The following is a 144,179-nucleotide window of genomic DNA, read 5'->3' as shown; positions in this document are numbered from 1 at the left end:
ATCAAGGATGCTAGATAATGGATGGTGAATTCTGATCCTTGTTTGAAACACATTTTTTTTTCATTCTTGCCTTTGTCTCCCTGCAAAAATTCCAAGCAGGTGGGATGGGTAGACGGCCTCCTTCTGCGGCAGTAGAAGGAGACCCAGAATCAGACGGGCCACCATCATTCTTGAAGCATTTCCTTGAGCTGTCAGGTCCCGGGGGTAACTAAGCAGGCATACATGTCCATGCAGAAATGTAATATGATTGCCAGGCACTCATCCACTGTGCCCCACTCGAGGGCCCTGAGAGGCACAGGATGGGCCCTGGATACATGTCGATATCATTTGTTCCTGAAGAGACCTGAGACCTAGCCTGCCAGGAAACCTGAAGCTTCCTCTGTCTTGTCTGACCTTGGTACCAGTCTGAGAATGAGGTTTTCCCATGTCCTGGCTGGACCTCCTACAGTCTAAGAATGGTGTATTCCTTGGGTTGGAACAGAGGGTCCCCTCTAAGTACACAGAGAATGAGCAACAGCTAACTAGGGGTCCTATTGCTCTTCAAGGGACACACATGCTGGGAAATGGCACCTACTAGAACTCCATGGTCTCAAGGGACACAGTTACACATAGCAAGAGCCAGATAGTAGCCTTGGGATGGGTACAGCAGAAGACACCAGGGCTCTAACCCTTTGGAGACATTTAGTTTGGTGACAAGTGGCCCACTGAGTAGGCTTGCCCTGGACCTGCCAAGAGCTGGGAGTACTCATGCTCTCCCTTCTCCATGAATCTGTATCTGCCCAGGATTTCCCTGAAGGACTCTTCCACAGAGAATCACTCAGCTCAAAATGGCTTGGGCTGAGAAGCCCACCCTGAGTGGGAAGCTTGAGAGCTACTTGTGTTCTCCACAAACACGTCTCTCGTGCCTCTCTCATGAAAATGGCATTCTTGTTTAACATTGTGTTAGTCACGTCTCACTGTGAGCAACGTACCTAGCAGAAACAACTTCAAAGAAGAGAGGCTTATTTGAGCTCCCGGTTTAAAGGGACACAGTCCACACGATGAAGAAGGCATGGTGCCACCCATGAGGAAGAAGCAGGAAACAGCTTCACATGCCCTAGACCAGAAAGCAAAGGCTGGGTTGGAAGCAGGGCTGGTCTACAATCCATAAGCCTGTCCCCCAAGGACTCCCCTCCTCCAGCTAAGCTCCACCTCCTCAAAGGTTCCATAGACACCCCCCCAAAAACAGTGAGAGGCCATTAGCTGGGACCAAGTGTTCAAACTATGAACCTGTAGGGAACATTTCATATTCAAACCACAGTACTCATGAAAGATGTTTGCTCTCAGACAAATGTACAAATGTACACACACACACACACACACACGCAGCACAAAGGAACACACATGCGTGTGCTCATGCACACAAGCACAAACTTCCACACTAGCTAGCCAACTTCCCTTGGAAGCGCAATGTCTCTTGCTTTTGAGGACTGAACACACTGGCAGCCCAGCTCCCTCCAGTAGACCCATCAAATGCTCAGCTCAGCTTCACCTGCAGTGGGGGAAGATACCAGCCTCACACAAAGCCCCCCAGGAAGACAAATGACCCCAATTATGGCATCAAAGACGGTTTTGGGAAAGGGAGAAAAATTCACAACAGCTCTTTGTAGTTTGCACTCGGAGTTGCCTTGGGCCCAGACACCTGGGGCCCACGCAGCTTTGGCTTTGTGTTTCTAGGAGGACTGCTGAGCAGCGCGCACACAACTGCCACTGCGAACGGTGCTCCATCACACGCCAGGCTCTGCTCCATTTGTCTTCAGAGTGAGAATTTCTTTTAGAAACCTATCAGAAACTTGAGATTAGTTCCAGGAAACCTCCTAAACTGGTGGTACATATTGCAGTAGTTTCTGGAAGGATCCGATTGATATAGAGCAGGTGTAGATTGAGGGTAATTAAATTAGCCCCGTGTGAGGGCTGTTTGGAGGATGGCTGAGGGGTACACCTCTGCAGATGAAATGTCAATATTTTAATAACTTTCCTCGGAAATATATTGCTGTGTAATTCTCCTCAGGCTGCATTCTGAGGTTCTTCCGTCTCTCCAGATGACCAAGCTGCAGGAATTACCACTCTGGCTATAGATTCCTGCATTCTTCCCATATCCTAACTGTTTCACCCCACCATGGTGTGGGTTAGAAATACGATTAAGCTAGAGTTTGACATGTAACAGTATTTCAAATGTCATTCAGAGCTTGGGTTTCATATTTTTATCTCAGTGACTAGAGAATTAGAATGCTTTTGCTCGCACAGTCCTCTCTAAAACAGCTACAACAACAAAAGAGGGTTTGGTGTTGCATGCAAATGCCCTCCGGCCCCAGTGGGATGAACACATGTCGCTTTCTCTACAGGGAGCTTAGGCATGCTCAGAAGAGGCCAAAGTGCACAGGTCCTCCTTGGAGATGAGGTTGAGAGAAGCCGAGGAGAGAATCTGGGAGTGTTCTTCAGGGAGAACATTACCTAAGAATGTACACTCTCCATCCACCAGGGAGGGTGAGGCCCAAGAGACAGGAGATAATCCTTGTTAGAACCCTTGTGTCCATGGGCTACCACACAAAGGTCTGTATCAGACTTAAATGCCCTTGCTCCTAGCACAGGTGGTATCAAGTGAGCCCTTACTTTAAGGGTAAGGGGTGGCAACAGCATTCCTGTGTCCCAGGAACAGGAAGAACCTATAAGGCAATGAAGTGAAGTTGGAGAATTCCAGGAGAGAGGGGTCCTGGCTCTTTGGAAAGCTCTGAGAGCTTCAGGAGTCAGGGATTGTATCACAGCTTGGAGGACCAAGGTTCCAGTTCCTTGGCCAGCATGAGGACTAGGATAATAAGGAAGACTTACGACAACATAAGGTATGGGAGAACCCAACAAGGTCTCTTCCTGGGTGACAGCTACCTAGTATTCTAGGCTGCACTGTCACAAGACCCCTGGGCAGAGCAAAGCAATGACCTTTTGCTAGTTGGCCACGTCTTCCTCGCCAGGCTCTGCAGCTGTAGGGATGGAACCCACCCACCTCACCCAGAATCTCGCCCTGGCGGACAGCGCAAGCCCACTGACCTCGCAGGGTTGCTTCCTGTAGCTCCAAGACCAGTGAAGGTCTTGTTCAGTGGACGGCATGTGACAGTGGAGGTGCTGGGACAGTGGAGGTCCTATGACAGTGGAAGTCCTGCGACAGAGGAAGTCCCAGGGTAACTGCTGCTCTGCCCAGAGCAAAATTCAACAAAGAGAGCATATGTCCAACCTAAAAACTTTCTGGAGATGACACCTCAGTGATTTTCCTCAGGACAATCCTAGTTTAGAATTGCTGTTGGGGTGTCTTCATTCAGCCACTTGGATTGTTGCAAGGCAAAATAGAAAGGAACTCGCAGCAGGGTTTGCAGGAGGCTAAAAATAGCCAGAGCACCCACCAGCACAAGCTTCCAGGCAGCAGCTGCAGAGTGCCATGGATAACCTCACCTGCTTTTATTTATTGACTTCTCTCTAAGACCATCATGGACAGACAGACAGCAACATCTCCCCTGAGCGAACAGAGAGGACTGTCCTAAAACCCAGGAGGTAATGAAAGCAGACCAGCTCCTCTTCTCTGCCTCTAATCTGCAGATGGCCTGGGTGCATGACCTGGAGTCTTCCTACCTGAACCCCAGTACTCAGCCTGTCTTCTCTTGTGTCCCAAGAGGGTGACACATGGCCATGAGGGTCCTCAGGCAGGAAGTCTTTGGGCTCCAGGGTACTGCAACAAGCGAGCTTCCCTGACTGGGGATCCCTAAGCACCTGGTGTGCAGGCAGGAATGGGACCTCACTTGAGGATGTCTGGCTTCATAAGTAAGTGCTGGCCATCAAGGCGAGCCCATTGTTGTGTGTGACTGAGATTCACAACAGGGAGATGGGGGACCTACAAGAGAGGTGGAAGTCCCTGAGTCCCTGGACATAGACATCCAGCAGGCATCCTGAGTAGACACTGAGGCAGGTACCCTCAGCTCTCTCTGAATGACCCTGAGCTCGCCTTAGACATAGATCAGGGACAAGAAGTCACTGGTGAAATCCTGGTCATTTTCCTCCAATTGTGATTGACAGCTAAAAGCTGAGGACAGTGTGTTGGCTGTGGGGAGTCTAGTGTCCTAAATATACTCAGGCCATTGTCCCTTTTGTTCATTTTATCCTCCTCAGCCAAGAGGTGCACCTGCCTGTAGCCCAGGCTGCAAGTGTATGGAGTTGGGAATAAGAATCATGGGCAGGGGCTCCAGCATAGGAGCAGGTTGGAGCAAAAGCAGCAAAAACTCAGGGTACTAGGGCAAGGAAAGAGATCTAATGAATAAGCAAATGATGTGTTTGCCATCTGTCAACTGGTCGTTGGCTCCCTCTGCTCTGTTCAGCATCTTCATGATGACCACCTAGCCTGATAACAGACAATGGTGTTTTCGTGGTCCATAGAGCTATCAGGCCAACTGACTCAGACAGCCTCTCTCTAGCTGGCTTCCTCTTACTACCACACAGGGTTCCTTCAGCTCCTGCTGATCTCCTAAGGGACAGCCCATCCCAAAGTGTTCCTAGCAGCTTACTAAGGATCCTGTGGTAGGCTTCTTATCTGACCCACATGCTCTCTTGTCAGCATACACTCTCACTTGAATGTTGGGACAGCCACCATTCTCCAGGGATGCCCAGAAACGCAAGTTCACAGAGCCAGTGGCTAGGATCCATGGCTTTCCCCAAGAGGAGTGGTGTGAGTCTAAACTCTGTGGCCCACCCCCAAATTCTCAGCACTAAAAAGGAGGTGGCCCCAGGCAAACTCACCTAAGGGTAGAGCTTGTCTTTGCCTATTGTTAAGATTGGCATACCCTCACAGTACTCCCTTGGATCCGGGGCCCAACCACAGGTGTTATACATACACAACATGCCAGCATTCTGACACCAACAACATCGAAAGCTTTTGTTGTAATTCTGGGCCCAGGGAAGAGACTCTCAGGACATACCCACCTGCTGTGCATTGTATGAACATAACTCCCCATCAGTGTCTTTTTCCTGTGTCAGATTCCATTCACTTGAGCAAGAACCAATGTATTCCTATGTCAAAATCTCAGTGTCTACTGAATAGAATTTCCTAAGCAGTGACTGAGGCCAATCAGTTGCATTTCCCAGGGCACTCAATAGAGAACTTTAAAACCTCACACATAACTCTCTTTCCCCAGCCTGTCTCTAACAGCAAAGCCCCATGCTTCTCCTTGGAACACAACTACTCAATGGCCCCTGAGGTCAAATGCTGGAACAGACTGGCATCTGTAGACCCTGAAGGCTACCACATCCATTCAAGAGAAGAAGCAGTGATCAGCACCATCAAATCCCATCTGGATTTGTCCTCTTTACAAAGTAGTGATCCCAAACCTGACCCCTCATGAGAATTATTTCCAGAACAGTGAATTTTAAAGACCCTTGGCCTCTCCAGAGAAGAAGTGTGGTTTCTGAGGCCATCAAGTCAGGTGACTTCTGTGAGCCTGGGCAAGGAACTACTTTGTCTCCCTCCAATGCCTAAGTGACAACCTCAGAGGGAGACCCCATTATTCTCTGGAGAATCCTCCCAGAGCCCTTTTCTGTACTCAAGACAGTTGTTTGCCTACAAAGCTTATATGTTCTCACCTGAGACAGGGGACCTGAGGTTTTGTGAAGGATTCCCATCCTGAGACTTACAAGCAGATATAAGTTAGATGTGAACTAAGACACACAAGGCAGGTGTGAGCTGTTGCTATACTGCCTGGAGAATGGCACAGCATGGACCCCAACCACACACACACACACACACACACACACACACACACACACACATATATATCTTGGCATGGAAATCACATGGCACTGTTTGGTTTTGAAAGAGTTGTATTTCAGGTAGAAATCTAGCCTGGATTGGCCTCAGATTTTCAGAATCCAGGTCACTCCGGATTGTTGGGCTGAAAATTCGCAGTGTCCCTGGCTGCCATCCACTATATGCTAGGAGTATCTCCTAAATTTGACCACCAGAAGTGCCCCTACATTGTAGATGGTCTCTCAGAAAGAAACACCCAGCTGAGAACCCCCAAAAGAGGTGCAGGAAGGCAGGGTGTATTAGCTGGCTCTGTTTGGAGCCTGACTATTAATCTTCTTAAGATGTAGCACTCTGGGGATCTGTGAGGCTGGTCATGAACATCAGGAAGGAACAAGCTCCCAGTGAGCTTGAGATCTTGGAGAAGCCTCTGAAGGACACAAGTGAGGACATCTTGCAGTGCTGATTGTTTCTGGGGACTTTGTACTGGTTTCGAGGAACAAGACAGCCTTCCTTTCACTTGAATTTGCCAAGTCAATACTTGGTGGGCTTGATTTTTCCCACAGTAATGGGGACACAGGCAGTCTATCTATGGACTTGGAAGCAACTGTTGTTCATTTCCAGCAGAAAATGAGGAATTCATCAACATGGGTTTACGTGCATCCATTGGAGACCCACAGTGGAATGAGTAGATCCTGACCAAGGTTTTGTAGGACTCTTACCAACTAGGAAACTGAGCACCACCTCTCCCTGCTTTTCTAAGGAAATGGTGACATCGGCATCTCTCTTTCTTCCCGAACCTCTCAGCTCATCAGAGTCCCCTCTCGGTTCACCTGAGTCTCCTCTTCCATCCTGCAGAGCATCTCTGAGCCAGGCTCCCTGGCAGCTGTTCCAGTTCTCTGTGGAGCAAAAGGTCCTCACATGACTAAAATCTGCCCACCTGATGTAGCCTCCCCCAACCCAAAAGCCAAAGACCACCTAGCAAAAAACCCCAGTACCAAACATGATAAGCCCTCTTGTGGGTTGTTGGCCAGGGCTGACTGAGAAGCTTCCAGAGCATGCAGCCTATTGCTACTGCTCTTAGTTACCCACCAGAGATGAAAGCTAAGTCTTATTGCTGAAGACACCGTGCACTTCAGAAACAGCATTCAGATGCAGCTTCACTTATGCACTCCTTGGTCACTGCCATTACTAGAATTCCTTCAGTGAACCTAAATCTGAGTGACAAAGGCTGAGGTCCCCATGCAACATACAGCTCACCTCTGAGAGGTCACAGAAAAATACCACATTGGACCTAACCTGAACTTTGACATACGTAGTACTTGCAGCCTGGGCTCCATGGGCAAATCTGACCAGTCCTTCATTGTGGGTAGAGATCTACTCCAACTGCTGCTTTCTCTCCACTCCCAGCCCCCCTCAGCTGCTATGAGCTGGACACTTACTTTCTTCTCCAGTTTATTCTTCAACTCACACTCATGAGTCAGCCATTTGGTCTCTCAGCTACAACAGTAGCCCTACTGTCTGCTGGGTACAACTCTGGAACATCACCCACAGTGTCCCCCTAAGGACATGAACAATTTTTATTCTATGTATAACTGGGGGTACAGGTACCATCGTCCTCATGTAGAGGTCAGAGGACAAGTCTGTGGAGTTGCTCCCCTTCCACCTTCACATGGGCTCCAGGTATCAGTCTCAAATTGCAAGGCTTGTGTTGTAAGGGCCTTTCAAACAGAGCTATCTCACCAGCTCTAAACACTTTCTTATTCAAGAAATTCTCCAGGTGTGTTTAAAGGAGTGTGGCACAAAAGAAAGATGTCTGCTTGGCTGCCTACACATCCACAGGCCCTGATCACAGTGAGAGAATTGGAGGCTGCCGGCCATTACGGGGTGTCCTGATCTATAATAGTAGATTATAATTGATAGAAGATAAATATGAGTGTGTGTGTGTGTGTGTGTGTGTGTGTACGCACGCACGCATTTCTAAACACATTTATCTGCTTGTTCATTCACACGAAAACTTCCTTTATATAGTTACTAAACACTCTAGCTAATTTGGCTCCATAGGTTCATTATTTATCATGTGGCTAGCTGGCATTAGACCAAATCCTGCATCCTTAAAAATCAAGGTACAATTTCTGCCCAAAGCAAACCAGCAGCCTGGCAAGGAAATAGATATATTTATGGCTATAACCTCATATAATAAATGTTTATGAGAAATTGACACAGGAGACTCTGTGGCCTCCCTGTCAACCAGAAAGGCCCTGGAGCAGGATAAGAGGAGCTTGGGGCAGATCCCAGCTTCACACTGGCAATTAGAAGTCCGTTCTCAGCCACAAGTCACAGGTCTTAGCGTGGCAGTTATCAACACTATGCAATTTTAATTCACAGCAAAAATATTGCCACAAAATGGTACCTACTGCAGAAAGATTTAGAAAATAGAAACAAAAGATTTATTGACCAGACTGTTCAGTACTTCTGAGTCTTCCTGATGCGAATGTGGTGGGATAAGAAAGAACATCTTAGCTGGGAGGGCTGGGCCATACCCCGGAGTTACGGGCAGTTGATGCTCTGTCCACCTCCTCTGGACATGTCATCTTTTCCTTTCCCTTCTCCTCCCCTCAAAGAACAGTCTTGGGAAATGGACCCAGGCTCTAAAACTAGCCCCCACCTATACTGACATTGAAGACACCCAAACACTTGCCCAGTGAGCACTTACCCTGGTTCACTCAGCTAAAATGACAAGTCATCTGTCATGTGAGGAGCAGCCACATAAACAGCGAACAAGAAGGTGGCAATCCCATGTCATCCCACCACTCTGGAAGACCTGCTCAGCATTGTTTTGTGTCAACATTTAGTTTTAGCACATGTAGGCATGCATGTGTGTACCTGTGGAGGCCAGAGGATAGCCTCAGGAGTCACTTCTTAGGAGCCGTCCTCCTCAAAGCTCGCTGATTTGAGTAAGCTAGTCGGCCAGTGAGCCCCCAGGATCACAGTGTCTCTGCCTCTCTCATGCTAGGATTTCAAGATCTCACCACCTGGCCTGGCATTTTTTAACATGAGGGCTGGGGGGACCTGTTTTCATATCCTCATGCTTGAGTAGCAAGCACTTCACTGTCCAAGCCATCTCCCCAGCCTCTCACACTGGACTTTTGGACCATGCCGACATAACCAACTCTGTCTTCTGTTTGTATCCCTTTACAGTCAGCATGGTAGCATGAGGAACTCTGAAACCCCCACCCCTTAGTGACAAGGACCTAGTGTTAAGGACAGGTAGGATGGATGCATGGTCATTTACATGACTACCCTGTTATCATTCTGCACTTGAGACCGTTCCACTTTTTCATTTAGGAAGAATGTTGTGATTAATGCCATTTTTAAATTGCTCATAAGTCATGCACACAAAGAGCTCTTCCCCAGAGGCCCCTTGTCCTATGACTTACCTGTGTCTTGCTGACCACAGAGCCCTCTGAGACCCCAGCCATCAGAGTGGTAACCTCTAAATGAAAAGAGAACAGCTCCAGGGTGAGGTAGCTTCTCGTGCAGGCCTATCAGTATTCAGAACAGAATCATTTTCACAATTAAATAAAATTTAATTTTTGGCTCACATGGTAAAAGATTATCAGATTTCTCATTCCATGGAAAATCAGAAAGAACTTAATAACAAATACCACAATTATCTGGGAAGAACGAACAGTGATTAAATTATCAAGAGGCTGCTCCTCCCAAAACTATTTCTTTAATTAGCTAAAACTGGCAGTATATATTAATATTTCTGGAGATATTTGCATACATTCACAACAGGCTAACTCAGATATTAGCTGAAATATAATTTTTATAATATTATGTTAGAAATATTTTAAGATTAAATCATATTATCATTTTCTTCAATGGTTATTAGAGTAGATTCTCTTGATTTATTAGCATAAATTCTCTAATTTAAGAACTGAAAATGCCTCTTGTTTTCCATGATAATGTGTTTCTCAGTTCTGCTGACAAAACAGAAGGCTGTCTCCGAAGCTAAAAGCTGTTGCCATAGTGTGCACCACAGACACATCAGTAGGGCAAACAGAGCGCCCTGACCTGTGGAGAGGTACCACCATAGCATGCTGCAGCCATTCTTCCCCCTATGACCAAAGCACAGAGCTCAGACATGTGATTGGGGTGGGTTGATGGAGGGTAATCTTGGGTGAGCCCAGCAGAGGACGAGAGTAGGAGGTGTGTAGTTGGCAGAACTGAGTCATGATTATCAATTTGATGAATGCTTGAGTTCAGCTCTTTCTCCTTTGTATACAGTCCAGGATTCTAGCCCAGTGAATGGTGACACTCACAGTGGGCATGTCCCACCCCCATTCCTAATAGAGTTCTTGTTCCCCTCTGAAGCCCCATGAGCTGGGCATCCACAGTTGACATTTCCTTTAGCATTTACATCTTCCAAGCTTCAAACAGAATGACTCACTAAGTTCAGCTTACAATATTCAAGCTTTTTAGCCCACAGTTATTAATTCTTCCACATTCCTCCTCAAACCAATTCCAATGGTCTAAGAAGTACCTATCAGACTTATGGCAACAAAGGCCCTACTTCCTAGTACGAATGTTATGTAGCGGTTACTTTTTCCTGCTGCTATGATAAAATATTCTGACAAAATAATTTAAGAATGGATGAGTTTATTTTGGCTCACAACTTGCAAGAGCTTGAGGCAGCTGCTTGCATTGTAATAACTCAGGATGCAAAGCAGAGTCAATGCTTATTCTCAGTTCACTCTCTCCTTTTCATACAGACCAAGATCCTAGCCTGAGGAATGGTGCCACCCACAGTAGACAGGTCTTTCCATCTCAATTATCCCAATCAAGATAATCCCACTACCAGTGTGCATGCCCAGAGATCTTTCTCAGAAGTGATTCTAGATCTCATCACATTGACAACTGAGATCAACCATTTATCTTACTTGACCACAAAGCAAAGACCACATTTTTTAAGACAATAACTCACTCTGTAACCCACACTGTGTAGTTCTGGTTAGCCTCAAACTTGAAGAAGCTTCCAGTCTCAGCCTTTCTAAAGCTGAGGTTGTAAGTGTTAACCACTATGCCTGGCTAAAACAAACACTTCAGAGAGTTCCAGGAGCCCAGGAACTGACATGAACAAAATTGGGAATCCAAAACACCTTGTATAAGAACTATAGTTAGGTGATTTGCGGGTGACCAGAGAGATCTAGGCCAGTAGAGCTGAAGGCCAAGTCACCGAGACTCACTCTGCTGAGAGACTACAGGACAGATGAAGGTTACAGGCCAACATGGAGAAGCAGACCCAACCTGGTCTTTTGGATTGAAGAAGGCATTAAGGTAGGTGACCACAGGGAGAAGGTCAGTGTGTGTCTTGAGGACTACTTAACACCAGCCTGCTACCTAGCCTATCACTAGAAAGTTCTGAAAAGCTTGAGTGCATTTCCTGGACCAAACAAGGCAGGAATCTGAACAAATCATGCAAAATAGCCCCGCATAGTGGCACACACCTGCAGTTCCAGTTCTGGGGAAGAAGAAACAGGGTTTACTGGTGCTCGCCAACTAACCAGCCTAGTCAATCAGTGAGCAAGTTCTATGCCAATGAGTAGTTCAAAAACCAAGATGGCTGACTTTTGACTAATGACACTTGAGGTTGATTCCAGCCTACACACACACACACACACACACACACACAGACACACACACACTCACACACACACACACACGGACCCTCATTCTGGGGCAGAGCCATAGTAAGGAAATGCATTCTTTTAATCGATTCATTTCACAGGTTTCTCTAAATGGCTTCAGATGGCATCCCTTTGAGAGGAACAGAGATGTACAGTGAGTCTTCAAAGGCCATCCTAAAAAAAAATTAAAAAAAAACAAAACTCTCAGCCTTCCCTTCTCTCACTGTGACTCTCCAGAGGTAGAGATAGGGTCCAAGTCCCTTACTGAAACCTCTACATGTGTCTACTTATGCTAAGTCCCCAGCAGAAGGCCTAGGCTGGGACCTGAAAGCTAATACCTTTGTCCCTTTCCTTTCTTATAGGAACTGGGACTGCTCTTGGGTCAAAGAAAAGGTATAACAGCCATGTAGACCCTGGTCTCTTCAATATGCCCCTGGAACTCCGTCAAGCCAGAGTCTACTTTCTGAGACAGAATGTGTCCCAAAGCCATAGTTCCCCCCTCTTTACAGACTGCAAAAGTATTCCTGGGATTGGAAAGCAGTGTATTCAAATTACAGTGGTCTATCCAAATCAGGATGCCACAAAGGCAATGTAATATTCATGCTCAGCTTGTCATCTTAATTAATTTGTCTGTATTATTTCAGGGGTTCTAAAAAAAACACAGGGTAGTCATCAAGGAAAATGGAGTGTAAATAAGGCCTTTCAATTACTCTCCTGCAGACTAGTCGGGGAGCGTGGGGGCACCTCTCCACTTAGAGGACAGGTGACTGGAGGACACCAGAAAAGGCCACGGGGTATAAGTGTGCATGACAGAGAGCTTTAAAGTAATTTTACAAAGTCCAGAAAATTTACATAATCTTTTTCTGGGATTCTTTTTTATTAATGAAGTACAATGTCTATAGGACTTTAGGTCCAGAGAATAATAGAAAGTTTTCCTTGACACTTCCACCACACATTCATGATCCTGATCTGCGCAATCTGTTTGCTGAGACCGAGCCTGTGCTGATGCCTGGCTGCCACCCAGAGTCCACAGCTCCCAGCAGCATCTACTCTTGTGTCCTGCATGCCATGTGGTTGACAATGTATTGTGACATATAGTCACAATTACAGCCCCATACTGAATCTTTAAAAAGTCCCCAGTGTAGGGCTGGAAAGATGGCTCAGCACTTCGGAGAAGTTTCTGCTCTTCAACGGGACCAGAGTTCTGTTCTCCTCACCCACGTGGAGTGGCCCACACTGTCTTAACTTCAGCTCCAAAAAGATCCCATGCATCTGGCCTCCATGGGTACACATGCACAAACTCACAGACACACACCCATACTCACATAATTAAGATAAGTATTTTAAGTCCCCCAGGGCCCCCTCTTCATCCCTTACCCCTAACCCTTGGCAGAAGCTGATCACACTCCTACTTCATCCAGAATATCATAGTTAGAATCACACAGCTTGCTTGGAGCATTTCCTGACGAGCGTTTCACTTTCTGTCCTTTCTTGACCTTGACAGTCTATACCTTCTGCTATGGGACGATATTCCCTCACTGCCTTTCCACAGTTTATCTATCCATTTATCTGCCAACACTGAAGTGTCCTTCTATTGTTTCCAAAGTCTGGTTGCCTGAACATCCTGTGACTTGTCAACTCCTTTGGGCCAACACCAAGAGGTTCTATCCCAGGATCTTAAGGCAGTGTTAATTTTCTAAGAAACCACGGAGTTGTCTTCCACAAGGCCGTTCCACACTCCCTCTAGCAGTGAGTCAGGCTTCCTGCTGCCCCACTTCCTCATTAGCACTTGGTGTGGTCAGCTTGCAGTATTATCTTATGGCTTGAATATTTGGTCTTGTGATGATACAGATGTTGGGTGCCTTTGTGTTTGCTTTATTTGCAATCTAAAAACCATTCTTGGGAAGGGATGGTTCAAACATTTGGCCTGTTATTTTAATCCATTGACTTTCTTACTTATTGCTGAATTTTTTAAAGTTTCAGTGTATTTTCGATGAGTCATTCATCCGTTCTTTTAAATTTTATTTTAAATGTTTATTTTTATTTGTGGGTTTGTTAGGGGTGGGTATGTGCACATCTGTGTGTTACTAAGGATCAAACCCAAGCTTGGGTCATAGGAGCAGTACGCAAGTGCTTCACAACCAAGCTGCAGCTGTGGCCCTAAGGTGGGTTTTTTAATTTGTCTATGAGCATGGCTGACAGAGAAAGTTTCCACACATTTGGGTTTTATTTCTCCTTTCTTTGAAAGGACTTTGTAGTCCTGTTTCTTTGTGTGCTGTGTTTTGTTGTTGTTGCTACTGTGGTTGAAATTTAGATAGCTTAATTAATAATGTGATATCCCTAGAAATCATATGCCTGCCTCCCCCACAGTGGGCTGCCTATTTTGTCTGGTTGGTTTAGGGTGCTGTAGTCATGGGGAATCTCCATGCTAAGAACCAATCTAGGGTGTGAACTTAGGGTCTCTGGAGAATCTTCTGAACCTACACATTGGCATAAGTATGCACAGCAATAATCTAAAGTTCTTTGCATTTGAAGTTCCTTTTGGATCTTCTAGTCTTTAATGTCTGACTCCAAAAAGAGGGAAATGAAAGAGGGATCTTCAACTAGTCTTTAAAAGTCCATAGACATCTCTCCAGTTTGATGTGTGGTGTGGGTTGTAGCAATGCAGGAAGGTTCATTTCATCTTTCCTTTTTAAAGTGCAGACTAATTACACAGAATGTGTTTCTTTGTGTTGTTTTCAGTCATGTTTACAATGAACTTCGATTGTCTTCAGTCTCCCATCAGCCTCTTGTGCCCCCCCCCCACACTGGTTACTTCTGTCTTCCCCTCGATTTGCCCAACTTCTGCAATCAAGTCCTTCGTATTCACAGACGAGCCTTGAGTACATAGTGTCTCCAAGGCGCTTTGGATTGCTTTCCCATTTTCTTGGCACTGTTTTCTATAAAGTCCGGGTCTTCACTTGTTCGTTCTTTCATGAACTATGACCTCAATTGTGTGTCTAGAGAATTAGTTGCACACCCAAGGTCATCAAGGCTTTGGTTTGTCATCACCTGGGAGCTCCAAGCTGGATATTTTCACCTGTGATCCATTTGACTTCATTTTGGGAAATGGTACAAGGTCTGTCCCTGAATTCCTGTCTCTTATACATGAATACCCAGTCGTCCTAGCAACATTTACTTGGAAGGTTATCCTTCTCTCTTCAGTTGCTTTTGTTGCTTTGTCAACAATCAGTGTGGATCTACTTTGGGATTCTCTATTCTGTTTCACCAGCTTATTTGTGCGGTTCTAAAAAGACCACAGATGTCATCACCGTGGGTCTTGAGTAAGTTTGAAGTCAGGTAACATCAGCCTTTGACTTTCTTCTTCCTCCATGTTGCATTGGCTCTTACTACTTGGATTATTTTCCCTTCCATATAAACTGTAGAATCTGTTTGTCGATATCCCACACCAAAAATAAAAACCACAAACAAGCAAAACCTTTTAAGGATATTGATAGGAAGGACATTGTATCTATAAACAAAGGTGGAAAGAAGTGTTTTGACAATATTGAGTCTTCCTATCCATGAACATGGGATATGTCTTCCTGTGATGACCATGGGATATGCCCCCCTATGGTAAACACGGAGTGGAACTCCCCATTGTAAACAAGGGCTGTTTCTCCACAGTAAGCATTGAATATAGCTCTTTGTGAACATGTGGTATGTTTCCCCATGAAGAATCTGGGATATGACCCTCTGTGGAAAATGTGGGGTATGTCTCCTTGAAGTGAAATAGGATATGTCTGCCCATGGTGAACACAGGTTATGGGATATGATTCCCTGTGACAAACATGGGATATGTCTCCCCATGCTGATGCATCTCCCTGTGGTAGACATGGGCTATAGCTCCATGGATTTAGCTCTCCTTTGATATCACCCATGACATTTTTGTAGTTTTCTTCACATATTTTGTTAGGCTTATCCCTCTGGAGTTCATTTTTAGTGTAATGTAAACTGTAATATGTTTTGAGCTTGAAAGTTCAGTTGTGCCTCAGAGGCTGAATCAGCTATCTTCTATAACCAAACAAGGCCTCATGTGGAGGGATTGGGACACCAACCCAGCCACAAAACCTTCAACCTGCACTTTTTCCTGCCTACAGAGTACTGTAGGAATGGAACCTAGTAGAGTCATCGTCAAAGAGACCAGAGAGACTTCATCCAGCAACGAATGGCATCAGATGCAAACCAAGGATAAGAGCTCAAGGATTCCTGCAGAGGATGGAGAAGAAGGATTGGAGGAACCAGAGGTGTCAGGGATACCAAGACAGCCTACAAAATCAACTGACTGAGACTCATTGGGGCTCACCGAGATCAGGAAGACTGTAAGGGTCTGACTTAGGTCCTCTGTATGCTATGATTGAGTAGTTTGGTGTTCTTGTGGGAATCCTGATGGAAGCAGAGGCTGTCCCTGTCTCTTTTACCTATCTGTGGGACAAGTTTTCCTTCTACAGGATTACCTCATCCACCTTTGATATGATGCTATGTGCCTGGTCTTACTGTAGCTTGTTAGGTTGCCTTTGGCTAATGTCCCTGGGAGGCCTGCTCTTTTTCTGAGAGGAGGCAGAGGAGGTGAGGAGTGGATCTGGGGGAGAGGGGATGGGGGAGAGGCTGGGGGAATGGAGGGAGGGTAAACTCTAGTCCAGATGTAATATGTGAGGGGGGGGGGAAGAGAAAGAGGAAAGATATTCAGTTGTTTCTGCTAGTACCCAGCTGACTTCTTGGTATGTTAACTTCTCTCCTGGAATCTTGCTGTAACTTGGCTACAGGACGGTTTTGTTTTAGTCAATTCCTGAGCACTTCCTACAATGTCAATCACATCATCCATAAACAAAGACAGTTTTCTTTCTTCTTGCAATCTCCACACTTTCATTTCCTCTTCTTGTCTTGCTCACACTAGTTAAGAGGTCTAGTACACAACTGAAGAGCAGTAGGGAAAACCAAGCACATCCCAGCCTTGCTCCTGACCAGCATCCTCACCACGGCTCTTACCACAGTTCCTTTTCTAAAATTAGGATGTTTTCATTTGATCTTTTGAGCAGTGGTACAATTCCCAAAGTGCTTATATTTTAACTTCCATGTCACACAATGAACAAGTATGTCTGGTTTTGTTTAGAAAAAAATGAGAATATCTTGTTTAAACATATTTGAAGCTGGGGCTAGGAGAGAGCTCAGTCACTAAAATGCTTGCTTTTACCACCTGTAATCCAAGCTCTGAGAAGGTGCAGACAGGAGGAATCCTGGGGCTTGCTGGCTGGTCAGCCACACCTACTTAGAGTTTCAGGGCAGTGAGAGAGAACTGTCTTGCCTCTCCATTTGATAGTCCTAGAAGTATTCTCATGTTGCTCTAAAGACAAAGTGCCCTCCTAAGTGCTGTGGTCCCTGGTCATCTCTGGTGTTCTCAGACCTTTCTCGTTCCTTCCTGGATTCTGTGCCCTATGTCTGCTGGAAGAGCTCCGATGGTAAAAGCTTGCTTTGCAGATTCGAGGACCTATGCTTCATCTCTAGGACTCACATAAAACATCCCAATGTGGTGGCACACACCTGTAATCCCAACACCGGGGAGGTGGAGATAGGAGGATCCCGGGCTTGCTCCCCAGGGTGCATCCTGGGGTATACCTAGCACCTTCTGCTATTTAAGACCCTTTCGGAGACGCTAGGTCTGTCCATCCAGGGAATGATCTGAGGCTGCCCAACACCACATTGTCAGAACCCCTGCCAAGGCAATATGTTAATTTAAAATAAATGAAGTACACAGACTGTAAAAGATGGGATAATCATTGGCAAATTTTTATGGCTGCATTCAAAGAAAGATGAAAGAAAATGTATAATTAGAACTAATAAGAAGGTTCAGCAAGGATATGCTTACAAGCTCAACACAAAAATCAAAGCCTTGTTCCACACTGGTAATAGCTAATTAGAAAATTGTGATTTATGAAAGATTTGCAGTCACAATGACAGGAGAATAAAGGAACTAAACACTGTCTCAGATTAAATCTAACAGAAGAGGTCTAGGATGCTTGAAGAGAGCATGACATTACTCAAGGACACAAAAGGTGAGTAAGTGGAGAGCTGTGGAGAGTGGATGAGCAGGGAGACAGAGTTCCATAAAGATCCAGTTCTCTCCAAGTTAATCCATAAATGCAAAGCGATTCCAATCAAACCCCCAAGAGATTATTTTTATCAAACTTGTAAAACATATTCAAAGATTCATGAGTGTGTTACCCCATTAACATATATAATACTATGTTTTTATATGTCAGTTAAAAATAAATTTAATTTAAAAAATAAAATGTATGCAAAATATGAAATTCCAGGAAAGCCAAGGACTTCTGGAAAATTTATGAGAGTAGATAGTCTTTTAGGGACTCTGGCCACAGAAAACATGCAGTGTAGAACAGACCAGGCTGAACACCAGGTCAGAGAGCCAGAAGCATAGCCGTGGACATGCACAGGAGATGGTGATATTGCAGGAGAAGTAAGTCAGAGGGTGTTGGGAGCTATTAAGACAACACAATTGTCCTGATCTCTGAATTGGGCCTCTCCCCCTGAGAAGAAAAGGGGGTCAAAAGCAGGCCACCTATGCACAGCTCAGAGAACAACCACAGATTGTTCCAGCCCTAAGTCAGCACCGGATGTCCTGACCACAAGATGTACCCTGATACCACCAAGTTCCTGCTTCCCTGTGTAGTCGCCAAAAGAAAAATTTCTGCTGCCCCATTCCTCCTGCTGAGAAGTACTTCCCCTTTTGCTTGTGCATTTAAGCCTTGAGCCTTGCTAAATACAGTGACACCTTGATGCTACTCAGACTGTTTCTGTGTCATTCTCTCACACTTGGTGTCCGTCTCTCCCTCCCCCCATTTGGTTCTTAGGAGAAGGTCCCCTCGAGACCCTCAAATAACTGGACCTGCTAGACGGGTCAAGAGGGGACAGATGGGCCACTCGATATCAGATATACGACTCCAGCGTTTGGAGCCTTCCACAGTCTGGAACCCATGCCTTCATTCTCAACAAGAACAGAAATGAGCTCTACATGGATTAAATCAAATTGGAGGGGAAAAGAAAAAGAGGGATTTTTTTTAATGAATGATAGGGGAGGGGAGGAAAACAAATATCGAATGAAAAGAATCACAAATATGACCTTATCAAATAAATCTTTGTTATCACAGGAAATACAATAAAGCAATTTAAATTTAATCAAAGCACAGAGCAGAGAGATTTGTAGTTTTGTAGTTTGTTAATTATTTTATCTTGAAGGTATGATTCCCCTTCACATCAATAAAGGAAAACAAAGAGCCCAATGGGCGAAGAGCTCATAGACTTTGTGGCCTCAGGAGTGCCTAGGTTATACTGTTCTAAAGGGTGATGTCGAGACTGGGTGACAGTACAGGAGAATGAAATGGAGCTTCGCCTTTGAAGGGAAGGCTCTCCGTGACTTTGTGGGCTCACTCTAAGCCCACCATACAAAGGGCTTGCCTTTTACCCAGAAAGGAGGGAGATATTGAATAGGGTTCCAGGGAAGTGGTATCAAACTGCCATTGGCAGATTCCAGTTCTAGTAGCCAAAATACTCTTTCTAGCAGGCACTGCACTCCTGGGCTTTCCCTGAGATGGAGACCCCCCCACCTCTGAGCATTCCTCCCTATCCGTGGGCTGATTCTATTGGTTGATTTTAATCAGCTACGTTGAGAGCAAAAAGAATCATGTTGCAAAATATTCTTGCAAATTGGGAACAACTACCAGTTCCACCAAGTTAAAAAGTAAATGACTGTTCTTTTCCTGAGACATATGTTAGGCTCGTACCTCATTAATCTCCCTTCTGCTCTGGCTGTAACAACCTGGCTACTAATGCTTTGAAGGCAAGGCGTCATTACTCTTTTATAATCTCTTGAGAGCTCTTGGTTTTGAGAAGCTGAGCCTTGCACCGTGAAGACTGGGTGCAGCCTGGAGAAGATGGTCCAAGGGAATCAAGCAAGAAGCTACACCTAGGAGCCGCCATGGAACACTTTAGAAGGCTATGGGATGAGGTCAAAAGACACACTGACCTGCCAAATTGTACACTTTGAAGCGGCGAACAGACATGAGATGGGAGACCTGTACACACTGGGTGTCTCTTCAATATAGCATTTATTGCTTTTAGAAAGAGCCATGGATATAATAAACATTCACTGGCAAACACTCCAACGACTCAGAAAAGCCCAACGAAGCAAGCAAAGCCTTCACTAGCCCAGCCTCTCAGAGAGAATCTGCTAACATTTCATGGGAATTTTGACCCAGGAGTGACAGGCTCTGGCTGGAGGACCACCTGTTCATGTTGTCCAATTTCTTAACATGCCTGGGAACTCAGCACGTGTTTCTCATCACTCCTTGCTCTATGCTCCCGGACACAGAAATCGGGCCAGCTTCTACTGCCCATTCCCTGGACACCAGGAGTGTAACTTCCTGCTTCATCACTGTCCCTACATCTGTACCTGCCCTTGTGTGCCCTTCCACAGCCTGATGTGATGCTTGGGGGCAACACAGCTTGTTCTGTGGAGAGCTTCAGTGTGTCTTTAATGTGTACAGTTGCTAAGCTATTGATATCCCATAATATCACTTACCCCATGTCTTATTATTGAACAGTTAATTGCTTCTAATTCTTCACTATTATAATCTTCTAATTAACATTGTATTCATTTCTGGATGTTAGTCTGTCAGGTAGAAGATCTATCCTTCTGTAACCCCAGACACTGGCCACTTGTTCACTGCCCCAGCTGCCCCCCAGTATCCCTAAGCCCCCTTAACTCTATTTTACTTTGTCACTGTCAGAAGAGATGGCCTCTGCCTTCAACTCCACCTCCTTGACTGCCATGGTATGGAGTCAGGCTCTCTCACACAAAGATGGATGTCTGCACTTGCTTGACTCAGGGTTTGAGAAACTAGTCTATTGAGTCACTGACCACCATGGGCTCTCAGTTAGCTTCCTGCCCATTACCTCAGCCCATACCATCTGTGACAGTAAAGTAGCCACCATTACCTCCAAGAACACTTGAACCCATCCTTAAGCCCTGCAGCTGTCACTGTGACACTCCAGAGCCTAGTGAAATTCCAAGAGATAACTCCGTGAAACTGGGGTGTCATGATGACCCTTAACACCCAAGTCCACAGCATCCACACTGCTTCAAACAATTTTGTTACTATTGTGGGTAAAAGGCAACTTTCTGGAACACCGTGCTGCCTCGTCCAGTTAAAATGTAATACAGCAAGAACACGGGTACCTGTGAGCTCAGTTAGAGCTCTTACGGTATTTGCTGTGGGAAATGAATCCTGAGGGTGGAGTTGGGTCATCTTGAGGTAGACAGAAAGCCATAAAGGCTGTTGGTGAAGACTGAGCAGTTAGAGCGAATGAAAGTCAACACTTTCTCTATTCATATTCTGAGCCAGCCTCAATTGGAAAGGGGAATAATGAACAGACACTGATTAAATTGCCCATATGAATATTCATTGAATCACCTGGCCTTTCATGCTAATTTGTTCTTTCTCCCATGGCTGCCTCTGAAGAGCAAAGCTTCCTTCCCTCTCTGAAGACCCGAGTTCAGTGCTGATTAGAAAACAAAGAGAGAAACTGAGCTTGAAATTCTGTCAAGAAAAAAAAAAAAACAATAAAAATAAACTTGACAGAATCATGACTCCCATTCCTGGATCTAATCTGACCCTTTAAGATGTAGCCTCCTTTAATGTCTTCTTTAGTATCTTCAAAGCAATAGAAATTATTACATTGAGATGGACATGCATTTGATATGAGACCTGTAGGGATACATTGCAAAGGACTGTCATGTTAAATTGTCCTGTGAGATTCCCTTGAGCCAAACACCTAAAGGGAGCTATGTCTCAAATGTCAGACAGACCTCTGTCTAAAACCAAGACCAACGTTTGGATGCATCTGGGATTTGAAGAGACAAACACTGGCTATAGGCTGACCCTGCTCTAGAGGCTTCCCCATAGCCAGCAAGGAGTGGCACACTGTTTTTCCCAAGGCAGAGCAGGCAGCCCATCTCCCTGCCTCCATCCTTTAGTGCTTTTCTTTCTGTCCCAGAAGTTCTCCTGGGTCTCCCTGCCTGCCAAGGCCTATGCTCCAGGCTGGAAGAAGGAGGAGTCCATAGGAGGAGCTGAGCTATAGAAGAACAAAGATCTCGCACACTCTATCTCCCGGAGACCCTTGCTTCCCGAGTATGGTAGTCAGCCATTGTTGTAGCAGTGTACCTGGGGCAGAGGAGACATCTCCCTAGGGGTCACAGAATCTTTGGGGAAGGCACAAGATAAGAGGATGCCCTCCCACTTATTCTGTCAGCCCCACACCCAAGATGCCGCTAGGTAGGTCCTGTCTCTGCAAACTTAGTTCAGTACATGAGCATCCCTGTCTCTGCCCCATGAGACATGGAATGATACATAGTCTTGTTCTACCTGGAACTCAGCCATGCAAGAGAAAAAGTTTAGAGCCAAGGGATATTCAATTTCAGCAGGCAATGGTATCCATCATAGACCAAGGAAGAGATGTCCTTATTAAAATCTTTGGGGTTGGTTTAGAACACATAGTGTTCTTCCGTAGGACATGAGTTCAGTCCCCAGTACCCACATAGGATGACTTACAACTAACTACCTGTAACTCCAACTTCAGGGGATCTGACACCCTCTTCTGGCCTCTGCAGGCACTGTGCTGGTGTGTATACAAACACACTCAGACATACATATGAATACATAACCTTTAAAATGTATTTTTCTGAACACTTCTGAGGATCTCTTCTGAGGATGTTCATATATGGGATACTCCCTCATCAGGAGCAGAGGGTTTCAGGCTTGTATGGCTTTCCCCTGTTATCCATGTCAATCTGTAGCATGATGGCTTTGGAAAAGGTATTTGTAATTAAATTAGGCTATGTAAATGTGAGTATACTAAAATCTAAATGTGACATCTAAATGTTAACTGGCCAAGAAAGCACCTCTATTGAGAGTACCTGAGAACATCTGAGCTCAGGGAAGATGAAAGGGGGAGTGGCTGAGGTGGGATGTGGGGCACACTTCCTTGGGAGTAGTTGGGGGCAGGACATGCCTCACCCTGGGTGCGGGAAAGAGTTCACCATCTCCATCCTAACATAGCCTCATCTTGATATTTGATAGAGCTCAACATCCTGTTTCCAAATGAGACCACTAGCACAGGTGCTAGAGACACAATCAACCCCCAGTGGGAAATCCCACTAACTCCAACACTGAATACCAGGAGACCTAGGGAGCTTTTGAAACTGGCCTTTGAAAACTGGGCCAGGTATCAAAAGCATTAACATCTCAGCCCACGGCTATATTTGTACTTGACTCCAGCACACAGTTCTACTGTATTTCTACTGTATTTTTGTTTGTTTAGTTGGTTTGGTTGGGGTAGGGGGGTTCTTGTGTCTGTCTGTCTGTCTGTCTGTCTGTCTGTGTATGCATATATGAGTCCCTGTGTGTGTCTGTGTATGTTTCTGTGTGTGTCTATGCTTCTGTGTGTGTGTGTGTCTGTGTGTATCTGTGTTGACTTTAACTGTCTGCTCCTTGTCCCTAGCAGTGCTGCCTCTGGCCTTGCAACTATCTCCAGTGCTGTTAATTTTACAACGCTCTTTGTTCCTGCATTTAGGACTCAGCTTGTTCCTGAGAAGTAGCTACACTTAATCAACTTAGTTAACTCCTTGTCTACAGGATGCTCTAGGGCCTCTTCTCTTGAAGAGGTGGAGGCTATTGCAGCTGTGTTGTCTTCGTCTATTATATCTGGCTGCATTAGAAGCAGGTTTATGAAAGGACAATTGTGTGCAGCATACTTCCCAGGAGTGGTCTCATGGAAGCTACCTGTTGGCCCTCCAAGACTAGCCTTACTTCTCAGAGTCTGCCTGTCTCCTACCAGGCCTTCTTAATGATGTCATACCCTAACGACAAGCTTCCTTGTGTCACATTCCTGGTGTTCCCAACTACTGTCATCTGTTCTCACTACAATGTGTAGAAGCAACTTGCAGTTCTCACCATGGGTCCTTTGTCCCTACTGCCTACAGAGAGTAATTTCCAGCCCCATCTCTGCAGATCTGAGCTGGGTCCTGCCTTAGTTACTGCTGTAGTGCTGTGAAGAGACATCATGACCAAGGCAACTTAACAAAAGAACACATTTTTTTTAATTATTTTATTTTATTTTTAATTCATTTTTCATACTCCATACTCCATTCCCTGCCCTCTGATCCACCCTCCAACTGTTCCACATCCCACATCTCCTCCCCATCCCACCCCGTCTCCACATGGGTGCCCCCTCCCACCATACCTGACCTCTAAACTCCCTGGGGCCTCCAGTCTCTTGAGGGTTAGGTGTATCATCTCTGAATGAACACAGACCTGGAAGTCCTCTACTGTATGTGTGTTGAGGGACTCATATCAGCTGGTGTATGCTGCCTGTTTGGTGGTCCAGTGTTTGAGAGATCTCAGGGGTCCAGATTAATTGAGACTGCTGGTCCTCCTACAGGATTGCCCTTGTCTTCAGCTTCTTTCAGCCTTCCCTAATTCAACAACAGGGCTCAGCTGCTTCTGTCCATTGGTTGGGTGAAAATATCTGCATCTGATTCTTTCAGCTTCTTGTTGGGTCTTTCAGAGGACAGTCATGATAGATCCCTTTTTGTGAGCGTTCCATAGCCTTAGTAACAGTGTCAGGCCTTGGGACCTCCCCTTTGAGCTGGATCCCACTTTGGGCCTGTTCCTGGACCTTCTTCTCCTCAAACTCCTCTCCATTTCCATCCCTGTAATTCTCTCAGACAGGAACAATTATGTGTCAGAGATGTGACTGTGGGATGGCAACCCCATCCCTTACTTGATATCCTGTCTTCCTGCTGGAGGTGGGCTCTATAAGTTCCCTCTTCCTACTACCATGCATTTCATCTAAGATCCCTCCCTTTGAGTCTTGGGAGTCTCAGGACTGTAGCCCTGAGGGCCAGCAGAAAGAATATAAGTAGGTAACCTCAGGAAATAGGAGGTTTGGGGGAACCAACCCCCCAGAATGCACCAGAGACCTAAGAGGTGAGCAACTCCCAAGACTCAAAGGGAGGGACCTTAGATGAAAAGAATGCATTTAACTGGGGCTTGCTTACAGTTGTGAAGGGTGAATCCATGGCTATCATGGCAGAGAACATGGTAGGAGAGAGAGAGAGAGAAAGAGAGAGAGAGAGAGAGAGAGAGAGAGAGAGAGAGAGAGAGAGAGAGAACCTGGCATGGGCTTTTGAAACCCTTGAAGCCCTTCCCCAGTGACATGTATCCTCCAACAAGGCCACGCCTCCTGATCTTTCTCAAAACAGCACCTCCAACTAGGTGCCAAATATTCAAATGTATGAGACTCTGGAGGCCATTCGCATTCAAACCACCACAGGTCCCTCTGCAACCGAGAAAGGAGAGGAGACCCTTTGCCTTCTCCCTGCAATCCTTGACCTAGAAGAGCCTCTGGTTTACCAGCAGTTCATGGCATCAAATGACTTGAAAAACCACTTTCCCCAAATCATCCAAACCTCCAAAGGAGAAGAAGGTATCCTGAAAACTGGGCCATAACAACATGTATGGGACAGTGTGTGCCTCTCAATGTATGCCAGTTGCCACAGGACCAAGAGTTGCAGGCATGAACTCCCACTAGGTGAGTCACCTGGGGAGTGGGCTCAATTAAGGCAGCCTTATCCAAGTAGCTAATTCCACAAGGCTCAGAAAAACATGCAAAATTCTCCCAAAGGCCCTCTGAACATGGCAGCCACACTTGTCCCAGCTGATTTGTTCTGCTGAACAAAAGTGGAATGTGGAACTACTTGGGGATGATAGCATGGCCTGCAGTATCCCACTGACCCGTCTCTCGCCTTATCATTGAACCCCATAACCAAGTTTATCATTTGGCTCCAAAGACACAGAGGAGGCACTGCCAGATCCAGGGAACAGTTAGATGCCCGCTAAGGTCTCCGTAGCTGACCCAGGCTGCTCTGTCCACACAGAGGTTAGGCTGGAAGCACCAAGAGCTACCACCCCTGGTATGGGAGTGGCTAAATGGCAGGGCTTTGTGGAGGTCCCTTAAGGGAGTCCTTTCCTCCTGGTAAAGCATGGTGGTTTTTATAAAGTCACTTTTACTCTAACTCCTTTTAATCTGCTGTTAACATGATTTTTTTTTCAGATTAGGATCTGAGTTGTATCTCTGGCCCTGGGTGGAAAATGTGACTTTCTGAACTGCCAGGGAGATCATATGATTACTATCTATCAGGAGGCTAGATAAAAAACAAAGGCATGCTGTTGTTCTCTCATAAGAGTTAATACAAATGTCAATCACCTGGAGAGAAAAAGCCCTCTCTTACCCGCTCTTGCCAGAAAATGTTTATTTAACATTTTAAGTATTAAAGCTACCTTAAGGCATAGGTCAGTCCAGTCGTCTCTCTGGCCACTGGCCACTCTCATCCTGGAAAGTGTTTTCTGTCACTCTATGGTAACCTAGCTTGTCTTCCACACTGTACTTTGTAGATCTCTCAAAATTCTTTCATTGAGGATCATAAGAACCAGGAGCCAAGGGCAGGCCAGAGTGCAGTCCCAGCAGCAGGTAGAGTGCCACACATGGCCCAGTCCTTTGTGGGATGAATGAAGCCCAAGATACCCTCCCTCCATGGAGGAGCCTCCAAAGCCCAGACTCAGCAAATGCAGAATACCAGACAACTAGGCACTAAACACTCTTGTGTTTCACTTCCAGAAGGCTGGCAACAAGATAATGGAGTGCGCTCTTCGGAGATGCATGTGTGTGCAGCAGAGCACACATGAAACTAGAAATATTATCAGGAAATGTGGGGCTGAAAGGAAGAAGAAATGGAGACCAGAAAGGAGTAGGATGTCCCCCAGGGGCTTTCTGTCCTGTGTGCTCAGTCACAGAATGTGGCTTCGTGGGATTCAACTCATTATTGCTCTTTAAGCTGAATCTGCATGTTTTAAAAAATCTCATTTCTCTCTGTTTTATGTATTTTATAACTTATTTTAATTTCAGAAGGAATGAGCTGCAATGAGAGCCCCAGGCATCAACAGGAATCTAATTCTGAGGAGCTAAGGGGTGAGTGAAGGCAGGCGGGAAATAGGCAGGTCCCTAAGGGCACCAGAAGGCGTCAGGACTGTCACCCAATTTTGCTGAGGCAAATCTCTGTTCTTTACCCCTTCAGAAAAGAGCCAATAGACACAGTGGGGATGATTTGAGTGAAGACAGACAGCACTTTCTCGGTGGTCAGTCAGTAACGAGGACTCATGCTCCATACTCAGTGACCCCTTAGACAAGTGAACAAAGTAAGGTGATGTGCTATCTTTAACATGGGAATGCTGAGGTCAAATGTGCCCTGACCCACGCTGCATATGGCCATGGCTTTTGCCCAAAGAGACTCCATTTTTACTCCATTCTGAACATAAATACAGACTGTCCCACTGGAGTCTGGGTATTGATAGTTGATACCATGTTTCTAGAAAGCAGGCTCTGCAATGGCACTGGGGATCTAGAGGAATTAGGAGAGACAGCTGTGTAACATCCTTGAACAGAAACTAAGACCAATTTCCCTCCCTACTCCTGTGCTCTAGGACAGGCAAAGTCATCTGTCAGCTGAGTGTAGGGACCTAAGCACTCCCCTCAACTGACCAGGGCCTTCTTCTTGCCCTAGGCTGGGTCTTCCTATAGTTGCCTTGCATTACCCAGCACCCACAAAACACAGTGGGAGAATTAGTCTGTTGTAGTTTGAATGTGAGATGTCCCCCATAGGCTCCTGTACTGAATACTTGTCTCCAGCTGGTGGTGCTGTTTGGGAAGGTTGAAGAACCTTAAGAGGTACAGACTTGTATGAGGAAATGAGTCACTGGGTGTCTGTTTAAGGCTTTGTAGCCTGCTCTACATCCTTTCTTCAGATACAATAGGACTAGTGACCTCATATACCTACCCCCATGGTAGGGTCTTCCCTACCATGATCCACTCTAGCCACAAAAATTATAGACCAAAGAAACCCTTCCTCCCTCAAGTTGCCTCTGGTCAGGCATTTAGTCACAGCAACGAGAAAAGCAAACCACATGTGACACCAATGCCCCTGAGGACTAAGGAGCCAGGGAAACACCTCAAAAACTCTTGTGCATCCCAGGAATGAAAGGAACTGTCTCTGTATATAAACAGCAAACAGCCAAGTGGGGAGGGGTACTCAGGCGAATTCTCTAGGCTAATGGAGCAAAGACAGAGGGAGACTGTCAACAAGATGGATTGACAGTATGACTGGAGACACATCAAAGTCATTTGGTCACAGCTGAGCAATACCCTGCCACATCTGGCACATCAAGCTGTGCTCACAGATGAAAGATTTGGCTCCTGGTTTCATCCCATGTTCTAGAAACAGAGGCTCTGAACATCCTCATGGCTCCAAGAACTGTAGAAATCATCTCTCTCTCTCTCTCTCTCTCTCTCTCTCTCTCTCTCTCTCTCTCTCTCTCTCTCGTACACATTCTCTCTCCCTCCAATCTCCTCTCTTCTGTCCATCTCGCTCCCTCCCATCTTCTCCCTCTCTTCCTCCCTCCCTCTTTCCCTCTTAACTTCTCAGTAAAGGGCATCTTCACAGAGAGTGGTCCCCCTCAAATTAGCATCTCATAAATCAAACTCATGCCTGGGCACCTCTCCACCGCCGTGGGGTTGGGTGTATAAGACAGAGATGCGCACAGATCTGCTCAAAGGCGTAGGGAATGTAGGTGGTTGTTACTTGGGGGAAGATCAGCTAAGCAGCAAAACTGATTCCCAAGTCCTCAGGGATTTGTCCAGCCTGAGAAGAAGGAAGTCTTTACACGGGCATGTTCTCACTAGGTTACACTCAGGGACAAGGTCTACCAGTCTCAGAGGCAGAGGGGTTGTAGTGAGTATGAGCATGGGAGAGCATGTTTTGGCCTGAGAGCGTGTCTGAATGCAGAAAAGGACAGTGTCTTCTCTGTGTTCGTGTGCATGAGGGTGTGCCACAGGGTACACATCTGGTAACTGTGTGTGCCTCATCATCTGGGTGTGAATGTCTATGAGTGTGTTCATATGCACAGGTGTGTGCCTATACAACATGTAACCTCCTCCAGCCTACGCAGGCTAGTTCAGACCTTATGCCACTGAGGTGGGGCCACCTGTGGTGCAGCTCCTCTGACTCAGCTAGTTTCCTTTGATATGACACTACCTACCACCTGCCGTGAGGCCGAACTGGAGTTAACGGCAACCTGTGAATTTGGCGACTTACTGCTAAAAGGCTGTGCTGACAACTTGAAACTTGGCGTGGCAGGGGATGGGTTTCCCCCTTTATAAGCGCAGACTTTTATTAAACATTTGAGCTTTGATCAGGAATCTTGACTTAGCTCCATTCTTTCTCTCAACCGCCTAGTTTCCCCTCTCTTTTCAGCCCCAGCTTGCCTCCCAGGTGAAACCCGGTTCATGTTAGCTGCAGGCCTGCTTCCAACAACAACACAGTGTGACAATGGAGTCAGCTTAGTGGAAGGGAGAGGAAGAGAAGGCTGTAGACTGTGCCCCCATGGTGACAAGAGAGTGTAAAATCTGCTACCTTTTCTGTTTCAAACCCTAGCCAATGAAGCTGATATCCTCATCTGAAAGGTGTTCACTGATAGGGGCCAGCACTTTCTCCAACATGTGATCCAGGGAGGATATGCCTGCTTCTGAGTGTTCAGGAGATAACCCTGTACAGCCGGGTACTAATTCACACTGTCTGCCCTTAGAGTCATCTCCTGCTGCCTCAAATCCCCAGTAGAATTATCTTCTGCCTCCCCAAATCTGCCCTGAAGCCCTAGGAGACAGATATGACACCTACAAGATCCACACACCCTCTCTACAGGGCTCAGTTACAGAATAGCTAAAGAGAGCATAGTCAACAGGAAGGATGGGAGGAGGAAAGAAAAGTTGGTCTTCAGGTCAAGATGAGTCCCAGGACATACCATGGGAGTTTTAGAGACAAAGGAAAACATATTCAACCTATCTATTCTATTCCATTCTATTCTGTTCTGTTCTGTTCTACATCTGTCCTGGAAAGAGGGACTAAATCTTTTCACTTATCTTAATCCCCAGCTGGTGACTGCTCATGGCCAAAGGAGGGTACCAAGGAGGCTGTAACCTCCTCCACAGAGCTCAAGGTCGAGTGGAGGAGACAACTATCAGAATCAACTAAGTATGAGCTAGGCAGAAAGGCAAGCTGTGGAGGTACAGAGTCTCTGGGAGTGGCATAAGATCAGATGCCCAAGGAACGGCTCTCAGGGCTGTTTAACTAGAAAGTCTAAGCATGGAAGAAGATGTGAAAACACCAAACAAGAAAAGAAAAAAGCACTCAAAGGCAAGCAGGGAGAGAACGTAATGCAAAGGTCATCATGGACCTGTGACAAGCCATAGGACGTGTACAGTCTGAACATCAGGAAGCCACCTGTGGCCAGGCATGGACCCACACACCATAAATTACAGAGATTACAGGTTCTTATAGCTCACCACTCAACAAGGAAAGCAGCCTGGGCTAGGATGGAGCTCAGAGGTAGAGTGCTTGCCTTGCATGCAAAACCCTGGGTTTGATTCTCAGTATCACAGATTACAAAAACCAGAAAGCCAGGATGTCTGTTGCAAGACTGCTTCTTCTCTATTTGACAGGGAAGCTGCACCCATGCAATTGCAACAGTATGGTGACTTACCTAAGACTTGAACAATGACAACGCCAGTTGACATGCCAATGTCAGTTAAGACTGTCACAGGGTCCCCACCCCTCGATGAAGCCTGCAGGCAATTAATGACTGCTGATCAAGGAGAATCGATCTTCCCCAGGGTTGAGCCCCCTGATATGTCATCCGATACCAACTGGTCAGCTCTAAACACATACGAGCAACACTAAATAGGCTCAGCAGGTTACATTTATATATTCGTGTGTGTGTGTGTGTGTGTGTGTGTGTGTGTAAAACAATAATAATTAAAGAAAGAGAGACAATAAATTTGAGAGGGAATAAGGGCAGGCAGCAGATATGGGAGGAGTTACAGGGAGGAAAAGGGAAAAATTATGTAACTACAATGCATGTATATGACATTTTTAATTAATTTTTAATTAGCCAGGGTAGGGAAAGGGGAGAAGAACAGGAGAGGTGAAGTGTGGGGAAGATGGCAGGAGAGGGAACCAGGATTGGTGGGGGATGGGGCATCTCTGGGATGATCTAAAAACCTGGGACTATGGAAACTTCCAGTTATCTATGAGGGTGACCTGAACTAAGACTCATAGCAGTGAGGGATATAGAACCTGAACTGATCATTTCCTGTAACCAGACTTCTAGTGGAGATATGGGGACACCTACCCAGCCACAAAACCTTTGACCCGTAATTTTTTTTCTGCCAACAAGAGATAGAGGGGTAAAGAGAGAGCAGAAAGTGAGGGAATGGCCAACCAATGACAGGCCCAGCTTGAGTCCTGTGCCATGACACTTAATAATATTCTGCTACACTTGCAAACAGGAGGCTAGCATAACAGTCATCCGAGTGGCTTCATCCAGCCCCTGATGGAAACAGATGCAGAGACCCACAGCCAAACATTAGGCAGAACTCGAGAAATCTTGTGGAAGACTGGGAGGGAAGGACTGAAAGCCCCAGACAGGTCAAGCCAGACACCACACACACAAAGAAAAAAACTACAGAAACAACTAATCTGGGCCCATAGGGGCTCACAGAGACTGAACCACCAACAAGAGAGCATGCATGTGACAGACCTATTCCCCCTACATATACGTAACAGACGTACAACTTGGCCCTTATGGAGAACTTCTGACAGCAGGAGCAGAGGCTGTCTCTGACTCTGTTGCCTGCCTTTGGATCCCTTTCCCATAACTGGCCAGTCTTAACTAGACTTATAGGGAAAGCTGCACCCGGTCTTACTACAACTTGATATGCCAAAGTGGGTTGATATCTATGGGAGGCCTCCTATTAACTGAGGATAAAGGGAGGAGGCATGGGGGAGGGGAGGTAAGGGGGGATTTGGAGGAGAGGAGGGAGGTGAAGCTAAAATTGTAATGTAAAAAAATTAATTTTTGTAGAAAAATTAGACATGGTCCTGCATACTTACAATCCCAGCACTTTGGAGGATCCCAGCAGGTAGGAGGATCAAAAGTTCAAGGTGGGTCTTCCACCAGGGCAAATCATCAGCTTTTCTGCTCCTCTGAAGACCCCACAGTCTGAAGTCCTCCCAGGAGATCGGCTGCATGCAGGGCAGCAGACAGGAGCCTAGCATGGCTGCCCTCACGGAGGCCCAACAAGCAGCAGACCAAGACAGACACAGAGACTTATGCCCAGCCAATAGACAGAAGCAGAGAACCCCTGTGGTTGAATTAGGGATAGGCTGAAAGAAGTTGTAGAGGAGAGCAGCTTCATCAGAAGACCAGCTGTCTCAACTAACCTGGACCCTTGCGATCTCTCAGACACTGAACCACCAACCAGGCAGCATACACTAGCTGGTACAAGTCCCGTGACACATATACAGCAGAGGACTGCCTGATCTGGCCTCAGTGAGAGAAGAGACACCTAGCCTTGCAGAGACTTGAGTCATCAGGGAGTGGGGAGGTCTGGTGGGGTGGGAGGTGGGGGAAATCCTCTTGGAGATAGGGAGTAAGAATGGGATGAGGAACTGTCAGAGGGTGGACTGGTGCGGGGGGTGGGGGTTGCGTAATGACTGGGCTGCAAAAAAAAAAAAAAAAAGATTAAAGATAATTAAAACAAAAAAGTTCAAGGTGACTCTCAGCAAGTTCAAGGCCAGCCAAGGCTACATGGGAAAATGAAAAAAAAAAAAAAAAAAAAAAAAAAAGAAAGAAAGAAAGAAAAGAAGAGGGGGGAAGGGCGGGAAGGAGGAAGGAAGGGGAGAGGGAGGGAGGGAAGGGGCATCCATCACCTAGAGAGAGTATTATATGCATGCACTAAAGGAAATCCTGGATTACAGCTTCAAGGCTGGATGGGTGGGAGACTAAGCCTGGGTAGGTGAAGTCTAGAGGCACAGAACTCTCCTTATACGAGTTTTCATACACACCCCGGACACAGGAATGATACTGGGGTCCACTCCCCACTGCCTACACAGCTGTGCTGCTCCTCCATGCCACCTGGGGAGGACTAAGAGCTTCCAGATGTGCAACTGTTCTGACAGCAGACAAAGGATTGTATTTTGACAGAAACGAGTACAGAAGATAAAATAGCACAGAAATATCCCTCAAATCCCTTCCACTTAAGACACCAACACAGCAGTGTGGCTGGGCACCTCCCCTGCAGAGTTGGGAGGTTTCTTTATCATCTTTTCATGTTTTCTGCTGAAGAGGACCTTTAAGAAAAATGTCAAGTGTCCCAGCAGCCAATGTGAAGGCTTGTGGGCCCTGTGCATTAGCACCAAATGTTCTGGAATCCAAGTGGCCTCTTGGTGTTGTGTGTCCATGTGGTCTGCCTCTGTCCTGGCAGGCCATTATCAGGGCAGGAGCTCAAGCATTAAGTGTCACACAAGGTCATGGAGACAAAGGAACAGAGCAAGCCTGATTGAGCCCCATACCCTGCCTGCTCTAGCTTAGCAGCTGCCTGCTCTCCAGTATCATCATCTCTTCATACTTCTGAGAAGGAACCAGGATGCTTAGGGAAGAGTGGATGGCTGGGCACCATGTCACAGACCAGGGTGCTGACTGCAGAGCTGGCAGCATGAATCTGCTGTGAGAACTTCACACAAGACTAAATCCACACAGAGATGAAACCTATTAACTGGGCAATGCTTGCATAAGCAGCTGCACATGCCTGGGTCCACTTCCAGGCTGGGACTCAGGACTAGGGGGAGCTAGGGAGAAGCTGACAGCTTTGGTTTTTGCCAGCTGTTACACTAAAACCTACAATTGTATCCGATTAAAAGGAATCTATCGGAAGAGTTCTGGTAGGTGTGCTCAGGATGGGATACCAAGTGGGGCTTCTGTGGCTCACTGGATCTACCCATCTGCCTTGCTACCTACAGAGAAAAACATTCACCTTCCTGGGTTTGGAGACAGGGTTTGTGGTCTCCAGAATAACACCCCTAACGGTTCTACATCCTAACCCACAAATGCATTCTTTCGTGTAGCTAAAGGGACATCAAAGATAAGACCAAGCCACTGGTGGCTTGTGGAGATGGGGGGGGGGGGGTCTTAACACAGAGGTCCCTGCAAGAGATAAGTAGGAAGACCCCAGTAAAGAGAAACAGGTAGATGCTCTACTCTGGCCTTGAGGTTGCAGGCAGAGGCCAAGAATAGCAGCATCCTCTAGCAGGTGCAAGAGGTCAGAAACAGATGTCCTTCCATCTGCCGCCTCCATAAGGAGCTGGCCTAGGAGTCCCAGCCACACTCCTCAGCCCCACAAACGTGTTGTGCTTTAAGCCACTAAACCTGTGATAACTAGTCTCAGCAGTAAACAGCAACAGAACATTGGTTTTCCTGCCTTGCTTTTAAGTTTCTCCTTTCTAGTCCGTCTCAGCCATGACAGCGTTAGTTGGCCTGACCCTATTTTGCATGTAGCTTAGACTTTTTCGCCCTACACCAAACTATTCACTTCCTTGTCTACAGAAACATTCTTCCAAGCTGATCAATAGTCTACGTCGACGGTGACAAATTCAGCTTTGTAAATCTCACTGTGGCAGGCCCATCTCCACGATAAGAGTTGCCTCATTAAATTATACACGCAGATAAATGAAACCACATGGAACTCACGGTGGCCCAATGAGAAGCTCAAGATGCAGGTAGAGTGGAGAGCTTGGAGCTGGCCAGGCTGAGGGTTCAACAGAGAGCAAAGCATTCGGGGAGGTTGCTGGGCAGAGGGACTCAGAACACAGCATCCCTTGTTAGATGTCCTCAACCGCACCAGTGGCCCACTGCAATGAACTCCATGGCTACAGCCTGGACTCTATCTACCCATCGAGACTCTTACCTCTCAGACCCCCATTCACGTGAATCAGCTCAGAAGATGGAGAGTGACCACCAAGACATTCTACACTAGAACTAGAGGGATAGCTCTGAGGTTAGAGGCACTTGCTGCTCTTGCTGAGAATCCAGGACCAGTTCTTAGCAGCTCACAATCACCTGTAATTCCAGTTTCAGAGCACTCCACACCCTCTTCTGACCTCCTGGGTCAGAACCAACATACATGACAGATACACACATGTGCACGTCTCTAATGAACAAAATAATTTTTAAGAATACAATCAAGCTGGGCTGTTCCAACCCAGAACTGTCATATTCTCTCCGATACCAAGCTCACTTCTCTGTGGGCTGGAAGTCAGGATGCCCGAGGAAGACTTCCCAAGAAGAACCTTCCTATTCAGCTGACTGTTGAGACCTCACGGGACTGTGTCCAGCCTCAGAGAGCATCTTACTTTCAAGAAGCAAGAAAAGAATGAAATGTGTTATGTCTAGGCTCAGGTGGCCACCTGGTCATCTCCAGTCTTATGACCCCTGCCCTGGTCTGTAGTGAAAAGGTACAGGGTTCTGCCCTGGAGGTCTCCCATACCTGGGACACCTGAGGCCAGACCACTTCAACAGATAACAGGTTCACAGTGTGGGAGACAGACAGCCACTTGCAGGTAATACGATAAGGCCACATCTCCCACAGCAGGCACCATCAGAATACATCTGGAAGGTGTGTAGGCATTGAGGGTCAAGGCAGGAATGAGGTTACACAAGATGACACAGAGTCTGACAGAGCCAGAAGTGGAGCATCCTTGGGGCCAAGGAGACATCAAAACAACAACAGCCTATCGAAACATGGGGACAGAAAGACAGAAAACACTGAATACAATATTGCATTAGAAGGGCCCCAGAGTCTGCTTCTGGGTTTGAGTGTAGGCCTCCTTCAAACCTCAGTGGGATGTGACATTATCATTTCAGACTTTCACCAACTTATAAGAACCAACATGTGTGCTATCCTCAGTTACACATAGTAGCAAAATCCAGGTTAATGATGTGTGCACAAACCTAGAGTAGGATGCTTACAGGAAGTCCGTAGCTCTGGGACAAAAACCACCAAATGACCTTAGAGTGTGTGTGGAACAGGCAGCCACAGCACTTGGCACACACTGTGTCTCCTCCAGTGTCAGGTCTATGATCCACCTCCAAGAAAGAGACACTGAGCCCTCGGAGCTGGCAGTGAGTTCTACAGGCACTTCCGCCCACTTGGGCTTCCTCTGTGTAGTTTAAAACTCACATTTTTATAACGCCTGAGTATATTAATGTTCCCTGAGAGAAAAAAAATGGTTAGAAAATAGCCACAGAAATAGTTTAAGGTAAATCAAATAATATACCTTACTAATGAAAGCACTGAACTTAATACCATTTTCTGTTCTGTTTTAAAATTAGAATGGGTACTTTTTAAAAATCAGCAGAAAAAGCAAACTGTGTGGTGGAGGCTGCCGGCTCCCTGGACAGTTCTCTAAGCCAATTCAGCCCAAGGTTGCAGTCATCTCCGCAGGTGACTGGCCCCATCTGTGAAGATTAAGTTTTAGTCCTGGAGCAAAAGACCCACCTCCCTAAGCCAAATGATGGAATCTCTTTAGAGACAACTTCCTGCACAGTCCTAGGGACCATGTGGCTCACTTAATTGACTGATTGGTTGATTGACTGGTTGATTGATTGATTGATTGATTGATTGATTGATTGATTGATTGATTTAGATAGGATTCCCATGCCCAGGTTAACCTCAAACTCCTCCAGATCTTGGCCACCTGGCTCTCTGATCTTCCCCTCCCAAGTGCTAGGATGATAGACGTGCATCAGTATGTCTGCCTTCTGTAGTGCTAAGGTCCAGCCTAGAGTAGCCTACAAACTTGAAAAGCACCCTGCCCCAACCCCTAAGACTACTGTTTGAGCCCAGTTGTTTTCAAGAAATACATTGACTGAGAGTGACCTTGAAGAAGGAGCTGGGCCCATTCAAGGTCCTTAACAAACAAGGCTCTGCAGTCAGGTGGGACTCACCATGCACAGCAGTGTGGTGCTGCCTTCCAGGCATCTGGTCCTCCAGCTTTACAATGGAACATGTAGCTGCTTTGTTTTCTTCACTGAACCATGTGCACACACACCACCTTCCACCAGCACTGTGCGAGCAAGAATGTTCTCTCTCCTATCATGTGTCAGACACATACTCTCAGGCCCACAGCCGGCTCTTTCTTAACAGGGCATCCCTATACCACAGTGCAGACAGAGTAGGGAGGAGACACTCTTCCTCTGATGTGGGATTCTCCCTCCCCAAGTCATATCTTCCTTCCACAGTTGCATTACTCCTCTGACAAGTAAACTTTTTGTGAGTTTCATCTTGTGTAATTTACAAAAGCACCTCCCCTGGCTGCAGCTGAGTTCTGCCAACTCTAGGAGTTTCTGTGTGTAAGCCACATAGGAAACACATTTTGAGGTACAATGGGGAGCATCAGGACTGTATGTTGCTAAGGTTACCTGAAAGCAAAAAACTTCTGTGGGTGTTCACTGTGGCTTTCCTCATGATGCCAAACCAGTGATTTCAACAACCAAGATTCATTCAGACCAGGGCCTGCTATTTAATAACTAAAAAACATGAGCTGCCAAGCCAAACAATATGAAAGAACTGTCATATATTCCTACACCAAAGAAGCCATTCTAACTGGGCTGCACAGCACATGTTCAATTGTAAGATGTTCTGTAAAAGGGCAACCATGGAGGTAACAGTCATGGATGATCGGGGCTGTCAGGGTGTGGAAGGACAGTCAAATGGACCTGGGAGTTTTAGGGCACCACACTATTCCATAGGCTCCATGACATCCAACATCGTCTAAAGCAATCAACTGCAGAGCACAGATTGAGCCTTGCTGGGCATTCTGGCTTTGGAATTACAGTGGCAGTCACTGTAGACTCATGGACAGAACCAAGCACACAGGATATGGAGACTATTGGTAATGGGAGGAACTGCATGTGCTAGAGACAGAGTTTGTGGGACATCACTATGATTTCCTCCCACTTTTATTCTGATCCTCAAGTCAAAATTAAATCTATTAAAATTTATTATAAAACGATCTTACTGTGAAGCCTCTGTCATATGATGTCACCTAATCTCCTCACAGTGTGACGGTGACTGTGTGGCAAAAGCTAGACTTGCCAGAGACGTGGGCATGCCCTGAATGCCATACAATTTCCTAATTTACATTAGATCTAGCTCAGAGTACCATCCTGCCTATGATGTTGGTTGGAGAGTTAACCTCAACCGTTACCAGGGCCCATCTATCATTCTATGCATCAAAACAGGTGGGGAGTCCTGTCTGGGCTTCTTCCTGATAGGCTCCACCAATGCCCAGAGTCTAGGAGTGACCAAAATCCACAGTAGCATACTCCTCCCAGGCAACATGTGCGCATACGACCACATCGAAGTCCTTCAGCAAGCAAAGGGACAATGGACTCAGACCATTCACACAGAGTTCTGCTCAGCAGCAGAGAAGAGGCAGCACCCACATGTACATCAGCCTAATTTAAGTACAGATTATTTTAAAACCAATAGAGAATTTAAGTACATATTGTTTAAAAACCATTAGAGACCTCACTTTTACAATGATCAATAACTCAAAGAGAAAAGGCCTGCAGATCCTCAAATTTCCCAGCCCCATTTGATGCAAAGGCTGCCTTCATTCAATATAGGTCTTTGACAGCTTTGCCAAAGAATAGGAAGCTGAGCTGCATGGGCTTACTTCCAGGACCTCCGTTCTATACCATTGGTCTATGCATATGTTTGTGCCAGTGCATTTGGCTTTTGCTACTGCAGCTTAGGGAAGGCAGTGGGGGATGGGGATGAATTAAAACAAGGTATAATAAGGTATAATAAGATATAATAAGAGGCCATCATGAAAACCATCATTCTGTATGTTAACTTTTTTTAAAAATCAATTAAAAACAAAAGAAAGTTAAATGTCCAAAATGTCAAAGCTTTCAAAGGAGCAGGAGAGAGCCACTGTAGAACATGATTATGTTCCCATCTCTGTTGTCATCAGACAGCTCACCCTGGATACATGGCCCACAATTCCCATTTACACTGATCTGGCATACCTCAGACATCATCCTATGACAACATGAGACCCATCTCCTTACCATGTTGACATCTTATCTTAGGGCTTATCTTATCCCACGGATGAGCAGGTCTACAATTGTGTCACGAATGGCACAGCCATGGGCACACTAAATGTGTAAGGGAAGACCTGAGAGAACTTCCAGTCTCCAGCAATGTTTCCTTATCAATGGAAGCTGAAATCACAAGCATACCAATATCCCAGCTATGGCAATCTCTAGTGGTCAAGAGGGAGAACCAGAAGCTAGAGAGATGGTTCACCAGTTAAGAGCACTTGCTGCTCTTCCAAAGGACCTACCTTGGGTTCCCAGCACCTGCACTGACAGCTTACAACTGTAACTACAGTTCCAGGGAACCTACTGCTTGCCTCTGTGGGCACCTGCACACATTTGACATGCACATAACATGTAAATAATTTTTGTAAATGGGGCTGGAGAGATGGGTCAAAAGTTACAAACACTTGCTGTGGATACAGGCTCAGTTCTCAGCACCCACATGGTGGTTCCATAACTTGTAACTCCAGTTCCAGTAGATCTGACATCCTCCTTCTGACCTCCAGAGGCAGCAGGCAAACACATGGTATACATACACGTATGCAGGCAAAACACTCATACACATAAACAAATCTTTGGGGTGGGAGGAGAGCCAGCCTCAAGGCATGGGACCAGAAGCAGGTAGTACACAGTAAATACTTACCGACCAAGCACAACCATAGAGTTGACGAGCCTGAGAGACAGTATCAGATTTAAGTCTTAGAAATACTGTAAAGGTGTTGAACAGAAAAAGGAAACTGTACAACATGCATAATACATGTAGCATCTAAGTACAGACTCCGGAAAAACACAGGGCAACGCTATGTAATATCCATGAGCACATGCATAGTATTAAGACTACTGCACAGAGCACGCAAGGAAATGACAAACACCACAGCCAAATACCGCTAACCCTGAAGGGAAGGGAGGCTGGCTGCCGGGTGGCATCAAGGGAAACCCTACGCAGTCGGCCTGGGTTTGTTCTGTAAGCTGAGTGAAAAGCATGGGGGATGTTTGGTGTTATTTTCCATTTTTTATATGCTTTAAATATTTCATAAGTTAAAAGAGCAAAGTACAGGACAATATAAATAATACACGACCACTCCCCCTCCTAACAAAAGGATACACATACACACATATTTACATACAACAGCGACCTGGGCAGCCCTCGAATATGAATGAGGATACTTCTCAATTCTTACACATGCTCTTTACGCTGTTTAGATTTGTTTCCATGTACACATATTATATTTTCAATTTTTTAAAGTGTAAATATTTTAAGAAGATTCAAGTGGGAGGAAGCCTTGGTTTACTGAGCCCAGCCAATCCCATCTCCTCTTCAAGGCTTTTCCAGGAGGCCTTCATCCTTGGGGTCCTGACCCCTCCAGTGTCCAAGAGCTTCTGTTGTTTCCTTCTCAGCTGCCCTCTGCTCTCCTCCTGGTCTTGTCCTTGGGACTCTGCTTTGACATCTAAGTTGATTCTATTTCCTAGCTATTAAGAACACTAGAAAGCAGAAAGGCCCTCCATGCTCATAGATCAGAATTAATATCGTGAAAAATAGCCATGGAACCAAAAGCAATCTACAGATTCAATACAATGCCAATCAACATTTCAGCACCATGCTCCACAAACACAGAAAAGCAATCCAAAAGTCTTCACTTAGGTACAAAAGACAGAAGACAGCCACAGCAATCCTAAAACAAAACAACACCTGACTTCAAATTACACCACAGAGTCATTGCATGAAAAGTATCATGATACTGGCACAAAACATCACATACACACACACACACACACACACACACACACACCAAACAAACAAAACAAAACAAAACAAAACAAAACAAAACAAAACAAAAAAACAGACAGGACCCATATGTAAGTCCATTCAATTGCAGTTACATGATACCTAAAGAACTACACTGGGATTGTTTTAACTGGCCCCAAGGGACTGAGCAGCAGACAGCAACTGCAGGAAGTAGCTTCTATCCCCAAGATAACATGAAGAAGAGGAGAGAGGCTGACATTTCAAAGAAAATGTTGCCCACTTGGTGAGCATGCCCAAACTCAAGAGGTGTGAGGCAAGGAATCCACTGATGCATTTGCCAAAACCAAGGCAGGAGAACGAATCCTACATGGGTAGATGCTGCCCTCTGGCTCAGAAGCCCCGGAGGGAGTTCACATGCTTGCTTATCCAGCTTTCACAGTGAACAAGAGGGGCCTCCCTGTTACCTGGAGAAGACCATGGACAGGTTGGTTTCCAAGCTGGAGAATCCTCCTGCATGGACAGCTTAGGGACTACAATCTCCTGGGGATGACCAGTCCTTCTGCAGCTATGCCCTTTGGGATTTCCCATAAGAAGGAGCCATCAAGACTCGATTTGCCACACTCCCTGCTCAGCTGATGACCTCAAAGGCCAGCATGCTGACACTCTACCCCATCAATTTCCACCAAGCAGATCCAAGCTAAACATCTAAGGCCTTGCCTTTCCAAAAGCTTGAATTATATATGACTTGGGAGCAGCCAGATCATACATACGCTATTGATTCAATTCTTTTAAAACAAACAAAATGCAGGCCAAGTGGTACCTAGGAAAGGTCACCGATTGTGCAGACAGAGCCCTGAAGATACAGTTCTGTCTTGGCTACATCAGACGATTAAACATGACCAGTGTCGGAATGGGGAATTGCTCAGTGGATAAGAGCTCTTGCTATATATGTTAGATGACCTGAATTCAAATCTCTAATGTACCTGTAACCCCAGCATTGTGGGACAGAGGTAGGTGGATCCAAGAAGCTCACTGTTCAGCTGAAATGGTGGCTTCCTGTCTTAAAAAATAAAGTGGAAATGGTTCAGTGGTTAAGGTCACTTGTTACTCTTGTAAAGTACATGCATTTGGCTCCCTGCACCTACATGGCAGCTTATAACAGTCCACTCCAGTTCTAGAGGATCTAGCTCCCACTTCTGGCCACTGTGGGCACTAAGCACACACATGATGCACACGTACACATGCAAGCAAAATACTCATACACATAAAATAAAGGTAAACAATCTTTTTTAAAAAAAATAAATGGAAAGTAAAAAAGAATACACCTGACAGCATCCCTTGGCCTCCACAAACTTCCTAAAGAGCAGATCACCAAGATACACACACACACACACACAAACAAACACACACACACATACACCAACACACACCATACACATGTATTACACACAGTTGCGCGCGCACACACACACCTACACCACACACACACATACCATACACACACTCACACACTCATACTTACACACCGCACACACTCACAAATCACACACACATTAGCCAGTGTAGATTTCATTTACAAAACCACACTGACTTCTTCAGCGTTGTATGCTCAAAGCCATGGAAGAACCCATGACTATATTCTTTCCCAGCTTGTTTCTGCCTAGTGAGCAGCATACCCTTTCTGGTGCAGCCCGTGAGATAGACAGAAGCAATGTGGGGGTGAGGGTGGGGGGAAGGCTCCTCAGAACACAGAGGAGAATAGCACCAGGAGACCCAGCCCATCAAGGCTCCTCTCAGCTGCAAGAATTGGGATGATCATCCCGTCCCAAACTTGAGCCAGGGAGGTCTTCACAGCCTGTGTGTCTGTGACCTTAGGGTCCCCAACCCTGACTGGTGAATCTCTACTACACAAAAAGTTCAAACAGTGCCATGTGGGCCGTGGCTCCCAACCATTAATTGGCAAGCCTAGCTTGAACTGTGTTCTCTCGACAGGATTCAGGGGAATTCCTTCACTCACAGCTCCAGGCAAGTTTTATTTAAACCTCTCTTAAGCATGCTGCAGCTTTGAGCTGAACTGTTGTTCCCTGTTCTGCACAGAGGGATCTCATTGCTTGCCTTTTGCAGGTGGGCCCTGGAGCAGGGTGGGGGCCTCAGCTCCCCTCATGGCCCACGCAGGGCTACCGGAAGAGGAAGCACACATGTCAATGCTTGCTGGTGGGAAGGCCACTTCAGAAGGGAAGGTCACCTTATCTGGTACCCTTCTGGTTTCCAAGAATAATCTAGATGCCATGCATCCATGCAGAGCTCACAGCTCAAGGAAGAAAACGTAAGTGCAAGGCAAGAACACTGGCTTGACCTTGAAGACTGGTTTTCCCCTGTGGTTCTGGTGCCTTCTTTCTTTCTGGCCATTGTACCCTCTGTGAGTAGAAGAAAGATCCCGATGCTTAAGGTAACACGGCACCAGAGCCAGGTGGGCCCCAGGCTTGTGTCCAGAGGCAGGTAAAGTGCTACTGTTGGTCACTCAGGACCTGTTGAAATCAGGGGAATTCAAGCTGCTCAGAGCACTGTTCTGACAGTTGCCCTCTATCCAACAACACATCAAGACATGGGTGTTGGGGATAATATTATTGTGCACTGTGTAAAGATTGTCTTTGTATTATTCAAATGCTGATTTCTGTGTCAGCAGACCAGAGTTTGGTATTGTTATGTTTTTTTTTTTTTTTTGGATCACCTCTTTCCATGGTATTTTGTATACACTCCCTCTCTCGCCTTCTGATGGTTTAATTAAAAGCCGATGGCCTATTTAACAAGGGAGGAGAAAATAGGCAGGATTTCTGGCATAACTAGGAAAGAGTGAGAGGCGCTGGAGAATTCCCCAGTCAGATGTGGAGGAAGAAGCAAGTGCCAAAACTGAGAAGAGGAAAGAAGCCATCTGGCAGAACTTAGAATAGAACAAAAGGGTATCACGTTATAAGAGCTAGTTGGGAACAAGAGTGAACTGAGGCCTTAAGCATTCATCATAATTATAAGTCTCTGGGTCATTATTTGAGACCTGGGGCAGACTAAGAAAGGGCCATTGTACATAGGATAACTCCACAATGCCCCAAGCTTCGCTCTTGATTGGCCTTTCATCTGATCTGCCCCATCCTGGTCTCTAGCTGCCCTCACTTGTCCCCTGGAGTTCTACCTTTTCTGTAGTACAATAGAGTCACCCTGTGTGTAGCCTCAAACCTACCCTGCCTCTGAGTCATTCACTCATATACAACAGGGATTCTCTTCTCTTCTGCAGAGGTGAGGGAATATAGCTCAGGTCAAGCCTGGGTCACTGTCCTGGGGCTGAGAGATGCTCTTCAGCTGTTCACTCCCATCCGTGGCTGTTTGGATTGTGACGGATGTTGGTGAGATGATCTAAATGAGAATGGTCCCCATAGACGCCTATGTTTGAATGCTTGGTCCCCAGCTAGTGGAACTATTTGGGAAGGATTAGGACAGATGGCTCTGTTGACCGAGGGGTGTCACTGGGGGTAAGCTTTAAAGTTTCAAAAGCCTGTGCCAGGCCCAATGCCTCTCCCTTTGCCTGCTGCCTGCTCTTCAGGGTCTAAAGCTCTCAGAAGGTCTCTAAAGCTCTACTGCTCCAGCACCATGCTTCTCTGCTTCCTGCCACGATGCTTATGAACTAACTCTAAACCGTAAGCAAGCCCCCAATTAAATGCTTTCTTTTATCGCTTTTCATGGCAATAGAACAGTAACGAAATCAATGAGAAATTATCAAGAAGGGTGCTGTGAACATCTACAGGATGTAACCCTTTCAGTTGGTGCCATGTGTGAACATGTTTGATTGGGAAGTGACCTCCGAGTGCATCCCAAAGCAGCATGGGGCTGATTTACAGTTCCACCTTTCCCACCGGTTAGAAAGAAGCTTCAATCACCCGGCATCCCTGACAGTACTTGGTACCACTGTCATTGTCTAGTGTTATGGGTTAAATGTAAAATGTCCCCAGAGTCTCCTGCACTTGGGTGCTCACCCCCAGCTGGTGGTGCTGTTCTAGGAGGCTGTGGAGGCTTAGGGGATGGGGGGGGGGGTCACTGGAGAGAACTTTGGGGTTTTAGCTCTATCCACTGCGAAGGCTTGCTCTACTCCTGGATACCAATGCAACCTGGAACTGCTTCCACTGTGAAGCTTTCTCCACTGGGACAGACAGACAGACTCCCCCCAAAGCGAATTGTGACCCTTAAGTTGATTACTGTTGGGTATTGGGTCACATAAATGAGAAAAATAACCCATGTGCCATCTTCCTTTTTAATTATCTCAACAGGTATGTGGTGACAGTTGTCTATAACTTATACATTTTCCTAACAAATGCTATTGGGGAGGGGGTGTTCTGGGTTTTCTGTTGTTGTTGTTGTTGTTGTTGTTGTTCAACTTATATGCGTTATTTGGTCATGTGTGTGTTCAAATGTCTTTTGTCAACTTGGTTTTCTTTGGGGTTTGGTTTCACTTTAGCTTTAGTTTTGTTTACCTTATAAAGGAAAGTGATGTGTTTAGTTCACAATGTTAAAGACTAGAAGTACAAAAGGCATTCTGTGGAGTCTGATGAGGGTCTATCTTACAGTGTCACATGGAGAAAATACCTCTCTCCTCCTCCTCCTCTTCCTCCTCTTCCTGCTCCTCCTCCTCCTCCTTCTTCCTTCTTCTTCTTCTTCTTCTTCTTCTTCTTCTTCTTCTTCTTCTTCTTCTTCTTCTTCTTCTTCTTCTTCCTTCTTCTTCTTCTTCTTCCTTCTTCTTCTTCCTTCTTCTTCTTCCTTCTTCTTCTTTCTTCTTCTTCTTCTTCTTCTTCTTCTTCTTCTTCTTCTTCTTCTTCTTCTTCTTCTTCTTCTTCTCTCTCTCTCTCTCTCTCTCTCTCTCTCTCTCTCTCTCTCTCTCTCTCTCTCTCTCTCTCTCTCTCTCTCCCTCTTCCCCTCCTCTCCCCTCCCCTCCCTTCCCCTCTCCTCTCCTCTCCTCTCCTCTCCTCTCCTCTCCTCTCCTCTCCTCTCCTCTCCTCTCCACCAACTTTTCACTCTGAGTCTTTGCTTCTTACTGTTGTGTTTTACTGTGCTTTATCTGTTATAGGTATACGCCCTTTGTGATGGTTGATCTTCACTATCAACCCAATGGGGTCATGCCTCCAGGTGCGTCTGTGAAGATTGACTACAGCGAAAGGACAATCCCCCACCCAGACTGAGCAGCACTTTCAGAGGGCAGCCTAAATATAAAGAGGTCTGAGGGAAAAGCCAGTGACGTCTGCTTTCACTTCTTAATGATGAGTACATCTGTCCTGCTGCTGCTGTCATTCTTTAATGATGTCAGAATCCAGTTTCTTGAATTTCTCTCCCAGCAGTAAATGGAAATTAACTTGGAGATTCTCCATTGAATAATGTGCAGAGGACGATAGAGACTTTGGAGTACTTGGTTCTAGATGTTATGTCTTCATTAAAGCCCTCCCTCCCCACAAGGCTCAGAGTCTAAGAAGAGGAGACAGAAAGTATCAAGAGCCAAAGATAATGGATGACTCCATGGAAACAGTGTCTTACAGACACAACAGGACTGATGCACATATGAACTCACAGAGACTGTGGCAGCATGCACAGGGCCTGCAGAGCTTCAAGTCAGAGTCCCAGCACTGGGAGAGGGAAGTTGACACAGGGTTCCACCCCTAACTAAGAAGCCATTTGCAATTGATGCCCACTGGCAAAGAGAAAAATCACTGGGGATACCAACCACACATCAGGGCAGGTCCCATGCTCAGGAGTAGTTAGCCAACACAAAACAAACTCGGTATGTGTGTGTGCATGTGCGTGTGCGTGTGTGTGTGTGGAGAGAGAGAGAGAGAGAGAGTGTGTGAGTTAGAAAGATAGAGAGGTTCTAGAAGGAGTTAAGCTAGTGGAGAAACCTGATCAAATTTTTTAAATTTCTCTTTTAAACCCATCCATCTTCTTGGCCTTGTAACATGGACTGAAAGCTCACCAGGAATCCTCCAGGATATCAGCAGCAGATCAGAACTGCTGAGACATTTACCCTCGTGAAATAACCAGCTGTCAGATTCTCAGACTCTGCAGTGTGCATCCAGGCTTTGTTGGACTACCCAGCTCCTATTGGCTGCAAGCTATTCTAGAAAACCCCCATTTATAATAATATACATTCTATCCATTCCGTTCCTTTAAAGGACCCTGACTAATTCACCCTTCAACAGAGATGATTGAAATTTATCATTTCATGCTCTTAGCAATGTATTTTGATGAGCAAAATTTATAATTTTAATGAAATTCTATTTGTTAACTTTCATGGATCTGTATGTATTTTACATTGTTTTATCTAGAACTTGCCTACCTTGGTTTCTTCTGGAAGTTTTATAGTGTCAAGTTGTACATTTAGATTTATAATCTATCTTGCAAGGTCTGAGTTGTTGGGTTTTTTTTTTTTCTAATTTCTCCCACTTAGATACCAAATTGCTCAGCACCTTTGTACAAGGACATTCCTCTTAATGTTAACATTGAATAATTTTTGCACTAAAGGGATTGTGACAGCTAGACTATATATATTGTGTGTAAGCAGAACTCTCAAAATGTTCTAAAAATATCTTTAAAATCATACATTCCCAGAGGAGATGTCTCAGTTGGTTAAGAGCCTCCCATCAAAGCCTAAAAGACAGGCCCAGCACTCATCTGGAACTCCAGCACTTGTGCAGAGACGGGCAGATCCCCGAGGCTCATTGGCCAGCCCAGCTGATTCAGTGAGCTTTAGGCTCAGTGGGAAACTCTGTCTCAAAATCAATGAATAAATAAGTGTGACGTGCAGTTAAGGAGAGATACCTGCTACCGACCTCTGATCTCAGTATGCATATAGACTTAGGCACTTACCCACATACACAAATGCACACGTCCACACTAACAAGTACATAACACCACACACACACATACACACACACACATGTACACACACCACATAAAAAAATAAAATAAAACCCACATACTCAGGATACCAGGAGGGCAAGCCTCACAGTAGGAAAGCTCTGAAGGCCCCACAGAATGATTCTCCAAAATGAGAAGAAGGAGCCCCTCCCCCATTGTCAGTGGTGGCCAGGAGAAAGTGAGCCGGGAGATGTGAGCCGCCTCAGTAGCCATAGCACTTGCTATAGACAGAGCTGTGAAGGGCCCCCGGTTGTGACTGAGAGTCTAGCACTCGATACCACCCAAGCCTTCAGATAAACTCACCATGCTTTATGAACTTGAATCCCTATGCTGATTACCCAGGAGACCACATCCAGGCTCTCTGCTGGGAGGCACTTGTTCATAATTGATTGGGTGATTGTTCTCAATTTTGTCCATCTAGACATTGTATGCTTTGTGTAAACTACAGCTGACTTTGTAATCAGAGTTTACTGGAACATAGTTTGACAACAACGCTTGCACATTTGATGTTCTTGGTGGTAAGGTATAATTATCACACCTTCTATGGTGGTTAGTCTTCACTGTCAGCTTGGTGAAGAGTTAGAATCGGGCTGGAGAGATGGCTCAGCGGTTAAGAGCACTGACTGCTCTTTCAAAGGTCCTGAGTTCAATTCCCAGCAACCACATGGTGGCTCATAACTATCTATAATGGAGATTTGATGCCCTCTTCTGGTGTGTCTGAAGATTGGGACAGTGTACTCATATACATAAAATAAATAGACATTTTTAAAAAGAAGAAGAAAATTTAGAATCACTTTTGAAACACATCTCTGAGCATATTACTGAGGAAATATTCAACAGGATATTAACAGGAAAGGGTATCCCCACTTTGAGTGTGAGAAAAATGAGAAGAATCAAACTGAGTAACAGTACTCATTCATTCTCTCTCTCTCTCTCCCTCTCTCTCCCTCTCTCTCTCTCTCTCTCTCTCTCTCTCTCTCTCTCTCTCTCTCTCTCTCTCTCTCTGCTTCCTGACCTTGGATGCAATATGACCAGCTGTCACAAGTTCCTGTGTTCATCCCTTCCCCACCATGAAGTCAGAATAGATTCATCTTTCATTTGCTTTGGGGGGGTGGTAATTCTGGTCCCAGAAATGATAAAAGTCACTAATACCCCCTTATGTCTGTGGTATCTGGAACAGCTAACACTACAGTCATGGTGAGCCAGAGCACCATGCATCCCACCCTGTACTATCCAACATAGCTGCCCCAGTGAAAAGGAGAAGTTGGCCAGGGTGTGAAACCTGCATAAGCTGGATCCACTCCTATACACATTCTAGAGAAAAGGGAGGATTCTTGGTGGTATGGGACTCCCACAAGCTGAATACAAGTCTCCCCACCCACCTGCAAGGGTCACCAGTCTGACACCCCTATTCTTTGTGCCCCAACAATGCCTTCTCCATCCCCTGGGGCTGTCACTTGATTCAGCTTTGTGGACAAAGTCAACCACAGCCACAGAGCCTCTCCTGCTTGGCTATCCACAGGTCACTGAACCAAGACTTGGAGAAGCCAAGACCTGACATCAGATTCTCTAAAGTGCCACACCACATTCCCTTCATCCTTCTCACCCAACTGCCTCTGCTCAGTCACTTATCCATGGCTGCTGCTGCAAATTCCACCCAGCAGCCCCTTTCTTCCTCCAGGCAGTCCAGACTGAATCTCCTCCTGACTGGGCACCTGTTCTCAGAGCCAGGCCACTTCGTAGTCCACTCACTCCACTCAGGGTGTCCCTCATAAGACATGGGAACCCATGGAGTTTCCATATCCACCTCCAAATGGATCTCACATAAAGTTCCCCTCGCAACATCACCCTCCAAGTACCACACTGCATTCCTTCCTCTAGTTCTGAGAGCATCAACCTCTGGCATTTCAGGACCTCTGCATTAGCAGTCCCCTCTGCTTGAGGGACCTTCCTATCATCATTAAACTACCCAAAGCATAATCCTTGGGCATCTCAAATACCTTTTCCAGGAATGTCTTCCCACCTCCTGCTCCATGGAGTGAGACACATCCCTCCAGTCCCATCTCTAGCTTACCTCAGCAATTACCATGTTCATGGATTGCTTAATCTCCTACTTATCACCTATCTGCCCATGGGGGCAGGAACTTGGTAGGTCATCATATTGTGGACACTCCAAGCTTTGTGTTCAATGAACAAGCAGATGGATGGATGCCATCTCTTACTGGGAGTCTGAGCATGGGTGATCAGATGCGCTTAGAGTCAGTGTCAGTTTCTCTCACTCTGTGACTTGTACTGATAGTGACATCATCTCCCACAAAGGGCAGCAGGGCCCTAAGGACAACCTTGCAGCAAAGACATATTTTGCGGTGAGCCAATGATAACATTTGGCACACCCTGAGGGGAGATAGAGATAGAGATAGAGATATAGGTAGATATAGACACACACACATGAGATTAAAAATTCCTCTGCTCTTTAGGACACACGCATGGCTTTGTCAGAGGGGAGAGCCATAACTGGGGCAATGTCTTGATGGCTCATTCCTAAGTGTTTATGAAAACTACATCATGACATTCCAGGTCAATGAGGACTGGTAAGTCACTACAGCACACTACCCAGTGTGAGCAGCATTCAGACGTATGTGACTGGAAGAGGTCATGCCTAGGAATGTACAACAGAGCACACTGGGCTCTGTAAGTCAATCATGGGGAAACTAAGCTAAGGCTATTTTCTAATGAGCAGCTAATTGGCATCTGTTCTATCTTCAAACACCCAGGGCCAACAAGCTTCACAGTGCTCTCTCTGCAGAAGCACGGCTATCATCCACATCACACATCCAGACCCCTGGTCCCTGCATCTGGTAGGTAGAGAAGCTGGTAGACTTTGTAGGGGGCATAGGGAGGATGGGCAAAGTTGTGCAGGTCAGGCATTTATGACTACGACCTCCATTCCTGACACCTGGAACAGTGGACATTGTAGGACCTCCAGCCCTTCGGACACTTTCATGGCCCCATTCAGCTGCCTAGTGACTTCTGCAACCCCAGCGGTTTAGTACGGTGATCGACACTTCTAGCAGAAATGCTTTTGAAGTAAACAGGTGTGGGGACTCTCATCATCTCTTATAAGAAATTTAAATTAGATTCAGGAAGAAACAATGATAAGTTTGACCTAAATATGAGGAAAATGAACCTATCTCATCACAACCAGAACATATCCTCATTGTTTTAGTTACTAATAATTCTCATTATACAATTTAATGAGTTTCACAGTGATGTTTCTATACATGCACATAGTGTGTTTTGATTATTCTCACCCACCCTTCGATTCTCATTCCCTCCCTCCTCCCCTCCACCATCCCTTTCCTTAATAATCCATCTTTTATTTCCCAGCCATTTATTTCTCCTTGTTTGTTTCTATGTATAACAACAAAAATGTGTGATTCTTGTCTTTCTGAGTCTAGCTTATTTCACGTAACATAATGCTCTTTGGTTCTATCTGTTTTCTCGCCAACGTGATTCTGCTGTTTATGGCTGCATAATACTCCATTTTGTATATATTCCACATTTTCTGTATCCACTCACCCACTGATGTGAAGTAGTGCAGTTTCATAGCCTGTCTCTTGCTAACAGAACTTTTATATGCATGTGAAGGCGGGTATCTGTTTTGCATACTGACTCTACCTCCTTCACTTCTGGGAGTGGAACTGGACTACACAGCAGCCGTTTCCAGTGTTTTGCGGAACTTCACACTAATTTCTATGGTGGCTGAACTGACATTATATTGCATGACATGACATGACATGACATGACATGACGTTGCATTACACGGTGCATAGTAGGAGCTTTTCCCCCACATCCTCACCATCACTGACTCTAATTTGCTTTCTTGCTGGTAGCCATTCTGAGTGAAGTAAGGTGGATTCTAACGTAATTTTGACTTGCTCTCACTTGATGGCTAAGGATGTTCAGTAGTTTTCATATACTTATTGGCCATCTGTACTTCTTTTTTTTTTTTCATCCGTGTGTGTGTGTGTGTGTGTATACAAGATGTGTGCACATTTATGCATAAGAGCACAGGTGTGAGAGTCAGAGGTCTGCCTCAGGGTTTGTCCTCACATTCCATCTTTTATGAGACAGGCTCTCTCTCTCTCTCTCTCTCTCTCTCTCTCTCTCTCTCTTTTCTTTTTTTCTCCTGCTTATGTCAGGCTAACTAGCCCAAGAGCTCCCAAAATTCTCTCTGCCTCCCACCTCCACAAAGGATCATTGGTACTAGAGATGCCTGCACAACTTCATCCAGTTGCATGTGGGTTCTGGGCATTTGAACTCAGGTCTCATGTCTGCACACCAAGCGCTTCTTGGGCTGTGTCTGAGCCATCTCTGTTGTCCCATCTGTATTTCTTCCTTTGGTTAGTGTCTGTTTCGATCATTTACTCATTTGTTGATTAGATTCCTTTGTCTTTGATCATTAACTTTCTGGGTTCTTGGTATATTTCAGATATTAATCCCCTTTCAGTAGCAGAAAAACATTTTCCCCAGTATCTATGATGTTTCTTCTCTCTGTGGGTTGTTTCCTTTGCTGGTCAGAAGCCTTTCAATTTTATGGAATTCCATTTGACATTTCTTGGGCTGGAAGCCATTATCCTTGAACTTACAGCAATCCTCCTACTTCTGCCTCTATGGGGATTGCAAATTTGAATCACCTTGTCATTCAGTAATTTCTTACCAAACTCCACTATCTTGCCCAGCAATATTTATATCTCACCGTCTAGTGTATGACTCAGCAATTTGGTTCTAACTGGTCTACCAGAGTGTCAAACATATGTACATGCAGAGCCTTTGTGTGCAAAAGGTCACCACAGTCTTATCTGTCAGGGTCAAAACTCTGGCATCATTAGCAGCTCTCAGGCCCTAATCAATAGCAGCTGTGGGTTTTCGAGTGGAGAACTGGTTAGGTGAAAATCAGGAGCTGCAAGCAAAACAGCAGGCAGCACAAATAAATCTCCTAGGTGTGCAGATGAAAGTCAGATGCAAAGGAATGCAGACACCAAGCAGCAGGCTTTGTGAGGCCAGAGGAAAAGCAAAATGGAGGCAATGCTCACCAAGAGTCAGGAGCCATAAGCATAGAAAACCTGGTGAGATGACAGAGATCACAGGACAGATGGAAGGCCCACAGAGCTGGGCATTCGGTAAAGCTCAATACATAACGAGTTAGAAGAAGGGAATTATTGCGATGCACCATTAGACCTCAACAGAGATAACTTTTTCAATGATCAAAATAGTCTTGGCATTGTAACATGAACCTTTAATCTCAAAACTCCAGAGGCAGAGGCAGGCTGGTTGCTATGAATTTAAAGCCAGCCTGGTTTACATAAGCATTCCAGGACTTAGAGGCCACATAGAGAGACTTTGTCTCAAAATGATGATGATGATGTTGATGATGATGACGACGATGACAATGGTAGTAAAGATGATGATGCTAAGGTGGTGGTGATTGGTGATGATGATGATGAGAGAGATGATGGTGGTAGTGGTGGTGGTAAAGACGTTAGTTTGGTGGGCAGAGAAATGGTTCGGTAGATAAGATGACACAGAAGATTATGAATTCAGTTCAGTCCACCAAACCTATGTAAAAAGCTGGACATTGTTAGTAGCCTGCATCTGTAGTATTAGCACTTTTACTTTGAGATAGCAGGTAGAGACAGGAAGACCAGATGGACGCTCACAGGGCAGCAAGCCTGGAATATACTGCACAGTGGCAGAAACAAGAGAACCCAGGCTTCAACAAGGTAGAAAGTGAGGACTGGCTCTCTCTCTCTCTCTCTCTCTCTCTCATATATATATATATATATATATATATATATATATATATCTTTTTATTAGATATTTTCTTCATTTACATTTCAAATGCTATCCCAAAAGTCCTCTATACCCTCCCCCTGCCCTGCTCCCCAACCCACCCACTCCCGCTTCCTTGCCCTGGCATTCCTCTGTACTGGGGCATATGATCTTAGCAAGACCAAGGGCCTCTCCTCCCATTGATGACCAACTAGGCCATCCTCTGCTACATATGCAACCAGATACATAGTTCTAGGGGATACTGGTTAGTTCATATTGTTGATCCTCCTATAGGGTTGCAGACCCCTTTAGCTCCTTGGGAACTGTCTTAGTCAGGGTTTCTATTCCTACACAAACATCACGACCAAGAAGCAAGTTGGGGAGGAAAGGGTTTATTCGGCTTACACTTCCATACTGCTGTTCATCACCAAAGGAAGTCAGGACTGGAACTCAAGTAGGTCAGAAAGCAGGAGCTGATGCAGAGACCATGGAGGGATGTTCTTTACTGGCTTGCCTCCCCTGGCTTGCTCAGCCTGCTCTCTTATAGAACCCAAGACTATCAGCCCAGAGATGGTCCCACCCACAAGGGGCCTTTCCCCCTTGATCACTAATTGAGAAAATGCCTTACAGTTGGAGCTCATGGAGGCATTTCCTCAACTGAAGCTCCTTTCTCTGTGATAACGCCAGCTGTGTCAAGTTGACACAAAATTAACCAGTACAGGTACTTTCTCTAGCTCCTTCTTTAGAGGCCCTGTGTTCCATCCAGTAGATGACTGTGAGCATCCACTTATGTGTTTGCCAGGCACTGGCATAGCCTCACAGAATACAGCTATATCAGGATCCTGTCAGCAAAATCTTGCTTGCATGTGCAATAGTGTCTGCGTTTGGTGGTTGTATATGGGATGGATCCCCGGGTGGGGCAGTCTCTGGATGGTCCTTTCTTCCATCTCAGCTCCGAACTTTGGAGGACTGACCCTTGAACTTTGTCCTCTGCCCTCCGTCTATGCACCATGGCATGCATGTGCCTGCACTCACACATACACGTGACAAAACAATTTGGTTGATAGAACCATTGTTTTGTTTTTGTTTATTTGGTTTTGGAGGCATGGTTTCTCTGTGTAGCCTTGACTATTCTGGAACTCTCTGGTCTCAAATTCACAGAGATCCGCCTGCCTCTATCTTTGAGTGCTGGGATTAAAAGAATGCACCGCTGCCACCTTGCTGATAGGTTAATTTTTAAAAATTGTTTAACACTATGAAATCAAGCTGAGGAGGTACCTCAGTGGGTAGAGTATCTGCTGTGCAAGCCCGAGGACCTGAGTGCAAATCCCAATAACCTATGTAAAATATCCACGTAGGATGGCATGTGCTTGAAATTCTAGCACCTCCAGAGCAATAACAGTCAAGCTTGACCTACACACATGTACATAAAACACACACATGCACCTACATACACAGAACACGTGCCTAAAGAGCAAATACCTGTACACACATAAAAATAATGGAAAATAAATTCTTTTTAAAGTGATTGAGGTCCCGATGTGTTTTGGCTCATATGGCTTAGGTTCATCAATACATGTTGGATTATACATTAAAGCTAGAACATTTCAACTATTTATTGGTTGATTTGTTGATCCATTTAAATTATAAAATAAGGCCATTTTCGGGTAACATTTTTGTGACAAACAATTTTCCAAGTTAAAAAAATACTGTGAACAACATCTTGCTAGCAAATAGACATATTCAATTATCTTCAATTGGAACTAAAGGCCTGAACCACCACAGCCAGGTTCACTGAATTCCTTGTATCAGTTGACTTCCACCAAGTACTATAGGCAAAGTATCATTGACTGTACCTTTTTGCCTCCAGCTTCCTCTGAACTTGCAGCCAGAAGCAGTGGGCTTCTCCTGCAGCATCCATAGCCCAGCTCCACTTGGGCTCAGCAGGTTCCAGGATGTTCCTGCAATAGAGATGCATGGCTATAGGACAGGCTGCCTTTGTGATGCTCGGCAGCCCAAGCCTGTTGTTGCCTTCCCACTCTCTGACTTGTCTGTTGCCTTGGTTTCAGCACACTCTGACCTTGAACTTCTCTCTCCCTGTCATGTTTCCTTTCTAACAATGTGAATTGAAAGGCTAGGGGTGTTGTGCTAATGGGTTCATCTGAACTGAGGCACAGACCTTAGGAGATGGTAGACCGGAGCTGGAGAGATGGCTTGGCGGTTAAGAGCACTGACTGTTCCTCCAGAGATCCTGAGTTCAATTCCCAGAAACCACATGGTAGCTCACAACCATCTGTAATGGGATCCAGTGCCCTCTTCTGGTGTGTCTGAAGAAAGTTACAGTGTATTCATATAAAATAAATAAGTCTTTATAAATAAAAAAGGAGATGGTGGGCCTCTTTAATGTTCAATCTTTCAAGGCATGCTATTCAAACTGCATATTATTATTATTATTATTATTATTGTGTGTAGTGTGTGTATGGTTGAAGAGAGCACATGAACAAGTGTTGAATGCCTTCTCCCACCTTTCTGTGGGTTCTGAAGATTGAACTTGGGTCATCAGGCAAGTGCTTTACCCTCTGAGCCTCTCATCCTTCCCCTCTGTTAAGTTTTGTCAACTTGACGCAGACCTAGACATATCTCAGAAGAGAGAATCTCAACTGAAGAATTACTTCCATCAGGTGTGTCTAAGGGCATTTCCTTGGTTGCTGAATGGTACAGGAGGATCCAGTCCACTGTAGACAGCACCATCCTGTACAGTGGGCCTGGAATGTATAATAAATGAAGCTGAGGGAGATGGAGAGATGTCTCAGCAGTTAAGAGCACTGGCTGCTCTTCCAGAGAACCTGGATTCAGTTTCCAGCACCTACAGGGCAGCTTACAACGGTCTGTAACTCCAGTTCCAGGGGGTCCAATGCCCTCATACAGACATACATGCCAGCAAAATACCAATGTACATAAAAAAAGTAAAAATATTTTTTGGCACACTGAACATGTACCAGGGAACAGTAAGCAGCCTCCTCATTCTGCCTTGAGTTCCTGCCACAGTGTCCCCCACTTTTTTTTTAAGCATAGCATACACAAGCTTAGGGAAGGACAGATGTCACAGAGGCCTCAGACAGCTGTGGATGCTCTCTAACACACGCTACACCTCCTTATGGGCTAACTTATTGAGTTCCATGGTAGACTTCAACACAGTACTAGAGGATTGTTCCTGGCCTGTCTGTCCTGCACTTGCATTCACCATTTGAGGTGAGGACTGTGGTTTTGTATTGACACATCATGTCTGTTTTGAACTCACTTTGTTTGCCTTAATGTTTGCTAACTCACCACTGACTTAGCCAGGAAGGTCACTGAGCATTGAGCAGCCTTTATAGTTGATGGGGTAGATACCACAAGTCTAATTTTTGCCTGAAAGCTCAAAATCATCATTGGCGAAAGAAAGAAAGAAAGAAAGAAAGAAAGAAAGAAAGAAAGAAAGAAAGAAAGAAAGAAAGAAAGAGAGAGAGAGAGAGAGAAAAGAGCAGTTGGCTCTTTTCCTCAAATTAACAAGTTCCCATTGCTCATTTGAAGGAAACATCTGACCAAAAGAAAGCCCGAACTATGACTTTCTCTGCCAGCCCCTCATTCAGATAAAAATCATTAAGAAAAACAGGGAACTAGAGAGATGGCCTAGCTTCTTTAGAGAACTGGTTACTCTTACAAAGGACCTGTGCCCACATGGCAGCTCACGCTGTTGTAAATCCAGTCCCAAGGAATCGAAAACCCTCTTCTGGCCTCCACCAGCACCAAGGACACACGTGGTGCACAATACATTCAGGCAAAACACTCAAACATAAAACAGTAATCAAAAAGAGGAAAACCAGCAAGCCTGTGCAGTCCAGCACTGCCTCTGCTGCCTAGGGTGGGTGCTGGCCACAAAGGCAGCGCTCACACAGGGAGAGAAGTGTCTCTGATATTTCTCTCCTTCTGTGGGAACCACCAGCACTGTGTGTTGACGATGATTATTATACCTCTGGAGAGGATGGCATGGAACTCCACAGGAGATGTTGCCCTGGTCCCACATGGGCATCTGTACTTTTCCCATGGTCTTTGCCCCATTGGTCAGTATTAGCAATACTCATCGTAACTGCTACTTTCTTTTATAAGCAGTTTGACCTTCCCCACTTCTACCCTTCATCTCCCTCCTCCCCCTCATTTCCCCCTCATCTCCCTCCTCCCCCCTCATCTCCCTCCTCCCCAGAGTTCATGAGTGAGTGGTAAAAAGTCTTGAGTTTCCCAGGGCCAAGAGATTGGAAATTCTGTCTATTCCAATGACACTATAGAAAGCTACCAGCTTTAAAACTACACCGTCAGACCCATCAGATGTCCCTGTAGGACAAACATGGGTGGCCACAGTAGGCAGCCAGAAGCCATAGTCACAAAAGCAGACTTCTCCAATGCAACACTGGTAGGAAGAGCAGCATGCCACCTTTCCCCTGGCAAACTGGAGGTTACAAGGGCTCCTTCAGCTCCACACTCTCCTCCATGGTCCCTAGCCCATGAAAGTCTTAGCACCAATGTCAGAGTAGGGACCAGAATGTGTGGATCAGAGTAGACCTTAACTTTACCCTCCTGCAGGAGTAGGAGGAAACTTCCAAACCCAAGGAACTTGGTCCTCCAAAGTTATATAAGTGTTATATACCAGCTCCTACAAGAGTTTCTTTGAGCAGCCTTAAAAATATTATTATTGCTTTGACTGTCAACAAGAAGAGGTTGCTGCAGAGGAAAATGAGATGCCTCTGCCACCTGGGCTGCTCCCATCCTGAGCAGCTCTCTGACTATTCAGGCTGGGCATCTTCCATGAAGAGAACATTCTTGAGGCAGACAATGTAGGCAGTTAGCAATCTAATTGGAATTCAGACTCTATGGTCACTCTGTGCCTCGGTTATCCCTTCCATAAAATCGAGAGCACAGTAGAGCCTTCATCAATGGGTATGGCTGGCATTTTCCCACAACTGCAGCAGCCAGGTTCAGTGAGCTTTTTCATCAGAGGAGCCGTTTCTCCTGGGTAGGGAGAAGCTGTAGGCTTACTGTCCACAGCTAGGCTCTCAGTCTCGGATAACACAGCTCCCTAGTCCTAAAGCCTCTTATCTTTTCTTCAAGTCACGGCAGAAAAATAATGAGAAGCCAGAAAAATAAGAAAGGGAAAAGAAAGACAGACAGCAAAGAGTCTATAATGGAGAAAGAAACTGAGCCAGCTGAGATTTGTGATTCAAAGCCACGTTACCAGACTGCTCTACACACGCATCTTGGATCCTGGGCGCCCATGCAGGCACACACCAAGGCAGAGAGTGTGCTGTGCAGGAGACTGCAGTGCAAAACCATGTGCGAGTGCCTAGAGGTTGGCAGATACAGCAGATACACCACAAGCCCTGACTAGAGGAAGGTCCCCAGCCCAACCCCCCTTCAAGCTAAGACCCCAACATTCCTGGAAGTCAGTTATTTGTACAACTCCTGGAGGTTGTAAAAGAAAAGGCATCTGACCCTGTCCCCAGATAGCCTGTGGTTACAAAAACAAACACAAACAAACAGAGCAGGCAACAGGCCAATCATAACCCCTACAGTTCTAAAACCAACTTATCTAGAAAACAGCTTACTTCTCCTCTTCAGCCCTCTGGGACTTGCATCCAGTCACAGTGTAGCCAGACCACTGGGAGCTCCTACTAGGAAAAGTAAAGTCTGCTAGATGTGAGTCTGAGCTTTCATTTCTTATTCCCTCCTACAAACCTAATTCATTTTACCCACAGCCCTGAGTCACATCCCTTCAAGACCCATTTCAGTCAATTACTGGGAACACAGAGCAAATCTAGAGACCACTGCCTCAGAGGACAGCAGAGGAGACCATTCCTGCATGAGAGAGCCTGCCGGAGTCCCTGCTCTCTTCATTCTGCAGCCATCACTCCTCAGTGACAAGCAGGCTCCCTCTGTACAGAGCCCCAGGAGGGGGCTCCTCAGTCCACAATGATGTACAAACCCTCCACATATACAGCCTCCCAAGAGGGGACTCCCCAGCAGGAGACCAGGAAAAATGATAACAAAGTCCACAGAGCACCTCCTAGCAGGCTGATCCCCAGACACCCAGTGTCACCTTGGACAGACATGGATTAGACTTCTGAGAAGAGGTGGTGGGGAGAGAAGGTTAATAAAAACAAGTGGAGGGGGGTTGGAAGAGGGGGTAACCAGGAAGTGGGATATCATTTGCAATATAAACGAATGGAATGATTAATAAAAGTTAAAAAAAAAAAACAAGTGGAGAGTGAGGGAAGCAGACCCCACTAGGTTACTGGGGGGGGGGTGGATCAGGCAGTAGGAGGGAAGTCTCCATCTGGAGTGCTCCCCCCTCAAAAAAAAATCAAGCCACAATCAGCCCAGCTCACTGTCAACAAACCCAAAATGAGAGCAAGGATCCATGAACTCAGCAGAGTCACCAACAGGATAAGGAATGAGAGCAAAGACATCAATACAAATAAAATACACCAGGTCCAACTGGGTCCTGGCTCAGTGGAAAGATCTATGGATCCGCTCAGCAGAGCGATCTAAATATGGCCGCCTGTTCACTTACTGTTCATGTTGTCTAAGAGAGTAACAGCATTCAGATTCCCTGGGAAGACACTGTCATTTTCAAGAGACACAGACAATGACATATGTAGGAGGGGCTAGTGCTGCAGGTCACTTTTAAGCAGCTAGACAACAAGAAAAAGCACGCGCACAGACACAGAAAGCAAAGATGGCAAAGGGTAACTAGGTGATCCAGCCCTGCTTCTGCCTGGTGTTCCTCCTAGTGAAGGGCTGGAGCAAGAGTTGGTTTTTCTTAAACTTTGACTCTTCCTGAACCCACAGACCAGGCCATAGGTGGGCGCCAGTCTCACCAGAGAGTGAGGAGTGGGATTGAGACTGCCCAATATTCAATTACAGGACAGACTTCCAGAACATCTCTATCATAGTAGAGAACTTCTGAAAAGTCTCCACCCATGGGAGCCACTCTGAGACACTTGTTGCCCAGCCTCCTCCTATCTAGCCATGAAGCAGGGTCACCATTCCTCCAAGGACAGCTCAGGGCAGCCATAGTGCTTACCAAAGGCAGGAAGCTGGAAGCCCTTGAGAGCTCAGGCCAGGGCTGGGACCAGCCTTCTTCCCACTCTGACCATGGAGGATAAGGACATGGGGCTACAGATCACAGGCAAGGAAAGGAGGCCAAAGGCCAGAGATGCCCTTAAGACTGGCAACAAGAACGAGAGCCGAGCTCAGAGTGAACAGTCATCCGGGGAAGAATGCCAAAGCTCTGGTTTCATTTGAACCCTGCTGTGTTAGAATAAGGAGAGATAGGACAGAATCTGCATTTGTGCTCCCCACATGTCATAGTCAGTGTTCTGCTGTTGTGAAGAGACACCATAACCAAAGCAACTCTTACGAAAGAAAGCATTTAGTTAGCACTTGGCTTACGGTTTCAGAAGTTAGTCCATTACCATCATGGTGGAGGCCTGGCAGGAGCATGGTAGCATTCATAGTACTAGAGCAGTAGCTAAGAGTAACATCCTGATCTGCAGGCGGGGAGAGAGAGAGACGAAAACAGAGGGACAGTCAGACAGACAGTCAGTCAGACAGACAGACAGGCACAGAGATAAGTCCAGGTGTGGGCTTTTGAAACTACCCCAGTGACATACTTCCTCCAGTAAGGTCACACTTAATCCAACAAGGCCACACTTGCTAATATTTCTCAAATAGTCATTCAAATGTGTAGAGGAATTTTAATGCAGAAACATGGCTGCTCTGGCAAGGGATCACATCTAAATATATGATCTGGCTGGAAGGTAGACATGCCCTTAGTACGTACTTTTTAATCCCTATCAGTGAAGGTAAGATTAGTTTGTAGAAGGAAGCAGCCATATCTGAAAGTTACCTCTAATTGAGTGGCAGACAAAGTGACGAATCAGAGAAAGATTTGACAGGATGAGTCACAGATAAGATATGCACAATTCACACAGCACAAAATAGCATAGGAAAAGGAGGATACTTAAGAGTGGGGAAGTGTTAGGGTGTGGTATATGGTGTGTGTATATGTTTTACAGAGAGAACAAGCTATACACAGGTAAAGACAGAAGGAGGCATAGACTGAGAAGGAGCCAGAAGATTAGAACGTATTGCCAGACTCAGTATGAGGTGAGGCAGAGCAGCTCAGGCAGAAGCCAAGAGAAGCCGGATCGAATCAGTCAGCTTGGAAAATTGGATTGTATGGAAGTTAGAAGCTTCCAGGCTCAGGCCTAGAGATGGTAGATAGAACAGAGAAGCATAGCTTGGGTATGGCTCTCATTTCATCTGAGGAAATGAAAGTAACATTTACACAAATGTATGAACCTCTGGAGACCTTTCTTATCCAAACCACTCCACTACAAATGGTTCTAATACAGGCTTTTAGAACCAGGATCAAATGCTTAGGATGTCTGTGGCATTCTCTCAGAGAATGAAATGTTCCCCAGATCAAAAATAAGTCTTTAATGTCTTAGCACCAACCTGGTCCTCGGCAGGCAGGCAGAAATTACCCAATGGTCGAGGATGGATTTCTGATGGTGGGGGTGTAGGTACCTGCTAAATGTTCACTGCATTGTGAGGGCTTGACTGATGGCTCCAGAGCTACCCTCTGCCGCCCCCTCCCCCCCCCCAGAATGCACACTTAGCTTATACAATGTGATGGCCCCAAGGAACCTCATAGATCCTGATGCTGGTACTAAGCCACATCCTCCAAGGCTGAGAGAAGAGAAGAAAGTAAGACTATTGGCCCAGGACTGGAGGACACAGATACAGCTCACTTCAGCTACTACATGAGGCCTCCCACAAGACTTGGAAGCTGGGCAGCATCAGTTGGACAGCCTGTAGGCCCTGCCTGTCCCTAGCTGGTCTCTAGAGAGCCCCTTTACCAGCCCTTCCCACCACTCTGAGGGACTCCCAAGGCAGCCCCATCCAACGTTCAGAGTCTCCTGATGAAAGCTATGTGTTCCCAGGCATTGATGCTGCTGCCGAGAGAGAACAGGAAATATCATTTGGTAATTGAGTCTCTTGGGGCCTTGGTTCTGAATTCTTTTCTTCACAGGCTGATCTGCTCCTGTTAGAAGTTGAGGAATCATCCTCTGCCATTCACAAGACCAACACCTGCATCTCTTGAGATCCACACCTCAGTTCAGAAAAAGGCATTAGCACAACACCCCTTGCCTTTCGATTCACATTTTTAGAAAGGAAGCATGACAGGGAGAGAGAAGTTCAAGGTCAGGGTGTGCTGAAACCATGGCGACTGACAAGTCACAGGCCGCTAAGGCAACAACAGGCTTGGGCTGCAGAGCATCACAAAGGCAGCCTGTCCTATAGCTATGCATCTCTAGTGCAGGAGCATCCTGGAACCTGCTGAGCCCAAATGGTGCAGGGCTATGGATGCTGCAGGAGAAGCCCACTGACTGCAAGTTCAGAGGAAGCTGGAGGCAAAGGGACATGCGTGACGACAGTGGACAAGGGCATATGTTCTTTTGCCTATAATACTTGGTGGAAATCTAGCTTGTAAAAATCTTTCTTGTAAAAGAAATTCAGTCAAACTGAGTATGGTGGTTCATAGCTTCTGTTCCTAGAAGACAGAGGTGGGTGGATTGTGAGTTTGAGGACAGCCTGGGCTACATAACAAGATTCTAACTCAAAAATACATAAAAGAAGTATGGAAGTTTGACTATGGTAGGCCCAGGGAGTGGCACTATTTGGAGGTGTGGTCTTGTTGAAGTGGGTGTGTCATTGTGGGTGTGGCCTTTAATACCCTCCTGCTAACTGCCTGGAAGCCAGCCTTCTTCCAGGGGCCTTCAGATGAAGATGTAGAACTCTCAGCTCCTCCCAAACCATCCCTGTCTGGACAGTGCCATGTTCCCACCTTGATGATAATGAACTGAACTTCTGAACCTCTTAGCAAGCCCCAATTAAATATAGGGTTTTTTATAAGTGTTGCCTTGGTCATGGTGTCTGTTCACAGCAGTAAAACACTAAGACAGGAAGGGTGAAAGTTAGCATCCAGTTCGGTGGTAAATGTGACAGGTGACAGCTCTTTACAGTGATGAAACGTGGGAAGCTCCCACTTCCTGTTGGGGGAGCCGATGACACCATTTGTCCCACTGACCACAGCTAAAACCTCGACACAGATGACAGAGCAACAGCCCGCAGCCCAATGAACAGAGGAACTCTGGAAGTGATGGCAGAGATAAAACACAGAGCAGGCTACATGTCAGAGAGGTAGTTAGTCTCCTATCTCCAGAGTTAGTCTCATGGCGGCCCAAATCCCAGCTACACAGCAAGTTCTGGCAATCAAGAGTTACAGCCTGCCGGGCGTGGAGGCACACACCTTTAATCCCAGCACTCAGGAGGCAGAGGCAGGCGGATTTCTGAGTTCGAGGCCAGCCTGGTCTACAAAGTGTGTTCCAGGACAGCCAGGCCTATACAGAGAAACCCTGTCTCGAAAAAAAAAAACAAAAACAAACAAACAAAAAAAGAGTTACAGCCTGAGGCCAGATGGCCAGGACTGCCATCCATCCCTCTGCCACCACAGAAATGCCAGTCCCACTGGGTGGCATAGGTCACAGTCCTCACACTGTCTGAGGTACACCCAACTGAGAGTATATTTAATATCACAAGGAGATGGAAATGCTGGCTTTCTGGCCAGAGATCAGGCAGAGGGGCCTGAGAAAAGGTGCGATAGCTCAAGAAAATGAAATAGGTCAGCATAAATCTAGCAAGATAAATAAAAGATCTATATGCCAAGAACTATAAAATTCTTGTGAAAGAAATCAAAGAAGACCTAAATAAATTGGAAAGTACACCACAGCCCATGGCTTGGAACACCAAATTTAGTTAAGATGCCAACTCTCCCTAAAGTGACCTGTAAATTTAACACGTCCCCAGATAAATTCCCAGCACTGCGTCCTGTAGACTTACAGATCTTACAGGCATACTGGTGCTGTACAAAAAGATGTATTATGGTAAGGCAAAATGGTTTTGAACAAGAAAACAAAGTGGGCAGACATGTGTTGCCAGGCTCTGTCTGACTTACCACAAAGCCATAGGATTAAAATGATGTCGATGCTGTGAAAGACACAGATCAATCCAGAAACAGACCAGCACAGAGATGCTCAACTAATCTATGACAAAAGGGCAAAGGTGAGGCAGTAGGGAAGGATAATCTCAGCAGATGTTTCTAGAACAATTAGACCATCTCCACATAGACACTCACAAAACTGAGGACCGAGATCAACCCCATACACGCTCACCCATGCACACACACTAAACAAATTAAATGTAGAAATAAGTAAGTAAAATTAAAAAGTAAATAAGTACAAAATAAAATTTAAAAGTAAAATTGGGTCATAGACTTAAATTAGAAACTATGAAACTGTTAGCCAGGCACGGTGGCACAGAGGCAGGTGGATCGCTGTGAGTTTGAGGTCAGCCTGGTCAACAAAGCAAGTGCCAGTTCTTGCAGGGCTACACAGAAAGATCCTGTCTCAAAAGAACAAACCAAATAAACAAAACAACAACAAGACAAAACTTTCAAGAGAATACGGGAGAGAAATATAACCTTTTAAGTTAGCAAACAGTTCTTGAATGAGACCCCAAATGTCTAATCCTGAAGAAGTTGGTGTATGGTACAAAATAAAATTAGGAATATATAATTTTTTTAAAGGCATATAGGAGACACTAAAGAGGTGACTCGCCAAGTAGCAGCACTGACAACACTCTACCTTTATGCTTTGAGACAGGGTCTCTCACTGCGCTTTCGTAAAGTGCGTTAGCAGGAAAGCCAAGTTTATAAACGGCAGCTCATCTGCTGGAGGGTCCGGGCTTTCTGCACCTGCTCCTCTTCCTGTCACACACTGGCCTCACAATAATTTATTAACTCCAGGACAATGGGATCCAATGTTCTCCCTCTTCTGGCCTTTGTGGGCACCAGGCACACATGTGGTGCACATACATGTAGCAAAACACTCATACACATAACATAACAAAACAGTCATTTAAAGGCATATAACAGGAGAGAAAGGCAAGTCCCAGAATACAAGGAAATGTTCACACATAGTGCATCTGATAAAAAAAAATTGCATCCAGAATATATTCATAACTAACTCAAGCATAAGAAATCTACCTACCTTCTTTTCTCTGGTGTGTGTGTGTGTGTGTGTGTGTGTGTATGTGTGTGTGTGTGTGTGTGTGCATCGGCGTGTGTGAGTGTGTGTGAATGCGTGTGAAGTATTTGCTAATGGAGCTGGGCTTCTATGTAGGCATGTGTAGAGGTCAGAAGTAGATGTTGTATCTCTTTTCTCCATCACTCTCTCTCTACCTTTATGCTTTGAGACAGAGTCTCTCACTGAACCTGAGGGTCATCCACATGGCTGTCTTATCATTGAGTTTCAGGGAATCGTCTCACCTCTAAACTATTGGGGTCACAGGTACACACCACTATGCCTAATTATTTACATAAATTCTGGGGGGGGTTGAAACTTGGGCTCTCTTTCTTATGCAACAGGCACTTTGCCAACTGAGCCATCTCCCACTGAGAGGGTGGCCCAGAGAAGAAATGGCACCATAAATGTACAGCTGACCCTGCTTTTTCCATGGGACCTGCTGAGCCACATAGGCAGTGCCCACAATGGGGTCACTTCTTTGATCCACTGTTTCCCAGAGGTGACCCTGTTGGGAAACCAGCTGTCTTGAGGGACAGAGTCACAGTGAGTCAGGTTTGTGACTGTGAGTTGAGCACAACTTAGCATGTTCTTCGGGAGCGACAGCAGCCCCTCCCTCCTTGGCCTTTTCCCTGGGGATTTATGAGCTTTCGTAAAGCGAGTTAGCAGGAAGGCCAAGTTTATAAAAGGCAGCTCATCTGCCGGAGGGTGCAGGCTTTCTGCACTTGTACCTCTCCCTGTCACACACTGGCCTTCCTGAGCTCACAGAGGAAAGGCACCTGATAACAGCTCCTAGACACTCCTGCCCAGAGTGGTTCCTCTCTACCTCCTGCAGTCACAGAGATGCTTTGCAGCAGGGTTTGGGCTCTCTGTTTTCTGTGAAGCAACTGAGGGTCAGAAGCTAGGGTCTGTCCAGACTTTTCTGTATTCAGTAAGCCTCCATAACCAGGAGACCCAAGTAGTCTGAACATTTCTGTGTTGTGAACAAATGCACATGCGTGCAACACACACACACACAGAGGCTGCCCTTCCTGCTAAGAGAAGCCACTACTTCTCCAGTCTTCTCTCACCTCTTTGGATGTGACATCTAGTATCTACTCCCAAGCAAAGTCTACAACTGTGCACATTCGAGTAGAAGTGGCGATGTCATCATGAAGATCTGGATATGGTTGGGCTGTGGTCTCACAAGAATAGTGAACCCTGACCTGACCTGAGCTCCTTAGCTCTCAACACACTCACAGACCAGGAGCCCACAAGGTGAGAACAGTGCCTGGAGGGACAACATGCGTTCTGTGAGCTGTCCCTTTCTCAGTGCCACAGCCTTTGGACACTCAACATCCTGAGAGTTTAATATTCCCCTGACTGGCATCCGCGCTCACTGCGCACCTTCACATCCTTGTGCTCTGATCTCTCTGTCTCTGTCTCTGCCTCTGTCTCTATCCTCTGTGTGTGTGTGTGTTTCTCTCTCTCTCTCTCTCTCTCTCTCTCTCTCTCTCTCTCTCTCTCTCTCTCTCTCCTTCTCTCTCTCTCCCTGCCCCATGTGGCATCTGCCATCAAAGGCATAGGGGTGCTAGGATCATGCTGCAAGTGGACAGAGCTCAGCCATAGGCTTAACACAAGCTCCTCTTCATAACATTTCTCAGCCTCACGACCTCCTTGCCTCCTCTCAAGGCTAGAACATGATGAGCCTGAACCATACCTTGACCCTACGTAACACTAGATCACAGTCAGCCATGGATGCTCCCAGCTCCCGTGGATGCTGACCGACAGCCCACGGGGCAAGGTGGAGTCTGTTCATATGCTAGCGCATGTGCTCTATTCCCACCCCTGTGTGGCATCCTGAGGCTCACTCAACTATTTGCAAAGTTGGTGTTGGCTGGGACACACCATGCCACATCTGTTTTGATGGTCAAGCCATCCCAGGCAAGGACATTAACTTTGACCATGACCTCTGTGCTATGCATGTGCATACTCTCTCAGCCATGGGGGGTGACCTTAGGTGAGATAACCCATCAGCCAGCACCAGAGACAGTTTGCACAATTCTGCCATGTTCTGCTCTCCACTCTTTTCTGATACTTCTCCCCCATCAGGCTCAGCTGGCATAGCCATTCCCTTCCTGGAGACCCTTTGAGGTACGTGGACCACAAACTCATCAAGTTCAAGGCTCTGTGCGTGAGCTGACCTCCATTTATCAAGTCATGTATGGGGAGAGGCAAGAAAGACCCCCCACTTAGTACTACCTCACCTAAACCCCCTAAAAGTTACTCTCCCCTATTCCACCAATGACTTCACTGGAGCCCCCAAATCCAGCAAAGTTCTTGTCAGGGGTTGATGATAAGGTCACCTAACACTGCATCCCATAACAGCAGAAGAGACCCTGAAAACTGGCTTCTAGGTCACTGGTGCTGCTTATGAAAGCTCCAACTGTGTTTCCTGAAAAACCAGTCTAAGGACAGACTGGTACAGTCCATTACAGAAGGGAAAGGGTGACCTCTGGCCCTGGGTCTCATGAGATGATATCTTTGCCATCTTGTTCAATGCCCCAGTCACACTTGAGACACTGAGAGCATCCCTACTAATGATAGAACTATGTGAGGGCCTTTGTCAGGCTTCAGGTCTTCCTAGCGCAGACATAGTGCAGTGGAGACCTCCAATCCCCAGGGGCCCTTGTGCACATCTCCACCCTTGTGAACCAGAAAGCATCATAAAATAGTGGCTGTGGGTGGGGGCAATTTGTTACCCAGCAGCTGCTACTGCACCACACTGCCACCGTTCCATCATTCCTTCCACAGCAGAGGTGCAGTGCCTCAGGCGAGAGATGGAGCAGTCATCTTAACTCTCCTTCCTTTGTGCTGAAGTGGTGGGGCTTTGCCAACATACTCCAGCTGTCGTGTATCTCCCTTCATCCCTACTGCCAAAGAGGAGGGCAGCAAGGCCAGCAGCGGGTGGTATCAACCCCATAGCAGCGGCCCTGGTCCACTGTGACCACTGAAGGCTGCTCTGAGCTTGAGTCTCAGCTTGAGGCTGCTGGGTGATGAAGCAGCCTCCTCAGTGGGTTTCCTGGGATCCTCACGCCTCTCCTCCCTGCTTCCCTGTGGCAGCCTCAGGCAGTTTCACATTGACAAGCTAAGTCTGTTCCTGAAAGTGAGGCCTTAATTCAGCATGGGAAAGAGGGTGTGCGAAGCATTTAGCACAGCAGCTTCAGCTGGCGCTCCATTTAGAGAATGCTTATTGCGATAACACAGAGATGTTTCTTCAAGGGTGTTTGACAGGCAATCTCTAGAGGCCATCTTCTCACATCAGGTTTTTTTTCCCCCAGAAAAAAAAAAAGATACATGGTAGTTATGTCTTTACTGTAGCAAAGGAAGATTTACTTTCCTAATAACGGAGACCCTGATGCAGCTAGGCCTTACAGCGTGCTGCAGTTAATGTTTGCGTTTGTGCTGCTGTTCCACCGTGAGCGTTTAATTGACAACTTGAGATTTGCCATTGCACAGCCATGAAACATCTGGGAAGCTCGAGAGACACGTGTTTTTACAGCCTTAAGGCTACTCGCAATTTGATAAGCGTAATAAGATATGGATGATCTAAATGCTTAAGCATTTAATTACCAGGAAATGGGAGATGTTTTGTTTTGTGTTATTGTAGCTTATCCTTTCATAAGTTTTCACTTAAGCATCGGGGAACAGAAGCCAACTTTCTGTCTTTGCCTTGTTCCACTCTCACCCTCTGCTTCAATAGCAGTGCACGACACAGTCCAGGAAAAATGGGACACTCTGCTTCCAAAGCCTTAGACAAAACTCCCGGGGGCTGGGGCAGTCCCTACTCTCACCACGGCCTTGGAGAGCATCCTCATCAGCAACAGGCTCACCCTCGCTCTGGTTCTCATGCCGCCACATCCTCTGGTGCCGAGTGGGGAGCCTCTCATTCCAGCTCCTTAAACCCGGGAGCAGCAACGGTATATGTGACATGGCAGGTCAATCAAAGACCTCTGCAAGATGAAAGCATGGTTGCAGCACAGCCAGGAGATGCATGACGTGGAAAAGCCAGACTCTCTCTGGACCCAGTAGTAATAATAATCAGCCTTCTGCCAGCCAAGCACAGGCCTTGGCTTTACAGTTGAACAATCAGGATATACAATCCAAAGGCAGTGTAAGTTTTTAAACGTCTTCCTATATATGTCCATGGATGTATCATCTGGCAAAACAAATCTGTGTGTCTGCATAATGCAGACATTAAGCCTAGCTTTCTCTTCCTTACTGTCTCACCTGCACCACTCCCCTTCTCCCCACTAATGCTTTTCCCTCCATCCCTCGATGGCCTCTCATCTTCCCCAGGGATCCCTTGGTAGAAATGGAATATAAATTTATCATAGTCTTTCCAACATGAGAGTGTGACTATTCAGGCAAGTACACATTTAGAGGGGCTTTTTCCTTGATTCTAAGAAAGAAGAACCTGGCCAGTACATTTTTCTGAAGCTTACTTTCCCCCCCTAATAACTCCTTCAGTATTCCACTCTTGGGGGTAGGGGTTCTCGCTGTACCAGTCTCCGCTCAGGATCCTGGGACAGACACCTGCTGCAAGCACAGGTTTTCATCCTATAATGCAGGTTCCCAGCAGAGTTAACCTACATTGGTGTTTGTGTGCTGTTAATATTGACAGTTGGTACGTGCTAAAGCAATATTACAAAGTAACTAAAGCTATATTACAAAGTAACTAAAGCAATATTACAAAGTAACTAAAGCAGTATTACAAAGTAACTAAAGCAGTATTACAAAGTAACTAAAGCAATATTACAAAGTAACTAAAGCAATATTACAAAGTAACTGATCAGTCAGGCCAACACATGAACCCCATCACTGTCAGAGATGGTAACAGCCACCCCAGCCACCTCCAGCACCATCCTCGGCTTTTGGGAGGTCTGGGATGAACACGGGCACAGATGTCCAAGTGCCACATTCCTCCTCTATCCCAGAGCCTGGGCCTTGGGACCTTCCCCAAGCCTTTAGGAAGCTTCCAACTCTGACAAGTCTAATCTGCTGATGGTTCAACAGATTCTCCACTCTGCACTTGGAGCTGCTGGCTCTGGATGCTCTCTGCAGCCTCCCTTGTCCTTCCTTCCAGGCAAGCCTATCCTGACACTCGCATACATGACTCTAGCGTTGCTACCTGATGCTGTCCCAAGTGGAAGGCAAAGGGTTGTTCCAGAACCTCTCGAGGTGTCAGCCACAGGTACTCCATTATCTGCTTGCCAGGCGACTCCGGGCCAACAGTGGGCAGTGAGAGCTACCCAGAGAGCAATACCGGGCAAGAGAGGTTTTGTCAGGTGTTGGGAATCAGGAAGGCTAAGTCCCAGGAACTGTGATGGCCCATGAAGGGAGACAAGGGCTGTCAGTCAGAGCAGGCTAAAGGAAGAGAAGATAAAAAGGGACAGGGCCCAGCTGTGACATTCTGACCTCCAGGCACACCTGCCCTGACACAAGGGGATATTACAGCATAGCTGCTATGCCATTGCCTATTACTGAAAGGCAACCGTGAGTCTTCCTGACACAGCCAGGGCTTCAGACCTGTGACCCCAACACCACCCCATCACCCTGACCCATTCCAGGAAAGGTTTTATACGCATGACCCTGAACCCTGGGTTACTTTCTCCCCAATGAGGTTATCAGGCATGGGCAGCTGAGGAAAAAAAGTCTCCACAGAGTCCAATATGGGGAGCAGGTAACACCACCCAGACGTCAGTGTGGCTTCTGGTTACTCATGGCAACACTGACTCTCACAAAGAAAAGCTTTGGGAAGCTACTCAGTCCAGTGGAGTCATCTGAACTCGTGATTCAGAGGAGAGCCTGGTCCTCCAGCAGACCCTAGGTCTAGATACTCAACATCAATTCAGAGTATAGGTGGAAAACAGCTCTCATTGCATATGGATGGATGCATCCAAGCCACAGACAGGCCAGGTGACGTGTCTAGCCTGTGCCCCAACAGAGCAAGAGGCCCTAAGGCTTCCTCTTGTGTGCTCTGAACACACAGCTGAACACAAGCATGAAGAGAGGGATTTTAGGTAAAGGAGTTCGCCCCACACTTGGGACAACACAGAGCTCCTATCAGCCTGTGACAGGGCATCACACTTGCGGGGCCTCCTGCTGCTCTCCAGCCCTACAGGGGTCTCAGTACATCTCCACTGTCACTCTGTCACCAAAGTGAGCAGTGCTGACTCCTCCTCTTGAGTTAAAAACAATGCTGTCTGTTATTAAAAATATGTGGCATTGGAGAGTGTAAAAGGAGAGCAAACTTCATCAGAAATCATGCTCTCCTGGGTCCCCTGTGCACCTCAAAATAGGATAAGGACCTTGAGAGAAGGCTTAGTGATTAAGAACACTTGTCCCTCTTGCAGAGGATCTAAACAAGTCTCCAGCACCCACACGGTGGCTCACAGCCGGCAGACACAAGAGCAGACCCTTTTTTCCTATCTCTGGTCAGAGAGAAAGGCCAAAGGCACAGGAAAATCTTCCACAGGGCCAACCCCCAGGGCAGAAAGTGACCCTGAGCACAGCCAAGAGCATGGGCCACTCTCTCCTTCCGACCATGCTTTGGCCAGTCCTGGGCTGGCCAGAGACGTCACCTCTATGCAATCCTTGAAGTTTCCTAAGAATTAGTGCTAGAAACATAACCTCAAGAAGCTAATGCCTCTCGTGGGAAGCAGGGATGGAAGTCAAGTGCTTCCAGAATGTATATACAAAAGGATTTGAGGGTCAAGCATGGTGGTACAGGCCTATAATCCTGGCACTAGGGAGGCTGAAGCAGTAAAAGCTTGAGTTTGTAGTCATCCTGAGCTACATAGAAAAACCATGTCTAAAATAAATTTTTAAAATAAATAAAACAAAATACAAGCAATGTGTGGACTTGAGCAGCTCTGCTTCCCTTTCACGTTCTTTCAGAAGCCAGGCGTGCTCTAGAAACCTAGATGCCACACTCCTCCCAGCACGGGATGCCAAGTGGAGAATCATGGCTGTTTTGTTGGGTCGGAGGTAGAATGAGCTGAGGTAACCAAACTGCCCTTCCACAGGCTCTGAGGAAGCCAGGGGATGTCACATCCAGTTTCTTCCAGTAGGATCCATCCTAGGCAGAAACAATAATACCTCTTGAAGCGAGGTGCCACGCTGTCCTAGGAATCTGGGTGCAGCAGGTGAGCTTGCCTTCCTTCCCATCTGGCACCTGGAGGTGTGGCAGGCTCCGGGGATGTTTTGGAAGAAAAGCCTGTTTACCATAGGAAGCATAGCCAGCTTTCAGACATGCACGCTGCACACAAATGCTCAAACCACAGGGGAAGATCAATTAGGAACGTGTCTTGTACCTGAGAAAATGAGGGGGCGGAGGCAGCTGTCACTCTTGTTTTGGAATGAGCAGAGTCATGGTGAGTGCCACCCCACTGCAGGGCAGGAGGGGAGAGGGCGAAGCTCATTGGTCACCTTCCTCCACACTGTGAGGTCAGGCTGCTTGGCTACAAGTACACCCCAAGAGTTACACTGTAGCAAACACGGGGATATTCTGGCCACACTCAGGACCCCAGTGTCTGCATTGATAGCACGTGTAGATTCAGGGTTCTCAAAACACAACAGCTTGGGCTGGAGACATAATTCTGTCACCACACAACAAGCTTGAGGCATGAGTTCAATCCCCGGAACCCACATAAACAAACAGTCCAGTGTTACTGCGTGCCTGTCATTTGAGCACTGGCCAAGGCAAAGGCAGGAGGCCAGGGCCTTCTAGATAGCCAACTCAGGCAATCCGGTGAGCTGCAGGTCCAAAGATAAACCCTGTCTCAAATAACAGGTGGAGAGCAATTGAAGATCATTCTCTGACTTCCACATGCCAGCATGCATACACATGCACATGCACACACACACTAGTTCTAGACATTCCAAGATGTGGACTATGCTGTACAAGGAGGCCTGGAGAAGCAGCTCCTGTCCCTGCTCTTTGCCCATCTTGGTGAGCCACCAGGGAGACAGCCATCTTAGCGCACCCTAGTGGAGAGCCAAGAGCATACCTTACTGAGAAGAAGGCCCAGGTTCTGGCCATGGATAGCTTCAGCATCCACATTTCAGGGCCAGGCTACCCCAGTCTCCCTCTTCCTAAATTGCCCTCTCTCTCAAATGGGCTCTTGTTCTAGGCCTTTTGCTGTGCGCCTTGTCCTGGCTCTGGCCAGGGCTCCTCACACCAGCGCTCTGGGTTGATACACAGAGCTTTGGTTTTTATTATTTTTCTATTGTGATAAAACACCATGACCGAAAGCAGCACAGGGAGGAGATGCATTATGGTTTATAATTCATCATGAAGAGAAGTCAGGGCAGACTCTCAAGACAGGAACTGAAGCAGAGGCCATGAAGTCTCCATGATTTTCTTGGTTTGGTTTTTAGTAACAACTCAGGACCACCTTCCAAGCACTGTTCACCATGTACTGGGCTCTCCCACATCGAACCAATCAATAAAATATCCATAGACTTTCCTACCAGGCCAGTTTGATGGAGACATATCCTCACTTATGGTTCCTTCTTCCCAGAGGACTCTAGCTTGTGTCAAGTTGACGAGAGATAGAGAGAGAGAGAGAGAGAGAGAGAGAGAGAGAGAGAGAGAGAGAGAGAGAGAGAACAAGCTTTCCCTCTCACCTATATCAAAGCAGCAAGAGTTAGACAGTGGAAGCCACAAATGACTGGCCAGCCTGGGACCAGCCACCTTCCACCATATACCCCATCACATTTGTGACCGAGTGGCTCCTGGCGTGGCTGCTGCCCCATGCAAAAGAAGTAGGAAATGAGTTTTCCTGAGAAAAATGTGGTGGTTGTCACCTCCATGCATCTATTGCTCACGCTATCTGTAAGTCAGCCACTGAAAACAAAAGGAAACTGACCTCCTGCCCAGCCTTAGATTTCTGTCCACCAGGGCTGTTTGGTCTCAGCTGATCATGTGTGCCACCCTAAAACAGATGCTCTCGAGAAACACCACATGTCAAGGCAAACTGGAATTACCTACCAGGTACTCAGGGACCATGGAGGCAGCTGCCACTCATCCATGCCCCCTCCGAAGCCCTTGTCTGAAGGACTGCCCACTTATGAGTCCCCAAAAGTCAGGCAACAGAAAATGGAAATAATCACAGGTCTCATGTACTCACTCATGCCACAGTAGAGCAACTGCTTCCCCTGAAAAGAACAGTGGCAGAGCCAGCAAGCAGCACAGAGCAGACCTCAGGAGGGGCTTTCCTCTGCAGACACCCGCCCTCGCAGCCCTTCCCTTACTGTCTTAGTTAGGGGTTTACTGCTGTGAAGAGACATCATGACCAAGGCAACTCTAATAAAGGACAACATTTAATTGGGGCTGGCTCACAGGTTCAGAAGTTCAGTCCATTATCATCAAGACGGGAGCATGGCAGAGTCCAAGTGCAGGAGGAGCTGAGAGCTCTACATCTTGTTCCAAAGGCAAACAAGAGAAGACTGGCTCCCATGTAGCTAGAAGGAGGATCTCAAAGCCCACCCCTACAGCGACACACTTCCTCCAACAAGGCCACACCTCCTAATAGCATCACTCCCTGGGTCAAGCATATTCAAACCACCACACTTAACAATAGGTGGTTTCAGTCTAGCATCCTACATCTGGACCAACTCCAGCTGTGATGGTTGAAGAATCCACATAGAAGTATCCACCAGTTTACCTGCTGTACACATATATTTAGAAAGTTCTGGAAGACACAGTCCATCAAAAGAGAAAGAAAGTCAGAGTAATAATGAGAGAGAGTGGGTAAGAGAAGTAAGAAAATAAGAGGCTAGACATAGGAAAAAGACAAAAGAACATTTTAGAAAGGTGGAGATGGAGAACATGCTCAGACAACACTAATTCATCAAAGAAAGAGAGCCAGGTTGGAGCTGGAGGCTGAAGAACTCAGAAGAGAAGCCCCAACCAAATAAAATAGACCCAGGCCTCACAGACACTGAAGGGAGACTCTGAAGAGCTTGGTTCCCCTGGAAGGCCACTGCCTGGATAAGGCTCTAGGACATTGTCTGCTTCCTTAGAATATAGTGCAATCTTTCTAAACATGCTCTGGTTAAAAATTAAGGCTAGATATAAGTAGAATGGACTCAGGTCAAAGCGGCAGGCAGGTTTGCTGTTTGTAGTGTCAAGCCAGTAGCTGAATGGAATTTGAAAATGCTATTACTGTGCTGCAGGGCTCAGCAAACTGGGCTTCGTGCAAGGCAATACAATATATGAGGATAAAGATGTGAAAGAGGCCATGAGAATCTCGCTGAGAGCTTTATAATGACAGAATGCTCTGCATTAGGAGAGCCCTGGACCTGACTGCCAGGCCTCAGATCCTGTCTAAGGAACAGTAGACAAAACACCAGGAGGATAAACTCTACCTCCAGCCACATCTGAAAGATACTGTTCGGGAAAGAAAGGGTAAGAGTGGGCAAAGGGACCTCATGTTGAGATCTCATGAACGCAATTCAGCCTGAATCCCAGTTTAAGGATTATTTCCTCTGGAGACGTAAGGCTTTAAATCTATGTCTGTTAGAATTGTTTTTTAAAGTAGAATGGACATTCACAAAGACATCGATAAAGATAGACACCATAGGGTTAGCAGTTTATAAAAGATAGCCTAAATATCTAATCACAGATATTTCAATACATAATATTGAAATATATTACAGATATATAATCCCTGTCCATTTCAATATCCTAGGGCAGGGAAGGAGTCTGTCCTACAAGCCATTGTACCTTAAATATGCTTGTTATTGTATAGGTGGATTTGGAGTCCCTTAAACTGTATCCATGGAAACCCTCTGAGCAAGGCTTCCCTTCTCCATTCCCTGCCTCGTGACACTTGTCTTTCCAGGGACAATTCTCAGACCTGAGGTGTTGATCATTCTGCCCAGTCCCAACTACATGGTCACTGCATCCTTAAGGACAGGTCGATTCAGGGTCTTTGAGCATCATGTAATTCAGGATGCACCTTGTAACTCACAGATCAGGAATGTCTACCCCCACTGAGTACCTGGAGGTCAGAGTCTCGGGGCTGTGACCAAATCTTGCTTTACACTGAGCTGCTGGGATTCCCCTAAGTACTGATGTCCCCAGACGGAATCTGCTCTTGGCCCACAGTCCCACTTCGGAAACTGATCCTCAGATGGTAGGCCACGAGGGCAAAGAGACAACCACACTCTTCATACTGGGTGCCTAGGATGACTTCAACCCCCACTTGACACACAGAGCAGCAGCTGTCTCTGGGGAACTAGAAGCAAGTTTTACCGGTCTCTTGGTATTTTCCTGGTCTCCATTTCTTATATTATAATACATAACTTCTGAAACTGAAAGCTCTTTCCAAGGATATGTCCAATTCACATCCTTGAGAAAGTGTCCCATAGTAGGGACACTTTCACAGTAAGTTCACACCCTAGGGGACCCTGAAAAGGGGCCTAGCCTCATTCAGCGAAACTCTTGGAGTTTGTGAGGTGTTAGAGAACTGGGTTTGGTCTCGAGAAAACGGTTACAAACCACCACCTCAGGCTGAGGCTGCCGCTCAGTTGTTGGAGTGCTTGCCTACCACGCGTGAGGTTCTAGACTGATCCTCCGAATCACTTACACTAGGGATGGCAGCTCATGCCTGTAAGCGCAGCACCGAGAAGGACCAGGCAGGAGGATCAGAAATTCAAGGTTATCCTGGGCTACGAAAGACCTGTCTCAAAAAATTAAACTTTACCAAAGTATCACTGTTCCTTCCCACTGAGGGCAGAAAGCACAGGGCTTTACCAGCATTGAGGGTGCTCTGAAACAGGCCTGGAGTTCACCGTCCATGATTCCCCAACACCCCATGGGACCCTGTCCCTACCGCAGACTTTCCCAGAAGCCCAGGACAGCAATAAGATCCTTCTCAGGCAACATGGAAACAACTATCTTGGATTTGCAGCGGATAACAAATTGAAACTGTGGGTCACTGCCTGGGCGAGGTACTCTGGAGAGTCTCGGAGAAGCCTGTGATCCGCACTGGGGACACTGCCCCTGTTACCATGAGAGAAAACAGTACTGCTTCTCCTATCTCCTTCAGTGGAGCTGGCTAACTCCTTAGAGACGCCCCCTCCTCCAAGGGCAGAACTCCATGTCACTCAAGGGTCAGGACAGGCCTGTTCCCTTGCCCACACAGGACCCTTGCAAAGCTGCAGGAGCGTAAGCACCAAGAATCACATACCATGCCTTACCTCAGGGCCTGCAGGGCTGAGGCAGATGAGCAAGGGGATACTGGGTGAGGCTCCAGCATGACCACTTGCGCACACACACACACACACACCCTACTCTCACCCTCACCTTGCCTCCCCATACGCAGTCAGTGGATGGAAGCAAGCAGAGTGAACTTGTCAGTTGACTAGTTGGTGAATTCTCCCCCACACCCCAGCCACAGGAACAATCATAGAATCAGGGACTGGCCAGCCTGAGAACCCCCTTTCTCTCCTTTTCCCCTAAGTCTCTGAATGACCCTACTTCCCCTGTCACCTGACAGTAAAATAGAAGCAAGTTTTACGTTCAAACAAAGTTAGAAACTGCCAACAATATCCATGGACACGGTTCCTGCACTTCTGAGAATGAAACAGCTACACAATAGAAAAATGAGCCTGGCTTAGAGGTCAAGATGAAGCGCCTGAGAAGGTGGAGTCAGGAGAGTCAGGTAAAGGAGGGCTCAGTCACCTTTACTTGGGCAATGGAGCCCTGTGCTTTAGGTTAGCAAAAAGCCACCTGTGGCGGTTTGACTATGCTTGGCCCAGGGAGTGGCACTATTAGGAGGCAGTGTGTTACTGTGGGGATACACTTTGAGAGACCTTCCTCCTAGCTGTCTGGAAGTCAGTTTTCACCTGTCAGCCTTCAGATGAAGATGTAGAACTCTCAGCTCCTCCCATGCCATGCCTGGCTAGATGCGGCCATGCTCCCACCTTGGTGATAATGAACCTGTAAGCCAGCCCCCAATTAAATGGTGCCCTTTATAAGAGTTGCCTTGGTCATGGAGTCTCTTCACAGCAATGGAAACCCTAACTAGGACACCATCCTTGCTTGTTTGCTATTGTAAAACAGCAAATGCCAGACAAGTCACTCTGCATCCCAGGCAGATGGGATGCCCCACTAAATGCTAGACAGTCATCAGAGGCCTAGGAAAATGAAGAGCTAGTGTACAAGCTGGGGGTGCCCAGCCCCATATTGGCAGGCATTTTAACCCATGCTGAAGAAAGGCTCCTGTCAGAGGGTTTGCCTGTATCGGCCTTGGTTTCTGGGGACCCCACCTGTCATTCCAGGGCCCTCTGGGACTGGTGCCTTCCTATATTCCTGTCAGTACACATACTCCAGCAGGCTTGACACAACACTGAGCCCCACTGGGATGGTACTCAGGACAGACTGCAGCACCCAACTGCTAGACAGTCAGTCGTGGATGACAAAAGGATGCATACCCTGACCCACTCCCACCTGCCTGGACGCTCTGTGGCCAGCGGAGCCTTTCCAATCGCCACATCCTACTGATATCTGAAGGCAACAACTAGATGCTGCCAGTGGAGTCTAGCCAGTTATCCTCAGTACACTCAGGGGAGGGGAGGCTAGGGATGACCTGGGAAAAGGCCACGGTTCTCCCTCTCGTTCTTCAGGTGGCCTAGAGTAATCTCAGCTCAGTGTGACAGCTTGAGGCTCGGCAAGGCCATAGGAGCTGGGCATGACCTGCCCAGGTGTCACCAAGGTCTGACCACCCAGTTCCTGGGCTCCAGGCCAAGGGTCCCCACGTACAGCTCTGGCCAGGAACCAAGTGAGGGTGTGCAAAGGCTTTGTCAATTGTCAAGAGCTACATAAATGCTTGGGTTGTTATTTCTTGCCAAGTTGCCCACCTGTGGTCCCTAATTGTCGAGGACTCCTGAGCAGAGCAGATCTGGACACCGGGCCTCATTAGGAATTCCAGGCGGTTCCGTGTCTTTTGCTGACCTCTGCATTAATTCTTGCCCTTTTCTCCCCTCATTAAATCCTATTTCTGGAGCTGGTGATAGCTCCGTAGTCTCTCCCCCTGATTAAATAATGACCAGGGATCACTCATATTAGGTGTTCCCCACCTTCATGACACCACCACCCTAAGGCATGCCACCTTTGGGTGCATCTGTGATTGCTGTGGGTATTGGCTGACCTGGCAGATACCACCAAATCACCTTTGGTCTATCTTCAGGCAGACATTTCTCATGCCAATTTTTAAAAGCTTGCCGTTTTTCACGGGGAGGAGACTGCAGTTCTATAAATAATTAGGTTGGGTTTTGATCTTCCCTGCAGTTAAAGGACACCAATGAACCCATTCCATCAGCAGAGTCATATCATGAAGCTTGGGATGGTTTGAGATGCTCTCTGCTGACAGCCGTGAGCCCTGCTCTGGTGTCTGCCTATGGCCTCACCACTGGAGTAACCCTCAGCTGGTTATCCAGGCTCGTGTTTAACTAGTCACCCTTCACGGTCCCTGGCCTGGCCTCTTTGGATGTTTCCTGACCTGAATTAGAAATTCCAGCCCTAATTTCTTGCAGGTAAAAAAATACTGCAATGTTGACAAATAATCATCGAGCCCATTCAAATACAGGGAAGGGGACTTAAACTTATCATTTATCAAAGAAGATGCACACATGGTGAATGTGTACGTGGAAGACAGCCCAGACCACCAGCCACCAGAGAAATGCTAACCAAAACCACAGTGAGGTACTTCCTCCCACTGTCAGATGGCCATTGCCAAAAGGTAGGAAGTGCCAAGAGTCGGTAAGGATGCAGAGAAAGTGAGACCCTGTGCCCTGCGGGGCACATAAAGTGGTATGGCCAGGGCGGAAGAGAACACAACCCTCCAGAAAATTCAAAGCAAGGCTTGGGAGGTGGCTCTGGGGGTTAAAGCATCTGCTACACAAACATTAGGAAGCCAGGTTCACATTCCCAGCACCGACATAAAGTCAGCCATGGTGACACACATCTGTGACCCCAGTTAAGGGACTGAAGACAGAAAGATCCCTGGGGATTGAGGGCCTGCCGCTCTAGCCAATCAGTGAGAGAGACCTTGTCTCAAAAAATAAGGTGAAGTGCAATAGAGGAAAAACACCTACTGTCAGCCCCTGGCCTCTGCACATGTCATGTGAGCACACACACACACACACACACACACTGAAAGCCCAATTACTGTATGATGTGGAAATTCCATTTCTGGTTAAATTGAAAGTAGCAGGGCCAGGGTGTTGCTCAGTGGTTAGAGCACTTGCTTAGCTTGAACGTGACCCTTGTTTCAAATTCCCAATTCTAAAGAAGAAGGGAAAAAAAGGGTTGAAAGCAGAGACCGAATCACATATTTGGGAACCTTGTTCACCACACCATCATGCAGAGCCCAGGTACCCCTCAGTAGGTGAGTGACAGGCAAATAGATGGGGAATATGCTGCTTTGATCTGTTCAGGTTGCTATAACAAAAATGCCATAAATTCAGTCATATATAAACAACAGTTCATGTCACCAACACATTCAGCACCTAGTAAGCCTGCTGTCTGCTCCACTCTTGACCTCACATGGTAGAAGACACAAGTGACTTTCAAGGACAGATAAGAACTCTTTAGAAGGGCACAAACCACACCCATGAGGCCCTGGTCCTTGTAACCTCGATGCCTCCTCAAGACCCAATCTCTCAGTACTAATGTGCCGGGGGGTCATGTGTCAGTGTGACACAAACACTCAGAGCTGTGTATAACTGTGTGGAGCCTGCCCTGTCCATGCAGTTTGACACTACGCACCCTTAAAAAGGAATGAAATTCTGCTGTGTGAATGAACCTGGAAGATAGAATGTTGAGTGGCATGTACCAGAGAAAGGAATTCTGTTCCCACGGGAAAACTATGGACTGCTCAACTTTTTTATAAAAACTGCCCGATGCCTCTTAAGGCATTGGAGTCCAAGCCCTGCCTCGTTAAGAGCACAGAATGAAGATCATAGAACGAAAACGACCCTTGCACCCACAGATCTCCAGAGAGACCAGGAATGCTAAGTAGGCAGTGGAAAAGATGTGAAACCTGTTCTTTGATCCAGAAAGCTGAGAACTAGAAGTAATTAATAGCCTGGTGCCCAGTGCTGTCTGTTGGGCCAGGCCATATCAAGTTTCCACAACCAAGGACCAGGGGTGGCTAGTAATCTCAATGACCCTTGTGTTTCTTGTATAGACAGAAACTCTGCCAAGCTCCCACAACTAGGACCAGGGATGGCTAATAACCAAAATGACCTCTATGCTATCTGTATGACTAAGACCAGGCTAGACCTTCAGGCCCTTGCTAGTATAGACAGCCATCTCTAGAACCTATCTTCTTGGAAGAAATGTCATGAATATCATACCTGAGTTGATTCTTAGTGTAATTACACCTCCTTATGCACCAGGGACTGTATTACATCAGGAAATTAAATACATCGGGAATAAACCGCCTGTTATTTAACACCCCGAAGTCTGATCCAGGTTGATGAAATCAATCTGCAATGGGTTTTCAGTTTTATTTCTTCCCAGGATTCACCTCCCTGTCTGACACCTGCAGGACACACACCACCACCACCACCCACCCCCCCACCCCCCACCCCCCCACCCCCCCACCCACCCCCACCCACCCCCACCCCACCCCACCCTCCCCCGCTCACTGCACTCACCAACATGTGCCGTGTTCCTACAAGAGCCTGGGAAGAGTCGGCTCCAGACTTCTAAAGCCGCTAAGGACAAATGGGGTCATAAGTCGCCAGAGACTGGTTTATCAGTTGGGCTTTTGTCACTGTGACAAAATACCTTCAATAAACAAAGGAAGAAAATTTGTTTGGACTCGCAGTTTCAGATGGTTCAATCTGTGCTCACCTGTCTCCATCGTTCCTGGACTATGGTCAATCCAGAGCCTCCTGGGCCACATGGGGTGAAGCAAAGCGGCTCAACTCATCGTGGCCAATAAAGAGAAAGATAGCACAAAAGGGACCAAGGACAAGGTACACCCTTCAAAGACACCACCCAGTAAACTTCTTCCTCCAGGCAGGCCCCACCTCCTAATTATCACTAGGAGCGAATACATCCAGCTCTGATGAAATCAACATCCTCCTGAGGCAATCGCCTCTCAACGGCGCCACCTGCTGGTTGGCAAGCCTCAGTACAAGCACTTGTTGGGAACGTCGTACCTTCATCCTATAACATTTGTTCATAATTAAATGTACATCAGTGGAGATAACAGAAAGCTGGTTCGTTATAAGAATCAAAGAGCGTGGAGGTCAAGGGTGGACTTGCCACTACAGAGATGGCCTGGTCGCCACTCAAAGGTAGCATTTCCATGGCCCTTCAGGGCAGTCGATTTTCTGAGCATGCAAAGTGATGGTAGCCTGGGTCTTCATTAAAAGGAGAAACCAGACCAGATGCTCTGGAGGTTCCTTACAGTTCTATAAAGAGAGGTCCACTTCAAGCCTCCCACTAAAACTGCATATTCCAGTACTAACCCCTAACTACATATGGCCACCACGTTTAGATTCAAATTAATTACAGCTAAATAAAATGCAGTGTTTAACTTGGTCTCGGGAGTCACATTTCAAGTCCTCAACAGCTGTGTGCAGCTAGCAGCACACACTGGGCTACACACAGAACTTTCCAGAATGCAGTTCCTTCATGGGACCCTCCAGCCTGTGGTCCAAGGTCATCTGGAGAACACATAGATTCGAGTCTCCTCAGCAGCTCTTGGGCACTGAGGCATCCCAAAGGCAGGACGTGAGTAGCAACACTGGAGGTTACCCTACTGCTCAGGGGCAGGTGCTTGGGATGGACGCACTAAACAACACATTGGGTCTCCACCATTCTGGAGCCCCAGAAAAAATGGAAAGCAAACTCATCAGGCTAGCTAGAGAGAATAGCACTGCAGTTCCCCTGGTGAGCAATCTCAAGTGACATAAATCCACGTTTACTGTTTAAACCTCCAGTCGCATTCACATGAGGCCTAGCATTGACCTTTCGCCTCCTAAAGCCTTCATAATTGCTTTTATTATTATGCCTGAATTTTATCTCAGTTGAAAGTTTCCTTTTTTCACCCTATTAAAAGTGTTAATAAGCTGTGTTTAAAACCTTACCTCACAATTATGTTGAATAGGCTGAATAAATCAACACTGGTTCTTAGTCCATTTGAGGGGGAAATTGAACTGCTGTGAACTTAAATATTTTAAAAGTCAGAGCTGATGAACATGTTAATGCTGCCCCACATTAGCATGCTTAACTTATGGTGACAAACAGGAGGCCATTCCCTGCAGAACCCTGGGAGGAAGGAGTGCAAGAAGGCAGAATGCATTTGGCAGGAGGCTTTCTGGGAGCTTCCTGGTTCCCTGGTCCGTGGTGTCTATAGCTATTTATGCTTACAACTTTAGATGAGAAACCGTGTGTGTGTGCGTGCGCGTGCGTGTGCATGTGTGCGTGCGTGCGTGTGTGTGTGTGTGTGTGTGTGTGTGTGTGTGGTGGGAAGAGGGTACCTCATGCAGCCCAGGCTAGTCTTAAATTTGCTCTGTAGCTAAGGAATACTTTGAATTTCTGTCCCTCCTGTGCCTGCTTCCAGAGTTCTGGAATAAGGCATCTAACCTAAGAAGCAGTATTTTTAAAGCCCCTGACAAGGACTGGTGAGATAGCTCAGCAGTGAGAAAGCTTGCTAGACAAGCATGAAGACATGAGTTTGGGTCCCAGTGACCATGCAAGAGCTGAGCATGCCCAGAGTGTGCAGCCTGTAACCCCAGCACTTGGGGTAGGAGTGGAGTCAGAGACAGTAGCTTACTGACAGCCAGCTTAGGATTCAAAAGAATGAGGCAGAGAATGATAAAGCAGGATACCTGACATCCTTCTCTGGCCTCTGCACAAGTGTGCACAGAGGTGCAAGGCACACCTATGCACACACATACTTGTGCATATGCACCACACATACATATACCACAGCTACGCACAATAACAATGATACTAAACAAAAGCCCCTGGCAGGTGTTTGCGTGGATAAGCGGCGTGGCGCCGTGCAGCTCTGGACACATCCTGCCAGCCCTTTTCGAGCTCATTCTCTTTTTTGTTTGTTTGGTTTTTTTTGTTTCTTTTGTTTTTTTTGTTTTTTTTTTCGAGACAGGGTTTCTCTGTGTAGCCCTGGCTGTCCTGGCACTCACTTTGTAGACCAGGCTGGCCTAGAACTCAGAAATCCGCCTGCCTCTGCCTCCCAAGTGCTGGGATTAAAGGCGTGCGCCACCACGCCCGGCTATTCTCAACCATTCTCCTCCTCCTCACATAGTGGAAATGTGCCTGGAGAGTAAAATCCCAGCAGACCAACGGTCTAACACACTCGGCCAGCTACATTTCTAATGCAGAAATTAAAAGGCCAACGATGGAAGACTGGGGAGATTTCTTAGTTGGTAAAGTGCTTGCTATGTAAGCTTGAGGACCTGAGTTCAGATCCCCCACACCCACGCCAAAGCTGGATTGGTGATGAACATTGGTAACCCCAGTTTAGGGCAGACAGAGACAGAAGCCCTGGGGCTTGCTGGCTAATGTAGCTAAAACGATGAGCTCCCGGTTCAATGAGCAACACTGTCCTTAAAAATAAGGTAGAGAGTGATAGAGGAAGACACTCAACGTGGCCTCCATATGTGCACATAAAAATGGGCACAGGCACACATCAAGCTTGCACTGATGAGTGCCCTCTCTCTCTCTCTCTCTCTCACACACACACACACACAAACATACAGAGAGAGAGAGAGAGGAGAGAGAGAGAATGGTTAGACTAGACACTGGGTGAGTAGCCCAGTGGTAGAGTTTGCCGGGTGTGGCACTCAATCTTCATTGTCCAATTGACTGGATTTAGAATTATCTAGGAAACAGAATCCAAGGCACACATGTAAGGGTGTTTCCAGGGAGGTTTAACTGAATGACAAAGCCCACTCTAAATGTGGGTGGTACCACACCGTCACATCCCATGGGCTGGGGTCCCAGGATGAATAAAAAGAAATCTGGTCTAGGTGTAGGGCTGTACACCTCTAATCCTAGCACTTGGGAGGCAGAGACAGAAAGACCTCTGTGAGTTTGAGAACAGTCTGGTCTACAGAGCAAGCTCCAGGACAGCCAGAGCTACATAGTGAGACCTTGTGTCCAAAAGAGGAGCAGGGGGAGCAAGAGCCAGAGGAGGAAAAAGAAAAGAATGGGGGCAAAGCGTTTGTCTTTCCGCTCCCTGTCAATCGGTCCAGTGCGTCCAGCTGCCTCATTCCTGCCGCCATGCCTTCTCCGTCATGATGGACCACACACTCAGCAGGTGAGAAAGCTTGCTGGACAAACATGAAGACATGTGTTTGGATCCCAGTGACCATGCCAAAACAAAGCTTGCCTTCCTTAAATTGCTTTGTTCAGGCATTTTATCATAGCAGTGAGAAAAGTAAAAATAACCAAAAGCAACTAGTGTAGACTCTGGGTTTCAGCCCCAGCACAGCACAGAAGGTCAGAGCCAAACACAGGATGTGATAGCTCAGTGAAGAGTGCTTACCTGGCACTTGAGAAATCCTGGAAGATTCCCTTCCACTATAAAAGCTGGTCTTAGGCTTAATCTCCACACCAAATCAAAAACTAAATAAGCTAGAGTTGCGGGTTCCGGGCTGGTGAGAAGGAACACCAGGCACAGACCTGCTCAGGGATGGGAGCCTGGAAACTGAGGCTCTCAGACCCTGAGCAACTTGGCTAAGAGCACGGCTGGGGATAATGACTGAGTCAGAACACTGAGGGATAACCAGATACACTTTTAACAGGCATCTGGGGTGTGGCCTGCAGCTGACACTCATAGGAACTTAGCTCTTAGCTCTTTCTTTATAAATGTCAGGATTTTGTGATATATAATATACTCCTTAACTCTGTCACTGATTGATAAGCTCTTTCTTTAGTTTTTTTTTTTTTTTTTTTGAGACCGTCTCAATGTGTAGCCCAAGTTGACCTGGAACTCACCATCCTCCTGCCTCAGCTTCCCAAGGGCCAGAATAATGGTATTGAACCACCATGCTGACTACCTTCTTTCTAGTACATAAAACAGCAGGTGAGCAAGTCTGTAAAGTAAAATCTGTGTTCTGAAAAGCTCTCCAGGACACTGTGCTGCACTAGAACAGAGGAGAACATCCACTCGGAGCTGTGACTAAGCTCTGCTGAGCAAGGGGAGTTCAAGCCAAGCAGGAATTTTCTCCTGGCAATTTTTCCTTCATAGTAGCCCTAGAGGTGCCATTAACAAGGCCCAGGAAGCTTCCACACCTGTCCTGGATCTCTCATTCCTTCCTAAAGTCAGAGGCAAACACCTCTGCCATCAACCACACGGCCCAAGATCTACAAGGGAGGGAGGGGATGGTGTGAGACCTCCAGAAACCCTCTCCCTCCAGCACAGGTCAGCGTTGAGTCCTGTGTTGTCAACTAATAATGAGAGCATGCACGGCCCTAGGCTGACATTCCACCTCAGAACTCTGTAAATGGACTCAAATTGCTCATGTGCCGTTATTCATTTTAGTCATGGAGGTTCAGTTTTCCAAGTAAAATTATTCTCCCCTGACTCTGATATATTAGTTTGAAATGACAAGTATTGCAACATTCAACACAACACACAAAATGAGCTCCAAGTTAAGGAGATGTGAATCTTCAGATGTGGGGATAGAAATGTCCAGAAGCCCATTCGAAGTTTGTGTATTTAAAACATCAAGTAATCTAGAGGCTTGGTACAATGTAGTGAGTTGTGGAATCATGTTCCTTATAATCATCTCTGTTACAGGAAGGCTACTCAGACTGTGAAAGCACGGAGGGAGGAGATGGATCGTGTGTGCCTATGTATAGTCAAAGACTTTGTAGCTATTCACATCTAACCCGGGGTAACTCAGGTGACCTGGCCAATCACTCCAAAAGGGTCTTGCTCAGTTCCCAGGATAGCCTCTGGCCCAGGATTCCCAAAGGGTCTGCCCTTATGTTCTGCCACCATTTGTAGCCCTGAGAAACATGGGGATGTCAGATTCACTGCTGGGCAGTATAGTAAGGACACACTAGGCGACAAGTGGCCAGCCTGGGATGTAGAGGATTCTGAGAAGTATGCTGAAAAGTTATCTAAAAAATCAACCAGCCCATAACCAAAAGAGAATATCCATATGGGCTAGGACTCACAGTGACCTGGTGCTAAAGGGCCGTAAGAAGAGGTAGCCTGGAGCTTTTTGGCTCTGGGCTTAAAAACAGGACATTCATTCTTCAACTCAACACACACTGGCCTTGCTGCCCTGAGGGACAGAGCATCTCTGGCCCTTCCAAGCAGCCAGGCCCACGGCCAGTCTTGAGGATGCCAGGGTCTCCATGATCCCTGATGTGTTCAGGTCTCCGTGGCTCATTCATAAAAGACTGTCTCAAAATTAACAGTCTCCAGAGCGAACAATGGACTAGACATGGTAGGCAGGCTGTATGATGAGCAGGGTGTATAGACTGGTGGTGTAGGGCTCTGAGCAATGGCTTTGCTTCAAGCACCACCCAGCCCAGGTCCCTGGCAGCCCTGAGCAGAGACCTAAAGGGTTGGCACTCATTCTGAACCAACAGCCACATATTCCAGTACAGCCAGGCCATAGCCTTGTCTATACCCCACAGACGCTCCCCAATACCCCCCTTTAAAGTACGAGGTTGTTCCAGGTTTGGAAACACTCAGCCCGAGGCCACAGAAGCAAGAAGCCTGTTTTGATAAGCAGAGCTTCCTAGAGGCCAGAAGCATAGGGGGAAATCCAGAAAGCCAAAATCCCAGCCTAAGAACCAGGTGACTGAGAGGGGAGGGAGACCCAGGGCAGACCAGACCCAGGCCCAGACCCAACCCTGCCCGGAAGAGCAGAGATTCTCCACTACTCCACCCAAAATGAAAATCCTTGCTCTGGATCTTCCTTCTCATTCCTTCAGTGTCTCTGTTAGGTACTATCCAATCTCCAGAGTGCTTGCCCACTGTGGCTTTGCCCAGGAATTAGTCATCTGGTACTACCTCAGGTTATAAGATGTCCCAGGTCCTCAGGACTTCCTCATACCCAGTTTTGGTCATGGTTAAGAATCCAGACCTGCAGCTCAGCACAGTGGTGGGGCCCTGAGAACTGTGGAGGTGCTCTGAAGACAATAGGTATATCTGCAATTCCGTGAGCTCTATGAATTACACCTGCTTTGCCTGTCTGTAACAGTCTCGTGTAACCCAAGGGCCTCAAAATCACTATGCAGCTGAGGATGGCTTTGAACTCCTGACCCTCCTGCTTCCAACTGAGTGCTTGGATTACAGATGAGCAACATCATGCCAGGTTTATGTGATGTGAAGAGCAAACTCAGGGTCTCGTGCATGCTAAGCAAGCACTCTCACTCTATGACTAAACTACAGCCCTAGCCTGTAACTTTTAAAATTCGTATTATTTGTAGTCATGTATACTTGTGTAAGTTTGTGTGGGTGAGTATATAGTTGAGTCCAGATGCCCACGGAAGCCAGAGGCATTGGATCCCCTGGAGCTGCAGCTACAGGGCACTGTGAGCTGTCCGAATCCCCATAGCTCGTTTCCTCTTAATTTAACAGACAGGTTCCCTAGCACCAATGTGAAAGAGAACTTCTAAGCCTTTTGCCTCAAGGTCCTTTGGGAAACTCACTAATGGCAAACTTCCATCTAGGAGCTCCAGAAGAAACCAGATGCCTGTTAACAAATAGAACCTGAATGAAATATTTTAGCAGTGTTTCCTTAGAGGCCACAGCAGGAGGGAGGGACTGGCCCAGTGCTCAGGGTCCCCAGTTTGATTCCCAGTGCAGAACTGTGTGGCCTTTCCCAGCTCAGCAGAAAGTCTCAGCATCCAACCTTTGAGAAGTGAGCATCTTGTTTCCTTTTTTCTTGCAGGGGACAGCCAAATGACTCACCCCTAAAATAATGGAAATTAAAGAAGATGGCACGGGAAAGGAAGGGGAAGAGGAAGACAAGCCCGGAAACCCCAAGGAGTCCCAGCACCACTGTGTCTCACTCAGGACACCTCCTGTTCATCTGGCAGACAAATTAGTTTTTAAAAAAAAATAACAAAAATTGTTACATTGGGAAAAAAATTTTTCCTTAAATTGAGGAACAAGAGTGCCACCCTGTGGTGAGTCTCTTTAACCATCTCTGGAGATACCTGTTTCTGGCATGTTCTGTGTTTTCCTTCTAACAAGCTCATGAGCATGAACACCTGAGGCCACCTGCACATGTCATCCAGAAGATGCATGTGGCATCTGAAGAGGCTAGCCTCCCTGAGGCAACTCTGGCTATGCCAGGAGACTCCAGAACCCTGCCACCCCAACCAAGGAAGCTTGGTGATGCTAGAGGAGCTCTTCACTGGAAGGTCCAGGATGAGGGGTCTCAGAGAGGCTGATCCCCAACACACACACACACACACACACAAGAAGAGCCCTTCAGGGAAAGCTTCACTCCTGGTATGTCACAGTGCTCAGTGGTATAGGCCTGGCCTTCACTGCCAACCCTGCCACTGATCTGGAGTGATGGTGGCAGATTCTGACGGGCAACTAAGGCTATTGCCAAGCTGTACTGGCTATTTTTGTGTCAACTTGACACAGCTGGAGTTATCACAGAGAAAGGAGCTTCAGTTGAGGAAATGCCTCCATGAGATCCAACTGTAAGGCATTTTCTCAATTAGTGATCAAGGGGGAAAGGCCCCTTGTGGGTGGGACCATCCCTGGGCTGGTAGTCTTGGGTTCTATAAGAGAGTAGGCTGAGCAAGCCAGGGGAAGCAAGCCAGTAAAAAACATCCCTCCATGGCCTCTGCATCGGCTCCTGCTTTCTGACCTGCTTGAGTTCCAGTCCTGACTTCCTTTGGTGATGAACAGCAGTATGGAAGTGTAAGCCGAATAAACCCTTTCCTCCCCAACTTGCTTCTTGGTCATGATGTTTGTGCAGGAATAGAAACCCTGACTAAGACAAATTGGTACCAGCAGAGTGGGGTATTCCTGTGACAACCTGACCATGTTTTGGGGAGGACTGTGGAAGGACTTTGGAACTTTGGGCTTGAAGATCCATTCATTGTTAAGAGCTCTGTCAGATGTTGTGTAGGAGCTTGGAAGATAATGCTAAGAACAGTGCAGAATATGGAGGCCTGGTTTGTGAAATTTCAGGGGGAAAATTAAAGACTCTCTTCAGGGCCATTGCTGTTTTTATTGTGAAGATTTTGTAGTTCTGGTTAGCTGGGGCTGAAGAATCAGCTGTGATTAACAAGATACCAGAACTACTAAAGCAAAAACTTTGCATTACTGGGACTATTGATGCTGGTTAGCTGGAGCTAAGAAATTAGCGGTGATTAAGAAGAGACCAGCATCGTTGAGGTGACATCTTCTGGGGAGTGTTTTCTGAAAGCACAAAGAGGCTGTGTTCCAGAGATAGGCAAGGTTGTACTCCTTCTGCAGTGGGACTTGGTAATGTGTAAGGGTCACCCAGGTGGTACTGGTTTTGAAGGCATGAAGGGGTCATGCAGAGCAGCTCAGGCTTGGCACTGTGAGAGGCCATGGAAGGCCACTGGTGAAGGTGCAGCCTCAGTTGTAATTGAAGGCCCAGGACTGAAGGGGTCATGCAGCGTTTGGGAGATGCCAGTACCATGAGATGACCACCAAGAGCAGCAGCAGCAGTGGAGTACAGGCATCTGGAGCCCAGAGGACAACATGTGTGCTACAAAGGGCATGGCTGGAGAAGTGACCCAAGCCCTTGGAGGAGCCCAGAAGATCGTGAGTTGGATCCCAGACATTGGACGGTTGGAGAATGATTTTTGCTTTGATTGTGACTGTGCCCTGATATTTTCCCTCTTGAAGGAAGAAACTGTTTTAGTGGAGCCCACAGTTAAGAGACTTTTAATTGTAAAAAGACTTTGGATTTTAAAAGAGATGGATATTTTAAAGAGATTGAAAATTTAAGAATATGTAAAGACTGTGGGACTTTTAAAGTTATTTAGATCTTGGGGATGAATAAGAATGTAAGGGTTGAGGCTTACTAGTGATGTGTTTGTGTGTCAAGTTGACAAGGGGTCAATTGTACTGGCTATTTTTGTGTCAACTTGACACAGCTGGAGTTATCACAGATAAAGGAGCTTCAGTTGAGGAAATGCCTCCATGAGATCAACTGTAAGGCATTTTCTCAATTAGTGATCAAGGGGGAAAGGCCCCTTGTGGGTGGGACCATCCCTGGGCTGGTAGTCTTGGGTTCTATAAGAGAGTAGGCTGAGCAAGCCAGGGGAGGCAAGCCAGTAAAGAACATCCCTCCATGGCCTCTGCATCGGCTCCTGCTTTCTGACCTGCTTGAGTTCCAGTCCTGACTTCCTTTGGTGATGAACAGCAGTATGGAAGTGTAAGCCGAATAAACCCTTTCCTCCCCAACTTGCTTCTTGGTCATGATGTTTGTGCAGGAATAGAAACCCTGACTAAGACACAAGCCTTTAGCTGTTACTGCTTCTGTGTCTTCTGCATCTAGAGCAGGCCAGAACTTCATGTTGCTGGTACACTACTAGTAAGACCTGAGGCCTTAACTCCCTTGAAGGTACACCACACACACACACACACAAAACTAAGCTACAAAGTTGGACAAAACCCAAAACAAGCTGACTGGTTGTGGGTTTTTTGTTTGTTTGTTTTGGCAAAACCACTTACATTAAACTGTTTATTACAGGTGTGCCTTTTAGCCCCTTGAGAAGTCATTGAGACCCTTCACTTTCACGCTGAGAATTAACATGCAGCATAGTCATTAAACATAGCAGCATCATTTTGGGGTCAGTGGTATTGTGTCCTTGTTGTTTCCCCAAGGTTTCAGCTTTGTGAGTTAAAGTCTTGATGTCTCCCCAGGTCACCCGCTTGCTTTTCTTCTTGGATCGTCTCCTCTTGATGGATTTGCTGTCTAGCTTCAGGTGCTTCTTTTGTCCAGTGCTCTCCAAGGTGCTCTCCGGGTTGGACGAATCAGAAGGGGAGCCACCCGGGAGCTCATTCATTCTATGGAGGCTACCAGGCACTGGTGAAGCACCAGAAGGTCCTGGCGGCAGTTGGTAAGGATTATTCGGGGAGGGCTGGAGTCCTGGGGTGGGATATGATGCTTCAGGAGTAGGATACTGTGCTGGTGGTTCCCAGGCTCCCGGTGGCACTGTGACCCATGCAACAGGTGGTGCTCCTGACACTGGAAGAGGAGGAGTGGGAGATGGCTCTGGAAATAGATATGGTGCATTAGTGTGCTGCCCTCCCATTCCTGGTGCCCAGGGTCCAGAAGACATGGATCCCTGTGTACCTAAAGGACCAACTGGATCTGTGGGTGCGCTATTTGGCCTAGGTAACTCTGGAAAGGGCACATTTGTTGTAACATATGACCTTGTGGGGCCACGGACTCGTACAGCAGGGCCTGGATATGGACCATTAGGTTGGGGACACGATGGTCCAGAAGGAAGAAAGGATGCTGGAGATCCTGGGAGTAGTCTGGCTGGAGGGATGAAGGGATACATTGTTGTTGGTGCTTGTCCGAGGGCACAGTGCTGCACTTAGTGGGAGTCCAGATAACACAGCAGGTGGAACTCTTGAGTTACTCTAAGGGCTGGATCCTGGCCAGCCTGGAGGAGATTGGCCAGCTTTCGGATTGCTCACAGCAGAGGTTCTGGTAGGAACTGTTCAGTCAGGTAGCACATCTGCCAATGAAAACTCATGTGGTGCGTTCCCAGCAGGATCTAAGCCTAAGGCACAGCATATAGTGGTGATGAGTCCGATGAGACAGGCGATGCAGAACCGGCCTGAACAAGTTGATTGTTTAAATCTGCTTCATAAAGGGAAATTTTCCCTAAATAAAACAAAACAGAACAACTGGTTGATTATATCACATTCTGAACCATTAGTGACCTGGCCACTTTATCAAAGTGAGGAAGAGGCCTAGAAAAGACTCAAGTAGAGGAGACTGGATGTTTGAGGATAGAGAAGAGGGGCTAGCACATAGGGCACAGGTTGGGGGTAGAGAAGAGGGGCTAGCACGTAAGGCACATAGGGCACAAGAGCAAGGACAGCTCTACAGAACAGCAATGAGGGAATAGGTGGTTCTAGAAATGTCTCCACTGCTGATTCTGGAAAATCGTCTTGTAAACTGATTTTAAAAGAAAGGATAGTTTTATAGTAACTTAGTAAAATTCTAGTAGGGTAGAATTCTCCCAAATTAAGAAAGAACATAACAACCAAACAAGCAAACCAACGTTGCCTTCTTCCTCAGTGGTGAAAAAGTAGATTCTTTCCACTTGAGATGAGGAAGGACGAGGCTGTGGAGCCCACCTCACCACTCCTACTCAGCATCACAGAGCAAGTCCTAGCCAACAGGAGATGAAAGAATACAAGGAAGGAAATAAAATGTGGGGCTGGAGAGATGGCTCAGTGGTTAAGAAAACCGACTGCTCTTCTGAAGGTCCTGAGTTCAAATCCCAGCAACCACATGGTGGCTCACAACCATCCCTAATGAGATCTGGCACCCTCTTCTGGTGTGTCTAAAGACAGTTACAGTGTACTTACATACAATAATAAATAAATCTTTTTTTAAAAAATAGACTTTTAAAAAAGGAAATAAAATGTATGTAGATCAACAAAGGAAACAAAAAAGTCTTTGCTCTGATTATCCCATTGTCTATGTGGAAAATTCCAACAAAAGTACCTCCTGGAAGATATAAGTGATTGCAGCCAGGCCGCAGGACAGAGTCAGCACATAAAAGCTGATTGTTTCCCGGGTACCAGCACTATAGCCGTGCATAAGCATCAAAAGAATTAACATCAGAGTTCCAGAATCATCAAAACAGCAATGTCAGAGGAGTGACACTAACTAAAGTCAAGTAAGTTCATATGGTGACAAGAGGCAAAATAGCATTATACTTGAAAAGATAAATAAAAACAATGGAGTAGAGTAGTCAGCCTAAAATAGGCCTACACAAGGATCAACAGATCTCTGACAAAGGAGCTAAGATATAACAATGATGTAAAGAAAGTCTATTCCACAAAAGATGCTGAAATCTCCAATGTCCACAAGCCCAAAACATGTAACTTAGACACAGAGGGTCACCTCTCAAACATAGCTCAAATGGATTATAGACCTAAAGGCAAGGGCATGATAAACACACAAGATCTCTTTAAAAAAAGAAAAAAGAAAAAAACAAAACAAAGCCGTAAGAGACACCTTTGTGTGGCATCGGGTTTGGTGGTGAGTTTTTAGACACAATACCAAAGCCAAATCATAACTTGTGGAAGAAAAACTAAGCTGGACTTCTCTAAAATGTAAACGTCCCACCTCTGAGGGCTGGCTTTCATGGAAGAGAAGCCAGGCAGGCTTCCAAGGGAGGGAGGCAACCGACAGGCCTGCCCAGCTGTGGCACTTAGGAACCACAGCAGCAAGCAGCATGGCACAGTAACCCAAAGGGTGCAGTGCTGGTGCGCACGCCTCGGTGGGAACCAGCAGCTCTCCAGCTGGACCTAAGACCAATTCAAAAGGAAGAAACGACGCCTGGTACTGGGAACCTAGCTAACTACTCATTGATAATGAAGTTATGATATTGGAAGAAAATCTATAACCACAAACTTACTAAACCACCATAATTCTAACAATAATCTATGCACGTGCGTGTCCTTAGACCCATGGATAGGTACAGTCTTCGCCTATCATCAAGGAAACTTCTCTTGCATGAGATGGAGACTACAGAAAACTACAACCCATCAAAATGCAGAGTTGTGAAGCCTAGTCCCCGTGGCTACTGCACCGAAGGCTCCGAGAATATTGTAGAAGAGAGGACAGGAAGATGCTAAGAGCCAGACAGGAAGTTAGTTTACTCCGAGAGTCGTCTCCTGGCAACAACAGCAGCTACGCTCCTAAGTCGCACCAACATGAGCTGAACAAGGACTGCACCAATGGGTATGCTGACGCGGACGGGGAAAAGCCCACTGGACTCAACCCTACACAAAAACCATAGGAAACTGAGGGAAGCTGGGGATGGGACAGCACAGCTCTCAAGGAAAGAGCACAGCAATTGGTTGTCCTGTATCAAATGGTCAGCCCTGAGAACATGCATACAGGTAGCATAATCCACACTGAATAGGCTATATTTAAGTATATATGGTGTGTGTGTATGTGTGTGTACATACATACATATGGTATATATTATGACTATATATATGTATATATATACACACATATGAGAACATATATATATATATATATATAAGAATGTATACACACACACACACACACACACATATATATGAGAACCTTATATAAATTCCTATATAAACATACACACATACTTGCATGCAACAACTCTTAAAAAGGAGGCCATAAACTTAAGGGAGAGTGGAGAGAGTACTCGGGAAGGTTTGGGGAAGAGAGGGAAGAGAAAAATGTTGTAAGTATATTATAACCTCAAAAATTAAATGTAAAAAATCCTTGGCAAAAACCTCAAACAGAGGAGCCCAAAGAAAGAGGGCTGGTTGGTATACTGTTTTATCCAACAATTGCCACAGACTTCATGGCTTTCAGTAACGAAAATGTACTCTCCCTCAGCTCAGGGTATCGAAACACACAACCCCGGCCTCACTGCAGTCTGGGTGGGCAACTTCCAGGAGCTCTGCAGTCCTCTCTGCTTGCTGCCTTCTAGCCACAGGGACAACTAAAGCACATCACTGCAGCGCCTCACAGGCTCCATCTCACCTCCTCCTGCTTTTCTCTTTTTGCCTCTACAATAAGATCACTTTCCAGCCGGGGGGTGGTGGTGGCGCATGCCTTTAATCCCAGCACTCGTGAGGCAGAGGCAGGCAGATTTCTGAGTTTGAAGCCAGCCTGGTCTACAAAGTGAGTTCCAGGACAGCCAGGGCTACACAGAGAAACCCTGTCTTGAAAAACAAAAAAAAACAAACAAACAAAAAAGATCACTTTCCACCACGGTATCTGGGACTTGAGACAACCCAACCATGTCACTATCTCAAGACCCTCAACTTGGTGCCAGAGAGATGGCTCATCAGTTAAAAGCACTGGCCGTTCTTCCAGGGGACCAGAGTTCCCTTCCCAGCAGGGTGGCTCACAGCCATCTATACTTCCAGGCCCAGGAAATCCAATGCCATCTTCTAGCCTGCACAAGCTAGACACATATGTGATACACAGACTTAATGCAAGCAAAGCACCCATACACATAATAATTTATAAAAGTCTCTCATCTCAATCATATCCTAAGCCTCATCTGTGAGGCCCCACCCACTCACTGTTCAGGAAATGCAAGCACAGACACGTCAGCCTCAACAGTCAGCACAGGAAAGGGTTCGCCTAAGGACAAACGGCACATTATCTCACGAGGAAGTGTAAGGGGCCTGAGATGCCCTGGCTGGCTTCAGCATCTAGGTAAGGGTTAGGCGAGTTCTCATATCTCGTGAGGAATCATGGGAAATTTCACTAATAGTATCAGACAGATGCTGGGTTCTTAAGGTGACTCCAGCATATGGTTAACATAAGGGCTGAAAGGAGACGAGGATCATTAAAGAAGGGTCGGTCAGACATTTCAGCTCAGAGAGAAGCCACGGCAGAAGCTGCCTGATGGACTACGTCTCCCAAAACAAACTGTGGGCTTAGCTCCTGCCTGGGAGGAACCAGAACACCTCAGACCTAAGGGCAGGCACAGCCATGGATGTGTTCAGACCAAGACTCTTAGTCCACCTAAGTTTCCTGTCTCACACGGAACAGGGACACTTTGCCTTCTCCTCTGAGACTTGATTTCTACATCAAAATAATAAACCACAAGTAGTTCATGGGATACATATTTAATCAAGACATTTATGTGTTTACCAAAACTTCACAGCCATAAACAAGATGCCTGGCCAAAGTTGAGTCTCCTATAAAGAAAGACCTGAGCCCAAGAGTCTCATCCTTGAGCCAGACACAGAACAATTAGCCATGCCTCAGAGGCAGCCCTGCGTTTTCCCCAGAAGTGCAGAGAGAAGAGCAGACCTTTGTGAGGGCGGCTGGGCCAGGCCATCTGTCAAGGAATGCAGACTTGTACACACACACCTGTCCTGTACACACACACCTGTCCTGCTTCCACTCACCTTCCTTTCCTGCTCTCCCTTCTTCCTTCTCCATTCCCTCATCTCTGGCAGCAGTGAGGGCCAAGGCCAAAGATCAGCGCTAGGCCATGTGTATAGCTCGGATGCTAAGACAAAAGGTTTCTGTCCAGGGTCTCACAGTGGGTGTGCTAATGTGTATAAATTCTGCCAGTTTATACCGGCAGGTTTCAGCCTCTGATCTCAAGGAATTTCTCTTCCCAGGATGCTTTTGTGAGTACATAATTCCAACCAACTTTGGTCTCTTCGAGGACTTCCAAAGTGATCACTGAGTTGCTTCCCCTGTCTCATCCAGCAGAGGGCAGCAGCTCCCTAATGAAGAAAGCACATGCTGCCAGCTTTGTGCCTAGTCAAGCTCCTACAAAAAGGGCTGGTACTTCCTTCTCTGGATATGTATGTATGTATGTATGTATGTGTGTATGTATATATGTATGTATGTATGTATATATGTATGTATGTATGTACGTATGTATATATATATACACACACACACACATATGTATGTATGTACGTACGTATGTATGTTTGTATGTACATGTGTATATGGACTGGGACCCACAAATGACTCCCACCTCTCTGACACCCAGTAACAAATATCTCACTGAAGCTACAAATAAGGCTTGCATAGAATTTTGGTTAACTTTCTGGATCCTTCCTAACTCCTTATGCTCAAGGCTAGGAATGGTCGCTCCTAACTCCTGGTGATGAAGAAACTGGTTCAGATAAGCTAGAAAGGCACAGGTGGCACACCTTTATAAGTTAACATATACCTGTGTGGTGGAGTACACCTGTAATGCCAGCATTAGAAAGACAGAGGCAGGTAGGGTCAAGAAGTTCAATGTCATCCTGGACTACATAGAGTCCAAGGTCAGATTGGCCCACATGAGACTCTAACAAATAAGGGGGTGGGGGGGAAACGTGGGTGGTTGAAGCGGGAGAGAGGTGAGACTTCCAATTTGGTGGCACAGCTTCAATTCCTGACTGTTGGGCTCCTGGTCTTGGCCACTAGGGTAACACCTTCTATAATCACCTGGCTCCTGCATGGGGACCTGGGGTGCTGCTCCAGCCGGACACATTAGGGTAAGTCCCAGGCACCAAGGTCAAGTTCACAAGACCAAGCTCTTGGGCACCCACTGTGTTAGTTCTAAGGGCTCAGAGGACAGGACCTGGGGCCTGCTGAAAAACACATTCTTGCATATCTGTCCCTTCCTTGATATTTTTACTGAGGGGCAGGATCCTCCGCTGTAATGAGTAACTAGGCTTGGTGGGGGTTCTGATCCTCATGGTGGCCTGTTTCTAAAGGTGACTCATGGGGTAGATGACAGGTGCTAATGTGAAGGGGCTGCCCTAAAAGGGCTTTCCACAGAGTAAGCAATCAGAGCTGAGGCAGGAGAGAGGAGCCTGTGCACTGGGGCTCTCTCAGAGACGCCCTCACTCCCCACATCACATCAATCAAGCTGACATTTCCTCCCACAAGAAGATGAGACAACTTGCATTGTTAAGGAGCTTTGATGTACAAAGAGCTTTCCCCAATATACAGGATCCCTCAGTTACTAAGATAAATGGGGAAAGATTTGACATTTATTGTGCATAATTTAAGTTCAAATAGGTTCCCAGCGAAGAAAAATTGCAAGTTGCTGAGCTGGGTCTGTGTCTCCAGTTCCACGCCTTCTGTCGCCATTTCGGCTCTGCACTGCTCTTGGGCTGCCCTGATTTTATAATTTAGAGAACAAAGCCATATTGTGGGATACCGGGAAGCTGTATTTCTACTCCTGAGATGAACTTATCCCCATCTGTGAATCATTTCTTTTTCAGAAAAACACTTAAAATGAGCAAGTGGTTTTTTTCTCTGACTTTAAAATATGATTCAAAAACATCAAATAGCTGACAATGTTTTTTAAAATAAGAAAAGAAAAGAAATGCCAGGTAGCTATCACTTTCGAGAGGGGAGTGTTCCCAAGCTTCTAGGCCAGCCTCTGAGACTCTCTGGGCACGGATGTGATGAAGTGTGTATTCTGCTCCTGATTAAAAGCCTGCTGTGTTACTCTAAAATGTGGAGCAGAGAAGTGCCTGACTACCCATGCATCAGCCAGAATGGACAAACCAAGCTGCACCCCCACGATGTCAGCAAGGACAGCAGCTCTTAGCCTCTGCTTCCACTTGTGCCTTCCCTTCAGACACAGGAGGAACAGCAGCATGGAAGCCAGAGGGCAGCAGAAGGGGCAGATGCACTCCCGTAGGTAAATGCTATGGCCTTGGGAGTTCCTGAGCTAAGAATGCAAGTAAGTAGAAAGGCCAGTGCTTTTTCCTGACACCAGGACTTGAGGATCCTGAAAGTTAAGAGCTTTGTGCTCAATCTTTATTCCTAGAGAGGAGGTTATGGTCTAGGGTATGGGAAGAGCTTAGCAGTAAGTGCCTGATTCATACTCTAAGCCCTCTGACTTCCCGATGACATACATCTACCGGACCCAATGGATACATATTAGGTAATTCACCTGCTTCTGATACCCTGGGTGACACCCTAGAAATTTTAGAAGTGTCAGTAGAATCTGGCCAAAAGCAAGCTCAGGGATTCCAGGCAAGGAAGCAGGCAACTGGACTAGCAACTCCAGCAAGCATATAATTGTCCCAGGACCCCTGCCCCTCAATCCCCAGGGCTCCTCTATGCTCACCTGCCCTCTGCCCTAGGTTCCTGTCCAACTCCAAGAAGTCCCAAAGTCTGACTGAGGATGGGAGCTTAGACTGAAGTTAGTGCTGGTTTACAGCTACAGGAGTCAAGCAAGTTTCTACAACCCAATCTGGAGTTAGGCGATGACAGTCAGCACTACTTGGACGGCGTCTCATTTGAATTACACCTACTCCACTCCCGCACCAAAGCCACTGAACTTTCCATGTCTAAGGTTAGATAACATGCACCATCTCTATCCCCTCACCCCGTCCTCAACCCCTATCACCCATCAAGCTCACAGATGCTACTCAACAGCTTCAGCACCCATCTTTCCACCCCATGCTAAGTTCTCATGCACTCCCTCCTATCAACCCGCTTACATAGTAGACAGAGATGACTCAAAGATAACCTGCTCCTGATGGACTCTGAGCTCCTGTGCACAAAGACTACATCAGTCTCACTCAACATTCACACAATATTTGTTTCATTAGTTACTAACCGTTGCTATGGAGACCTTAAGATCACAGAAGGCAGGGGCTGGAGCAGAGTGGCTTAAGGTCTCTAAGGAATGACCCACAAGGGTTCTCAGTCTAAGGACAGAACCACATCCTTAGAGAGGAGGACAAACAGACAAGAGAGGAGAAGTGGATAGAGTGGAGGTGGAGAACAAGGCAGGTACTACCCCACTCCACATCAGAGTAAGCCATAGAAAACGATGGGGCTCGAGACGGCTCAGTGCATGAGAGCACTTGCCGCTCCTCCAGAGGGCCCCAGTTTGGTTCCGAGCACCTATGTCCCGCAGCTCCCTACTGCCTATAATGCCTAGGATCCAACACCCTCTTCTGGCCTGGGCACAGATGTGCATACATTTTAAAAAGTTAAATTTGGCCTATGCTGGCTCATTTCATGTCAACTTGACAGGGTGGAGTCATCTGAGAGGAGGATACTTCAATGGAGAAAATGCCTCCCTCAGATCTGCCTGAGGGCAAACCTGTTATTTTCTTAATTAGTAATTGATGGGGAGGAGTCCAGACTATTATGGGTGGAGCCACCTCTGTCCTGGTGGTTCTGGGTTCTGTAAGAAAACAGGATGAGCAAGCCATGAGGAGCAAGCCAGTAAGCAACACACTTCCATGACCTGCATCAGCTACTGCTTCCAGGATCCTGCCCTGCTTGAGTTCCTGCCATGATGTCCTTCAGTGATGGACTATAATGTGGAAGTGTAAGCCAAATATACTGCCTGCCACTAATTATTAAGGCAGCTACTTACAGTTCTGTCCATTCAGTCTGTCATTCTTCATTGAGAAGCACCCCAGTACACACAGACACACATCTGTGACAGTGCTGTCTAGCTACATTATCTTAAACATGCAGCTACAATTAGGCAGATAGGAATATTGAGATTACTTGAGATACCCATGCCTACAGGGAGTCTGGATAAACTTAAGTTAAACCCCAGTTCTGCAAGCAGTCTCAGAATGCTTCTTCCCAGGCTTGGAATTCCGTCCTCAAGCTCCTCCCAAAACGTCCTCCCAGAACTATACATATGTTCTTAACTCTCCTGATGCTCTGGAGTGTCACCTGGGTGACATTCCTATATCCTCACTACTCCATGTCTCTTATTCTTCTCCATTACTCTCATACACCCAGACACATGCAGCTCATTTTATCCTCCTACTTAACTCAGAGACAGTTCGTTCAGAAACAACCCTGAGTGCTGCTACTGATAGAAGGCCTATTTCTTCATGACTTTCTCCAGCTCTTGGCCATAGCCAGCCCTCTCATCAGAATTCACCCCCTGAAAAACAGCTTCCTTCTCTGGACCACCTTGCCTCCACTACTATGACTAGCCTTCCTTGGCCACTCTGTTCTCCCCACAGCTTCTTGCTGCCCTTTAAACACATTAGCAAGCTTAGGTGTGCTCCGTGCTTGTAAACCCAGCGCCAACGAGGTGGAACCAGACGTATTTCAATTTAGAGACCAGCCTCATGTTACATGGCAAGACCCTAATCAAAGTGTGTGTGTGCAATTGAATTAAAAATAAAACATCGGAAAGAAAAGGTCAGGGTGGGCCAGCCTGTGCACTAGCTGTTCTCATTTCTAGCAGCCGACCAAGACGTCAGCCTGAGATTCTTTCTTATCTCCTCCAATTGCTCTCCTTAAGATACCAACTGCTCCAATCTCCTTCCCCTGCTTCTGTGCTGTATTTAATTCTAGTCCACTTGACTTTCCCCAGGTTTTTCTTATTGTCTCTTCTCCGCTGAAGAGAAAACTCCAACAGGACAGACACATCACCTCTACACAAGCAGCATCCCAGCCAAGACTGAGAGAATAGAAAAAGCACTTGCTAAAAGGCAAAACATTTTTGAAGTGGAGAATGCTCTGGTTTGGAACAACTGCCCTCTAGTGGTGCAGTATGCTCACTGCCAACTTCATAGTGATTTCGGATAAGTCAAGCCCACGAACGAATAATTCCTCTTCATACTAGAAGAACACACCCACAAATAAAGCAAATGTCGAGAACGGTTCCCTAGGGGCTATACTGAGAGCTCAAAGAACCCCTGAAGTAGCACTCTGATGAGATCGGTGCTCAGAAGCACCGATCAAAGATTCTGGGGGCAAGAGAGCCTGGATGATGGGCAAAATTACGCACGCAGGTACTGGGTTCCAGGTGCTCCGGGGATCAGAGGCCCCGCCTGCCCACGGCCGAGCGCTCTCTATTGGCAGATCCACGGAGGTTCCGCGTTCCCGTTGGCTCAGCTGTAGGAAGGACCCAGGCCTTCGAGCATCCAATCCAGCCGGCCGCAGAAGAAAGTCTGAGGCCTTAAGAACGCAGAGGGCGTCGCGTCCTAGCCTTGACAGGACTCGAGAAGGCCGCCTCTATCTGCCGGCGGACTACTCCAAGACACTCCTCTCCGTGGACCGCAGCGGCTACGTAGGTCCAACCTCAAGACAGCTCGCGCAGACGCAGTCGGAGCACGGTGCGCCCCCGGCAGCCCCCGCGGCACTGACCGTCGGAGGAGGCGGAGGGGGATGACGTCATCCGGCGGGGCGACGGGCATTGGGCGCCATTTTGAAAAGGGGAAAAAAATTCCCTCCCCGGCGGCGGCGACGGTGGCGGCAGCGGCGGCGGCGGTGGCGGCCGGGGCTGAGCGCTCGGAGCGCCTCGGTCGGCCGCGCTCGGCTGGGCGCGTCCGGCCCGCGCCATGGCAGGTGAGGGCCGTGCGCGAGCGAGCGAGCGGGGCGGGCGGGCGGACGGGACGGTGGTGGGGCGGGGCGGGGCCGGCCTGACGGCGCGCTCTGTTGCAGGAGCCGGAGGCGGCGGCTGCCCGGCGGGCGGCAACGACTTCCAGTGGTGCTTCTCGCAGGTGAAGGGCGCTGTCGACGAGGACGTGGCGGAAGGTGAGGCCCGACCGACACCCCCCACCCCCCCGAGCCCCGCAAGGTCATGCTCGCTCAGCAGCCGGTCCGGACGCGGCCGCCTTTGCCCGCCTGACCGGCGTTGTCCCGGGAGACCCTCGGCCGGCCAGCGGCTGAAGAGAGGGAGGGGCGTCCGTAGGGAGACGGCTGCGGACGCCGGCCTGGGGAGAGACTGCGGCTGAGTCCCGCTTCGGGGGTCTGTTGGGGAGACGGCGGTGGACGCTAGCCTTGGGAGGCTATTGGGGAGATGGCCATGACGCCGGCCTCGGGGGTCGGTGGGCACAGATGGCCATGGAGGCCAGCCTCGGGAGGCTGTGGGGAGACGACCGTGGACGCTGGCCTCGAGGGTCTGTAAGAAGGTAAGGCGGGGGCAGAGGTATCGAGCCATGTAAGGAAGATGCGGCCACAGGTCTTTGGAGTCTGGGGTGTATAACGATCTTAAATGCATGTCTCACTAGCGTCTGTATGGAGTGAAACAGGACTGTAGACACTAGGCAGCGACCCCGGGATTCCGCTAGCAGTTGGTACCACGGGGTGAGGTGAGGTCCATTTGTTGTGGAAGGAGAGAGATAGGTGGGCATGGCAGTTGATCTTGAGGCCCTGTGGGGTAAATCAGGTCCCAGGCACTAATGTGGGAGCCCATGCAATATAAAGGGGCTTTCATCTCCCTGGCACCCGTATAAGGCGGAAGGAGAACCATGCAGGGTTATCCGTCTCCGGGGGCCCATGCTGTGTGAGACTGGACTCAGGACGGGATGGAGCGCCGAGTGTTCTGGGTACCCTGTTTGTGGTCCTAGGTGTGCTAGTATGTCCAGTCCAATCTCTGACCAGGTAGCCTTCGGTCAGCCCTGGATCTCCTCCTCCCGGTGTTGAGCAAGAGGAACTTGTCATGGGGTCTCCTGAAGCGCTACAGTAGTGGCGGTTTTCTTTTTTTAACTGAGTAGTGTTTTCTCTTCCCACACTGCTCTTTAAAGTCACTTCTCCAGACTTCATTCTTAGTTTTGTTTTAGATTTATTGATTGGTTGGCTGCAAAAGGTTCTTGGTGTTGTAGCCAGGCATTAAACTCTCTCTGCCCCATCCAGCCAAGTGCTGGGATTTCAAACACACACTGTGTGTGTGTGTGTGTGTGTGTGTGTGTGTGTGTGTGTGTGTGAGAGAGAGAGAGAGAGCATAGGCCTGTGTGTGTGTGTGTGTGTGTGTGTGTGTGTGAGAGAGAGAGAGAGAGAGAGCATAGGCCTGTGTGTGTGTGTGTGTGTGTGAGAGAGAGAGAGAGAGAGCATAGGCCTGCCTGTTCGTGCTCCTGCACGTGTGGAGGTTGGAGGACAACTTACCAGAGTTGGTTCTTTTTACCATGTCAGTCCCAGGGATGGAACTTGGGTCATCAGACTTGACAGCGAATGGCTTTACCTGCTAAGCCATCTCATCAGCCCACTTACAGTTTATTTATTTTTGTTTTTTGAAACAGAGTTTCATGCACCTCAGATTGGCCTCAAACTCTCCCTATGTAGCTCAGGCTGGCATTGAACTGTTTGTTTCTGAGACAGGATTTTTCTCTAGAACAGCCCTGGTTTTGTGCACCAGGCTGACCTCCGGGGTTAAAGGCATGAACTGCTGTGCCCAACTTTGGCCTTGAATTCTTGATCCTGCTGCTTCTACCTCCCAAATTCTGAAATTATTGGCAAGCATTGCGATCAAAGCCCAGCTTTCCATAAAACTATTCCTTATCCTCAAAGCTTCAGTCTGCTGCTTTGTCTTTCCCCGGATCACAGTTTAAATGTGTCATCATTGTAGGTAGGTAGACAGGGAAAGAGGAGAGCCTGAAGACTGGGGAATTTATTCTTAGAGATTTGACATTAGCATTTTATATTAGACTCAGAGCAACTTGTTCAGTGTCTAATAAACAATGGGCTTTCACTTTCTTTTAAAGATGTCTGTTCACTCCACCCATGCTCCTCATTAGCAGGCTCTCCTCAGATGAGCTGTCCTGCTTCTTGTTCGCTCCTCCACCCTGTCTCTTCTGGAAGTGTCTGGCGTGACTCATGACCCTTGAGAACATCTGGAGGTCTGTGGTCCCAGGGACAAGACCTGAGCAGGTCATCTTGGCCTATGAAACTGCTCTCCAGAAGTTGCGGAGGTGAATGGTTTCAGATTGAAGTCAGGTGACTTTTATGTGGCATAGTTTATTGATTTTGTTTCTTCTGTATTGGCATAAAATGTATTACTGTGTTTCATTTTTCTTGTGCCAGGTAGGTGACAGGTCAGCCTTATTCCTGTGATTCATCCTACTTGTGATAACTGTGGTAGGAAGATTAGGCTGCCTTAATTTTGGGTTTCTATGTGGTTTGGTTTGGTTTTTATTGATCAGTTAAATGAATTTAAACCGACTTTATACTTTGGAAAATACCATTCTTTCCCTTAAAAACCACAACAGAAATATTTTGTTGCTTGTGTTAAACTGATTAGAACTTTTTGTGGTTTTTGTTGTTGTTGTTGTTGTTGTGTTGTGTTGTTTTACCTGTTTTTGTTTTGTTTTGTTTCAAGATAGGGTTTCTCTGTGTAGCCCTGGCTCTGTAGACCAGGCTGGCCTTGAACTCAGATCCTGCCTGCCTCTGCCTTCCTGAGTACTGGGATTAAAGGCATGTGCCACCACTGCCCAAGCTTTTTTGTGGGGTTTTTTGGTTTTTTTTGTTTTGTTTTGGTTTTTGGTTTTTGGGTTTTTTTTTGTTTTTTTGGGTTTTTTTGGTTTTTTTTTTTTTTTTTTGGTTTTTCGAGACAGGGTTTCTCTGTGTAGCCCTGGCTGTCTTGGAACTCACTTTGTAGACCAGGCTGGCCTCGAACTCAGAAATATGCCTGCCTCTGCCACCACCTCCCAAGTGCTAGGATCAAAGGCATACACCACCACCGCCCGGCTCTTTTTGTGGTTTTTTTAAACCTTTTTAAAGTAAAACTTTCAGTGCATTTAAAATTCTAGTTTGCAAGTCTTTTGTATGTATATGTGTGTGTATAATATGTGATTACCTGTATTTTTCTTTTTAATTGTATGCATTCACAGCTTTCTGTTACTTCTTAATCCATCTTTTTGTCAGATAGACAGAGCTTTGTTATTGTTTGATTTATCAGTAATGGTTGAAAAGGGCAAAGGCAGTCATTGGCAGCTAGGACTTTGTACCAACACGAATCACGACCCCAATCTTACCCAAACTCAGGCTTGAAGAAGGAGTGTTGGTGAGAGATAATTAGGAGGTGGCATTTCAAGGGGTTAGTTTCATGTGCTGATGTTTGGATTTGAGATCTTAAGGTATGGCAAAATTTATGTGTTGAAACTTGTAGCTTTGTGAGGCTTTTTGTTCAGCTCTGCAAAATTCCATGAAGCCCTGCCCCTGTTTTGTCTTTCTGCAGTCCTGGGCATAAGCAGTCAGTTGTGCCCTAGAGATTAAGTCTGAAGTCTTTTGACCTGGCAAGCAGTACTCAGAGAGTCTAGAGGACAGAGGGCAGGGTGGAGATAGGCTGGCCAGGCCAAGCAGGATGGCTCTGTTTGAGTTTCATGTTTTTAATCTAATAACCCCCGATACAGTAGTGAACTGTGTACAGTTTGCTGCATTATTTTTATGTATATAAGAATTAGATTTTGGGGCTGGTGAGATGGCTCAGTGGGTAAGAGCACCCGACTGCTCTTCCTAAGGTCTGGAGTTCAAATCCCAGCAACCACATGGTGGCTCACAACCATCCGTAATGAGATCTAACTCCCTCTTCTGGAGTGTCTGAAGACAGCTACAGTGTACTTACATATAATAAATAAATAAATAAATAAGAATTAGATTTTGCTCTGAGTCAGGTCAGCTCTTTGGCTGAAAGTCGTGGTTTCATTGTGTGGTCAGTGAGTCCTATGGAGCAAGCTGGGCTCACAGGGAGATTAGTAATTGTGGTGCTGATGCCCAGATGTGCAGGTGGCTGAGGGGAGTGATTGGCTCTCCTTCCCCTGCTGGAGAGTAGACAGAGACTCAAGAGTCAAAATGGCAAGGCCAGGGGACTTGCAAGTACTAAGCTTAGGAGTGCTCACTCACTGCTCTATTTGGGAAGATTTTGTGGTGTGCAGTGACCTGCAGCCAGCCTCTGCTCTCTGTCCCTGAACATGCTTTCTGCTAGTGAACATTGCATGACATTACAACCTTTTCATGTTTGTGCTTGGTAGACTGAGTCCTTAAGGCTGGCTGTTAACTCCCTTTCCTAGGCCTTGCACAGGACCGAGCCAAAAAGCAGTGATACTTACTTAACATTATTGGGTACTTGGTGTTCCAGAAATTGTGCAGAGGCACTACCTGTGCCAGTTAGTTCAGTCTTTACCCATCTGAAGGCTGTTCAACCCAGTTTCAGGTGCATAAACAAGGCACCAAAGAGTGGTCAGTTCAGCTCCATAGCTATACTAGAGCAGAGATGGGGTATGAAATTATGCTCCCTGTCTCGAAGGCCTGCGTGCTTTACTATGTGCTGTGTTTTAGCCAGCCCTGGGGAAGCGCCTTGTAGGAGCCAGCTGTCTGTTAGCAGAAATTGTACCTCTAGCAATTGAACTTAACCCTTTGAAAACATAGGAGAATAGCTTGCCTTAAAAAGGATTGTTTATCAGATAAAATAAGGTCAGTAATAAGAGTTCAAGTGTTATGTCATTTTCTCAAACTTAAAAAGTAGGCATCATGGAAAAGTCAAACTGGAACCCTGCATAACAATAACTTACAGTCCGCTCACTCACAGGGACCCTCAGATCCTCATTTTTGTGTGTATTGGTTTTTGGTTTGGTTTGGTTTGGTTTTCCCAGAAGAAATGGGGGAACTGGTAAAAGAGAGTCTGATGTTGAACTTGGTGTTTTTGATTATAAGATCAACCAGAGGGATAACCTCTGGTTCCTTCATTTCAGAGCTTGAAAATGTAAATGTCTCATCTTTTTATTTAACTATTTTGTTGTAGTAATTTTTTTCTTTATTTACATTATTTCTATACCTTCATCCCCTTCCAATTCCAATCCCCTACTGCCTGTCAGACCTCTTTTTCTTTAGTAATGTTGCCCCTGTATTTGTATTTAGGACTGACCACATGGAATTGGATAACCTGTTTCTTTTTGTTTAGCTTCTATATTTGGAAAACAGATATCAAAGACAATTTAGGGGAGTAGTCCACATGGCTTCCGGGGATTGACCTTGGTTCACCAGGTTTGGTAGCAAGTGCATCTGTCTTGTGTTAGGCTTGTGTCTTTAGGTTGATGCCAATCAGGATAGGAAGAATACATGGATAGACACTGCAGAGATGTGGGTACAAACCCTGTTTTTACCTTCTTAATAGCTTGCGTCACCTTAGCAGAATACTTCTGTTTCCCTGTCCAGAAAGTGGGGGCTTCACCTATAACCATCACAGAATTGATGCATTTCCAGCGAAGCTGAAAAGTTCTGGCAAGCAGGGACACAGGATCTGGTACCTAGGGTGCAACATAGAGGAGCTGACCCTGTGCTGCTGTGGGAGACACAGAAAAGGAAGAGTTCTGTGGGGCTAAAGAAGTACCACAGTGCACTGAAGAAATGGAATTCAGCCAGTGAGTAAGGTGTTGCATCCCTGCTAGGTCTAAGCTGTGTGGAGAACTGGAGAGGAGTGATTGATCACTGCACAGAGGAGGGTGGGGACGGAGGGGGAAAGTCAGGGCACTACAAGAAGAAGGAAACAAAGGGTGGCTTGAGGAGAGGTATAAGAAGCATGGCCTTCTGAGAACCCAACTTAACCCCAGGCAGGCAGGAGTGTGCTGAGAAGCAAGAGGCCAGCCCAGCTAGTAAAAATGCTATAGCCTTTGAATCTCATGCCAAAGGCTTTGAGCTGTGCTTAGTGATTATGAGCCTTAGTGATGGCAACATTGTAACTGTGTGAAGGTCACTCTGGCCTTTGGAGAATGGCTGTGGGTAGCCGGAGCACAGGTTCTAGGGAAAAAGTCAAACTCTAAGGAATTTGTACACTTTTCAACAAAGGGCCAAATGTTAAATAATTCAGGCTTTGTGCTCTGCCCTGCCTTTTCACTTGGTGAGACATTGTTTGCTAATGTCCTGTGTCATGCTTGTTTCTTCAGCTTAATGCCAGTCAAGAGTACAGAAAGGCATTGTGCAAAGATGTGAGTGCAAACCTATGCCTGCTGACCTCAAACCTGCTTGGTGGAAGGATAGTAGCTGCAGCTCATCAAAATGAGCAGGCCTGCTGCTGCCATAGTCACCTTTACAGTGTACCTTGCTGGCCACACTGTAAATCCTGACTCTCGGGCGTCTTAACTGAGGACTTTTAGAACTTCTCTCTGTGTGACTTAGACCTACTAATGCTTACTTTATTTGAAATTAGTACATCTTAATTTTCTTTTTTTTTTTTCACTTTAGCTCACTGTACATACTGCTCTTTTAATAAAAAACTGTTTTCTGAAACAGGTTTGGTAAAGAGTGCTGTTGTCTTACACCTTTAAACGGTTAATTAAGATGCAGCTGATCCGTAGATCTGTTCCCAGTTTGGGTCTCTTGCTTTGTTGAAGTTAATAAAGCAAATCTGGCCTCAAGCAGAAGCCATTGCTCTTTGTAAGGAACGATGGTTGCTCTGCTCCTAGTCAAGCCTTTGCTCTTTAGATGCTCCTTGGAATCTGAGCCATCCGGTATTTGGTGGGGGGTAGGGGTGTGTCTTTGTGTATCCCAGGCTGTTGTGAAACTAGCTCTGTAGACTGGGCTAGCCTTGAACTCAAAGAGACCAGCCTACATCTTGCTAGTTCTGGGATTTAAAGACATATGCCACCACCACCCAGCCTTTGCTGAACTTTTCTATTGTGGATGTATTTGGAATGTTTTCAGACACTTGTGCATCTTTTGAGATGATTTTTTTGGTTTTTCAAGACAGGGATTCTCTGTGTAGACCAGGCTGGCCTCGAACTCAGAAATCTGCTCCCGAGTGCTGGGATTAAAGGTGTGCGCCACTATGCCCGACTGAGATGATTTTTTTAGTATATTAATATATGTTAAGTCTTTTTTACCCATCCTCATGAGGGATATTCTCTGTTTGGAATATTTTTGCTGGCTCTGCCTCTTGGGTGCGGGATTAAAGGTATGCACCACCTCCTCCTCCCTCCCTCCCTCCCTCCCGTCGGGGAGCTCTGAAGCCCTGAGAGGGCAGGCTTCGTAGTTTTACTCTTGTGGTAGTATCTGTTGCTAGAGCTATTCTGATTTTTAAAGATCATTGTCTGACTCAAGAAAATTGTGTTTGTTAATGAATGTCACCATTGAGCTCATCAGAAACTTCTTAGCGGATAACTGTTAAACAACAGCAGTAGATACAGGCTCCCCAAAGTCTAATGTGTTCTTGAAAACCCAGATTTTATTTTATTTTTTTAAAGAATTATTTATTTTATATATATATGAGTATAATGTAGCTGTCTTCAGACACACCAGAAGAGGGCATCAGATTCCATTACAGATGACTGTGAGCCACCATGTGGTTGCTGGGAATTGAACTCAGGACCTCTGAAAAAGCAGTCAGTGCTCCTAACCACTGAGCCATGTCTCCAGCCCCCGGATTTTATTCATAATCTTCTCTGAGACTCACTCCTCATTTAAAAAACAAAAACCCTGTACCACATGTCAAAATCTGAATGACCAGTATTGGTAAGCCATTCCAAAAGAAGATAGCATTCTATGAAAACAGTGGCAATGAGGTGCCTTGCCTGAGACAGCTGTGTACAAAGAAGCAGGACAGGCCTTGTGTGGAACGAGGAGCAGGTCCAGCGAGTGAAAGTCAGTGATCCACTGTCTGTCCTAAGGAAAACTGGCTCTTGGGCTTTTCTTTGCCACATGGATGTCCTGCAGGACTTGAGGGCTGCTGCTGCACCATGGTGCTAGTCTGTTTGGGGCCCCTACACACAGAGGACAACACTGAGACTGTAGATCACATATGTGACATGTTAACACAGCTTTGACCGTTGGGTCCTCCAAGGGTTCCTGAAGGTTCCACAGACCAAGCATTGAAGATCACTGCTATGCAGGAAGCTGCTAACAGTGGAATGACCAGGACCAGGCAAGTTTAAAGAACAACCACACCCTTTTGTCTGGCTAGATTTTATTGTTTTTGTCCCAGAACACAAAAATACAGTGTTATTAATAGAAAACCAAATGGTAGAGCTGCAGAGAAGCTGAAAAAACAAAGACTCTCCTTGTGTTCTCTGATAGTCCTGGAATCCCTCCTAGGTCCCCCCTTGTAATTAACTCTGTGTGTGTGTGTGTGTGTGTGTGTGTGTGTGTTCGTTCTCAGCCATCCTTTGTATTTGTCTGTTTATATTTTATGATTTTATTTTATTCTTTCATAAACATCAGCTCTTCTCATGAACTCCATACTCTGTTTATAGCTTGCCTATTACTGTATGATTCGAGGTCCCTTACCAGGAGCTTTGTTTATGGTCCCTTAGCGCCTGGCCACAACCATTGAGCTAAAACTACTGTGCGAATGTCATTTCACATGTGAGGAACTGGATTCCCAGGAAGAGTGAGTGGGTCACTTGTGGAAGCTGTAGGTGTTCCAGTCAGGAGTGCTGTCCAGATAGTGCTATAATCAGGATCGGGCTCAAATGTGCTCGGTCACCTTCTGTTCAGTCCGTCCATCTTGGTAGCTGCATAGAATTTTGTACATAGGTAACCTCATCCATCAAACTGACTATACTTGGTACTACAAGTGATGGCCATAGTAGTCTTTCCTGTCCATCTGCCTGCCTTTAGATCTCTCTTCACTTATGTTTTAGAGGGCTGTTTGACATCTGTCTGAAGAGATGAGACCCCACTCAGGCTTGGTAGCACATGCCTTTAATCCCAGCACTTTGGGGGAGCAGAGGCAGACAGTTCACTGAGTTCAAGGTCAGCCTGATCTACACAGAGTTCCAGGACAACCAGGACTATACTTTACTCAATATATTTTTTTAATTTTTTAAAAATTTTTATTATTGTTATAAATAGATGTGTAAATAAATAAGTAAAATGCATGAGATCCCACGATTCCATGTGTAAGAAGCTTACAGAAATGTGCTAGCATTTCACCAAGAGGTGCTTTGCAGTTACAGAACAAGGAAACCTAATTGCCTCTTAAGAGCCGTGAAGCAGGGAGCTGAGTCATGCTTCATCCTTGGTGAAAGCAGCATGGTATGCTGAGTGACAGCATTTCCAAGCAGTGAGCCTGTGTAAATGGTGGTAAATGCCAAGGTCAGGATGCTACTGGCAGTTAACGTATGTCACCTGTGGTGATGATGGAAGAGGTCTTTTGCTCTTATTCTGTATCTCTTTCATTTTGTTGCACACCAAGGTGCCTTTTGTTTTATAATAATGAGGAGGGAAGGCCAGCCAGAAGAATCACTGATTGTTGGTAATAGCCAGGAGGTGGTAGATCTCCTGTGAACTCCTAGAGAGCTTACCCCTGCGTGAGTTGGTCAGTCAGTGCACAGATAGTTTCTGCTTGAGCAGACTGACTAGGATCACCTTCTCTGGACCTTTTCCTACACTTTCCCATATCTCCTCTCTTGTTAACTTTGACCCCACTCAGTGCCAAATGTCTCCCTACATGGACTGTGCTACTGTGTATTGTACCAGGAAGGATATGAGGCAGTTGTCAAAACATTCAAGATGTCAGATCCTTGAAATAATGTTCCCTCTGCTTAGAATCCTGATAAATTCAGATATTAAAATGGTAACATTCATTTGAAACAGACACTAAGAAAATGTTTAGCCTGTTTTCAGTTTGCTTACCTTTTATTAAAAAAATCAAGATTTAACAGTTTAAAAAAGTAATCAGTGTACATCATTAGAATGTTTTTGTATAGTTTCTGTGGTCTGGGTAATAGACCTAGACCCCCTTCTGTGAAGGGGGAAATTTGTGGGTGAAAAAGTAAACACTGTCTACATTTGCCAGTTCATTTGTTTCCTTCAGAGAGTAGAGATTGAACCCAGGGTAGACATACAAGGCAAGCATTCTACTGCTGAGCTACATCCTTGGCCTTTATTTATTTTGTGAAGGCTCTTGCTGATTGCCCAGGTTGGCCTCAGTCCTCACTGCAGATGTTGTTAACCAATGATCTTGCCTCAGCCTCCCAAGAAGCTGGAACTGTAGATATATGCCTCTGTCTTCAGCTAAATTATCACTTTGGTGGGTAGTTTTGTTTTGTTTGTTTTTCCCCCAGTCAAGCTCTCACTGTATAGACAAGGCAGCTCTTAAGTCAGCCTTGTGAGTTGCTGGATCTTGGGCCTGTGTACTCATTTGAGCTGCCTGTAACTCCTGATTTTTCATTATCCCCAGCCAGACCTTTGTGCCCTTGAGCAGTCTTTTCTCCCCCTTGTTGCACTCCTGCCAGGCATACTCTACTCAGTCTCTAGGGATCCTGCGCATGAAGTACTGTTCATCCCACTGTCTCTGCTTGGGGCATCAGCACTTCCTTCAGACTTTCCCATTTTATGACAGAATCAGATGAGGACTTTGAAAGCATGAGTTCTCGACATACTTTTGCTACACTGTTTCTTAGAACTTGTTATTCTTGTTAAAGTTTTGTTTTCAGACAGATGTGTTCCTTAAAGTCAGGTACAGATGTTGATGGACTGAGTGAACTAATTAAAAGTAATGTCGGTTTCTTTCTAAGGTAAAGGATAAAGATTGGTAATTTTTTTACCTGAAATTTGATAAGCCTAATGTATTTTGTGTAATTGATATCAGTTGGCAAACTTACTTCTTGTACAGTTTCTTCAATTTGGACAGAACTTTGAATTCCTGCATGTATGTTTAAACATACTTCAATGTGTAGTATACGGAAGAGTCTTACCAGGTTAGATATATTTCTAGTGAATGTTAATAAAGATGAAGAATAAGAAACAAGCAATTGGGGAAGATAAGCAGCCTTGTGTTGCTAATATAATCAGGTTTAAAGGTCCATCCTGAAATTATGAGATGTTTCTCTTTTTAGTACAGTTCTCAAAATAATGACTATTATATAGATGAAGAAATCTCAGGGTCATTATGGTAATCTAGCTGTGTCTAAAGTACAGGAAAGAGAGAGTGAAGAGGACTTTAATTTTTAATTTCATAGTACTTGGAATTGAACACAGGACCTTGATGTTTTGGGACAAGGAACCCAGAATGGCTTGCTTTTTGAGATCTTGCCCCCACCTTCCTGGTGCTAGGATTACAGACCTGAACTACTATCCCAGCACCTGCAGAGAGGCTTTCCTGAAGAAAAGTGAGTGATTTTATATGACTCCTCACTGCAGATATTGTTAGGTAGAGAATTGAATACCATGTTGAGGGGCTTTGCAGGGAATCAGTTATGAGTCTTCCTAGACTGACCCAGTACAGACGTCCCGTAAAGAGTTGTGAGTATGAGTAACATGGCATGGTTGATGTATGAAAGGAGCAAAGAAAAGTAGAAAACATGGGAAGACTTGGAGCAGGAACATTTGAATATGGCCTCGGCAATAGGTCAGAGAAAGTAAATGGGAGAATAAAATGAAGTTATAAGTCTGTACAAAAACAGTAAGAGTTAAAATTGTATGATCAAACATGTTTTAAAAGCAAAGATTACTCTGGCTGAGGTGATCCCACATGGGCTGGGATCTGCTCTGGTAGAATGTTACATATATGAAAAATACATGCTTAATGTTCAAGAGTATAGTAAGATTATGTTGATGTTATTGTAGACAATGGACTTCATGATTCTAATTTGGCATCCAATTAGCTAGCTTGTAACTAACTCACATCTTAAGACCACGGGTATTACAGGGCAGTACCACTGCTCCTTTGCTGGCTAACAAAGTAGATGGACTTGCCATGACTGGTGTATTTCAGACTTACTGATAGAACTTGTAAGGCATAGTAAGATGATTCAGTAGGTAGGAGCGTTTGCTGCCATGTTTTGGATAAGCTTAGTTCAATCTCCAGGCCCTACCTATATGGTGGAAAGAGAGAAGGGACGAAACAAGTCTTCTGGTTTTCACATGAATACCATGTGTACACACGTGTGCACGCGCGTACACACACACACACTTTAGAAAGGAATTTCTACAAATGAAATTAAGCATAAAGTAAGAGTGAACTTCTTATAGTATGCTAGTGAAAGCTAAGTTATAAGGCCCTTTGAGTAACACCATTCATTTGTTTTATATTTTGTTTATAACAGCTTTGCAGAAATATAAACTACATACATAAAATCTATCTCTTTATAGAGTTTGTAGCCATCATAGCCATCTTTTGTTGTTGTTGTTGTTTATTTGTTTGAAATGTGTTTTCTCTATGTGGCCTGGCTCTGCTGGAACATTCTTTTTAGACCAGGCAGGCCTGGAACTAAGAGTACTGAGACTAAAGATGCACACACAACTGTGCCTAGCTGAAACTAAATGATAGCTTTTGTGGGACTGGTCCTCACTACTGGCCTCAAACACTTAATACTTGTTCCCTCTTCTCCCTCCACCCCAGCTATATAAGTCATTGTATATTTTATGCTTAGAAATTCCTATTTCTATGGGTTTTCCTGTTCTTTAATACATAAAGTCATGTGAGATGTAGCTTTTCACATCTGGCTCCTTTTACTTGGTAGTATTCTCAAGGTTCATCCCTGTTCTAAGGTACATCAACACTTCCTTCCCCTTTCCAATAAACAGTGGTCAAATGTACTGATGGGCGCACTACAATGTGTTAATCTATTCATTGCCTAAAGAGGTTCCTCCTCCAGTTCCTATGAATAATGCAGTTTAGGAATAGTCTACAGATGGAGTAGATATGCATTTTTAACTCTCTTGACCTATACCTACGCATGGACTTGTTTGGTCCTTGGCCATGGTCAACATCTTTTATTAACTGCCCAACTGTTTACTAGAACGGTTATTTACATTTTCACCACAGGTGTACGGTGGGTCCAATTTCTCCACAGTTCATCAGTCTTTGTTAATTGTCTAGTTTTAACTATTTTGATTGTTGTGAAGTATTTCGTGGTTTTGATTTGTAGTTCCCTAGTGATTATTTATTGAGCATTGTTTCCTATGCTTATTAAGCAGACATAACTTTGGAAATTATTTGTTCAAATACTTTGCCTAGTTTAATGACCTTTTTCTTTCTCTCTCTTTTTGTAAAGGTGATATGTAGTTCAGTCTGTCCTTAAACCTTGCTCTCCTGACCTCCACCTCCCAGGTGGACTAGGACTGAGGTTTGTTCCTAGTGTTTTATTTGTTTTTATTTTTTGAGACACATTTTCACCAAGTAGCCCTGGCTATCCTGGAACTTATGTAGATCAGGCTGACCCCCAATATACAAGAGAGCTGCCAGCCTCTGCCTCCCGTGTGCTGGGATTAAAGGTGTGTGCCATCACACCTGGCTTCGTTCATTTTCTTTTATGATTTATTTATCTATTTTATGCACATTGATTGTTGTTTTGCCTGTATGTCTATGTGAGGATGTTAGATTCCCTGAACCTGAACTTAAAGACAGTTGTAAGCTGCCATGTTTGTGCTGGGAATTGAACCCAGGTCCTCTGGATAATTTTTTTTGTAGAGTGGTTCTCTTCAGCTTTATCTGAGTTCTGGGGCTTGAACGCAGGCTGTCATGGATGCATGGCAAGCACTTTATCCAATGAGCCATCCTCTTAGCCGGCTTGTTTTCTTCAAAGAATTTTGTAACATTGGTGTTTAAGGCTTTGAGATATTTTAAGAATTTGTTTTAAGCTGGGTGTTGGTGGCATACGCCTTTGCATCTCCCAACATCTGGGAGGCAGGGGCAGGTGGATCTCTGAGTTCAAGGCCAGCCTAGTCTACAAAGCAAGTTTCAGGGCAGTCAATTAATATACAGAGAAACCCTGTCTTTAAAACAAACAAACAAATAAATAAATACAAAATATAAATTTATTTCACATAAAATTATTTTATAGTATGCATTTCTGTATTATAAGTGTCCAGATTCACCATTTTGGTTGACCAAAATATAAAACTATATATATGTCTGTCTTTGTGCAAGTCTCATACTATGTTGATTCTTGTACCTTTTTAGTGAATTTTGAAATAAGAAAGCTTGAGTCTTTCAGTCCTTTATTTATTGTTATTTCACAATACCATTATATTTCAGTGTATATGTCTTACATTTGTCAATAGTATAGTAAATAGAAATCTGTTGTTGTTGTTGTTGTTGTTGTTTTGGGGTTGCTCATTGCTACTTTATAGACATGAAGTGAACTTTGCATTGGCTTGGTATCCTGAATCTTAGCTGAACTCATTTATTAGCCCTGATGTTTTTAAGATTGTAAACACTACAGCCTCATCTCTGAAGAGTTTCTTTTTCCTGCCTAGTTGCCTTGGCCAGCATCTTTGGAAAAAATATGTACTAGACATCATCAGAGTACCCACACATCCTTGTTTCTGATCTTAGAAGAGTCTTCAGACTTTAACCACTAAGTATCCTCTTGTGTGTTTGTGTAGAAGTCTTTTTACAGTTTGGAGAAGTTTCCTGCTGTTTTCAGTTTATTGTCACTGAGAAGGTTCTGGATGTGTCAGATGTGCTGTCTGCATTGGTGGTCATGACTGGATTGTGTCCTTTAACTTTCTTATATAATACTACATGGAGTTGTGTCCATTTGTTAGGCTAACTTTGCCTTCTTGGGTATATTTTCTTTAAAATTTTATTTGTTCCTGTAACAGAAACTAAAATTTAGTCCCTTGTTACTTTCCTGTTTGGGGGTAATATAGCTCAAGCCTTCCTTCTGTTAACTTACGGAATACAATTCAAAACTGACTGTAGTGTCACAGAACATCATCTCTAGAGCTCTTTGTTTCTTCTGTTAACTTACGGAATACAATTCAAAACTGACTGTAGTGTCACAGAACATCATCTCTAGAGCTCTTTGTTTCTTCTGTTAACTTACGGAATACAATTCAAAACTGACTGTAGTGTCACAGAACATCATCTCTAGAGCTCTTTGTTCCTTCTGTTAACTTACGGAATACAATTCAAAACTGACTGTAGTGTCACAGAACATCATCTCTAGAGCTCTTTGTTTCTTCTGTTAACTTACGGAATATAATTCAAAACTGATTGTAGTGTCACAGAACATCATCTCTAGAGCTCTTTGTTTCTTCTGTTAACTTACGGAATATAATTCAAAACTGATTGTAGTGTCACAGAACATCATCTCTAGAGCTCTTTGTTTCTTCTGTTAACTTACGGAATATAATTCAAAACTGGTTGTAGTGTCACAGAACATCATCTCTAGAGCTCTTTGTTTCTTCTGTTAACTTACGGAATATAATTCAAAACTGGTTGTAGTGTCACAGAACATCATCTCTAGAGCTCTTTGTTTTTGTTTTAAATATAGTCTAGTCACAATTGAAACTTGACTTGGGGTGCTTTGGGATTTCAGTGTTCGTATAAACATCTCTTACAGAGTTGGTTTGCCTTTTAAAATTACTTGATGGAGGATTATACTTCTATTGTTTTGTGTTGGGGGTTGTTTTCTTTTGTTCTTTGAGTCCAGGTCTCGTGGAGCCAAGGTTTATATTGAACTCTCCATAGTCCTCCTGTTTGCAGGAATTGCTTGTAAGCATCACCTTGGCCAGCTGTTGTCTCAGTTTATGTCTTCCTTTTGAGCAGAGATAACATTTGCCTTTGGATGACCTATATCCAAAGGCAAAGGTAGAAGTGTGGGAGAGATGATTCAGTGATCAAGGTCCTCATTTCAATTCCCAGCATCCACCTGGCAGCTCACAACTGATATAACTTCAGTTCCAGGGTTCCCAATACCCTCTTCTGAACTCCTCGGGCACCAGGCATGCACATGGTACACAGACATACATGCAAGCAGAACACCTGTACATACAATAAAATAACTTTTTTTAAAAAAAGACAAAATTAGCCTGACTGGTGTACTCTTGTAATCCCAGCATTTGGGAGGCTGAGACAGGATGATATGAGATTCCCTGCCCTCCACCCCAACTAAATACCACATAGAAACTCTGTGTACATGATCTGTTGGTAGGACAATTTTTATTTTTCTGTGCAGTGTTCTTTCCCAGTCCTCGATGACTATACCAGAATATGTGGGCATTGCCTGGCTTACCTGATATCCTCAATAAACTGCATAACTGAAAAGCAGCTAACCCTTTGCATTGTGGATATGTAGTAATTTCCTCTTACAGATGTTTGCGTGTGAGGAATGACTTTTTTCCTGGAGATTCTTTATTAGAATCATCTGTCCTATAAGTCTCTGCATCATGTGTTTGCCTCAATACATGCTGCAGAGTATGAAGGGAATGTCCTCCCTTCAGCCTGCTGCTTGCACATTCACAAGCCAGAAACAGTTGATCTGCTAATGGTTGCCAAAGCTTAAGTGAACTTCAGTGGGCAAGCTCTGAGCAGTATAGTCAAGAGCTGTTCAGGAAATACTGAGAGCAAAGGGCCCTCAGATGAGAGGGAATTAAGAAATGCTTGGCCAAGATACCTGGCAAAGCCAGTAGAGATCAGACACTAGTTGGAAGATCAATGAGAAACAAGAGGAGGTTTGTTTGGTCCCTCGGGGTCATCATAGGATCAAGTCCTTGAGCAGGATAAGAATATGGCTGCAGAAGATTAGGGGCGAAGGCATGGCTGTTTCCTTCTAGTATGTTTTTAAGTGAATCTGTTACACTGTAGGTGTCTAGTGTGCCAGTGGTAGTTTGGAGTCAGCAAAGGTGTATAGAATGCAGTCAGTGACAGATAAAAATAAGAGCAGCAGTGGAAGAACAGTCAAGAATTGAAGGAAATCTGAGCTTATGTGAGCAGGGTTGGAGAAGGTGAGGTTAATAATGGCTTCCAAATGTTCCTGGGTTTCAGAGTAAAGAGGTACAGAGAACCTTGGAGGAGGTGGAGGTTGCAATGCTGGGAGTGGAGTCTGATTGGAGGAGTACAACTAATGGGCCTAAGAGTCTAGATGTCCACCTGGGGTAAACAGGACTCAGGAAGTCCTACAGTAGCATGATAGATGTGCACAGTGGCTTGGGCCCAGGCATGTAGCAGTGACCACACAGCAGGAGCATCTGCAGTTTAGCCATGCTGTGAGAGTGAGCACAGCCAAGACTTTCCTCTCTCCAACATGGCTCCACCCCAGCTCTGACCTAGCTAATAGGATTTTTTTGGTTTGTAGTGTAACACTGCTATAGTTACCACCTAGCCCCCACCCACCCACCCACATAGTCAATCATCCTGGTTTTGAATTTGATATAAGTGATGTTAACACTATTAGTATGTGCTTCTGCTTTTTATCCTGATTGTGGATGCTAGTTCCTTGGTCATTTTCATTGTTCTGTGGTCTTCTTTTGTAATGATTATATAACGTGTATATCTGTTCTCCTGAGTGGACATTTAAGTTGCCTTCAAGGCACTTGATTGGCTCTTGTTTTTACTTTCTTCAAACTTAATTAAAACTTGACTTGGTAAAGAATCTTAAGTTGAAATTGTTGGGGGGTTTTCTTAAAGTTTGAAGGGTGGTTAGTATTCATCCATCTCCCTGAAACTGTGTGTTACTATTAGCCCTACTTCCTTTTGTGTGGCTGGGGTCTCTCCTGTTCTTTGTCCATGTCCTTGGCCTGCACCTCTGCCTGGGTGTAGCAGGCTCATCAGCCCTTTGTACCTAGGAGATGCTGGCCCTAACCCTAACTCTGATACCTGTCTCTTCTCTCTCATCTTAGAACTGTCAGCTGGGCCATGGGCCACTGAAACCCATCTTCCAGCTGTGTTTGTGCTCTGCCCTTGTGCCTTGCAATTTTTAGGCTGCTTACATTTCAGGTAAAAGTGCCTTCTCAGACAGGCCAGGATGACAGTAGCTGCCTCCCAGGCACAGCTTACAGTGAGTGACACTAGCACAGTAAGTGCTGTTGTAGACAACAGGGCTAAAGATGTTAGTGCTCACTAGCGATCCTTACTAGTGGACATTTGTTTTCTTCTGAGTGTTTGCTTTGTTTGGTTGACTTTTCTCACATCTGCAGATCCTGAGTTGTGGCTTTTGTTTTAAAAGTAGGGCCATTGTGAAGACAGTTCTGTGAGCAAGTGGTCTTAGAGAACTGTCTGTCTTCTGCATTCTTGCTTTGGCATCTCTGAGAGGTATCCTGGGGTCAGGGTGGGGGTGCTAGCCCATCACCCAGCGTCACAGGAACATGAAATGGGATGGACCCAGGGAATGTTCCCCTAACTGGAGCTATTTGGAGTTAGGGCATAGGAGTGGCTTCAAGTCTGACATTGCTCAAAATAACAGACAATTCCAAAGTGATCTAAATATCCAGCAAGACTTTGTGTTATCAGCCAGACCACCACCTCACAACAAAGAGCCTCAGTGGCCCTTTGTGCCAGCACAGTGAAGTTATAGCCAGGAGTTGTGTGTGGGCACAATAGACAAAGTGAATAAGCTCAACAAACGTGGTAATTTAGAAATAGCTGACTTCCTTCTATTAACACCTTTTATTGTAAAAAGATATCACAATGAATAGATATCAGTCATTTAAATTTTACTGGCTTTACAATTTGTTCATTTAGTTCATGTATATATTTTAGTTTTCAAATTTATCTGGCCATTACAAAGAACATTTCCAATTTTAAACATAATTTGTGACTTAATGAAAATTATTTCTCAGCACTGATAGGCTTAGGAGTTCCTCTTCAAAAGATTCAGCTTGTTCTAATTAATCTGAAAATCACTTACAACTATAACACTATTAATTATATAATATTGTATATCCTCTGAGTATGAATATCATAGGTTTAGTCTCTTGGTGCCAGTAAAGAAAGTTTTGGGTTTCATTCAAGCATATTACGTTATTTTGGGTAACTTTAGGGTGGTAGATTGGAGTGTGGCTAAATGGCACTTGCTTAATATACGTGAGGCCCTAGTTTCAGAGTGGGGAGTGGTTAGGTGTGGCTGGGCATGGAGACTCAGCCTGTAATCCCAGCTCTTGGGAAGTGGAAGCAAGAGGATCAGGAGTTCACTCACTCACAGTCTGAACTACAGGAGACCCTCTCTCAAAAAGGGTGGGGGACATATTCTTGTCCTTACGCCACATCCAACTGATGCCTTTTGAGGAAATGGGGTCAGCAGGCAGTACTGATAGAGTCACGCCAACTCTGAGGTGTCTGGAAATCTGGCAACTTTTGATCAGTGCTGAGAGTGGCTCTGTCACAGGCAGGTGCATTGCTGCCTTTTTGATCAGTGCTGTTGTGCAGTGCTGAGAGTGGCTCTGTCACAGGCAGGTGCATTGCTGCCTTTCCATCGTGTCAGAGTTTATTGAATAACAATAAATTCACAAGTAGTAGTTTCGTTGGTTGCAATTTGCCAGGTAGTCCTTTCCTTGACAGCCAGCTAAGGCAGTCACTGGTTCTTTAGTTGATGTCATTAATAATTATTAATAATTACTAATAGTATTGCTCGAATCGTGCATTACAGACCAGGTAGGAATCCCTCTGTACACATATGTAGGTTATAGAATGGCTACATAGGTTAGAGATGCCCCAGTAGAATTCAAGGAATTGCAGAGAAGCCTGAGAAGCAAAAGCGCAGGTAGAGAGTAAGAGGAGTAAGAGGGCAAAGCCAAAGGTGGGCCTCCTGGAGATGCTTCCAGAGTTAAGCTACAGAAGTGAGGTGTGGGGAGCTGGAGGGACAAAGGACAAGACCAGATCCAGGTAAAATGGGAAGAGTGTCAGGTCCAGACAAGAGTACTAGGTGGAATGGGCAGGCAGTAGCTAGAGCAGGTTACACACAGACCAAGCCAAGCTGAAATCCCAGAGACAGTCAGGAGTTTTCTGCTTTTGGTGCCTTGAGTCATACCCCGGGTCGTCAGATACCAGGATGGAAGGCCGTCACACACAGTGTTAGGTGCATGCCTCTGTATAGGTTTATTTTGAGGGAGCTACACCTTTTTCCCAGTCTGTCTAGACATACCAGACTTGGCTTTCCTGATAATGACTTTATATACCCTTGTGCTCATTTAATTTAATAAATTTACAGGATGACATCCTTTTTACTTTGAAGAATAATTGCTTATCACCCTAGCTGGGGGGGGGGGGGGATGTCAGACAGATGGTGTTTGTTTACAGTGTCCACCTACGTGCAGAGTCGTCATCTATTCTCACAGTAAAATCAAATGCTGTTTATAAAATGGAGCTTGTTGCGGCAGAGCAGTTTGATCTCATCATACAACCCTTAAGAATTACTTCTAGTTGCTGGGTGATGGTGGAACACACCTTTAGTCCTAGCACTAGGGAGGCAGAGGCAGATGAATTTCTGAGTTAGAAACCTGTCTGGTCTACAGAGTGAACTCCAGGACAGCCAAGGCTACACAGAGAAACCCTGTCTCGAAAAACAAAAACAAACAAACAAACAAACAAAAAAAGATAAACACCATGACCCATGACCAAATAAAGCTTGAAGAAAGGGCTTCCTTATTTCAGCTACAGGTTATAGTTGATCATTGAGGAGAAGCAGAACAGGAACCTGGAGAACTGAAAATGACTCAGAGACCTTGGAAGGAAGCTGCTTACTTGTTTACTCCCTCTAGCTTGCTCTGCTAGCTTTCTTATACAGCCAAGGCCAACTGTGAGCTGTGTCCTTGAATGTCAATTAGCAATTAACATTCACGGGTTAGTGGCACACAACTTTAATCCCAGCATTTATGAGCCTGAGGCAGGAAGATCTCTAAATTCAAGGTCAGCCTGTTCTATAGAAAGAAACCTTGTCAAATACTCACCTCTGTACCCAACCCCTTGGGCCTTTCCCCCCCTGCTCCCCAAAAAGAGAGATAAAAATACTGCAAAGAACGGCCACAGTCCAGTCTGATTGAGGTAATTTTAGTTGACGTCCTCTTTTCTCAGGTAATTCTAGTTTTTTATCCAGTTGACAGCTAATGCTGATCTGAAAAGCTGTATAGTATTTTATGTCTCCATACATCCAACTTCATTAGTTAGTATAGGAAGCACAGAAACTAGTCTGCAACACCACTGGCCTCATGGCAACGATACCAGACTTGGCTTTCCTGATAATGACTTTAATATACACTTGTGCTCATTTACTTTAATAAATTTACAGGATGATACCCCTTTTACTTTGAAGAATAATTGCTTATCACCCTAGCTCTGTGGGTGTTGGGGGTACCCCCACATCTGTCTGGTGTCAGACAGATGGGTGTTTGCTTACAGTGTCCACCTAAGTGCAGAGTCACCATCCATTCTCACAGTAGTATCAGCTGACCTTATTGGCAAATCAACTGCAGATTTAGTCTACAGGATATGCCATACTGCCTCAGAGTGTCCGAGCCTTTTTCTTACTCAGGCAGCAGGTGGCACAGCTGACGTGCCTAAGACTATCCTCCAGAGTCTACCCTAGATCTTTGTCTGGAGATATGACAGCTTTCCCCTCACAGGCATGGAGCCTACCACCCTGTCCCTACCCGTTGCCTTCCCCTGGGGCGGCATGCATACCATTTATTTACTGCACAGGCTATTCCTACACCTTGGGACTGAGAAAGATCTCCAAGCCTTGCAGTTTGTCGGTCTTGAATAGGGTGGCCATGGTCTGTAGTGTTGCACAGAGGCTAGCAAAAGTTTCTATATGAATATTAAAACATTCCTATTACTGTGTAAGAATCAAATTTAGGGAGCTGGAGAGGCCAATAAGTGGCTAAAGAGCACTGGCTTCTCTGGCAGAAAACCTTGGCTCAGTTTCCAGCACCTGTGTGGAGGTTCACAACCACCATAACTCCAGTCCCAGGGGAAATGGTACCCTTTTCTGCTGTCTGAGGGTACTGCGTACATGTGACACCCGTACATGCCTACAGGCAAACATCATACACGTTAAAAAATAGCATTTATTTTAAAAGTTGACATCAAGTATGCACTTTAAAGTTAGGGACCCTTCTTCTAAAGCCACCTGGGGTGTTTTTTCCTTTAAAAATTATTTTTCTAAATTCTTATCTTATTTTGCAAATAAAAGCATCCAAGTTACTGTATGACAGGAAATATGAGGTAAATTGGATCAGTAAAATCAGACTCAGAATTCCCATGTACTGGTAGGTTCTACCTTAGACCCATAAAGCAGACAAGAAGTATATACATTTTCATGGAATGTTTATCTGGAGAGAAAGTTTGTATGTGTTCATTTTTTGATCCTCACAAAAAACATGAGTTGTGATTGACTCTGTCTTCTCTTGGCAGCCGACATCATCTCCACCGTTGAGTTTAACTACTCTGGAGACCTTCTTGCAACAGGGGACAAAGGTGGCAGAGTTGTTATCTTCCAACGGGAACAAGAGGTCAGTGCTTTACAGTCCACCGTCAAATGTCATCACTACATGCTGCACATGCTGCTGACCAGAAAGGAAGCATAGTTGTCACTATCCAGTTTTATTTAACACTCAGTCCTGTTGCAGTAATTATGTAGAATATTTTTTTCAAGCACTACCTTGGTAGATGAGGAAGAAATCTTCTCCTTGTGGGTACTCCTAAGCTGCCTTCATCCTATATCCCAGCACCCACATGGTGGCTCACAACCATCCATAGTGAGGTCTGACGCTCTTCTGGTGTGTCTGAAGACAGCTACAGTGTACTTACATATAATAATAAAAAAATGTTTAAAAAAATATTTTTGTTAGAAAGCGTTCCTATCTTATGTGGGTGCATAAGGCAGGTGTAAAGAGTATGAGACTATGGCATCCTCTGGATCAAATGTATTTGACTAAATACCTGCTTCCATGTGTGCATACACACATTAAAGATTAAATCACAGTGATAAGTCACTGTCTCTAACCTTGGATTCCGGGAACAGCAGAGCTAATAGTACTACACCCCAGACATGCACAGTCGTCCACAGGGCAAGGCTGCACCATGGAGCAGAATCCAGCACCTCCTGAGAGCCAGAACATCTCTTCAGCAATCAGAACCAGAATGGAAATTACTAGATAAAACACCCAGACTAAGACTGCCAGACTATACTTATCTCTTGCACTTTGATTCAGGTTTTTCCCCCTATGTTAAAATTTAAAACTCCTATCAGTACCAAAAAATAAGCTTTTAGCCATTAGATTTATCTGCTTCCCTTGATATGGCCACATTAATCTCTGTGTCTTGCCTCATTTTCTTTTGTACTGGCATACTGGAACTGGTAGCCAAGGTTAACTGGCGGGGCTACCAGAGGTAGACTTGGGACCAGTTTGACAATTAAAAACAAAAAGGAGGAAGAAGGGAGCAGATTCACAGACAGGCTTAGTCGTGTCCCACAGAACTGCATGTCCACTGCAGAGAAGATTTAAGTGTGCAGAAAAGGCCTGCGCGTTCTTTATTCTTCCAAGTGCATTAATGCCAGCTTCGTCAAGAGTTTTTTGAGTCAAGACGTTTTTAACTTAAAAATGTGTGATCATTTAATGCTCATGTTGATAGTCAAAATCTATCTGCCTTCATTAAAGAAGCTATCATGTTTCCTTGCAGAATAAAGGCCGCGCTCACTCTAGGGGAGAGTACAATGTTTACAGTACCTTTCAGAGTCATGAGCCAGAGTTTGACTATTTGAAAAGTCTAGAAATTGAAGAAAAAATTAATAAAATCAGGTGGTTACCGCAACAGAATGCTGCTCATTTTCTACTCTCTACAAATGGTGAGAATCGTAAATGACTATTTGATTTATTTTTAATTTTAGTGTGGATGGATTCTTATTTTAAATAACTCTAGAAATTGTTTCTGCTTTAAACTTCGGAGAAGGTGAATTATCAACTAGGCTGAAAACAATAGCTAGAAAATTCAAATTCTGCATAGAAGACCAGTATTATTTCATATATTTGTTTACATCTTTAGTTTTTGTATGTGTGTATATAGTGCATATGCATATATGTAGTGAATACTTACGTACGCATGCTTCTGGAGGCCAGAGGAAGCCATTGGATGTCCTCCACTGTCAGTCTCTTACTCCTTTAAATAACCCCAGACAGCACTTAGATTTTAGGGACATGACTAGGAATGTGAACCTGGAGTCTCATGCTTGCTAATCAACTGCTCTTACCCACTGAGCCACCTCCCCAGCCTCCTAAGCTTAGACACCAGCCGAGGCAGGCAATAGTTTCCTAGAATAGTTAAATGATAGTGGTACATGTTATTGATGATTTTTCTTTTAATATAAAGAATAAGGTTTTTATTTTCAGATAAAACTATTAAATTATGGAAAATAAGTGAACGGGATAAAAGAGCAGAAGGTTATAACTTGAAAGATGAAGATGGACGACTTCGAGACCCATTTAGAATTACGGCACTACGGGTATATGCTGCATTTTCTTTAACCCTTCCAGTACTTTTCAGAAATAATCCAAAACAGTTCTATCAGCTATTGAGAATACTGCTTCAAATGTAACGGGCTTTACCTTCCTATAATGATGGTAGTGGTCCTAGTTGCTGTGTCCTTGTTGGAAATGGGATCTTCAGTTTCACCAAGGTCATAAGATGGCGCTGAGGGAAAAGCTCACATTTGGTTTCCTAGTAGAGCTTTTGTTGAGAAGTACCCAGGCCAGTTGAGTTTCTGTGGTAGAATCCAGAGTATTTGCTGGTGTAGTAACACTGTAGGTAGGGTGGCTGGTAAACCAGTGAGACACTTGCAGTGGAGCTGGTGAAATTTCCTCTTGAGTTCATTTCTTCTTGAGCACACTGATTTTTTTAATTCTTCACCCGTTGGATTGATCACTGATACGTTCAATGGTGGGCTCAGTGCAAACAGGGGCACCTGGGCAGGAACAGAGCTCAGCTATGTTTTGAGATAGTGGCTTGAGAGGTTTTTCAGTGAAATATAATAAGCCTTTGTTACACTGTTAACCAAGTGAAGGTGTGGTATTATTGAAAGTAGCCATCTCTGGTGCTGCTGAAATGGGGCAGCCTTTTTTGATATGCCTTCCCTAGGATGTCTCAGGCCCAGCAGTTGGAATGTATATAGTTTGTGACCCATTCTCTTGATAAAGCTAGAGAGTGGTGACAGGCAAGTGAGGGCTGTCCCTGCACAAAGACAGTGGGCAGAGTTGGGCTGAAGATCCAAAGGCAGTCTTCCTCCCCTACCACTTAACCTGTTACTGGGCCAAGAGAAGAGATGCTATTTGTTCAGATCTGAGTCATAGGAAGAACTCAGATGTTCTCTTCCATACCATAGGTTAGTTTTGGCATCGTGCTGTGTTTGCATTTGTGACTTAGTGTGAACACATTTTAAAATCCCCCTTGTTGTAAGGTGTTGTTGCCAAGTTCTGTGAAACCTGCTTACCTCTCCTGCCACCAGCTTCATCCCATTTGTGCACACAGCCTTTCCAGACACTGAGATTCTCTCATTCAGACCCCTACATATTCCATAAGCTCATGTGCTTATTTGGAGGAACTCAGGTCTTACCAGGCCTCTTTGACAGAATTAACCAAAATAAATTCTAGGTCTGATATTCTGCTTCTTTTTTTTTTTTTTATGTATTTTCCTCAATTACATTTCCAATGCTATCCCAAAAGTCCCCCATACCCTCCCCCCCACTTCCCTACCCACCCATTCCCATTTTTTTGGCCCTGGCGTTTCCCTGTACTGGGGCATATAAAGTTTGCGTGTCCAAACGTGGGCCTCTCTTTCCAGTGATGGCCGGCTAGGCCATCTTTTGATAGATATTCTGCTTCTTTTAAGGATTTTTTCCCTGTTATTTTAATTCTATGAAAAAGGATGTAATTAAAAGGGCTCTTTCAGTTAGGATTACAGTTGCTGCTGCCTTGGTTAGCTTGAAACAGTAAGGGTCATGGCAGGTATGTGTCTTAGACCTGCGTATTGTGAAGCTGGCATTTTTGTTCTATGAAACACCAGGTGGTATAGTCAGCACCTATCTAGGCCAGAATGAGAACAGCATCACTACACATTTATCCAGGAACACTTTTACAGAATTTGGCTAGAGAAGACTCATTTGAAAAATTCTTCTAAGCCTTCAGTTCCTTGGTGTCTAGTTATAGCAATAAAAATTACTCTAGTATTCAGCTTGCTCTGGAACCTTGGGCTTCCCTTCCCTGAATAATAGGGAGAATGGGGAGCCTTTCCCTCTTCCATCTCATGGTGCTGTTCCTTTAGACTGACTCTTGTACCTGTGTCAGGCACAAGTGCTCTGTCCAGGTCCTTCCTTCTCTCTGTCTGTCTCTATCTGTCTGTCTGTCTCTCTCTCTCTCGTTCTCTCGCTCTGTCTCTCTGTCTCTCCCCCCCTCCATACTTCCTCCACACCGAGCAACTGATAATCCAGAAGCCTGTGTGACTGTGGCACGAAGGCCCGTACACCATCCAGGTTACTAGCTGCACTTCAATTCCGACTATAGCCAGCTCTACATCTCAGATCTCAGCAGATGCTCTGAGAATTAAAATCACAGAAAAATGTTTCAGTAGATGCTTCTTAGCCCAAAGAATCCTCCGCATCCTGTCTGTTGATCCCTCCATAGGCATAACCCCACCACTGTGGCCCATGAGTTGACACTGAATCACAGCACCCGTGCTATGAGAGCTGAGATTTGTGCACTCAGCTACAAAGACAAGGAGTTACTGTCTAACCTCAGCCATGGCCACCAGAGAATACCCAAGAGAGTGATGCTTTGGTGATCTAGAGAACATTAGTTAGGGCAGTTTACCTTCTTTTTTTCTAACAAGAAGAAGACCATAGTACTTGTGTAATAGGAACAAGGAGGAATAGCTGGGACCAGACAGCTTCCCACTCTGTACTCTGCAGCAGCTCTCCTCTGGTTTGAGGTGTTGCACAGCTCCAAAAAACCTGTCCTTTTCCTTGTCTAAATACCGGACGCTTATGCTATTATGATCTTTGTTTTAAATTCCTTTCTCATTCCATTTTTAGGTTCCAATATTGAAGCCCATGGACCTTATGGTAGAAGCAAGTCCACGACGAATTTTTGCAAATGCTCATACATATCACATAAATTCCATTTCAGTAAATAGTGATCATGAAACATATCTCTCTGCAGATGATCTGAGAATTAACCTATGGCATTTAGAAATCACAGATAGAAGCTTCAGTATCCTTTACCAAGTGCTGCCTCAGTTTGTTTCCTTGGTTACTGTGTAATTACTTCTCATGGACAGCTTTACCCTGGTCCCCTGGACAATGACCTATTTAATGCAGTATTTCCTAGAGTAGTGGCAACTAAAAGTTCTTTGCGATTGAGTGTCCCTAAAGATATAAACCTTTGCCTGAAAGTTCACGTGAGAAACCCTGAGTCTCCTTGGATCAGTCACTGCCTTACCTCTAGCTCCTAATACTGCCATATGCCTCCCACTTCTAGCCCTCCAGTGAACCATTCATGTCCTACCTGACTGGAACTCTAGGCACTGTGGTTCTTGTCATCAGAGAGGTCACAATACTTGTTCTTGCCTCCAGACCATCTTGCTGTCCTTATGTTCAGTCGTCACTTACCTTCTGTGAGGTCTCAGCCTTGGCTCCCCACTATTTCTGTGGTGTTTTACCCTGTAACCCCATCTACTTAACTTGAGGGTATCAGTGTTGGGCTGGGTTCCCTCTCTCTACTGCACACTGGCACTGACTGGGCAGCTTAAGATTCATGCTGTCTCTAGTTCTGATGGGTCCCTGTCTCTCCACTGTGGCATCCAGTGATGAGATATACAACTCATCCATTGTATATTGGTTTTTTCTTAGTTGTTTATCTTGGTAGATAAATATGTCCATCAACTTTCCACAGTGGCCCAGAGAAGATTTTGCCCTTCCTTTTGTTTCCATTGGCTGATTCATGATTGACTTCCTGCTGCGTTTGTATTCTAACAACCAAGCTCTAAAAGTCAAATAATTAGGAAGGCAGAATCATTTGTAATTTGACACTGTCTGTTTTTTTAATTAGTTATAGATAGAAGTATGTGTGTAGGTGGCACTGCTTGGCTTCATTGTGGATGTCATTCTGTGTGCTCTGTCTTACGAACTGTCCTGCATCCACCTGAAGCCCCTTGCTATGGGCTCCTCTGTGACAGTTTATATGGTCAGTCTCCTGCAGCTCCTCCCTATGCCTCACTGCACAGTTTTCTATCAAATTACCCTTGTACAGCTAAGCACTGTGCCTTAACATTGTGCTCCAGACATTGTGGACATCAAGCCAGCTAATATGGAGGAGCTGACAGAAGTCATCACTGCCGCAGAGTTCCACCCACATCAGTGCAATGTATTCGTCTACAGCAGCAGCAAGGGGACCATCAGACTGTGCGACATGCGTTCCTCTGCCCTATGTGACAGGCATGCCAAGTGTAAGTCTTCTGGGAATATCCTTGATTTCCTGTTAGTACTAATAGGGCCCTCCACATCCTCTGCAGACTTGGAGCATGGGCAGGCTCCCCATGGGCTATGCTAATAAAGAAGTACTCCAGCAGCTGTCCTCTACCCAGAGCTTACTGTGACCTGGGTCCAATGCAATGCCATCATCGTAGCTACTTTTGTGTGGTAGGACCAGGGCCATAGCCATCAGAGTGCATTCCACTTGTGTTGTCTGTATCAAACAGAAACAATGCTGTGTGCCTGGAGTCCAAGCTACTCAGGAAACTGAGGCAGGATCGTGTGAGGGCCAGGAGGGGACTTCATCTTAAAAAGAGGGTAGGGATAAAGGGATGGGGAGATGGTTCGCCTACTATAAGTGTGTCCTGCTCTTGCAGAGGACCTGAGTTTGGTCTCCACTTCCCATTTCAGGTGGCTCAGCACTGTCTGTAATGCCAGCTTTATGGCAAAAAAAAAAAAAAACAGACAAACAAAAAACCAAAACCATGCCCTTAATCCTAGTGCTGTGGAAGCAGAGGCAGGCCGATTTCCAGGCAAATTGTCTATAGTTACATTCAGCCAGGGCTACATAGTGAGTGAGACACTGCCTCAATAGTGAAAACTCTCTCCGTTCCAAGAGATTCCCCCCTTCCACATACACATGCACACCTAAAATTTTAAAAATAAATGTTTAGGGCCAATGAGATGGTCCAGCCAGTAAAAGTACTCTCTGCCAAGACTGGTGACCTGAGTTTGATTGATCCCCAGGACCTACATGATGGAAGAAAACTGACTCCTGAAAATTGTTCTCTGACTTTGACATGCAAGTTCCCTCCCTAAACCAAATAAACAAATGTATTTTTTAAACTGAGGTTATGGGGCAGGGGGGTTAAACAGATGACTCAGTGGTTAAGAACACTGGCTGCTCTTCTAGAGGTTCTGGGTTCAATTCCCAGAAACCACATGGTGGCTCACAAACGTATGTAATGGAATCCGATGCCCTCTTCTGATGTCTGAAGACAGTGATAGTGTACTCATATACATAAAATATATCTTTAAAAAAAAAAAAAAAGGGAGACCCAACTTCAAAGCATACTATGTTGTCCTGGTACATCATCTTAGTAAGCTACCGGTGTGCAGCTGTCTAAGAGAGCTTCTCCCTCCAATACTGGTATACTGTGCATCTCCCTCCAATACTGGTATACTGTGCATGTCCCTCCAATACTGGTATACTGTGCATCTCCCTCCAATACTGGTATACTGTGCATCTTCCTCCAGTACTGGTATACTGTGCATCTCCCTCCAATACTGGTGTACTGTGCATCTCCCTCCAATACTGGTATACTGTGCATCTCCCTCCAGTACTGGTATACTGTGCATCTCCCTCCAATACTGGTATACTGTGCATCTCCCTCCAGTACTGGTGTACTGTGCATCTCCCTCCAATACTGGTATACTGTGCATCTCCCTCCAGTACTGGTATACTGTGCATCTCCCTCCAGTACTGGTATACTGTGCATCTCCCTCCAGTACTGGTGTACTGTGCATCTCCCTCCTGTGCATCTCCCTCCAGTACTGGTGTACTGTGCCTCTCCCTCCAGTACTGGTGTACTGTGCACACGGGGAAGCAACTCTTCCTCACCCACGCTGGAGTGGCGTTGTGAAATGTGTGTCAGCCGGAAAGTGCTCCTAAACAAATTTAGGTTTCAAGAAGAGCCGTCCTTCTCAGCGCTAGTTTGAGTAAATGCTTCATGTTGGCACTAGCTTGTTTCCAGTCTGCCCCATGCAGAGCCAGCAACCATCACAAGTTCCTCCACGGAAAAGAATTTCAGAAGCCCTAGAGAAGCTTCAGGAAAAGGAAATGTATCCCCCAGCCTAAAGCAGGAGAGGGCGTGGGCATGGAGATGAGCTGGGGTCCAGAGAGACCTCCCTCTGCCCTGGGTCCCGGGGGAAGGGGAAGGGAGGGAGGGAGCTGCTAAGCTGCTGCAGACAAAGCTAATTCTGTGGAAGAAGCAGTGACACGCTTTCATTCAAGTGACCACTCACCACAAAAGGCAACCGTCTTTGCTGCCTGGTCTTGTCCAGTAGTTCCATTGTGTAGCTGTCCACTGTGTCGTTGGCTTAAGGTCCAGGGCATACTGGTATACTGTGCATCTCCCTCCAATACTGGTATACTGTGCATCTTCCTCCAGTACTGGTATACTCCTGCAAACTCTGTGCCTTCTGATGAGCAGGCCCTTCCTTCCCAAGGTGGCCAGAGCACTATGCTTCTGTGCTTACATATACCCCTGCAGTGTGGACGTCATGTCCCCAACCCAAGCATTTGTAGTCATGTTCCCATGTATACTAAGGTATTGGGTGCCCTGCATGGATTTGAAGGCCCGCACCTTGTGGTGGTAGAGAAAGACAACCAGAAAGCTAGGGAAATGAAGGTGACACCGGGCCCTTCAGGGTATCTGAGAAGCCCCTGCTGTTTTTAGGATGTAGTCTTCTGATTTAGCACAGTAACTGAAAGTGCTCACTTTGGTTTTGGTTTTTGTTTTTTCAGTTTTTGAAGAGCCAGAAGATCCCAGCAGTAGATCCTTTTTCTCAGAAATAATCTCATCTATATCTGATGTCAAGTTCAGCCACAGTGGTCGATACATGATGACTAGAGACTATCTGTCGGTGAAGGTCTGGGACCTCAACATGGAGGGCAGGCCTGTGGAGACCCACCAGGTACATGAGTACCTGCGAAGCAAGCTCTGCTCCTTGTATGAGAATGACTGCATCTTTGACAAGTTCGAGTGCTGCTGGAACGGTTCAGACAGGTGAGGCTGCCAGCGTCATAGCACGCTGGCATCCGGAAGTGCTGGTTCATTTTGGATCTCCACCAAGCCCCTCACACTGGGAGGGGTCTCAGTCAGTTGCAAGATGCTGACAGGTTGTGTTTTCCAGGCCTTTTATTTGTCCTATGAGGTATCCCAGAGGAAACCGGGTATCTGAGTGTACCTTTCCTCTGTGGTTCATGATATATTTAGAGTACTCAGTGAGTGATTACACAGATAACGTGGGGGAAAAAAAAAAGGAAGCAGCAAGTGACTTACTAGTCCAGAAGGCCACCATTGAGTCTGCCTCTGTGTTAGGACACAGCCTTCCCATAGCTGCATCGTTTACTTCCTGTTCAGGACACATTGCTTTTTGGTGTTGAGAAGATACGTATCAGATGGTATTTACAGATTCTCTTAGATCATCTTTTTGTAGAATTTCTGTTGAGAATTTAAGTGACTAGACACTGTCAAACACTTCAATATAAATAGCTAGGGATTTGGTAGCACAGATGTAACCACAGCATTTGGGTGATAAAGCCAGAGAACCACCAGGTAAGGACTAGCTTGGGCTGTATAGCATGACCGTGTCTCAGAACTACCTAAGTAACTACATTGGCTTCTTTAAGTAATAGCTGACCTCATAAACTAAAGTTGCTGCCTCCATCTCAAATGCTCATTCCCACACTGTGTCTTTGCTTTGACGCTTGTGGAACTTTGAGGTCTATCCTAGTTGCATGGTGTGAGAGACCTCACGGTGAAGAGCTGAGTGCTTCCTCGGAGACAAAGCTAATTACCCTGAGACAGGCCTTCCTAGACTGTTCACAAATTAACTAGCATGCCAGTTTAGACTTTCAGGACAAACACTGCACTCGTCGGGCTGCAGCAAGCAGCCCCCAGAGTGACTTGAGGCACTGAGTCTGGCATTGCTGCCAACTTATCCTGAGACTGGAGGGTCCTCTCCATTTACAGTAAGCAGCCTATATTCCATACCTTCTTAAGGTTCCCAGGTAGAGAGCAGAGAGTTCATGGATCTTTTAAAACTCAATGAAAAACATGCGAGACTGCCTCAGTCACCATGCCTCATCCCCAGCTCTCAGGTCTCTTCCAGTATGAAATCACTTAAGAAGCTCACAAGAGGAATTTGTCATGTATATTCAGGAAAATGCTACCACAGGCAACAGAAACAATCAAATATCTAAGAATCTTTTTATTTTTACTTGGGTTGCCAGAGTCTGGGGTATCCCAGGCCTGCCTCAAACTCAAGATTTAGTTGAGGATGGCTTTGAACACCTAAACCCCTGCCTAAACTTCCCATGTGCTAAGATTATAGATGTGTTACCTCATCCAATTTATGTGGTACTAGGAATCCAGCCCAGGGTTTCATACATTCTAGTAAAACATCCTACCAACAAAGTTCTATCTGCACAGCCTTAGCCCTTTTCATTTTTGGCAGAGATTCTTGGTTTGTAGCTTTGGAAGGCCTTGAACTCAATCCTTTTACCTCAGCCTCTTGAGTGCTGGGATTAGACATGTGTACTACCTACCACACCTGGCATAACATATTAAGAGTTCACATGTAGTAAGTGTAAGCTACACAGTAAAGGACAGAGCCAAAATGCTGAGCAGAGAGCCATAAGACTAACAAAATGCTGTTGTAAGAAATTCTAGCACAAACAACTTTTAGAAATAAGATCCACAGATCCAAGTCTAACTGGAGACTAACGAACTGCAAGGAAGAGCAGAAGTTACCTGAAGAGCTAGGGAACATGGGAGTTAAGAAATGGTGGCATGATGGCTTATGCTTGTAACACGAACAGTGGGGAACTGAGGCCTGGGCTACATACCATGTCATGTCCTTAAAATGACAACAGTGTCCTGAGTCTGAAGCGATGGTTAAGAGCCACTGGCTGCTCTTCCACAGGATCCCAGTTCCATTCCCAGGCAGCTCACAACCATCTGTAACTCAAGTTCCAGGACATGGAAGACCCCGTCTTCTGGCTTTCTTGATCCATAGGCACATATGTGGTGCATATACATACTTGCAAGCAAAACATAAAATAAAACAATTTTTTTTTAATTTAAGAAGAAAACAGTATAAATTACAGAGAAGATATGATATGCCATACAGCTAAGTGGAGAGGGGTCCCCAAAAACCCAGGACTGTGGAAAGGTAGTATTAAACTTAGGTTAAATATTCCACTATGTGGTTAATACATCCTAATTCAAGCATATTGATGGCCAGGGTTTTCAGCAGTTTATCCAGGAAGCACAGAACTCCACAGCAAAAAGTACAAAGGTAACCTGTCCACATCATCATAAAATTACAGGTCATCAAAAATAGAGAGATCTTAAAAGTGGTCTGTAAAAGAAAACATATTCTCTGTAGAGTGGGTGTTGAGGCTGAGAGCATATTTTTCCACAGAAACTGCCTGAATGTTCTGTGTAACACCAGGATCCTAGAGCCTGGTGATTTCATAAAGAAAAGGTTTGTTTAGTCTGTTGTTTGGCTGACAGTTTTAGAGACTGAAAGACCTAGGTGAGGTAGCCTTATCTGTTCAGCCTCTAATGAGCATCACATGACGATGTCGGATAGATCACCTGGCAAGAGGAAAAAGAAAGCAAGCAAAGCCTGCTCCCAGAGACTAACTCACGTTAAGGGTTAGGAAACCCCAGTACACCCAGTGAAAGCTCTGAAGTCAGAGCTGAAGAAAGTTGCCCTGGGATGCCATGCAGCAGAACAGAGGTCTAGGTAACCAGCATGGCTTCCAGCTGCAAGTAAAGCTGATGCCTGTGACCTCGTGGACAGAATCCTCCATACACTGCAGTAAATAATGGGGGGGAAATCCAGGGGAGCACCTTTGCAGTGCCAGGGGAGCACCTTTGCAGTGTCTGGAGGTGAAAGAGCTTCTGACACGAGGCCTCAGAAACCCAGGAACCTCAGAAACTCAGTGCTCTTGCAGAAGAGTCTCATTCACTTCCCACCACCTACTCGGCAGCTTAAACCCACTGAGAACTAATGCTCTCCTTAGGCTCCTGCTTGTATATGGTGTGTAGGCACGCCCACACACAAAATAGTAAAATACTTTTAAAATAAAAAGAATAGCTCTCCCAGAATAGTGGGAGTATTTTCAGTCCCAACACTGAGGAGGCAGAGGCATGCACATTTCTGCCAAGGAGGGACAGCCAGGGCTACATAGAGAAACCCTGACTCTCTGGAAAGAATAGGGAAAAAATGATGCTATGGAGATAGCTCAGTAAAGTGCTTTCCACGCAAGCATGAGGACCTGAGGAGCAGTACCCACCGAAAAGCCAGGTTTGACCGTGCACGGCTATAATCCCAACTCTGAGAAGGTTACCAGGCAGCCAAATCAGGGAGTGCCACTGCCTGAGGGGGAAAAAGGTGGAGGAACTGGAGGACTTACACAACAGTTATAAATACCATTTCTTTTTCCAGAAGAACAAAGTTCATTTCTAGGGAGCTCTAAGTGAAGCTCTCCTTTGGCCTCGGTTGTGCACAGGTGTACTCAAAAGACAAAACCCCCACACATGTGAAATATTTTTTAATGGAGTGATTGAGAGGAGAATATGAGATGACAACTGCTAGTTCACTTTAGAAAAGACAAAGACCACAAGTGGGAATGAATGGGATATACAGTGACAAGGAGGAGTAGGGCCAGTGGTACTTCCTGGCCTCCTGTGGCACTCTGCTAACATCAGTATATTGCAAAGATCTTGTACATAAAGACAAAAAACCCGGAAACCTGAAACATCAACCTGCTTATTGGCCACTGAGGAGCACACAGCTAAATTGTTTGTGTGTGTGATACATCATCAGTGACCTGGATCACAGAGTTAGTAACTAAGTGATAGATCTATTACTATTCAGAATACAGCTGCATGCACCCATCTGCTTTGAGGAGAGACTGCCTTTCTGGGGACAGTGGGAGGAGTCTTTCTAGGAGGTACCTTGTAGAATGTAACCATCTCAGATGGCTAATGGTCTTTATGTATCTGAGATACTGCAGCATATCATACCCCTAGGAATACGGAACGTTCTCCTAGTGATGTTTGCTCCGTGCATTCATCTCTTGCCCAGAAGCGAGCATCTCCTTGTGTGTCAGTGGAGTGGAGTGCTGTCTTTAGTGCAGTCACTGGTCAGTGCCTGGTAGCCTGCTGCTGGGAAGCTCTGCATTTAAGTTTTATTCAGCAAAAAAGACAGCACCTGCTCCGTGTGTTAATTCTGTCCCTGGGTGGGGCAGACCTGACCCATGCTACCATGATTCTCTTGCTGCATTCAGGTGCTGGGTAGATCAGGAGATGCCCACCTCAAAGCAGGCGCCTGTTGTTATTGTCACAGTGCACCAGCAGTTCATACCCATGCTGATGCCACAACACTTGTTCCTGACAAACAGTTTTGGTCACGGTGCTCTCCGTTCTTGTTGCATTTGCTATTGGCTCTATCCCCACGCCCATAAGCATTGCACTCCCTGTGGACTGGAACAGTGGGTCCTCTCCTGCAAGCACAGTTCTGCGTGCTCAATTGAGATGCTATCTCCAGTGTACCAAACCATGGTTCTCATCTCTAGCCTGCCTAGTGCCACTTGTATAAACAGATTTGAATGAATAAGACTAGCTGTAACTAAGTTTTATTTGGAATGGAATTTGAGGAAAAGTTAACCACATGCTAAAATATTTACAGACAGCTAGGAAGAGCCCTGAGCAAAGTAGTACCTTGAAGGACTTGGGCATTGTAAAGACCGCTAGAGACAGCAAGACCATGGAGGCCGGGACAGGAGCAGGAAAGGGTGAGGTTTCCCAGGACAGGACAGAAGAGGTTGGTTGGTCTTCAGTTGCCAGAGATGTCAAAGGGCCACATAAAATTTGTTTTGTTTTGTTTTTTGAAACAGCACTATGTATATTGTAGCCCGAGGTGACCTGTAACTTGCTGTGTGTTGGCACACACCTGTGTTCCCTGTACTTAAAGGAAAATCGGAGTTTGGGGTCATCCTCTGGTATATAAAAAGTTTGAGGCCAGCCTATGCTATATGAAAACTTGTTTCTAAACACAAAACAAAATGGGGGAGGGAGTCTTCGGCATATGGCAGATGCCTGTAATCCCAGTACTAGCTAGAATCAGCTTGCAAACCACATACGCATTCCAAAATATAGAAAATAAAGATGACCCCCTTCCATAGTCATGGATCAAATTGTGATAGCCTCCTGCCTCAGCTGTCTTGATGTTGGAATTACAGATGTGCACCTCCACTATACCTAACATTAAAAGAAACTTAGAAATTAATCATTATCATTTAATAACTGAGTTAACCTCCATTGCGAAATGTGACTAAATATAACTAGTTTTGACTTAATTGTTAATGAGAAGGTCAGGCTTATGGTAAACTGTCAGTTTATTACTAAGACAGGGTTTTTGGGGGGAAGTGGGAGGGTTGCTTTTTTGAAACAAGATCTCTCTATTACATAGACCTGGGTGTCTTGGAATTCACTTGCAGATCAGGCTGGCCTCAGACTCACAGAGATCTGCCTACCTCTGCCTCCCAAGTGCAAAGTGACTTGGACCGAGTTTTCTTCTTCCCCTACCCTGCTCCTCCTGCTTTCCACTCCTCCACCCGTCTGCCTCTCCTTTCTCTCCTTTCTCTCCTCTTCCCTCTTCTACACATTAATTAAACAAGAAAAATGGAAGAGTTCTGCTCTCAGCTCCCATGTCAGACAGCTCACTATCACCTGTAAGACACATTGCAGGGGATCCAACACACTCTTCTGGCCTTGGTGTGCAGGTATTTAAATTATGGATCCATTACTTTTCTTACTTGGACATGAAAATAAGTGAAGTTCTCTGGAGAATCTACTATATTTCTTTCCTGATAATGTAGAAATTGGGGCCTATAGAGGGTCCAAACTTCATGCCATTACCTTGGTTCATGCCAGTGCCATGATTCCGCTGGGTACTCAGTGTCCCTCTTTTGTCTCCTGAACAGTGCCATTATGACGGGGTCCTACAACAACTTCTTTAGAATGTTTGATAGAAACACTCGGAGGGATGTTACACTGGAAGCCTCAAGAGAGAACAGCAAACCCCGAGCCAGCCTGAAGCCCCGGAAAGTATGTACAGGGGGTAAGAGAAAGAAAGACGAGATTAGTGTGGACAGTTTGGACTTCAATAAGAAGATCCTCCACACAGCCTGGCACCCCATGGAGAGCATCATTGCTGTAGCTGCCACCAATAACTTGTATATATTCCAGGACAAAATTAATTAAGAAAACTGACTGGAGGACCACGTGTTGTCTTGCATATGTAAGCCGGTCATTAGTTTTCCTGTCAAAAAAAGGCATTGTCCTCTCCATTGAGAATAGTGGCGCACTTCTACTTCCCTCATAGACACAGGAGAAGAAGGGCTCTCAGCTGGAGTCGGGAGAGATGAGTGCCGCTGCTGAAGGGAAAACCTGCTCGAAGCTGAATTGGTGGACTCTGCTCAATAAAGGCCATTACTCAAATGTATTTATTTAAGTCTGGGCCTTCCTTTCCAGTTTATAGACCAAAAAAACTAACATCTGAGAGGAAAAAAAAATCTCATCAAATCTCTCTCCAGCTCTTCCCTGTCTCTGCCATCCATCCCTGGGCCTTATCCTGGACATGGTGTGGCCACCACCCACGTTCCTCTCTGGCCCTGGAGCCCCAGTGGGCTGCATCACCCTCCGCTGGTGCGTGGTGCGTGGGTACGCCCGAGCAGGCTCAGGCAGCTCTACTCACCCACTGCATCTGCCATCACACCTTCTGTGGAGCTACTTAATAAACACAACACACTGTGAAGTGTTTTTAAACCCAAATGCCACTGTAGTCTTTATTTGTTTCAGTTGCACATAATGAAATTATTCAGGATATTTATACTTTGGAATAAATTGAAAACTTTTTTTTCCTTTAGCAAAATGGTCAAGTTTGTACAGAACTTAATTCTAAATGTAACTGTCCCAAATTGCCACTTGGTTTCTGTAGAAACTCCATCTGGGAAAGCCAAAATTGAGTCAACCTCTAGAAAGGAAACATGCATGAAAGAGCAACAGAAGTGCTGCTCTCCGATTACCACCTAGCTTAAAGTCGGGCCTGGGTCGTCACAGCTAATGTGTATATACTTTCTCTTTCAAAAATACTTTTAAAATGTTGCTAAAATTATATGCATGCCAGATTTTAATACAGTACCTCAATCAGAACTCAACAACTGTACTTGGGCTTATATGATACTACCTGTACCTACGGCTCATTTTAAAACACTCTGGATATCAGGGGTCAAGATTTCCTGACAAGCTGGGCGTGGTGGCACACGCCTTTAATCCCAGCACTTGGGAGGCAGAGGCAGGCAGATTATCGAGTTTTGAGGCCAGCCTGGTCTACAGAGTGAGTTCCAGGAAAACCAAAATAAATAAATAAGATAGATAGATATAAAATAATAAAAAATAAATTCCTGACAAGAAATGTGAAAGTTTAAAAAGAATAAGGGAAAAAAGTACCAACACTTAGTGTTTCCATGGGATTCAGGGATGAGCTACTGCAGGGCAGAACCTGTGCCTGCTGAAACGGGAAGGTACACTGATGACTGCCAAGGCATGTACAAGGGCAGCATGCCTCACCACCACAGGACTAACTGATGCCACCCACCTCGGTGCACACTGACTAGATACAGAAGACATGCCCCTAATCCTAACTAACAGGAGGTAAGAGCAGACACATCTTTGTGGTTTCTAGGCCAGCCAAAGCTACATAGTGAGACCCTGCTAAAATAAATAAAAGTAGGTTGGTATAGTAACACATGCAGGCCTTTAATCCCAGCACTAGGGAGGCAGAGGCAGGCGGATCTCGAGTTTGAGGCCAGCCTGGTCATAGTTGAAGGACAGGACTACATAGTCACAAACAAATATAGCTTGGATCTTGATTGTGGCCGCTTACAGTGTCAGAGATGAAGCCAAGGTACACAAGCATCAGCTCTGACCGCCAAGGAAGACCAGCCCTACCTAATGGAGCAGGACTGCTCCTGTGCGTCTGTCCTGCCCAAAACGTTCAATACGTTTATATATTTCACTGGATTTGTACAGAGTATTTAGACAACTTTTTCCATCTTTACATTATTTCCCAGCAAAGCCTGCTGGCCACTTGTAGAGGAAGCAGAGTAGGTGAGCATGTAGGTGTGTCCTTGGATTACAGCAGGTGCTGTCTCCCTCAGGACTGAGCCTGCAGGTCTTTTCAGAGACAGCTGTGCATTGCTGTGGTATAGACAACAGGTGCTTTTGATAGCACTTACCTACCGTGTGGCTAAAAAGGCTGGCTTCTGACAAGTAGACACTCTGAAGGCTGGTTTTGTTTCCATACAAGATTCTCATTGTTGTAGCCCAGGCTGGCATGGGTTGAGTTAGGCCAACTTTGGCTAAATGAGACCCTGGGGCTTGGGGGACCTAAGCATGGTGACCCTTTTTATCCCAGCACAAAAGAGGCAGAGACTACTGGATCTCTTGAGTTCCAACCAACACTACAAAGTGAGACTCTGTCTCAGTTTTTATTGAAAATTAAAAGGGCTGAAGAGATGAGTCAGAAGTTAAGAGCAGCCGGGCGTGGTGGCGCACGCCTTTAATCCCAGCACTCGGGAGGCAGAGGCAGGCAGATTTCTGAGTTCGAGGCCAGCTTGGTCTACAAAGTGAGTTCCAGGACAGCCAGAGCTACACAGAGAAACCCTGTCTCAAAAAACCACAAAAAAAAAAAAGTTAAGAGCACCTGCTTCTTGCAGAGGACCTTGATACTTCCCAGAACCCACATACAGCTCTCAACCTGCTGTAACTCCCGGTTCCAGGGGATCCAGTGCCCTGACTGTACGAGGCGAGGCATGCATACACACATACAGAAAGTCAAGCTAATCACTCATACATAGAAATTAAAAGATCTTTTTAAAGGTTTTTAATTACATTTTTTTTCTGCTGGGTGGTGGTGTCACACCCCTTTAATCCCAGCATTTGAGAGGCAGAGGTTAGTGTATTTGAGGCCTGCCAGAACCCTGTGTTGAAAAAATATTAAAGTTGTGCTTCTGTGCTGCGGTTGTGTATCAGTCTGCCATTTGACAAAACACTGATAGTTGTCTTCATCAGTTTCAGTAAAACATGCCAAGTGGAAACGATCGCTATGGACCTAGGACAGTCTTCCCTGCTGTGGAAAGTGGAGGGAAGGTGGCTGCCTGAGGCAGTTCGCTACTGTTATTCTTGGGTCCTGGCC

At 45.8% G+C, this 144,179-nt stretch overlaps 2 protein-coding genes and 1 long non-coding RNA gene across 6 annotated transcripts; 1 reads left to right on the top strand and 2 right to left on the bottom strand.

Annotated features, from left to right (window-relative positions):
* Positions 1-52,858: 52,858 nt before the first annotated feature.
* On the bottom strand, positions 52,859-82,582 carry LOC147002836 (uncharacterized). Of its 2 annotated transcripts, XR_015048056.1 has the most exons (4): positions 82,417-82,572; positions 55,442-55,589; positions 55,119-55,223; positions 52,859-53,049 (listed from the first exon to the last, which is right to left on the bottom strand). It is a non-coding gene; the product is annotated as an uncharacterized LOC147002836 (long non-coding RNA). The 2 variants fall into 2 exon arrangements; XR_015048057.1 differs by lacking the exon at positions 55,442-55,589 and having other exon boundaries at positions 82,417-82,582.
* Positions 82,583-92,195: 9,613 nt separating this feature from the next.
* Positions 92,196-103,315, bottom strand: LOC110298361 (MAPK-interacting and spindle-stabilizing protein). Of its 2 annotated transcripts, none has more exons than XM_021167554.3 (2): positions 103,012-103,315; positions 92,196-93,401 (listed from the first exon to the last, which is right to left on the bottom strand). In XM_021167554.3, exon 2 carries the CDS (start codon positions 93,070-93,072, stop codon positions 92,281-92,283), a length of 792 nt encoding a protein of 263 aa, XP_021023213.1. In that variant the 5' UTR covers positions 93,073-93,401; positions 103,012-103,315; the 3' UTR covers positions 92,196-92,280. The 2 variants fall into 2 exon arrangements, with proteins under 2 accessions (XP_021023213.1, XP_021023214.1); XM_021167555.3 differs by having other exon boundaries at positions 100,739-103,271.
* A 98-nt stretch (positions 103,316-103,413) lies between these two features.
* On the top strand, positions 103,414-141,754 carry Ppp2r2d (protein phosphatase 2 regulatory subunit Bdelta). 2 transcript variants are annotated; one of them, XM_021168133.1, is made up of 9 exons: positions 103,414-103,571; positions 103,668-103,760; positions 126,013-126,110; positions 127,282-127,447; positions 127,989-128,101; positions 130,683-130,860; positions 131,930-132,094; positions 134,647-134,908; positions 140,905-141,754. In XM_021168133.1, exons 1-9 carry the CDS (start codon positions 103,565-103,567, stop codon positions 141,182-141,184), a joined length of 1,362 nt encoding a protein of 453 aa, XP_021023792.1. In that variant the 5' UTR covers positions 103,414-103,564; the 3' UTR covers positions 141,185-141,754. The 2 variants fall into 2 exon arrangements, with proteins under 2 accessions (XP_021023792.1, XP_085697331.1); XM_085841205.1 differs by lacking the exons at positions 103,414-103,571; positions 127,282-127,447.
* Positions 141,755-144,179: the final 2,425 nt, after the last annotated feature.

The sequence above is a fragment of the Mus caroli genome, unplaced genomic scaffold (assembly GCF_978045245.1).
Source record: "Mus caroli unplaced genomic scaffold, Mus_caroli_1 scaffold_8, whole genome shotgun sequence".
Classification (NCBI taxonomy): domain Eukaryota; kingdom Metazoa; phylum Chordata; class Mammalia; order Rodentia; family Muridae; genus Mus; species Mus caroli.
This window is presented reverse-complemented; position numbering and strand designations above follow the sequence as displayed.

Bases quoted from the DNA above. Each gene is read 5' to 3' on its own strand.
- Ppp2r2d (XM_021168133.1), top strand. The intron at 127,448-127,988 runs GTGAGAATCGTA...TTTTATTTTCAG, and splicing joins TTTTCTACTCTCTACAAATG to ATAAAACTATTAAATTATGG. The intron at 132,095-134,646 runs GTAAGTCTTCTG...TTGTTTTTTCAG, and splicing joins ATGTGACAGGCATGCCAAGT to TTTTTGAAGAGCCAGAAGAT.
- LOC110298361 (XM_021167554.3), bottom strand. From the start codon at position 93,072: ATGTATCCCTTCATCCCTCCAGCCAGACTACTCCCAGGATCTCCAGCA.